Below are 103,407 nucleotides of genomic sequence, written 5' to 3'. Positions count from 1 at the left end.
ATCTTTGATTCTCCACCCTGCTTACATCTCATATCCAATTAGTTCCAAATCTGATCAAGACTCTGCTGACAAGCATAGCCCTTCCTTTCCTGCGCATTAGAAGACCGCTATTCGAGTCCTCAGAGCCCCTTGCCTGGTTAGGAAAGATCTCCTGCCTCTGGGCTGCCACCCTCTGATCTCTCCTACACACAGCAGTCAGGTAAATCTGAAACCACAGCTCCTTTATGACTTTCCGTGTCTTCCCGGATCAAATCCAACCTCCTTAGCCCAGCTTCACACTCTGCCCTGTCCTCCCTTAACACCGTGCCTCCAAGCATTCCTGTTTGGAGCCCCTCTCTCCAGCCAGGCTTTCTGACCTTGGCAGCTTTCGTAAAGCTTTTCATCCCCTGGAAGCTCTTCTCCTTCATACTCCTTCCGCATATTGGGTCGAAGACACCGATGGGGTTTTTTAGTGTTGTTCATTGAGTGTTTTTAGCTCTCTGCCTTCTGGGCACAGGCCAGGGTGTTACTCTCTCTTCTCCGAAGTTAGGTATGGCAGTATGGCTAGCGGTAACCAAGAAAATGTCCAATGAGAGGACACACCACTTGCACATAGCAGCATAAGGAGGCACTGCACAATGCCCTGCTCTCTTCTGAGAGGTTTAACTCTGTGACCTGTGACCCTAAGTGGCTACAATGACACGCACTGGATATGTAGCATGAATGAGGAGTCAGTCAGCTTTTGGGATGTTAAGCCACCGAGAGTTGAGGGTTGTTTGTTATTGCTGCAAACCTCACGCTTCCTGACTGATATGCTACCTCCTCCCCAGGAGTTTCCTTCCTCTCAACCAGAACTAGCTCTGTACCTCTCTCATGGAGCTCACCACCATTTCATTGCATTTTCTGTCTGTGTCTTAACTGCCTTTGCACCCTCAAAGCCTAGCACAATGACTAACACAATATATTGGGTCAATTTAATTGAAAGAAGAATGAATCTGCTGCCTTCCATCACATAAAGCATTCCAAAGCTAAACAGAAAATATTTCTAAAAGGCTGGCACGTTGGCTTCCAGCACTTTGGGAGGCTGAGGTGGGTGGATCACCTGAGGTCAGGAGTTTGAGATCAGCCTAGCCAACATATAGTGAAACCCCATCTCTACTAAAAATACAAAAATTAGCTGGACATGGTGGTGCATGCCTGTAGTCCCAGCTACTTGGGAAGCTGAGGCAGGAGAATTGCTTGAACCTGGGAGGTGGAGGTTGCAGTGAGCCGGGATCATGCCACTACACTCCAGCCTGGAGCGAGACTCCATCTCTCAAAAAAAAAAAAAAAAAAAGAAAAGAAAAAAAAGAAAAAGAAAATATGTAAAAATAAATTTTCCTTTGGATTACCAATGGCACAGCATTCTTCAACTAGTGTGAGTGATGGAAAGTAAGCCAAATTCAATGTGACGTAAATGAGACGGTACTCCTGATACACAGACCTGCTGTGCTGCTGCAAGCGCAGTGACTCACGTCGTCTCCCCACTTCCTAGGGCCTCATCTTTTATCTCATAGAGCTGGGCGCTCAGCGTGATTTGGATGCCGTATGAATGCAATGCATTGACTGCTAGTGCAGATGAAGAGAAAGCGATGCAGGACAAGACCCTTCCCCTAGGATGGCTGCATGGGGATACCTTGCTGCATGCACCCTATGTGCACTCCTGGGTTGGAGGAGGCAGTGTAACCATATGTTATTCCATGAATCCCATTTGGTTTAATCCTCAAAAAATTAGGAAATGTCAGTGCTTTTGTTCCTAAATGGTAAGTGAAGGAACCCAAGAGCAGACAGCCTCCAGAACAGGACCAGATTCTCACACTCACAAGGAACAAATCCAACTCAAGCCCAGATTTCGGCTTGAGGTCCGTGTCATTTCTCTGCTATAGAAAGAGTGACTCATGACCAAATGACCCAACCTTCACCACCCACTGTGCCTTCTCCACCACCCCCTCACTGGCCCTTCCCCGGCCCCAGCACTGCAAAGCTGTCATCACTCCTCTCCAGGGAGCCATCCTCTTCCTGGTTCCAGGACTGCCTGCTGGGAAAGTCACATCTGTGTCCCTGGGACCCCCTCAAGGGCATGTCCAACAAGCCCCTATGTCCTTGTGGCCGGGACCACTTAGAAGGTGTGCAAATGTGGACCTGCCCACAGGCTAAAGGACACTGGCTGAAGCCGGTGACAATGTGGGAGACAGTAGGGCCATGTGAGGTAGGCCCAGCCCAAGTGTAAAACAGCCAGTGCTCTGGTACCATCCAAGGCGGGGAGACCAGAGCAGCTTGTGCCAGGCCTGCAGGCAACTCATGCCCCTTCAATAAAGAAGAAAAGTGCAAACAGCAAAGAGGTGTGGTAGAGGTTGAGAATGAACAGAATAAAGTCAAATGAACTGGTTGTGGAGCTGGCGTCCATAAATGTACTTAAACCTTCTGAAACAACAAGGTTTATATGAATTCGACACCTAGAACCACTTCTGCTTTTGTCTTGGCACAGCCCTCATGCTTCCCTGTCAAACATGCTTCATGGGGAAAATGCACTTTCTAAATGCCAGGTGTTTAGTATCCTTGAGGTAATGCTGCTTTTTCCTGCACGGTCCTTCCCACCCCATCCCTGATGACTTGGCCCCTTCCCCTTAGTGAGATCCAAATTCAGCTAAAGTTTCAAAGTGAATATGATTAACTTTCCCCAGAATTTAATAACTAATCTCTTCCGTCAGTTAGGACTTATGGTATAGTGTATTTTGATCTTCCTGATACACATAAGAGCACTGAAAATGCTGTTTGGAGACAGTGAGCGAGGACAGTCTGTGGAGCTGATCAGTGTCCGTCAAGTAAGCTGTCTGCTACTGAGTCTCTTCACCGAGTTTAGAAACAAAAGCATACCATAATTTCTTTTTCTTCTTTTCTTTTCTTTTCTTTTTTTTTTTTTTTTTTGAGACAGAGTTTTGCTCTTGTCACCCAGGCTAGAGTGTAATGGCACAATCTCGGATCTCGGCTCACTGCAACCTCCACCTCCCAGGTTCAAGTGATTCTCCTGCCTCAGCCTTCCAAGTAGCTGGGATCACAGGTGCCTGCCACCACACCCAGCTAATTTTTGTATTTTTAGTAGAGATGGGGTTTCTCCATGTTGGCCAGGCTGGTCTTGAACTCCTGACCTCAGGTGATCCACCCGCCTTGGCCTCCCAAAGTGCTGGGATTACAGGTATGACCCACCACACCCGGCCAGCATATCATAATTTCATGAGGATTAAACCAAATGGGTCTGATGTGATAGTTGATGGCTACGCTTCCTCCTGGCTCCTGCACTTCCATGAGCTGGTGCGGCACAGCGGTCCTAGGGGGAAGGGCTTGGCCTCTGCGTGGCTTCCTCTTCATCTGAATTTGCAGCTGATGCATTGCATATGGATAGCATTCAAATGCCAGCACTGAGCACTTCTGTGGGCAAGATGCTCATTCAGCTCTATGAGATGAAAGACGACGCTCTAGCAGGCCAGGCTCTGTGGCAGGCACCTGTGGTTCCAGCTGCTCGGGAGGCTGAGGCAGGAAGATCTCTGAGCCCTGGAGTTTGAGGCCTCAGTGAGCTGTGATCACACCTGTGAATAGCCACTGTATTCCAGCCTGGGCAACATAAGTGAGACCCCATCTCTAAACAAAAGATGATGTTCTAGGAATGTGGGGGAGAAGATGACCCCTCCTTTTGCAGCAGCAGAGCGGGTTTGTGTGCCACGAACACCCATTTGTTTATGCTACTCTGGATCCAGCTATCTTAGCAAAGGGCTTCCTCATCCATTTAGTCAACTAGTTCTAGAAGACATCACTGACCTCTCCTTTCCTTATCCCACCCACCCACAAACAACAAACACACAAACAAATCACCAATCAGTTGGTTCTACCTTTAAAACATGTTTGGAACCTGTCTAATTCTCCTTTTCCTTCCTGCTGTGTCCCTATTCCACGCCACCATCATCTCTCCTGTGGGCTACACACAGCCCTGCAAGCTCTCCTTCCTCTCTGCTCCACTCTAGGCCTTGTGGTTACAGAGAATGTTTCCCTCTCCAGGTGCAAAACTCCTGAAGGCATGGACCAGTGTCTGTTAGCATCCCCAGCATGCACTCAACCAGTCTTTGTTAAATTATTCAAAGACCACATGAATAAGGAAAAATGCAAGTAAATGTTTTCACAATTTTTTTTTTTTTTTTGAGACGGAGTTTCGCTCTTGTTGCCCAAGCTGGAGTGCAATGGTGCAATCTCAGCTCACTGCAACTTCTGCCTCCCAGGTTCAAGCGATTCTCCTGCCTCAGCTTCCCAAGCAGCTGGGATTATAGGCACGTGCCACCACGCCTGGCTAATTTTGTGTTTTTAGTAGAGACAGGGTTTCTCCATGTTGGTCAGGCTGGTCTCGAACTCCTGACCTCAGGTGATCCACCCACCTCGGCCTCCCAAAGTGCTGGGATTACAGGCGTAAGCCACCGTGCCGGGACTGTTGTCACAAATTTTTTTATTGTTAAATGTGGTGGAAATATAGAAATCAGCATAAAACAAATATACAGCTTACTGGATTATTATAAGGCAACTCCATAGAAGACCAGATGTGAGTCTGGGCGCAGTGGCTCACACCAAAACTACTAAAAACACAAAAAATTAGCTGGGTGTGGTGGCGAGTGCCTGTAATCCCAGCTACTCGGAAGACTGAGGCAGATAATTGCTTGAACCCAGGAGGCGGAGGTTGCAGTGAGCTGAGATCGCACCACTGCAGTCCAGCCTGGGCGACAGAGCAAGACTCCTTCTCAAAAAAAAAAAAAAAAAAAGAAAAAAGAAAAGAAAACAGAAGACCAGATGTGAGAGGAGATAGAACCTTGCCAACCCTCATGCCAAGCCCTCCATGGGCCCATTCCCAAAACAATCCCTCCTCTCCCCAGTAAGAGTGACCACTCTACTGACATGGATGGTGGTTACTTCCTTGGTTTTTTGTTTTGCTTTGTTTGTTTGTTTTGAGACAGAGTCTTGCTCTGTCGCCCAGGCTGGAGTGCAGTGGCGCGATCTCGGCTCACTGCAAGCTCCGCCTCCCAGGTTCACACCATTCTCCTGCCTCAGCCTCCTGAGTAGCTGGGACTACAGGCGCCCGCCACCACGCCCGGCTAATTTTTTGTATTTTTAGTAGAGATGGGGTTTCACCGTGTTAGCCAGGATGGTCTCGATCTCCTGACCTCGTGATCGGCCCACCTCGGCCTCTCAAAGTGCTGGGTGGGATTACAGGCGTGAGCCACCGCGCCCGGCTGTTTGTTTGTTTTTTGAGATGGTCTCTCTCTGTTGCCCAGGCTGGAGTGCAATGGCACAGTCACGGGCTCAATGCAGCCTCGACCTCTCAGGCTCAAGCAGTGCTCCCACCTCAGCCTCCAGAGTTACTGGGACCACAGGTGTGCGCCACCACGCCCAGCTAACTTTTTGGGGGTTTTTTCGGCCATCTTGTATAGAAAGATTTTTTTCTCCGTGTGGTAAGGGGTCTGGCCATGTGGCCCAGGCTGGTCTTGAACTCCTGGGCTCAAGCAATCCTCTCGCCTCAGCCTCTCAAAGCGCTGGGATTATAGGTGTGAGCCACCATGCCCATCTCCTTGTTTTTCTTTATATGGTTTTACAATCCAGGCTTGACTCTCTTTGCACCATAGTTTACTTTCTGCCTGCTTTTTGTTTGCCTGCTTTTTGTTTTCAATGTCTTTTAGGTCATTTTAATTTTAACTTTTTTTTTTTTTTTTGCGATGGAGTTTCGCTCTGTCACCCAGGCTGGAGCGCAGTGGTACAACCTCAGCTCCCTGCAACCTCCACCTCCCGGGTTCAAGCAATTATCCTGCCTCAGCCTCCCAAGTAGCTGGGATTACATGCGCCCGCCACCATACCTGGCTAATTTTTTGTATTTTTAGTAGAGACGGGATTTCACCATGCTGGCCAGGCTGGTCTCGAACTTCTGACCTCGTGATTCGCCCGCCTAAGCCTCCCAAAGTGCTGGGATTACAGGTGTGAGCCACCGTGACTGGCCAATTTAAATTTAAATTTTATTTTATTTTATTTTATTTTATTTTGAGATGGAGTTTGGCTCTATCACCCAAGCTGGAGTGCAATGGCACAACCTCAGCTCACTGCAACCTCTGCCCCCTGGGTTCAAGCAATTCTCCTGCCTCAGCCTCCTGAGTAGCTGGTATTACAGGCACATGCCACCACACCTGGCTAATTTTTGTATTTTAGTAGAGATGGGTTTCACTATGTTGGCCAGGCTGGTCTCGAACTCCTGACCTCAAGTGATCCACCCGCTTCAGCCTCCCAAAGTGCTGGAATTACAGGCATGAGCCACCATGCCCAGCTGGTCACTTTTAATTTTTAGGTTCCCACTTCATCTTTTTCACCATCCTTTACAGTTTATTTACTGAAGAAACCAGATCATTTGTTCTGGAGACTTTCCTGCAGTCAGGATTTTGCTGATTGTGTTCTCATAGTGTCGTCTATCTCATGGGTTCCTTGTCCTTCCCCGCAAACTGTCACATCCAGAGGCGCGAGCAGATAAAGCTTTGCTTTTTCGGGAGAGAAGATGACTTCACAGGGGCTGGTGTGTTCTTCAACAGGTGACGTGTCTGGTTGTCTCATATTGTGAGTTCTGTGCTTGAATTCTAAATTTCTGAGGAAATGGTAACGGCAAGATTTCAATGTTTCATTCCTTGCTTATTTACTTTCTCGAATACTTCTAGAAAGTGAAATTTCTCATCATCTATTTGGTTACCCAGTGGTAAGGTTTGTATAGGAAAGGAAGGATAAATGCCCGAGTCTCTATTTATTTATTTATTTATTTATTTATTTATTTATTCATTTTCAGATGGAGTCTTGCTCTGTCGCCCAGGTTGGAGTGCAGTGGCACTAACTCTGCTCACTGCAACCTCCACTTCCTGGGTTTAAGGGATTCTCCTGCCTTAGCCTCCCGAGTAGCTGGGACAACAGGCACCCACCATCACGCCTGGCTAATTTTTGTATTTTTAGTCGAGACGGGGTTTCACAAACCACTTTCACAAACTGCTTTCACAAACCACTTGTTTTTTGCTTGTTTTTGTATTATGATGAACTCTTGGTATCAAACATATTTGATATGTCTGGGTTCATTGCTGTTTTTATTCTTATTGATGTTCAAAGTGCACCCTCTTTGGCCACTGGGACCTTCTTTAAGTCAGCTCTGAGTCCTTTTGACCCGATTCTTATCATCTTTGTTTGTTTATTTTCTGGTGTGATGTTGCAGTTTCAACTTGTACTTTTCCTGCCCACACATGTAATCCGCTGTTTCTTTAAGACATCCTAACAGCTTTTAGTGAAAAGCGATCCTCTAAGGGGATGTTCATTTCTAGCTGGTCTTTGTTTCTGGGGCTTTTGGTAGACAAAGCCAGAACTTTGTGAAAGAGATAAAACACCCATCATGTTCATATTGATACTCCCAATTCTAATTTAGGACCACAGAGTACTGACTTATTCGAGCTGAGATCTGTATTTTCTTTTTCACACTGATAATTCTTGTTCTCACATCACTTTTTTAAAAAAAAAACTCTGTCTCCTTTATCAAATGAAGGCAACAGGTACAACTTTCCCATTAGAGTTCAGTGAGTTGGCCCTTAGTGGAATTTTTGTCAACTTGCAGCTCACGAACAATAGAATAGCTAATTTGAGGGGAAAAAAGGAAATTATTTTAAAATTGTTAGGCGGTTCACAGAATGTCTAGGAGGGCCAGAGAGCCGAGAGAGGAGGAAACAGAGCCAGAAACAAGGCCCCAGACACACCACAAGGCTGCAGGGACACCCCCACTGCTCCCGCCCAAGCTGATACCATCAGAGCTCATCCCCTGAGCCCAGACTCACTCACCAGTGCCGCTGCCGCTGCCGTCCCAGGAGCAGGACGCTTCCTCCTGCATCCCACCAGAAAGTGGGCTCACTGCAGTGCCTGCGTCCTTTCTTTGTGGCCTCTTGAGTAAGTCTCTTGTGAGTGCATCTCATTAGATCCTAAGTTACATGTCTGTGCCCTACCTACAAGGGAGCTGAGAAGGAGAGTTCTGGTTTCTGCCTGAGGTAGGCAGGACTCAAAAGATGGAAAGTCTCCAAATCTAAGAGGGTTGTTCAAGAGACACTGGAGTGTCCCTAAACTGGGTAAATGCAGATGCATGGAAATGTGAGTCGAGTCTGGGAGTGTGTTCTGGAAATGCATTTCACTGTGGGCCACTTGTTTGATGCTCTGTGTTTCTCTGACTTCCTCTGCCCTGTCCACATCATCAGCACATCCAAGTTCATCCCTCCTTCCATCTAATATGTGTAGTTCTGGCCCAGCCTGCTCCCTGGCCCAGGGTGTCACGTGGGGTATACACAGGTTTCATTAAAATCAAAGTCTGCTGATTCACTTCTTTACATTCTGAGCTCAGTCATCAGCTGAAAACATTTACCATCTAAGAAGTCATTCCCCAAAAAGTTTCAATTATTAAGACCATGGATTTACATTTACTATTAATAGTGATATTCTTCACTGTAAATGTATGTTGGGTCTTGAGGTACTAACTAATATTATGAGGCCAATGTGATTAATGAGACTTAAACTTTAAATGCCCAGTACATGAAGACAAGCCACTACAATCTCTTCAGTGCTTAAAGTCATGCAATACTCGATTTAGTAATTTACAAAGTTTCATTAAGAAATGATAAATGCACAGCTTGAGATTTCTTCATTAAATGCTAAAAGCAAAAAGCCATAAACCATGGTGGAATCACTTTTTCTTGCCACAGGAAAAGTGGCTGAAATAATACACAGAAGGCCGGGCACAGTGGCTCACGCCTGTAATCCCAGCACTTTGGGAGGCCGAGGCAGACAGATCACGAGGTCAGGAGTTTGAGACCAGCCTGGCCAATATGGTGAAACCCCCGTCTCCACTAAAAATACAAAAATTAGCCAGGCGTGATGGTGGGTGCCTGTTGTCCCAGCTACTCGGGAGGCTGAGGCAGAAGAATTGCTTGAACCTGGGAGGCAGAGGTTGCGGTGAGCCGAGATCGCCCTACTGCACTCCAGCCTGGGCGACAGAGTGAGACTCCGTCTCAAAACAAACAAACAAAAACCACAGAAAAGGATATGGCAACACTATAGTCCATTCTTCTGTCAGTAAATACTGTTGGAAGACACACAGATTTGAAGAAACAAGTAAAAAACCACCTTTAGAGTATGGGAGGTTTGGATGAAAGCACAGATGTTTCTAATGTAGCTCCACTCATCGTGTAATATACGTAGATTTTTCTGCTCACGAAATACAAATATTATTTTTTTCTTGCCAGGAGCAATGGCTCACGCCTGTAGTCCCAGCACTTTGGGAGGCTGAGGCAAGTGGATCACTTGAGATCAGAAGTTTGAGACCAGCCTGGCCAACATGCGGAAACCCCGTCTCTACCAAAAGTACAAAAATTAGCCAGGTGTGGTGGTGGGCACCTGTAGTCTCAGCCACGTGGGAGGCTGAGGCAGGAGAATCTCTTGAACCCAGGAGGCGGAGGCTGCAGTGAGCCAACATCATGCCACTGCACTCCAGCCTGGGCGACAGAGCGAGACTCCGACACACACACACACACACCATAACTGACTGTACATATTGAAAGTGTCCATTCTGGTAAGTTTTGACACATATCTACACCTGTGAAATTATCACCACAATCAAGAACTCTTTCAGTTTTGATAGCCATTAAATATAGTATTGCAACAAACTGACCTTCGAATCAGATTTTCTAATTGCTTTATTTCAAAGTACTAAAACACGATTACAAAAATAAGATACAGGAGAGCGTAACTCCCATCCCTTAATTTCGGGCTGCACGTGGTGCAGTGTGACAGTGCGGGGAGGGGAAGATTAACTTTAGACAACCTGACAAGCACCACCTCAGCCAGGGGTCAAGGTCAACATCGACAGCAGTAAGTCATGTTGACAGTGTGTACCCTTGATGGAACAGGAGGACACCTTACCTCTGTGGTCTTCCTCCTAATAACACATAACCCATGCATTACCATGAGAAAAACATCAGACAAAACCCCATAGTGGGACATCCTACGAAATGCCTGACCAATAACTCCTCAAAACTGTCAAGATCATCAAAACAAGGAAAGTCTGAGAGAGCTTCACTGTCCAGAGAAGCCTAAATACAATGTCATTTATTGGGAGAAGACAGAAGACAGGGCTGGGCGCAGTGGCTCACACCTGTAATCCCAGCACTTTGGGAGGCTGAGGCAGGTGGAATGCCTGAGGTCGGGAGTTTGTAGACCAGCCTGACCAACATGGAGAAACCCCGTCTCTACTAAAAATACAAAATTAGCCAGGCCTGGTGGCGCATGTCTGTAATCCCAGCTACTCGGGAGGCTGAAGCAGGAGAATCGTTTGAACCCGGGAGGCGGAGGTTGTGGTGAGCCGAGATCGCACCATTGCACTCCAGCCTGGGCAACAAGAGCTAAACTCCGTCTCAGAAAAAAAAGAAAAAAAAAATAGAAGACAGTAGGTAAACACTAAGAAAATCTGAATCAACGATATGGACTTCCGTTAGGAGAGAGGAAGGAGAGAATGAAAGCAATCACTTTGCCTGCACTAAAACTAGCAATATTTGACTGGACCCAAAAGGCTTTGTACTGTTATTAAATAAAATTTGGAAAAAGTATTTCATCTTTTTTATGCCTTCCAAGTTTCTATTTATAATACATGCAGATAATTTTAAAATAACTATACATAGTTTAAAATAACTGTATATATAGTACACACTATAAATGTTTTATTGATGGAGGGCACTGCTCTAATCGGAAAGAGGCAGGGACTTCAAAATTTTAAGTTCAACCAAGCTGGGCACAGTGGTTTATGCCTTAATCCCAGCACTTTGGAAAGCTGAGGTGGGTGGATCACTTGAGGTCAGCAGTTCCAGACCAGCCTGGCCAACATGGTGAAACCTTGTCTCTACTAAAAAACACAAAAATTAGCCAGGCGTGGTGGTGCACGCCTGTAATCCCAGCTACTCTGGAGGCTGAGGCACGAGAATCACTTGAACCCGGGAGGCTGAGGTTGCAGTGAGCCGTCACTGTACTCCAGCCTGGGCAACAGAGCAAGGTTCCGTCTCAAAAAAAAAAAAAAAAAAAACAAAACAATCAGATCTGGGTTATCTTGTATCTTGGCCACAGATCTCTGACAGATTCCTCAAGAATGTCATGCCCCCAGCCAGGCGTGGTGGCTCACACCTGTAATCCCAGCATTTTGGGACGCCGAGGCGGGCAGATCACAAAGTCAGGAGATTGAGACCATCCTGGCTAATACGGTGAAACTCCATCTCTACTAAAAATACAAAAAATTAGTCAGGTGTCATGGCACGCGCTTGTAGTCCCAGCTACTCAGGAGGCTGAAGCAGGAGAAACTGCTTGAACCCGGGAGGTGGAGGTTGCAGTGAGCCAAGATTGCGCCACTGCACTCCAGCCTGGGCGACAGAGTGAGACTCTGTCTCAAAAAAAAAAAAAGTCATGTCCCATCCATTTCAAGGATTCTGGGGGCCGGGGGCGGGGGAACTCATGTCTCCTGTCACATTCTCTGGGTATCTGGGCTGCTCCACAGTGGAAATGCACTAACCAAGTCCATGGTTGCTACTGCCTGTCAAAAGTATGCACCCACTGAGGGCAGAACAGACACGACTTCCCCTTATTTCATAGGCGGTAACAGGCAAGATACTAGCTGACACCCATCTCCTTGTCTTATAAGGACCGCTTTACCCTTTGCCCCAGAAAAGAGTCCATTGTACATAACCACAGCATTTGGCTCTGCCCCTAACAGCGTGTGACCCTGTGGCCATGTTTCAGCTGTTAAATAATCAGGAGTCATAAGGTCCCTTCTAGTTCCCTGTATCCATTCTGTCTATGTCCATGACTTCAAAGTACCGCAAGACAGCACGTTCCTTTTTTAAATACTTTTTTGCCTGCTCCTATGATAGTGGACCCTTGGGCCTCTCCAAAACTTAGGGACTCGTTACATCCTCATCTGTACCTCCTCAAGAGCTTTGTCAGTTGTCACAGCAACAGAAACCAGAGATCAGGGCATCTGATGTCCTGGCTCAAACCTCAGCTGCTGGGCTCTGATTTGCAACTGAAAGCAGACAGGCAGGTAGGAGGACCTTCGCACCTGTCGGCTGTGAGCACCTGAGGCTGGCCGCAAGGTGGGCAGGGCCACATTCCCCAGAGGTCAAGGCTGAGTCACCAAGGCAGAAACCAGGAGCTTCTCTCAGTTCCCGGGAGGTGGGTGAGCCACCAGGGAGCAGAGTGGAGCCTGCCTAGGGTGAGGCCGCCTGGCAGCCCTGCCTCTCATTCATTTCCACGTCATCTCTCAGGCCTCCCCAGTTCTCAGCTAACCCCGACTGTCTCTGCAATGACCCCATTTGGGTAATGAACGTGTAAATAGAAACCACTGCACTCTCACCAGCCCCAAACTCCTCTCTAACCCGTCAGCAACAGGAATGTGAGTAACAGGTAAGAGACTCGAGAGCTGAGCAGCTGGATGGGTATTGGCTGCCATGCCCCCGCCCCTGCCTCCCCCAGGACTGAAGTACACTGAATAAAGGAAGAACTCCCACCGAGCTGGGTTTGCATCTCTGCTCCACCCCTTACTGCTCCGTGGAAGACCTCAGCGTCATTTCTGGAAGAGGGGAATGTCTCAAAAGGTTAAGACTAAATGGAGCTGGGCATGGTGGCTCACGCCTGTAATCCCAGCACATTGAGAGGCCGAGGCGAGTGGATCATGAGGTCAGGAGTTCGAGACCAGCCTGGCCAACATGGTGAAACCCTGTCTCTACCAAAAATACAAAAAAAAAAAAAAAATTAGCCAGGCATGGTGGTGCACGCCTGTAGTCCCAGCTACTCGGGAGGCTGAGACAGAATTGCTTGAACCTATGAGGCAGAGGTTGCAGTGAGCTGAGATCGCGCCCCTGCACTCCAGCCTGGGCAACAGACTCTGTCTCAAAAAAAAAGAAAAAAAGACAAAAATGCGCTTCTGACTTGGAGGCAGCTAGTACATGGCAGGCACTAAAATCAATGAAGCTGGTCTGTTAGCTTTGAAATCAGAATGACCCTGAGATCAGTTTCCAGCTGATACTGCAGAGGGTCAGGTGATAACACTCTTCAGAGCACTCCAGCAGAAACTGGTTTCAAAAAACAAAAAAGTTCCCTCTTCTTCACGGCTTTCCTGGCAGCAACTTCAGTGACCAATGCAGGCAGAAGGGAGAGGCTGATGGGGAAGTGGTAATCATTATAAAGAACCAACCTGTTCACCTGGCTCACAAAATGCTTTCCTGGCTCATAAAACACTCCCTAGCCCAGTATCCTAGGGAAGATTCGTCACGTATGTACACACATGTACATCTACACACAGGTATATATGACATTACCTTGATAACTACTCTGTATATTTAAACTGGCATTAAACTAGGGTAGGGACTGAGATTTACCCCTGAATTGACCCTCTTCCCTGTAGCTGGGCATTAAAAAGATCTTAGCTCAGTAGATAAAACTGGGCCCAGGCAGAAAGCCCTCTAAGCAGTTGCCAAGGCAACAAACCAAACACCCCCATCAGTGAGGTGACAGGGCCTCCCAGTGTCAGGTTATTTAAGCAAATGGAAGCTGCAAGCATTTCTCTGAAAATTCAGCCACAAGCCCTACTCATTGTTTCCAGTAGCATTAAGAAGTCTCATATTAATAAATATCAGTAGCCTAAATTTTGCCAGACAAATGCTCTGTGCAGACGTTCCCTCTTACTTTGCTTTCTAAATGCGGAACGGCGCTGGAAGCCTTGAGTCACAGCTTGAGCAGACGTATTTCCGCCTGTGAGGTGCAGCTGGGGTCCTTCGTGGAACGAAGTTATCACCCTCCTGGAGGAGGGGGGTAGGACCATCACGCAGATCAATGCCGCAGTCAGTGAAACGAGCAGTCTCGGTGGAAGTTAAAGTATTTATTGATGTGTTTAAACTGTGTACATTCTCCACAGATCATATTAAGGAGTTTGTAGGTGAAGTTTAATCTGTGCATAGTGGGTAGAGACATGAATAGGGTCAAAGGGGAGGGAAAAGGAAAAAAACAAAACAAAAACAGTCACAGGAAAATAAAAATACACCACAGGTTACCAGAACCTTCAGATTTAAAATAAAAAGAAAGAAAAAGCAGAAGCAGTGAGCATCAACATCAACTGTACAAGCATTACAAAGACTCCTGTGACGAAAACACAATTGTTCAAAGCTTTCCACAGTGTCCACAGACTCAGTTTCAGGGACAGCCTGGACTACTTTCCTTTCACACAAACAAACCTCCCCGTGTTCTCTCCTGGGCCAGCGGCCGCCTCCTTGGTGTGGTCTTCTCTGAGTGAACGTCACAAGGCCGGTGACAGGAGGGGGTGGAGGTGAGGGGACAAAGTAGAGGCCGAGGGTCAGTGCCTTTGGAGAAAGTCCAGAGAGGAGGAGCCTGCACATCTGGACATAGTTGGACGGGGAAGTGAACGGTAAAAAGCTACGGTAGGTAAACAACAGACAGTGAAGAATGTCAAATATAAGCTACAGGCTAATCTCTGTGGAAGCACTGGATTCCGAAGGAAAGCAGCAGCGGACACCCTCATCTGTACACACTAAGCTCTCTAGAAGACGCTGGAATAAAACGCCTTTAACGTCCTTGGTGACAGGACTTTTACGGAGACACACAGGTATCCAGCCGTGGAAACACTGGACTTCAAGAAACTGGTCCTTTCACATCATTTTGCGAGGGTCTCTCACGTGCTTCAGTGGCCATTACAGTTCCCTATTCCACCCCATTTCTCAGCAACTTCCTGAAAGCTCATTTAAAAAGGGAATACTGCCTTTTTTTTCTTTAAATAAAAGCCAGGACAGTGAATGAGCCTGAAGAGTTGACTTACACAACATAACCGGAACGACAGCCTGCATATAAGTCTATTATTGAAAATCGACATTTCCCATTTATTATATATTGAGAGCATGTGTCAGACAATACAATGGAAGTGGGGTTTCTGATTAATTTAAAAAAGAAAACTACATCAAATATCTGCAATAGATCATTTTTTTCATTTAAGGTTTATATATCATATATTGTTATATTACCATTTTTCACCCATTTAAAAGAATGGAAATTGCAGTTCTACAGTAGTACTTTATATAGTCCTACAGTCCAGGAGGTCAGGATGTCAGATGCAGCCCCTGGCAGCGGCTGCTGCTTGGCAGTCGATCGGAATCGTGGGATCTTCCGGCCCACCTGCATCCCTCCGCCAGGGCTGCCGCGCTCCCTGCCACCTAAATCTGCATCTGCTCCAGGTATTTGTAGGTGGGGTTCTCATAGCCATGGTTCTGCATCTTGTTCAGGTGACGCTCTTCTGGGGTGAGCATTGGATCAACCTGGAAGAACAAAACCTGAGGGTCAGTGCGGTGTCTGGGAAGAGACCTGCACAGGGTGCTGGGAGACCTGAGCCATTTGCTGCACAATCCCCTGAGGACCAAATGCAGCCAGCAGCCCGTTCCCACCGGACAGGCCAAATGAGAACCGGTGGTGAAACACAGGAGAAAGAAAATAAGGGGATCAAAGAGGCAATGCTTTCGAAACGAGAGCCCTGAAAGCTTAGCCCTCACGGAAGATGACAGTCAACTGGATTTCCTAGCACCACGGTGACAAGCAAGGCTCGGCGCCACTGCTTACTACCTGGGCCAGCCAAGGCAAGCCACTCAGCAGTAGGCTAGCAAGCAGACGGTGGGACCAGGGGATCTCTGGTCTTTTTCAGCTCTGAAATTCTACAGCTAGGCCAGTCTCCAGCAGGAGATAAAACCAAGTAACTGGCCAGGTGCAGTAGCTCATGCTTGTGATCCCAGCACTTTGGGAGGCTGAGGCGGGTGGATCACTTGAGGTCAGGATTTGAGACCACCCTGGTCAATATGGGGAAATCCTATCTCTAATAAAAATACAAAGACTAGCTGGGCGTGGTGGCACACACCTGTAGTCTCAGCTAGGTGGGAGGCTGAGGCACAAGAATCACCTGAACCCGGGAGACAGAGGTTGCAGTGCGCTGAGATCGCGCCACTGCACTCCAGCCTGGGCGACAGAGCGAGACTGTCTCCAAAAAACCAAAAAACCAAAACAAACAAAAAAACACAAATAACTAAGACCAGCATCTGCACTAATTTCCCAGGGCTCATTAAGGTCCTTACTGTATTTATATTTGGGGATCAAGGGACTCTGGACATTCCCACTGTTCACTAAGGAATGAGTGGCAAGACAAGTTCAGTAACCAGCAGAAGACAGAACAGAAACAGTCTGCTTCAGCACTTTCTAAATTTCCTGTTGCTCCTTCCCCCCATTAAAAAAAAAAATACCTGGAAAAAGGAACACTAAGGAAATAATCTGAGAAAAGAGTTTTCACCCTCTGTAGCATAAAATGTTCACATGACTTTCTGACATTCATAGCCAAGGCCCAAACTAATGTTGAAAGTTGGCAACAGCCCCTTGTGGCAGGGGCTGATTTCCAAAAACACGACCTAGGAATCCAGTGAGTAACTGAACTGATAACAGCAGCATGTCCAGTACTCGAGGAGTGAAGATGCCTATTAATTCCACAGGTTCCCACCCCCAACCCAGCCCACAGTGCAGAGCAGGCCCTCAGCAGCCCAGCTCCTCACCTCCACGATCCCGTGGCTGATGGTGCCATACTGCCTCTTCCTCAGCATCACCAGGCTGATGACGATGACCGTGGCAATGGCCACTGCGATGACCAGCAGGCCAATGAGAGCACTGCTACTCAGACTGAAGTCCTCCCGCAGTGGGCCCACGGATTCCTACGTAATAAAGCAGACGTGGAAAAAAGTCCCAGTGACCATCTGGCAGCCGTGAGGCAAGTTAACTCACTGAGGGCCATGCTCCTGGAAGGTCGAGCCCCTAAAACCCAAAGTAGCACCAAGATCCTGCTTTGCAGGGAACCACCCACATGTGGAGAACGCCCACTCTTCCCAATCTCCATGGAGATTTTAATTTTAGCTTTCTTATCCAAAAGTATGGGAAGCTGGGGATGAGGGACCCTTATTAGCTCAGGCATCTCTCCCGTTTTCTACTTGAACTGCGAAGGTCCAGAGGAGAAATACCTAAGATTGGCAGGAAACCTTAGGTTCTGGAGCTAAACACGTACCCGCTCTTCCTCGAGGCCTCCAACTCTCTCGGCATTGAAAATCATTTCCTTAACATCCAGAGTCTCGTCAATGACCTGAAACAGTCATGAGAATGTCGGCAGCGAGCAACTGGGTGAACGGGGAGTTTGGTATTTACTGCTTCCTTCCTCTGCTACCTGCTGCTTGGTGGAAGGAAGCAGGTACCTGTGGGACCCCCATTAACCAAGCAGTTCTGTCACAGCCTTCCAAATCCACCCCCCAAACCCCTAATGAAGGGGCAGGTATGGAGGGAAGACTATATTATAGCAGCTGGTCCCATATGCATTTTCCTTCAAGTAACCGTTGTGGAGACGTATCTCAGAACAGACTGCCAAAAAGCCCCGTTTACACCAGGCGCGGTGGCTCACGCCTGTAATCCCAGCACTTTGGGAGGCCGAGGCAGGTGGATCACAAGGTCAGGAGATCGAGACCATCCTGGCTAACACGGTGAAACCCCGTCTCTACTAAAAATACAAAAAATTAGCCAGGCGTGGTGGCGGACGCCTGTAGTCCCAGCTACTTGGGAGGCTGAGACAGGAGAATGGCGTGAACCCGGGAGGCGGAGCTTGCAGTGAGCAGAGATCATGCCACTGCACTCCAGCCTCGGTGACAAAGTGAGACTCCATTTCAAAAAAAAAAAAGCCACATTGAAATATCAAACTCAGTTGAAGATAATCCAGAACTATAAATGACAGAAAATACTAGGTGAATAAAAGGGGGTATAAACCTAAGGCAGTATAAGAACAAAACCCAACTCTAATCCAAGTTATTAACTCTCTACTCACTTGAAAATGGCCTCTAACAGGTTATTCATATCTTTAGTTGTAAATATATTTTCCTACTCTATAGCAAGAGATGAGCTACTGCTGAAAAGGGCTTTTTAATCCTTTTCATACCCAGATGCTAAACACCACAGCCAGTCTGTGGGAGCCGTTGGAGCCCTCCAACCTTCTACTGTGCGGAAAACGAACACAGAGACGTGCACCTGGAAGCATCTGACATCAGGTCACTCGCTCTAATGAGTCTCAAAAGTAAAGAGTGTTGGGCAGAAGAAAGAACAGGCTCACCATGTTTTCATCCACTTTATTCTTACTGTTAATCACTTTCTCTTCGGCACCGATCAGTCCCCCATCCTGCTCTCCCACTCCAGATCCTGTGTGGAGAGAGATCACGGCTGAGTTCCCAACGATGGCCCATCTCACACCCATTGCACAGAAGCAGCAAACTCCCTCCTGAGGGCCAGTGAGCCCCTCAACACGCACCTCCCCACGCGACTCATCTGCCACCATGTTCACAAGTCTGAGGGTGCCCTGTGCTCTCTAAAGATGAATGAGACAGGCATTTGCAGAGACCAATGGGTATAATGGAGGAGGAGGGAGTGCTTACTTGTCTCCAACTTGGGAAAATGAAATGAAAGCCTTCAGAGAAAATGTTTATTGTAAGACACATAGAAGCGGAGCCGAGGGGCATCCTAGCATGGGAAATACACACCATTATAGGAGAAATTACTGAGCACCTACTACCCACACCCAGCTGCCACAGCACCCATCCTCACAATAACCTGCACGTTTGCCTTGGACACAGTAGGTTAGCCCACAGGGAATTCATTCTGCCTCAAATACCCTCCCCAACCTAAACTCTTATTTTCCCTTCAAGTTTCAGTTGGTCCTGGGGAGGTTCCAACAGTAATGACAACAGTTTGTCATTACGGATTTCTTCCCGCATCTCCCACCACGCTGAATCCCTCTGTGCCGAGATCCTAGATGCTCATATCCTAAGTGGCTATTAGAAGATAAACAGGAAGCGTGCATTCCACCTATAGGAAGCATTCTAATATCAGCATGGAAGGCACCTTTCTCTAAACGGAGCAGCAAGAACAGCAACTCTCCTCTGGCCAAGGTCAGACACTGCCTGAGCAACATCACTCGAGTGTGGCGCTCCGAAGGATAGTATCCAAATACGCAGCACGACGACGCAGCGCAGGCCCAGGGAGGGAGCGTGAGAGGAAGTCGTCTATTTTTAGTTCCAAAGCATGTGATTTCTAGCTATCATAAGAGTTCCTTATTCATAATAACATACAGTTCAATATAAACGTCTGTGATATGAGCCTTTTATAACTGCATCAACCCGACAGCGTATTTGCCATTCTAAGGTAACTACCTGCAAGTGAGACTTCAACAAGAGGACATGCAAAGCACTGCTGTCCCCGGGCTTGTCAAAGGCAGGTAATGGCACAAGGCACAACCACAGCAGAGCTTCTGCCTCACAACTAGACTTGTTCTTAACACATAGCAACTTGTAACAGCTTCCACAGCTGCTGAACATGCAGGCTAGCTCATGCAATGCAGCCAAAAATGATGCAATTTTTCTAAAGCTTCAACTTTAAAGACTTGCACGACTAGACTCTAGTTAAATCAGAGCTAGCTTTTGTCTCAAAGTGCCCATGAAATAGCAATACTGCACTCCAACTATTTGAGAAAGAGGGATCTGGAAGGGTATTGCCTCAGCAAGGATGCTTATGACCAAGCCCAATCAACTGTAATTCTGAGCGCCTTCCATATATATGTTTCTCTCTCCCAGAATTTTAAAGGTCACACAGGCAGGAATTATTCAAAAAGCAATGTGGCACTGAGCAAACTAAAGGTCTACTGTCACTGGACACAGTGGCTCATGCCTATAATCCCAGCATTTTGGGAGGCCAAGGTGGGAGGATCGCTTGAGTCTAGGAGTTCGAGACCAGCCTCGGCAACATGGCAAAACCCTGTCTCTACGTTAAAAAAAAAAAAAAAATTTAGCCGAGGGTGGTGGCATGCACCTGTGGTCCCACCTACTTGGGAGGCTGAGGTAGGAGGACTGCTTGAGCCCCAGAGGAGGAGGCTGCAGTGAGCCAAGACCGCACCACTGCACTCCAGCCTGGGCGACAGCAAGACCCCATCTCAAAAAAAAAAAAAAAAAAACCTACCATCAGTCCAGACTGTTATAATAGATTTTTGGTGGTATAGCCCCCGTGTTTCTTAACATAAACAAGTGACTTCAAGACACCAAAGTTAATGTTTAAATTGTCCCAACTCATAACAGTTCAGTACAGAAGCAAAAGCCAGTTAAAACTTCTAGAAAACTCATCTTTCTCTATAAACATCTCAGTTGTGCTGTTGAAAGGAATGTCGGCACAGTCATCCCCAAGAACAGGCATATCCAAGTAGAATAAAATAAAGCATCTACACAAAGTCATTTTCAGAAGATTGAAATCACACTTTTGTGTTCTGAGAATAACCTGTGGCGTAAACCAGAACACCACCTTCTTAGCCAGGCAACACCATTTGGCCCATCGATAGGAAGTCTGCCAAAGCCAAGGGTGGGCTCATACAACACATTATGAACAAGAAATGTTGAAATGATTCACAATGACTGGGCCACCCACCCACCTGGGGGATCCCGTGACACCGACAACTCAGGTAATGAAATCACATGGGCTTGGGGAACAGAGAACTGGGTTCAAATCCTGGTTCCTCCACTTCTTAGAGCAAGTCATGTCATCTCAGAAACTTCTTCAATTGTCTAATCTAGAAAATAGAGCTAAAAACACTACTCATCCTACAGGGACGTTCAGTGGACTAAGATGGGGACAAGAATGCAAAGCATTCCACATAGTGCTTTACGGAACGTTAACTGTTTTTGAAAACTGGAGACTCAGTACAGTGAGCTGGGTTGTCTCCAGCTGTTTGATCCATTGGCTTCCGATGTTCTGAGGAATATACAACTCAGGGGACATGAGACAACTGGCACAGACAAAGGGCGAGGAGAGCCAAAAAGAAAAGATGTAAATGGGAATTGCAGAGAAAAAGAGGGAAAAGAGAACGACTCTCCACCTGACTGTAAATAAGGCATATTTATACGGAGACAGCAGTTCACAACCAACCTAAGTTGGATATACTTCTAAAAATCTACCCAGATTAAAAGGGTCATGAAATCTATTTTGGTTGCTGTGCATTCTCTGACATCCCAGAGGGAAAGCTTAGCATGACCACGCGGTAACCAACGCCATGGAAACTGGCCTCAGAGTGCTGGAGTCAGGTCAGCTTGTCAGCAACATGGAGGTGGGGCTGCTCTGACCCCACTCACAGCCGTGTCAGAAGGAATGAGGTGGGGAAAGCCAGGTGATGGCATGAAACAGAACATGAAGCTTCGGACACACTGGGGAGTGGAGAGGAATGAAGGTCTTAAAGGGAACATCTTGGACAAACCAACCTTTTTTCATTGGGTGGTACAACTCCGGCTGAGTGTCTAGCAGAAAGGAAAACAATAAAAAACAAAATAAAATAGCACAAAAGGAGATTAAAAAAGAAAATGGCTTCTTTTAAAATTTCTATCTTAGAATTTCTCTATAATGTGAACAAAAAGTATTCCTCCTTAAAAACACCCTGCCTGAAATATCCCATCAACAAACCAGCAGTATGAGCCACAGCAAATCACTGGAGGGTATCCTTGATAAGAGAGAAAAAAGTAGGTCTGTCTTGTGCCTTTTTAGGGAAACTGGGAGATGCCCGCACTGTTTAGCTTAGCCCACATAATTATTTTTCTTAGAAAAAAGTGAAAATTGAAGTTAGTGTTGGTTGTGGTTTGCTGACAGGGAGATAAGGTCCTAGTTCAGGTATATCCAAGCTGCCCCGACCCCCAACAAGCACATAAGAAGTTGTCCAAGCATGGCCACCCGACAAACCCACAGAGATTTGGGGATAGCATGGTGCCTCTTCATCTACCACCCCAAAAACCCACGGAGATTTGCGGATGGCATGGCGCCTTTTCATCTATCTGCCACTTCCTCAGATCCTGTTTTATTTCTGGAGAGTCAACTGCTCTGGGATCGCTAGTTTAGAAAGCATTTCCATTAAGGTCTGAAGGCTAAGCTGGATGTACCTCCATCCCCCCACCCCTAATTTGATGCCTTCCTGAGGCCTCTGTTCCAGTGCTATATCCAGTCAGGTCTGTAACTGCAGGACCAGATCGGCTTGGATTCGACCCCTGACTCTCCACTTATAAGCTACATGACCTTGGGCAAGTTACTTAATCTCTTTATACCTCAGAATCCCCACATGGGGACACTCGACTCCCCACCTGCGAGGGTTACTGTGAGGATGGAGAGCATCCGCTGAGATGCTTAGCTAAAGCTGGCATATAACAAGGACTATGGCATAGCTGTGGGCCATTCTTATCATTACCCTGTCAGCAGCAACAGCAACAAACAGAACTGATGAGGGGGACGGCTCTCAGGGCACTGGTCTCAGCAACTTGTTTATTTCTGGAGCAGACTCACAGCTTTTAGAGATCCTCTTAGACACTGAGAACCAGCAGGGGAATAGAGGAAAGAACGTCTGCCTAGGACCCAGAGGAACAGCTTCTTATCCCCACCTCATGTCAGAGATATGACCCACGCCAGCCCTGTCCCCTCCTCAGCCTCTCCAGCACCTACCTCCCAAGACGGCTGGGCAAAGGTAACACCATAACAGGAAGGCGCTGTTTCAACTGCCAAGTGCCTCCCCCATGTAAGGAAGTGCACAAGTTGGAAGAAGTGGGGGTTTGAAGCCACCCATCTTGAAATGGGAGAATTAGTCTTAACTTCATGGTGACATTGACACCAATGATTTGAAAGCATCTAGCAGGGTCCTTGCACACAGTAGGCGCTCAATGAATCCAGTCTCCCTTCCCCTGACTCTCGCAGGAACACCATCTCCCAGCTCAATTTGGTTTTCGAAAAACTGACTTCGATTCTCTCATTTTGTCCTCCCCCTGCTGCCCAGAAGTGGCACCGTCGCCCATACACACCTTCGTTCTCAGGTAGGGCTGGGAAGGGGTGGAAGGGGTGGAACGGTGGGATCTCCTCACTCTCCTCAGAGCTCACCCGGACGTCCACAGGGGTCTCTGAGATGGAGGCAGTGAACTGGTCCATATCTGCACGCTGCTCCTGAAGGAGCTCATCTGATGAAGACAGGGCAGGGGACAGAAAGCAGGCTTCAGAAGGGCCTGGTGTCCAGGCACAGGATGCTCTAGAGCTCCAAGACCCCACTGTGGCTCCCAGTTCCTGCCTGAAACACCTTCCTTGATTCTGTGGCACCACAGAGCCCCAACACCAGGGACCCCAGGGCGCCGTCCCAGGCACCCCTGCCTCCACCTCCACACTCCAGTTAAGTGGTATCCACAACTCCACAGATTTTGGGGGTTTAAAAAATTGTACATATTTAAGGTCTACAATATAATGCTTTGATATACATATACACCATGAAATGATTTCCATAGTCAAGCAAACACACACATCACCTTCCAGAATTACTTTTTTTTAAAAATAAGAATACCCCAAATCTACTCTCGGCAAATTTTTAGTATATAGTACAATATTACTAACTACAGTCCTCACGCTGTCCATCCCATCTCTAGATGTATCCACCCCACGTAACTACAACTACCACTTCATACCCTCTGACCTACTTCTCCCCGACGCCAGTTTTAAATACTGACCATATACCATGACTCCCAGCCCCGAATCCTGGACCTACTGCCTGACCTCTGCCTCACCTAAATCCTACATCCCCACATAACATCCAACAGAAATTTCTATCTTAACATGTATCAAGAGAGCTCCGGATTTCCTTCTCCACCTCAGTCGGCCATGGTACCACCATCCCCGAGCTGCTCCCAGTGGAACCCTAAGTGCAGTTCTTGATGCCGCTCCCCCAACCCCACATGCAGCCCTGGGCGCAGCCCCACACACTCCCACCAGAACACAACCCACAGACCATCCCCAGCTGTTCCTGGGGCGCTCCTTCTCCTACCCCGTCACCCCTTCAGTGCATACTCCCAACAGCTCTCTCCTGGATTTCTAAAATCGCTTCCTGGCTGGTTTCTAATTTTAATCGACTACACACAGCAGCCAAGTGAGCTTTTAAAAATTCATAATCCAGATCTAGTCTTTCCCTAGCTGAAAATCCTCTAACGGCTTCCCATTATCCTAGAATAAAATCCAAACTCCTTGATTTTGCTGAAATTTCTTCCTGATCTGGTCCCTGCATACTTTGGCCACATCCCCTTTGCTATGTTGTAGCCACACTGATCTACTCAAATGTGATGCCTGACTTCCACCTGGGGCCTCTGTAGCTGCCGCTCCCTCTGCTACCAACGTGCCCTCCCGCTGTGATCTTACCATTCGGATCTCAGGCCACCGTCCCCAGAGGCAGCCGCCCCGACTGGCCACTCTCTAGCACTCCGCCCGAGTTTTCACACTGCACAGCACCTATCACCAGCTGACACTTATTTTCTTGTTTTACTATCTGTTTTTCTCTTATCAACACATCAACTCCAGCAGGTACCATCTGCTCGTGGACCATTTTACTTTGTGACACGCACGCAGCAGCCATAATAAAACTTGTTGAATAAATGAAGAAGATAAAGACTGGGAGAGAAGGAGGTGAGAATTTATATAAAATCAGGTGCTTGAAATAATCAGAACGAAGGAGGAAAACGGGAACAGGAAATCTCGTAGTCTCTTGCAATTTCACACCCCAGATATTCTTCCGCTAACAGAGTGAAGGTCAGTGAAGCCCGAGGCTCCATGGCTCACAGCCAGTGCACCTGTCCTTGGTTCCTCCTTCACCTTGCCATGAAAGCTCCAGTGGACTCCAGGCTTCTGAAGCCAGGGTGTGCTAATGCCCCACTTCACCGGCCTTCCTTGCTCATCTCTCTCTACTCTTGCCCAGCTTTCACTCCTGAGCCTCTGCAAGAAGTCCCATATGACCTTGACACAAACAGCTGGTACCCACCAATTTCCTCTTGAATTTCTTGGGCTACATAAGGTACTTTGTAGAGCAGAGAGAGGCTTTGGTTCCTTCTTTCTTCAATCACGTGGAGATGTGTCATCACCTGGAAGCAGAGTTATGGTGGAGAGGTGTTGTGACTGAAAACAACTAGGCCAGGAGGGAACTTGCAGCTGGAACATCGACACAACTTCTGGAAGAACCACTTTACAAAGTATATTCTCTACAGAGTCTAGCAAAGCAACTGGTCAGGGGAAATGTATTAATCCTCACGCCATATTTACTGACTGCTAAAGTATAAGAACATGTTCAGCCTGGGCGTGGTGGCTCACACCTGTAATTCCAGCACTTTGGGAGGGTGAGACAGCAGGATCACTTGAGCGAAGGAGTTTGAGACCAGCCTGGCCAACATGATGAAACCCTGTCTCTACCAAAAATACAAAAATTAGCCAGGCATAGTACTGTGTGCCTGCAGTCATGGCTACCTGGGAGGCTAAGGCTGGAGGATCACTGGAGCCCAGGAGGTTTAGGCTACAGTGAGCTATGACTATGCTACTGCACTCCAACCTAGGCAACAGAGCAAGATCCTGTCTTAAAAAAAAAAAAAAAAGACTGTATAATTCCCCCAGCTGACGTGAGAATTTATCTGGAAAGTGCTCCAAGTTAAGAGACAATTTATTTAAAAATGGCCACTAGCTACTGGATTTTCATACAAGGCACTTACTACTAATTATATTGAGCCAAAAAAAAAAAAAAAAGAACTCTAATTTGTACAATGCTGAATGTTCAGTAAGGTTTTGCTGAGTGAAAGAAGAGTCAGTTGATTTCTACCACTGGTCAGATTAGATGGGATTAAAAAAGACTGAAATTACTGGCTGAAAAGCAGACTTGGCGACAGAGGGAACCATTATGGATTTTGCTTAGTGAAGCAATTGCTTAAATGATTATTGTGGTAAATAAAGAATTAGTTTATTCCTATTTAACTAAATTGCTATTTTTTGAAAAACTCATGCTGAGGTATAAATAAACCTGATTTTAAGGGGGTGATAAAGGAAGACTCATCTACTGTAGCTCACTGCCTTTTCTGAATGCAAAAGTTCTAAGGTTATTCATTATTAAAAAAAAAAAAAAAGGCCATTAGAAGTGGTCACTATTTTTACAGTTTTTCAGGATGGAAGTGAAAGGTGACAGGCTAGCATCCACCCCAATGACATGGCGAGGTGTGTTGCTGTAGCTCCCACAAGCTTTTCAAGCTAAGTCATCCCCGCCTGGTTAGACCTGCAATTACCAAGCTTTTCCTAAAGAGGGTGCTGGAAACCAGTGGATTAATTATGTGGGCCTGAAGCCATTAACATGAAGGATCAAAATGAAAAAAAAAGCTAAATGGAAAGATGCTTTTATTGTAGACTGACATCTCTCTGACCTTTCAAAGCAAGGATGAAAGCAATTTAATTTTGTATTTGCCATTCCGTCAATCAAGGAAAGCACAAGAGTGCCTTGAAGAAAAAATGCAAATGAAGCCAAAATGCAACACCCACGGGTTCAGCAAGTGTTGTCCTGCTACACCTCCCAGAGGAACCGGGAGCCGTGTGAGACAGGAAGGTTCATACACTCACAGAGGACAAGAACCACAGAGCGGGAGACTGCAAATTAGTGTCTCTACAGCAAAACACTGGCTATAGTATGGGGGTAAAAGCACCATCTCACTCATATCCAGACAAGCAGATATGGCACAAGTTACAACAGGCTGAATATCTGCCAATTTTTCTGGTGTTTAGATAACAGAATAGGGAACAAGGCAGAAGGTAAGCTTTGCCAGAATTAAAGCTAAGAGCAGGTAGTAAGTAGCAGACAGGAGAGCTGGGTTTTCTCTCCCCAAAGGTGTTTAAATGGGAGCATTCTACTTCCCACATTACTTGGTGTGGAAGCTTGATCTCACTTGCAGGAATTCTCTATTAATTTAATATACTGATCAAAATCTCTCCTTCCCTTCTACTCTCACACAAAACTGGCTAGAATACAACACGATAATTTAATTTTAAACCAGAAAGTTTGGAAAGTGATTAAGTCTTTTCAAAAAATCAAGTAGACCCCAAGAGCCTAGGCCCTGTCAAGATGCATGCGTTTTCCATCCAGGCCTCTTGGACTTTCTCCTCTTCTGCTACATCCAGCGTGAAGCAAAGCCCTGAGCTCCAGGCCCACACCAGATGCCTCTTAGGGTCTCCAACCCAGCCCCTTTCCACGTTCTTCCCACTCTTTAGAAGCCTGAGTTCTTTTATTCCCCAAAACAACCAGCTTCTGAAGTGAACTCTGTATATCTAAGAACACCTGCTCTAGGCTGGGAGTGGTGGCTCACACCTGTAATCCTAGAACTTTGGGAGGCAGAGGTGGGCGGATTACCTGAGGCCAGGAGCCCAAGACCAGCCTGGCCAATATGGTGAAACCCCGTCTCTACTGAAACTACAAAACTTAACCAGGTATTGTGGTGGGCGCCTGTAATCCCAGCTACTTGGGAGGCTGAAGCAAGAGAATCATTTGAACCCGGGAGGCAGAGGTTGCAGTGAGCTGAGATGGTGCCATTGCAACCCAGCCTGAGTGACAGAGTGGGACTCCATCTCAAACAAACAGACAAAAAAACACCTGCTCTTCACCTTTACAGTTATTATCTCTACACTAGCGTGTGAGCTGCTCAAGGGCACTCAAGGGAGTCAACCCGGCAGCAATGAATGCCAGTGTGGAGTGTGGCACTGAGACAGACCCCGGCTCCACAAATGGAGCAGCTCAGCTCCAATACGCCAAAGGCCTTTAGGCCTTTAGGCACATTACCTTTTCATCTTCGCACTCATAGCAGCTGTGGGGAAGGAGGGTTTCTGGGCTGACAGGCCAGCACCCGTGCAGTAAGTGAGCCCATGTACCCTGACACTCACAATCAGCACAGCACTGTATTTACAATATGAGAGGAAATCAAGTAAGATCAGCGTTGTTACTATAAGGCCCTCTAGGAAAACTAAGGCTGAGCTAGGAGACTTCCTGGTTTAAACGGAAGCTAGCAGTCTTGTAGGCAAGCTCATTTTTATGAATACAAAAAAATAAAACTCAAGTTAATATATGAACACCACCAATATTAGAAGTAGGAACCAGAAACAAACCTCTGTAGATGAAAGTAAAGCTGGACAAAACCTAGGAATGTAAAAGTGTCTGTCTAAACAAAAACTATACTGCACAAAACAAGAGACCAATTTTTAAGATCTGCTTGATAAATATACCTAGAAAAGGATCTTGAATATTGGTTCTGGCAATACCCTAAATCAGAAATAAATGATATAAAAAATTCAGAAATTGTTTAAGTATAAAGCAGTTAATATAAAAAAGTATTTAAAAAGATGTTTTAAAAACAGTGACCTTGCAAAAACCAGTTCACGTACCGAATGTCTTCGGAAATCAAAACTCATTTTCTAAGGACTAGTAGCAAATGCAACTAGCAGTGCTGGTCAACCATTAGTCAAGGCATTATGTTCCCCACTGGAAATGCCCTCACGGCAGCAATTTCTACTACATCTACTGTACCTGGGATTTCATCTGGGCCGCCTTTTCTGGGTCAACAGCCAACACATGCTGGTAATGACGGATGGTATGTAAGCGATCTTTGTTCTCAGCACGGACATAACGCCGTAACGCCTGGAGAATGCGATGAGGCTGCAAGAGAGAACAGTTGTTTTAATATCCAGAGACTAGAGAATTGAAAATAGGCAGGAAAACAAAAGCTTAAAAAGTTCACTTAAGAATGTAAAGCTCAGCTAGGCACAAGAATGAAAGCTGTAACTGGAAGGCTTTTTTAGCTTACCAAGTAACAAAAAAACTGTCTAGGTAAAATAGCAAAACTAAGTTCCAAAGTTATACTGGCTCCTTAACATACAGTATTTTCCAGAATCTCCTGCCCACTCCCGTTCTCTTCTGATCTGTCCTTTTTCCTGGCTCAGCCTCTGACACCTATAAGCTAGATAGTCTCCTGTGTCACCCAAAGAGAGAAGACTTTAACCGGCTTACTTAAGGACACAAATATCCTCCCAATACTTTCCATCCCCCAAAGCAAGGCAGGTTAGTGTTAAGGGACAAAATCATTTGAGACCACTCACACAAGAGTTTCAGAAGAAATTACTTTACCCCTTTCTTCATAATCTTATTTATAATGTAACTTGTTCAAAAGTCTTCATGAATAGCATGTTTTCATTCTTTGAAAGGAAGTTCAATAACTGGATAATTGCCCATCAATTTCGCGAGGTTATACTTTTCTAGCGTAAAACACTTTCACATCACAGGTGGTATACGCAGGCATAAAGCGATGTCATGCTTAGCTTATATACACAGACATTAGAATGTAATACCTTTTCCTCCCTCATTGTCTTTCCTTAGCTTCAGCTTTGCCAGAACTTGTCATACAAATGTCACTTTTACTGACCTGAGTGTCATACATTGGTCCCCTACATATACCACGTCAGGGCAGGCAGTGCTAGGGGCAGGACTCACCCGTGGCGGGTCAGACTGCAAGGCAGCCAGGTAGTTCTCCAGAGCCATCCGACGGCGGTCATTCAGCATAGCTTCCACTCGGGCCAGGTGGGTCTCCACCAGCTGCTGCTTCTCACTGGCTGCTTCCTTCTCTAAAGCTTTAACCATGGCTTGGAAGTGCTAAACCAAGACAGCAGGAACCACACATGATTTGTGGCACCCGGAGGAAGCCTAAGCAAGCACCCTGAGACCCCAGTGCTTCTCCTGTCAGCGCCCATGCGAGACAGTAACAGGTTCGGAGAGTGGAGCAAGGGTAAGATCCAAAGTCTACTTCATCCTACCTTCATTCTACTTCTATCAGGAGAATTCCTTCCTTCTTTAAAGAGAGCAAGTTAAACCTCAGTGTCAGAGGGCCTCCTTAGTATCTGTGTAACTACAAGTGCTAGTGCCTGCAAGCCCAAGGCCTGGTTTCTCAATATGCACTATAAAAAAAGAACACTGTCCTTCCCACATTGCAGCAAGGCACCAACTTCCAAACTCTGAGACCACTGACCAATGGGAGTTATGTGGTAAGTTCTGTTGAAGTATTCCTGTCATTAGGTTAGTGCAAAAGTAATTGTGATTTTTGCCATTACTATCAATAAAGTCATGAAGGGCAAGTTATCCGTGAGGTATCCAGCCAGGTTTACAGGTACAGTTTAAGCCTGCTGAACTAAATTTCCCTGAACAAGATGCACTGACTTCTGTAGGAATTAAAACTGTTAGATTTTCTAAGTGATCAATAAAAAAGCATTTTAAGATTATTTTTAACACTTTATTAAAGTGTTACATTAGGAGGAAAGGCATTTCAGCTAAACATAAAATGATTTAAAATTTACAAAATCAGTTTTGTAAAAACCAAATCAGTCCTGGAAATTGCTATCCCTATTCCTAGCAACACTCTTCTACTGAAGGGGAATGCAGTTTGCTGCTATGATTTTAGTTATAGTCTACAAAGTTAGAGATGAATTGTATCAGAGATCTTTATTTTCTATCCTTTGACTTTCAATTAGTCTTAAAAAAAATTCAGTACTGCTAAAAAACAAGTCACAGTCTAAGACTGAAAATGGCAGAGGACTTTTGCCAGGAAAGCAGAATTAACGAAAGGCAGCTGAGCTAAGGTTACCTTCTGGCATGAATTAGGTGTGCTCTGGTGGGGGTTTGGTTTCCTTCTACCATAGGTTAGCAATACTTGAGGTGAAAAAGAAAAACAGGCCAGTTACAACTTCCTTGTAAGCCCTCACCTAAAAGGAGGTGGTGTCCAATTCTAATTTCGTCGGGAATGGGGCTCTGACCGTATTTTCCAATGGTCAGGCTGAACGCTATGTCCCCGGAGAAGGCATCTTACCTGAATCAGAGTCTGCCTCTCTGCTTTGGGGAGGTTCTTAGCTTGAAGCTCTGCCTCTTCCCATTCCTTCTTTACCTAGAACAAAGGTCAAAAACGCCGTCAGCAGTGATTAATACCCCGAAACAACTCCTCCATTTGCTAAAAACACTGTCAGATGCTAAATCTCACAGGAAACTGCAAAAGGAAACCAATCACACAATCCCTTAGGAGCTTAGCATTGTTACTGCCTCAGAAGGTTCCAGGCCTCAACTATCCCCAGATGGAGCCTCAATTCCATGACCTCTTTGTTACATAACCTTGAGTAAGTTATTTAAAAGTCTCTGTGCCTTAGTCTCCTCACCAAAAAAATTGAGGTTAATACCTACTTTTCAGAGCTGATGTGGATAAAACAATAAGCATTTTGCAAACTGTAAGCCCAACATGGGACTGTGTGGGATTTGGGGTGGAGCTTAGGCCTAGCAAGGCATTCCCTTTTCAATTCTCTTCAATCCTGAGTAAATCCAGAAGAAAAGTTGCACTTTGGTGTTCCTGCTGCTCTCTTATAACCCTTTTAAAGGAAAAGAAACATCTCTGAGACTCAGAACCTTCCAGAGACAGCAGTATCTAGCTAGCATGTATTAGTACATGTTTGCTTTCATCTAGTATATTTGTATGGTTGGTCACTTTCTTCTCACGGCAAATGGTACTAGCTTTTTATTGGTAACAGTGATATAAAGTTTCCTTCTTTAAAATAAAGAAATTTTAAAGCAAGTTAATGGCAAAAAAAAAAAAGGGCAGATAATGGTATAGGAAGTGCTCAGAGGGTAATTATATTATATATTATCTGGATGCAGGTGGTGAAGAAGTCCACCAAGAAGGCAGCTCCACTGATAACTCTCTCCTGACTCACCAGTCCTTATACATCAGCATGACAATCTAGGGAGAAGCTATTACTTTTCTTCAGCTATGAGAACCATGCTACCCAAAGCCAAGTACCATGAAGATGAAGGAATTGTCAAGGTTTACCCTGTCCATTCGGTTGCGGTGCCGAATCTCCAGCTGCTCCTTAGCCTTCTGGAAGCGAGCATGCTCATTATCATCTGCAGAGGTCTCGAAATACACATCAACATCATTGGTTGGCAGAGGAGTTGGAGGAACTGAAACAAAATTACAGAGGGAGTTCTCTTTGGGATCAGATGCACTGTGCTCTAGGAAGAAAACCCAGCTCAGGACCTGCAGGATGGACTCAATTTGTTTTGTGGCATTCTCTAAGTGCAGAGTGCTGCTATCTGCCAAGACTTCACTTGGTTAGATTACAGTGGGCAATCTTCCTTACACAATATTCATCAACCATGTCAGCCCACGCTAATACAGCAATTTATTGGCAGCTTCAGCACCAGTGAGGCATCTACTTAAGACCTCAGGGCTGAAAAAGAGGTGGTTTCTTCTATACCTTCCCTTCAGTGCTCGAACCCTGGAAACCTAAACAATAGCTACCTTATTGCTCGTAACTGAGCATCTGAACAGAGACAAGGGCAGGAATCAGACCCCGTAGAGGCACTTTTATGCAATTCCTTATTTTTAAAGAAATTTATTACTCAGGTACCTCTGCTCTTCTGGCTATCTTTGAGTCTTAATTTACAACAGAAAACAGGCTCAAGTGAATGTTCTTTGCATATACGCTGGGTAGAGAAAGTCCCCATCAATCCAGCTATAATTTTGAGTTTTCAGTATCAGTGAAGGACTCTTAGCCCCACCATCAGTGACAGAACCAACAAGGATAAAACTGAGTTGCTCTATTTGACAAGGACACCTTTCACCGATATGAAGATAGGGCTTTTTGATCCATGACACTGACCAATAGGGCTTCCCAAGCGTTCCCCAGAGCACAGGCCCATTGGAGCACCCCCGACTGCTGGGTGGGCATAATCTCTTATGGGGCCCAAGCAAGTCTCTGCACGATGGAATTTAGCCTGTTAAGGGAAAGGACTGAGATGACAAGTTTACTCAGTCAGCCTCTCAAGACATACCTAAGGTAACACTTATTAGCCTAATTCATGCAAGATTTCCCAAGCTGGTGTGGACTTGCTTGATAGATTATGACACAATTTCAGAGCTAAGTGGAGAGTGAATGCCAAGGTTCAACTGATTTTTAATTCAGAAGCAAATTCACCTAATTTCTAGAATTGTATCATTTTAATACATTAAAACAACCGTATAATTGATGAATACAGCTACAAATTAGCCAGCCAGTTCAACTTTTTTCTGTCGGAAGCATCTTTTATTTGCCCCTTTATTTAACAGACCTAAAAACGACAACTAAAGTCATGAAGAATATGAGCCCTACATAAGTTTTAAAAGGGTGTCAATATCCCACTTTCAGATTAACTAAATTAGAATCGATAACTTGGTAAACGCCATTCCCCAAGACACTCGCAAGTTCAGTGGAGGAGAATTTCAAGCACTGCAGTCCATCATGCGGATCAGTGACACATGCCTGTGCTATAAAGGCCTGAGCGCTGGAGACGGAGCCTTTGGTTCACATTGCTGGACTGGAAAAAGGGAACAGCAAACACAGGCTGCTTCCAGCCTCCCTGGGACCAGAGTGGAGAGGACAGCGGGCCGAAATGCTTTTTTCTTAAGACACCCTCAGTCCCTGTGGAATCACCCACTCATGAAGCCGGCACATCTGCCAGCCTCAGCCCCTTCAAAGAAGAACAAAAACGCTCCCACTGGAAGTAAACTTGATGCTTCTCAACCTGCAAAGCCCTCCAGGCAGAGGCCCCACAAGAACATGAACACAAAGCTTCTCCGAGGCAAATCTCATCCAAGCCACAGCAAACGGGAGTTTTACAGACCTGCCACTCCATCATGTCTCACAGCACCACCCAGCTGACCCTTCGGGTGGAGATCACCACCTCCACACTCAGTGGGATTCCTCAGGCTTCAATCCAAGTTTTACAAAGCAGTAAGTATCACAATAATTTCTATTTCTAAATCTTTCCTGAAAACGCAAAGTTTATTCACCAAGGTTCCCTAAGGCCTCCTTTTCTTTCACCTTTCAACTGTTACCGAATAAAAACAGCTTTCCTGGAGCTGGAAGGGAAGCACTCAAGGCACTGCCATATTACATTAAGATTTGAAAGATCTTTTGGTAGAAGGAAGGAAGAGGGAACATGAAGGCATGTGAATGAAAAACCGTCAGAAGCTATAGCCAAATTCTTCATAGCAAATTATTACTCCAACAAATTCCAGAGTAGGAACCAAGAAAAACTGTCTGGCCTGAGGATTTTCCTAATGTGTAGGTTAGTGCTGCAAGCTGAGAGACTGAAGGTCTTAACGAGAAAAAGGAGTAGCCATGGAGAAAAGGGAAAACTCTTGGTAGAAACTCTTTCTACCAACGTCCAGCATAAACCCAACTCAACTGAACCACTGACCTTCCTGTCACACCAAAGCACACACCAACTGAAATCCTCTCACTTCCTAAAGATGTGTGACCCGGTTGCAAAATATTGAAGAAACAGAGTGAGTCACTACCACTTGGCTGCTAGCTCTCTCTAGAGTGCATTATGCAAGATATTTCAATATTCTAGACTGCCCAAAGTACTTCACTGTCACTCCTTTCGAGAGGAGGCGCCCCATGAGCTGGCATGCATCACAGGGGTCAGTGACAGGGCAGTTCAAAGACAGGAATGTTCAGTGCCTCTAAGCTAGAGCCAGCCCAGGGGACAGCTGCCTTCCCCACCAATACTACAGTGGCCTGGGGACCTGCAGACTCCAAAGCCAGACGAGAAAGAACAAGCCCCTGGCTGTGCTGCCCGCTATACCAAGGCGGGTACGCACCATCACCACCAAGCACCACCAGACACACGGTGAGCACAGGACACGAGAACTGAGCTTGCCACTGCCGGCAGGAGAGCAAAGCCTAGATCTAGAAAGCACAAAGATGAGGGGAAGACGACCGACAGCAAACACCCGAGTGGGCAGGGACACCACACAGATGCAGCCACGAAGACGGCAGGGAGACGGACGCCGGACAGGACCAGCGCGAGGCAGGACTTACTCATCGCTTTACACACAGCCATACAATAATCCTCAGACTCAAAATTGTTCCTGTTGCCGCCGCAGCCACCATATATAAAGCGCACGCACTTTCCCTTGGAGAGGTCGAAGTACCAACGAGGCATCACGGCCCGGCAGGGCCCCGTCATCGCCTCCTGGGAGCAGACAGCTGTGTGAAAATGGTCAGAGTGTCAGCAGGACAGAGGCAGTGACGTCAAATGCTTCAAAACGCTACAGGCCGGCAAGCTGGGGGATGGGCTGGGGGAGGCCTGAGACTGGACGGAGCCTGGAGGCCCTGGTTGGCCGAAAGCTCCAGCTCAGGCCAGCCTTGCTGAGGACAAGTTGCTTCCCCACAGAGTAGAGACATTTAGGAACTGGGATAAATATTTTTTTGGCACCCTCTGGAGTCTAGATCTGAGTTTAGATTGACGTAGAGCAATTCCTTTGTCTCACAGCTGTGAGAGCCTCACATTTCTGATCTGTTCAGTGGAGGTATCTGCCTAGTTTGTCTATTCAGGAGACAGTGTGAGTGGAAAGGCTGCTTTAAGTGGTGATACCCGTAGTAAAGACAAGCACCTAGAACGGACAATTGTTTCCCACTTTTATGTTCTCTAAGGCAAATCATAAACTTCTCAACTGGTTAAGTAATTTCCCCCAACTTGGGTCCTAAATAATTCTTCACATCTTAATTGGTTTCAAATATACGATCAGCAGGAGGCTGCATGTTAATGGCTCTGGAACTACTGCAACCTTTTCGTGTTTTAATTGGCAAGACGAGAAAAAAAAAAACTGCAGGCCCCAATCTGTTACCAGCAGGTCAATAAATTTCACCCTCCCAACTAAAACATCTGGACAAATAGGGCAGCCTACAGATTAGAAGACAAGCAGGAAAAGAAAAACCAAGAAAACCATTTCTATTCTAGGAGGCCAGAACTTGAGTGGTATCGAAGAGGGGAGCTCCCCTTGGGGAGGGAACATTTTAGGATGAATGTGGAAGAATCCTGCTGAAGGGCGGACTATGTTGTCTCTCTTACTCTCTAGTCCCCATTCTCTAATTCAATCCTACACCTCTCCCTGGATGTGCCTGCCTGCCCACTTTGTTAAGACGGCACCATCCCATCACTGCACTGGAGAGCTGAACTCACCTTCAGTGCAGAGGTACCACACCTTTCCTTCTGTGACTGACTTACCTGTGACAGACGCAATGCAAAAGTCTAAGTGAATAATTACCACATGGATTTCAAAGCCATGGCTCTAGGTGGGGTTACCTTTGACATCATGAGTAATTTCCTTGTCTGACATGGTGCCGTCGCTGCCGGGTTCAGTAGGATTCTCCTCATTGTAGTCATCTCCTTTGAAGGTGTCATAGTAGTAATCTCGGTCCTCCACCACTTCCTCCCCTTCTTCCTCATCCTCATCATCCTCATCCACAGCTGCTTCTGTGAAGTCTTCCAGATCTGCTTCAGTAGGAAATTCACTGAAGGCCAAAATAGAAAAAAGGAAGGTTAATAGCTCCTATGTGCAAAGCACAACAATGGGTCCCTTCTCTATTCTGAAACACAAAAACAGAGGCAGGAAATAAGCTCAACGCACATTTCACCGTGCCACTAAGCCCTGGGGCCCAGCTACATCAGCAAACGGGAAGTATTTGTGAACATTTGAATCTAATCATGATACAACAATAAGACAAATCCAAATTCAGGGATATTATGTTAAACAAATGACACGGACTCTTAAAAAATATCATAGTAACCTGCAGAAAATAACAGCTCAGAATGATGTAAACACAAAAATCACAGGTACTCCCGTGACTGGCAATGGCTAGAATGAAATGCAAGCTTAATCAACTCTAGCAGAACAAAGGAATGCCCAGTTTATCCAGAAGTGAGGGACTAGCAGCCAGCAGCCGTCTTTACAGAAGGGCTAAAAAAAAGGCAAAACGACTTCACAGTTCAAAGTAGAAGAGTTACCTTTTATAAACATCATAGTCTTCCTCTTCCTCTTCCTCTTCCTCCTCCTCTTCCTCCTCCTCTTCTTTTGACACAGATCCAATAATCTTTGTCTGAGGGCAGCACACATATTCAGTGCCATGGAACTGGTCTACCCCACATGGGAGCAGCATGCCGTAGCTATATAAGGTCATTCCCTGAGTCAGACATGCCTAAAAGAAACCCACAGGCCACATCAGAACATACTCCAGAGTAAACGTGGTCAAATACACTCCGATCTCTACCCTCCAAAATAAACCCTTATCAAATCACTTAGCAATGCTTTCTCTTATGAACACATACATTTTCTGTCAAAAAAAATTGTAATAATATTATTGTAAGATTTATAAATTTTAATTTACAATGGGGAAACATGATCTGGTCCAAAAATACTGAAATCCCAAATGTGGAAAAAAGTCAGGAAAAGAGCATTTTTTTCTAATAATGACCAAAGCCAGATAAGGTGGTCAATGTTAATAGATATTCACCACTGGTGCAAGCACTACTTCAGTATTTGACCAAAGGAAGATTACTGACCAAAGAGCAGAGCCAGCCTAATTACAGAAGACAAGAAAGGGTACTTCTTGCCACCAGAAAAGTGAGATGGCATGCAGTCCTGCCTGTGCATATGTCCAGACCCATATTTTCTATCACTGGCGATTTCCATGCCGGCCTTAGGGTTAGGATGGTTTCCTGGGAGCCTCACCAGCAGCATACAGTATTCTCGCTCAGCCACCTCCTTAACATCCTCAACTTCAGGAGCTGACTGTCAACACTGAGCTCTCCTACACAAATACCTACTTCTCTCCCAAATATTTCTAACTTATAAGACAGAAGTAATTGTAAACCTTAAGGAGATACGGGGGAAACAAAACTAACTTAAAAGCATGGTGAGATTTGGAGAAAAGTGCTACTTCCCTCCTAATAGATACAACAGCAGCTGGCTTTCCCCCCGAGTTCTCTTACCTCTTTGACTACCATGTGCCAGTGCTGGTGATTCTCGCACACCTCCATCCGCTCTTTGTGGAAAAACTGGCACTTTTCTGGAACTAGCAGGACATCACTTACAAATTCACCCACTGGAAAAGAGAACCTTTGTCAGAGCGGATCTGACCATGATTTCAAGGTGAAAATGCCCCTCACTGAAGTTTATGATGATAGTTTACACAGCCAGGAGCAGTCTCATGTATACGAGCAGATGCACATCTTGTACCTTCAAAGGCTGACTGGACGGTACAGTTCTAGCCAAGCAGCCACAAGAACTCACCAATCTGTCAGAGCCATGATGCCAGGGACCTTTTAAAAGCCCCCTGACTGCAGTCCCACTGCAGGGCTACAGCAACACGTGACAGGGAATATAATAGGATCACCTCCATGCCCACCTCAGACACACACAGCTACTCTCCTCACATGGCTCTGCCTTCCTTATTCCTGCCCACACCTCTGTAATCAAATGCCCAAGAAACTAAAACCAGGTGTTCTACTCAAGTACAGATGAATCTTTAGACAAAACATGATGTAATAATTGAATCCAGTAAGAATAATCAATGATTAATTACAAAGGGGCAAAGGTGTCTTTACGGTGGGAAGCCTTGGCAAAACTACCTCAGCCAGATAACCAATTTAACACCACTGATAACGAGCAAACTGGTGTGTGTGATGTCCTAAAAATAATATATCACCTACACAGTATTTCTGCCAAAATATATTATCATTTGAATCTAATCATGCTAAAACACTAAGACAAATCCAAACTCAGGGACATTACGTTAAACAAATGGCATGGACTCTTAAAAAATATCATTGTCATGAAAGTTTTTGTTTTCAAAGAAAGACTAGGGAACTATTCCAGATGAAATGTAGTATGTGATCCTTTTAAAAAGGAAGCTATAAAAAACACTAGTTGGACACTTAGGAAAATTTCCAAACATGACAACTGTATTGTCATTATATATAGAAGAATGTCCCTGGCTCTTAGGAGAAACCAGCTGAAATACTTAGAAATGAACTGTCGTGATATCCCAACTTACTTTCAAATGGTTTAGCAACACAAAAATATATATATAAGATGCAGACAGAGAAAAACATCAGGCAAAACTGGGGAATCTAGGTAAAGGGTACAGAGATATTCACTATTACATTTTCTAAAACTTGTCCCAAAAAGTCGGGAGAAAGATACACATAGCTGTTTATTTACAGAGAAAAAATGGTATGTGATTTGTTTCCAAATAATCAGCGTTGTGAGGGAGTGGGCCTATAGGAGGAGGAAGAGTGGCTCACGAACTGATGGTGGTTACAAAGCTGGGCAACCAGTACGTGCGGGTGAATGGTATCATCGTCTCTTGTTTGGGCATGTTTGTAATTTGCCACAATAAAAAGTTAGAAATATACAACACATCACTGGATGATCACCCCAAGACTCTGATCAGTAGTGTAAGGTAAGGCTCAGTAATCTACATTGGGCATACGTCTGCCATGTGCTCCACACAGTGTAGAGGGAGAGGAAGAGAGGGCGAGAAGGGTGCTTAGCCCAGGAAGAGATGCAGGAAGCAGTGGCAGGAAGATGCGGCTGGCAGACTAACCTCTGAGGTTAAGGGGGGAAAACCCGGAAAATATCATGAGAAAGTAATGTGGTCTAAGAAAGGGCTTAGGGCCCAGCTAGTGGGAAGTCTACACAGACCCACCCAGCCTCGCCATCATGGATGAGTCTCTCAGGATCCTCTGCCTTGGGCCTCGGGAGCAAGCACTGAAGTCAGTCTTTCTACCGCCCCAGTGGTAAGAGAAAGGGAGCTGCTGATGTGTAAGTAGGGGAAGATGGGCTCCTGACATGACAAGCTGTAGCAGTGTAACAGTCCCCCCACATGAAAACAGCATTACAAATGGCAGTCAGGTTTCTCAGCACTGCTAGCACAGGGACTTTGGGATCACACAGCTCAATGTGACACTGAAGCAGGATTGTGAAAGTGAGCCTGACATGCTGCTTACCCTTGAGGACCCCAAAGGCTCTAGGGGAGGCAGTACCTGCAAACAGGCTTTAGCAATCAACTAGACTTATAAGCATTGCTTAAAAATAGCAAAAATACCAACAGTAAGCTAGAATCTGCCTCTACGAGAATGAACAACCCTGATAATCTAAGTAGAAATTACTTCAATTCTGACATCCAACCACCAACTCACATGGTTTAATGTGATTATTCTGAATTAGTTAGGCTGTTTTTGTTCATTTATGACAAAAAGCAACAAAAGTGGATGCTAAAGGAAAAGTATATGTAGGGTTGAATGCTAGGGTTCAATCTCAGCACTGTCATTTACTAGCAGAGTAATCTTAGCCAAGTTACTTAACCTTTCTGTCCCTCGGTTTCTTTATCTTGTGGGGACTAAATGACATAATCTATACAACAAGAAAAGCTTAGAACAGAAGCTATTGTTCCACATGTGGGTTTGTTGTTTAAAATAAAAGCAGAAACTGACACCTGGTAGGCATTATTGATGTTAATGTCAGTGAAGTCTTGAGGAACTAGTTTTATACGAACTATTCAACCATACTCATAAAGCAATGTATATTTAAGCAACAGTTAACACTTTAATTTGTAAAACCTCACTTTTAAATGTACAATTGCAACATCAAAAAAAATTTAAAGCAGCAATTTCACTACTAATCTATATTCTATAGAAACACTACAACTTTTTTTTTTTTTTTTTTTTTTTGAGATGGAGTCTCGCTCTGCTGCCCAGGCTGGAGTGCAGTGGCGCAATCTCAGCTCACTACAACCTCTGCCTCCCGGGTTCAAGAGATTTTCCTGCCTCAGCCTCCCAAGTAGCTGGGACTACAGGCACGTGCCACCACGCCCGTCTAATTTTTTTGTATTTTTAGTAGAGAGACAGGTTTTCACCATGTTAGCCAGGATGGTCTCGATCTGCTGACCTTGTGATCCGCCTCGGCCTCCCAAAGTGCTGGGATTACAGGCGTGAGCCACTGCGCCTGGTCAGAAATACAACCTTTAACTAAATCTATACAACACCTTGGATAAACTAAAACATGATGTAAAGTAAAAGCAAGTTGTAAAAGGTCAGGTACAGTATGATGCCATTAATGTAAATTTTAAAACACAAAAACATTGTTTATAGATGCATGTAAATGTTGCAAAAGAACTGAGACCAGCCTGGCCAGCATGGTGACACCCCATCTCTACTAAAAACACAAAAATTAGCCAGGCATGGTGGCATGCACCTGTAATTCCAGCTACTCAGGAGGCTGAGGTTGCAGTGAGCCGAGATCATGCCACTGCACTCCAGCCTGGGCAAGAGACTCCGTCTCAGAAAAAAAAAAGATGGAGATGAAGCAAACATGACAGAACACTGAAGAACTGAAATCAGGAGGGTGAGCATGTGAGCAACCATCACATTATGTCTCATCTCTTCAGGATGCTTGGTATAATATTTCAGAATTAAAGTTTAAAATCAAAACCTTTTCGGAAATGCCAAAAATTTAATAAAATAATTAATTCCACGCTAAACCATAAAATTAAATGCCACTAATCTTCATCTATTCCATGACTGAGTCAATCTGTTTGATCTCTAAAAATCAAAAAAGAACACCACTGAATTTGAAAACAAACTAAATTCTAAAATTTAACTTTTTTTTTTTTAAGATGGAGTCTCACACCATCACCCAGGCTGGAGTACAGTGGCACAATCTTGGCTCACTGCATCCTCTGCCTCCCAGGTTCAAGCAATTCTTCCGCTTCAGCCTCCTGAGTAGCTGACATTACAGGCGTTCGCCACCACACTCAGCTAATTTTCACTATTTTTAGTAGAGACGGGGTTTCACCGTGTTGGTCAGGCTGGTCTTGAACTCCTGATCTCAAATGATCCTCCCATCCCAGCCTCCCAAAGTGCTGTGATTACAGGCATAAGCCACCACGCCTGGCCTAAAAGTATATATATAGCTTTTAACAGTACTCTTTGATTCAACAATTCCAGTTCTAAAAATATACCCTAAGGATGTCTGGACGCAGGGGCTCATGCCTGTAATCCCAGCACTTTATGAGGCTGAGGCAGGTGGATCACTTGAGGTTAGGAGTTCAAGACCAGCCTGGCCAACATGGGGAAACCCCGTCTCTACTAAAAATAGTAAAAATGAGCCAGGCGTGGTGACGAATGCCTGTAATCTCAGCTGCAGGGTGGAAAGGGGGACAGGCAGGACAAAGGCTGCAGTCAGCCAAGATCGCGCCACTGCACTCCAGCCTGGGTGACAGCAACCCTGTCTTAAAAATAAAAAGAAAAGAAGAAAAAAATACACACCCTAAGGAAATAACTAGGCAAGTGAATTAAAATATTCATTAGTGTTATTAATATCAAAAAACTAGAACAAACCTAAATGTCCATCGAGAGGGAATTAATTAAATGATGATACATATATACAACAGAATAGTATGGGGTTACAAGAAATATGGCTTATGTGTATATTTAACATGGACATTTTTCCATGGTGGTTTAATAATTTTTAAAATCATTGAACAAACAAAAGGAAACCCACTGCGTATCTCTAACCCCTTCTTCAGGCTAGTTACTTAAGGCCAACTTTATCTTTTTTTTTTTTCCCAACGTTATCTTTTATTCAAAGATGTATGTATTCCTAAAAGTAGCACATGATAATAAAAGCTCAATAAATGCCAAATAAAAATAAACAGAACTTAAAAAATAAACAGAGGAGCATACGTTGTATCATCACAGTTAGGGAAAAAACATTTTAAAGTATATACATTTCCATGTGTATCCAAAGAAAAAAATGTTCATCTATACCCTAAAATGTTAATCACAGTTAACTTAGTACAGAAACTGAAAATAATTGTTTTTGTCCCCTTCCCCCAATGCAAACTTCTTTTATTGAAAAATAAACCCCTTTTAAAAAAGTAGACTGAAAGAAGAAACACATTTCAATCCCAGCATCCGCTCTACCATTTCATTGCTACTCTCTGCCTTTGCTACAATTTTTTATCAGAAGCTCCTAGGGAAAAAAATTTACCTAGGCAGATCAGTATCACTCTGTTTTACAGAACATTGAAAATGGTTTGCTCTCACTTTAATAATTTATATTCAAGCTGGTAACATCCTCAATTTTATCAGCGGAGCATAATATAATTGCCACAATTTCCTAAGTCACTGGACAAACATAAAGCTCTATTGTTTTTGCTGATCAATGAATATAGCAATATAGCAAAACCTAACCTATACAATATTCATTTAAGCTGCAGTTAGGATTTATCTCCAATTTCTAATCATCCCTGTGATTCAGCTTTTCTTTCCTACTACTTCTCTCCAGCAGTGCTATGGCAGCCATCCAGGTTTTAGAGCTTTTTCAGAGTTGCTGAAATTCCTTTCAGAATAAACAACAAAGGCTGTTTACCTACTTGAGGAAGCCTCCAACACCAACACCCATGCGTATAAGTAAATCTACTACATACCCTGACATGACTATTACACACTATATGCCTGTATCAAAATATCTCATGTACTCCATAAATACAGACACCTACTATGTACCCACAAAAATTAAAAATTAAAAAAAAATAATAAATGTACTACAAAAGTACACTCCAGGTGCAAACAGGAAAACCATGTAATTTAGGGAGCTGGTAAAAGCTGTACCCAGGTGGGAGAAAACAGCCTTATGTAATGAGGTCTGGTGGTCACCCGAGGTATGTTTCAGGGAAAACAGGGTTCAGAGAAGTGAAGGATCCACGCTACCTGTCGAGAGTGGAACATTCACCTTGCACAGGGGTCCACACCAGGAACAGGGTGAACTGTCAATGGCTGTCATGAACTCAAAGGCTAGAAGACTTGCAAAAGGACACCTGCAATGGAAAAGTGAGCTATGCCAACAGACCAAGGTACAAATGCAGAAGACAGCACCTCAAAGCTGCCGAGACCAGTTTTGTTTTCAAAGTAGATATTAAATCAGAACTTTAGTAGTTTTCATATCGCAATAACACTACCTGTCCAAATCTCTGTCCAAAAATAACCAAAAACAAAAAACAAATCACCTAAGGCCCAGATCTGGATTTTAAAATAGCATTCCCCACTAAAAGCAACCATGGTGTCTCAGAGAAAACAGACTCCAGGAGTGGAGTAGGGAAAATACAGAATGGACTTGGAGAATCTTTTGTATCAGAAAGTAAAGTTCTCAAAGAATGATAGGGACATGTTACAAGGACACAGGAACCAGCATAGTGGGGCCCCCACTGGCCAAACGCAGACAATGTGTACATAGTAAGACAAATGAATGTAGACACCATCTTAGCCAGGTGATGAAACAAACTGGTATCGCACTACTCCTGCTATGATGCAGTGAGAACACTTCTGTGATGCTCCCCTCAAAAATGAATAAATCAAAAGGATCACAGAAAAACACAAATAGCAAGGCATTCTATAAAGGAACTGAGCTTTGTGCAGGGGCAGTATCGTAGCCTGTGAGGTTTATCGGAGGTGTGATCACTGCTAATTGAAAACTTTTCTATAAAGGAACTGGTCTGTAGTTAAAAAAAAAAAAATCAATGTCACAAAGGACAAGGAAATATGCAACATGTAATCTTAGATTAGATCCTGGATGTTATTAGAACAACAGGTGAAACCTGAGTAGGGTCTGTAGATTAGATATTGGATCAACTAGATATTGTCTACAAAATCTTGATTTTTGATGATTATACCATGGTTACATAGGAGAATTTCCTTGCTTTTTAAAAATACACACTGTAGTATTAAGGTATAAGGATACCATGTTTGCCTTATTGCCAAATGATTCAAAAAACAACAAACCTCGAGTATGTGTGTGAGGGGTACTGGGAAGAGAGAATAAGATTTTTTACCACATTGATCAAACGTTAACAGTTGGAAAATCTGAAATCTGGGTGAAGGGCACACAGAGGAACTCTGTGCCATTTTTGTAACCATTCTGTAAATTTGAAATTATTTTTAAACTATTATTTTTTAATTTAAAAAAGCAATAGCAACTCTAAAAGACTATCATCAAAAGGCTTTCTAAGGAGTCTATGGGGGAAAAAGGTGGTGGCTATTATTAACTGAATGATGTCAGTTCTGCCTGGGTGCTCGAAGTGGAGGTGACAGCGGAAGGGGCAGGGAGACATCAAAATCTAACTGATAAGGGAGAACTGCAATATGTCTTTCCTACTCCCTCCCTTAAACTCCAGTCATGTCACCCCTTATTAGTTTAGGCTCAGGCAACTGTGCTTATGTAAAAATATCAATGGATAGCTCTACCGACTGGTTAAGAAGTTGTCCAAATGGATGCTGCGGTAAATATGAATAACCGTCTGAAGTAACACCAAAGATCGTATAATGCTTTATTCAGTGACCACAATGCAAAGAAGGTACCAAATGGATTATGGTTAAACTGTCTTTTATGCATTTCATTAACGACAATACTATTGTTTGGTTCTGTAACATGCTAACAAATTTAAACTCTATCATTTGGGAAATAAAGCAATAAAATAAAATTTCTGTTGTGTACCAACTATAGTAGTATTTTTGTGTTGTAATTATCGTAAACAGTATATCCGATATTCTAGGCACTACCATGGTGCTGAGGTTGACAAAAAAGACTAAAACAGGGTCGCTGCTGGCAAGGTGTTCACAGCATAGTTGGAGAAAGGTCTATGAACAATCATGGTACAGTGTGATAAGTGCGATGGCAACAGCAAGGAGTATTACAGAAACCTGGATGAATGGATAGAAAATAAGACCAGGAAAGGCTCCCTTTAAAGGAGGCAACTCCTGAGGTAAGCCTTGCAGGAAGAACTTCCCAAGCAAAGTCAGCAGAGGAAAGCCATTCCAAATGCTGAGAGCTGGATGGTGCGCGACCACCCTGGGGTGGTCGATGCTGATAAAACCTAAAGCATGACATCACAGAGAACAGGGGGGAGTTGAGCAAGGGCCAGATCATGGAGTTTTGAAGCCACGCTAAGGAGTTTCAACATTCTTTTTTAAGATTTTGTGCATGAGAGACATGATTTGGTCTTCATTTTCAATCTGCAGGCAACAGATTGGACAGCCAGCACTGAGAAACAGCATGGAGGCTGCTCTCGGCCCAGACGAGAACTGACCACAGGCTGAGCTAGGGCAGTGGGAATCTGATGCAGGAAGAGGACACAAGCCAGCGATGACCACATTTTCGACTCACAGCACCCTGAGTGTCTTAGGAACTTTTTCACAGGATTCCTAGGCTAAAAAAAGTACCGAAAAGTTAAGCAGTTAGACCCAACAACTTAATAAGTACTATGTCCTGTCACCTTAGTGCCCACTGGGCCCTGCACATCTCCCCCAACTGCAATCAGACTGAACACCATCACCCTCATTTCTTTTTCAGCGATTTTCAAAAGATACTTGCTTTTTATCACAGGAATAACTAAAAACAGCTTCACAGAGATATGAAGTCATCAAAATAAATGAAATGATGTCATGATAAACTGTAAATTACTTCCAGCTAGTAGTTTGCAGAATGCCTGACAGATGTCACTACATTTCCCTTGAAAAATCAGAAACATCCCGGAATGCCCTGTGAGTTTTGCTTCAATGGCCCGAGCTGCCTCGGCGCACAGTTCGAAAATCATGACTATAAGCCTATTTAAGAAGTAAGTATGAGGCTGGCTCAGAAACCGACCGCATACAGGGAGATAAAGGATAACAGAAGAATCGAAGAGTCTCCCAGGTCCCACTCAGATGTCTGGGTGGGGAGTGAAGCTGGAAGGTGACAAGGACAAACAAGAGGAGATAATCAGGCTGCAAAGTCTCTAGGGGGAGCGATGCAGAAGGAACGATTTCAAGCACTTTCTATCCACTGTCTACAAATATTCCAGGATAATCTCATTTCACTTTTAGTTTGAGAATTTTTTTAATGAGCGAATGAAACCTCATACCTAGAAATTTCTCAGAGCCAAACAGAATAGAAAGCATCCTTAAACCACATCACACAACATTTTTAACAAGTCTCCCAACCTTGAGATGCCCAGTTTTAAAGTAAACGGTGGTAAGCACACATGATGTCCCTCTTTCTCCTCACGAATATTTTAAAAGAAAGTTAACTGCCACACATTTTAAACACTGTTGTTCAGGGGCACCGCTTCTTCCTGTGGCTTGGCTACACGTGAGAATGAGAAGAAGTATCACATTCCATTTTGCTGCCATCAGCAGCAGAAGGAAAGGTTTTACAGAAGGGAGAGAGGAGAATAAGTTAATAGTTCCAATTACACATAGCTCCAGAACCACTCAGGATGTCTACATTAATGCTGTATCTACTTTAATCCCATCAGGGCTAATCTAAAATTGATTTTTTTGCCCTTTGAAGTTTCTGTGACCAAATCTGTTCCTGAATCACCAGACCACAGATATGTGAGTGTAATTCCAATGTATCAGGCACAAATAGTTACAATGAATATATTCCCTGAGCATTTGAAGCAACAACTCTGTTTCTGCATAACAAACAGTTACCGTTTTACTCAAATTGGCTCTGAATGTTGACACCAGCAACACAGAGTCACGAACACCCCTACCAGCCCCAAACCCTTCAGAATGGCAGGTCCTATAAGCCCTGGCCCCGGTACCCTTGACTGTCCACAGGCTGCCATAAGTCACTTTTCTTTCTGCTGAAAACTACCAGAAATTTGGTCAAATGGTGCAAACGTGTGTGGGATGAAAGTAAGGGAAACAGAAGACTCTTCTCTTCTCCTGGGGCTGCTTTCTTTAATACTACTCAGCACTATCACCATAAACCACTGATATCAAACAATGTGAGGGCATAAGTGCAGTTGCTCTGTGGGTAGCACCCTTATTCAGTCCTGAGGAAGGATGTCTACAATGGGAAGGCAGAGTTAGCCATCACTGAGAGGAGGTCAGCCACTGACACTCGAAGCCAGCAAACACCCCTAAGAGAAATTCTCCCCAATAAATTCATGTCACACTCAGCTTCTTAACAGGTGTAAATATTTCACTGTGAGCCAAGAGAAAATTAAATTTAAAATGGGAGGGGGCTGGCACTTCCTGAAAAGTAACCAAGAACACTCACCGAGACACTTGAAAGGTGTAACAAAGCGACTCTTGCATTGCTTTTTGTCCCTCCGGCACCAGTTGTCAATACTAACCCGCTGGTTTGCCTCCATCACATTTGTGATCTGTAGCTCTGGATACATCTGTTAAGAAAACAAACACACACACAATAAATCAATCTGCAGACAGACACACACTTGCAAGTAAGGATGGAGTGTCTAAGTTTACTCAGCCTCCACCCTTATCCTACATACATCTAAAGTTCCACTCCATTACCCCTGGCTCTAACTGAAGTCATCAAATAAAAAGATACTGTATTAGTTTTGACAGGTTAGATTTCTGAACACTTCCACGCATTCTCTTTTCAAGAGGCGTATGTATTTAAGGACAAACAAAAGCAGCACGCTTTTAGCCCAAAACAAATTCATGAGATGTCAAGTTTGCTTGTAGGGTAGCTGTTGAACTGATGGCTCCGTGAGGCAAGTCTATGGAAACATCTGTCAATGAAATTACAGAACTTGACCCTGGCCCTGTCTGCTCATCTTGGTAAGAAGTGGTGGCTGATGCCTATAATCCCAGCACTTTGGGAGGCTGGGGAGGATGGCTTGAGGCCAGGAGTTTGAGAGTACCCTGGCCAATGTAGCAAGACCCTGTCTCTATCAGAAAAAATAAATACAAGTTATAACATCTCCTATCATTTTCCCTTTAACACAGAGTTGAATCAGACCTGAGATGATCCTTTACAATACTGGTGGCTTTCTGTCAGTAAGGAGACATGTTTTGTTTTCCATCTTCCAAGACAAGTGGGAGGATGAGAACCAGGCTGCACTTCCATGGCACTTGCCAGGCTTCTGCAGTATCCCTTCCTTAAAGAACTGAGAGCTCACAGAACACGCAGGCAAAGCCTTTGAGAGGTCTCAGTCATGCCACGCATTTAGAAACAAAAGGCTTGGGGCTCCAGTCATTAGCATCTTGGTCTTAGGTCAAAAGAGAATGACAGAATATCTATTTCTAAGGTAAACAGATTCAACCCTGCCCCAGAAAAATAACACTTTTAACTTACTGGCAACACTCTTACCTCCTGACAGTACTGAAGAACTTCTTCTTTTGTTTCAAAGCAGCTCTTGGTGCCTGTTGGATCAGGTTCCCATTTCCCAGTCTGAATGTTCACATGCATATTTAACTTCCCACAAAACATTGCGATTTGAGGCTCAGCAACAGCAAATCCTGTTCCGGCATTGGCTGCAAGAGCCTACCAAAGGGAAAAAAATTGCAGGTTTACTCCAAGAGGGCTAGCACAGAGGCAACAGTCATTCAGGTCTATGTGACAGAATTCATCTTTTAAAAACCTTAATTATTTACTATTTGTATCTTCACAAACAAATCCTTTTCCCAGGAGCTAGAACAGAATAAAAAGTGACTTTTGGATGTGTATGATCAAAGTGAAAGGCAAAGGAAAAACCTTTTTTATTTATTTTTTTATTATATTTTAAGTTCTAGGGAACATGTGCACAACGTGCAGGTTTGTTACACAGGTAGACATGTGCCATGTTGGTGTGCTGCACCCATTAACTTGTCATTTACATTAGGTATATCTCCTAATGCTATCCCTCCCCCCTCCCCCCACCCCACGACAGGCCCCAGTGTGTGATGTTCCCCACCCTGTGTCCAAGTGTTCTCATTGTTCAATTCCCACCTATGAGTGAGAACATGCAGTGTTTGGTCTTCTGTCCTTGCGATAGTTTGCTCAGAATGATGCTTTCCAGCTTCATCCGGGTCCCTACAAAGGACATGAACTCATCCTTTTTATGGCTGCATAGTATTCCATGGTATGTGCCATTTCCCTAATCCAGTCTATCATTGATGGACATTTGGGTTGGTTCCAAGTCTTTGCTATTGTGAATAGTGCTGCAATGAACATACGTGTGCATGTGTCTTTATAGCAGCATGATTTATAATCCATTGGGTACATACCCAGTAATGGGATGGCTGGGTCAAATGGTATTTCTAGTTCTAGATCCTTGAGGAATCACCACACTGTCTTCTACAATGGTTGAACTAGTTTACAGTCCCACCAACAGTGTAAAAGTGTCCCTATTTCTCCACATCCTCTCCAGCACCTGTTGTTTCCTGACTTTTTAATGACTGCCATTCTAACTGGTGTGAGATGATATCTCACTGTGGTTTTGATTTGCATTTCTCTGATGGCCAGTGATGATGAGCATTTCTTCATGTGTCTGTTGGCTGCATAAATGTCTTCTTTTGAGAAATGTCTGTTCATATCCTTAGCCCACTTGTTGATGGGGTTGATTTTTTCTTGTAAATTTGTTTAAGTTATTTGTAGATTCTGGATATTAGCCCTTTGTCAGATGGGTAGACTGTAACAATTTTCTCCCAAGGTTGCCTGTTCACTCTGATGGTAGTTTCTTTTGCTGTGCAGAAGCTCTTTAGTTTAATTAGATCCCATTTGTCAATTTTGGCTTTTGTTGCCATTGCTTTTGGTGTTTTAGACATGAAGTCCTTGCCCATGCCTATGTCCTGAATGGTATTGCCTAGGTTTTCTTCTGGGGTTTTTATGGTTTTAAGTCTAACATTTAAGTCTTTAATCCATCTTGAATTAATTTTTGTATAAGGCGTAAGGAAGGGATCCAGTTTCAGCTTTCTACATATGGCTAGCCAGTTTTCCCAGCACCATTTATTAAATAGGGAATCCTTTCCCCATTTCTTGTTTTTGTCAGGTTTGTCAAAGATCAGATGGTTTTAGATGTGTGGTGTTATTTCTGAGGGCTCTGTTCTGTTCCATCGGTCTGTATTTCTGTTTTGGTACCAGTACCATGCTGTTTTGCTTACTGTAGCATTGAAGTATAGTTTGAAGTCAGGTAGCGTGATGCTTCCAGCTTTGTTCTTTTGGCTTAGGATTGACTTGGCAACGCGGGCTCTTTTTTGGTTCCATATGAACTTTAAAGTAGTTTTTTCCAATTCTGTGAAGAAAGTCATTGGTAGCTTGGTGGGGATGGCATTGAATCTACAAATTACCTTGGGCAGTATGGCCATTTTCACAATATTGATTCTTCCTATCCATGAGCATGGAATGTTCTTCCATTTGTTTGTGTCCTCTTTTATTTCATTGAGCAGTGGTTTCTAGTTCTCCTTGAAGAGGTCCTTCACATCCCTTGTAAGTTGGATTCCTAGGTATTTTGTTCTCTTTGAAGCAATTGTGAATGGGAGTTCACTCACGATTTGGCTCTCTGTCTGTTATTGGTGTATAGGAATGCTTGTGATTTTTGCACATTGATTTTGTATCCTGAGACTTAGGCAAAGGAAAAATCTAACCCTCAATCCCCATCTGGGATACTTCTAACTTTAGAACATATAATCCAACTGCAGTCTGTCCTCGTAAAAGCAAATCTACTTTCTAATCCTTTGCACACACCAAATCATGAAAGTGGAGAATTACTAAAATTCCAATAATTTTACTTAATTTACCCACAAAAGAAAATTTTCTGAGCAACTACTATTTTGCAAAGCAACATGCTAAGTGTTTAGGATATAAGAGTGGGCAAAAAAGTCATGACCTGCTTTCTTGGGGCTCTAATGCAAGAGTTAAAACTCACAAAAAGTGTGACCACATTCCCAAATGTCTTAAGAAGGAAAAGAACACAGTGTTGAGAAAGCACATAAAAAAGGAATCTGGGCCGGGCGCGGTGGCTCACACCTGTAATCCTACCACTTTGGGAGGCCAAGGCAGGCAGATCACGAGGTCGAGAGTTCGAGACCAGCCTGTCCAACATGGCGAAACCCCGTCTCTACTAAAAATACACAAATTAGCCAGGCGTGGTGGCGGATGCCGGTAATCACAGCTACTCAGGGGGCTGAGGCAGGAAAACTGCTTGAACCCGGGAGGCAGAGGTTGCAGTGAGCCGAGATTGCACAATTGCACTCCAGCCTAGGCAAGACAGCAAGACTCAAATCTCAAAAAAAAAAAGGAATCTGACCTAAGCTTGGGTAGGAAGCTTATCAAGGAAGCTTCCTAAAGAGAGTGACAGCTGAGTAGCGCTTTAAGCATCCCATATGGAGGCAATGTTGATTTTGAGGCAGAGAGATGGTGGGAGAGGCATGCCGGGACAAGAGTCTGCAGACCAAGAAAGGACTTCAGTCCTTACCACTGAAGTGTTGAGAGGCTTTAAGCAGAAAGTTACTATTTTCATAACAAAGCTCTGATGCTTTCTCTAGTTGCACGGTGAAGAACCGACTGAAAGGAAATGAGTGTATGCAGGGAAATCATTCAGGACACTGGAGGTGCACATTCCAAGAGAGGAATAAATGGTAGCTTGGGCTAAGGTGGAGTGGTGGATAGAGAGATTCAAGAAACCACAGAGCCTAAAATAGGCCTAGGTGTGATAACTGATATGAGGGATGAGGAAGAGGAAGGTTCAAGTTTGGCTCCCATGATTCAAAATGTGATGGCATCATTCATAAACACAGAACACTAAAGGGGATTTCATGAACAATTTTCTCTCATGTTGGGTAAAAATAATCAACTATTCCATAAGATCTGTCTTTGGCCCGTGTCCTTTTATGTGCAGTCTAACCATTAACAGCTCAGAAGCTATAGGTGAGAAGTAACATTACAACAGCAAGGCTCCCGCAGACATGCACGAGAAAAGCACAGGCATCGGCCGGGCGTGGGGGCTCACATCTGTAATCTCAGCACTTTGGGAGGCCAAGGCAGGCAGATCACCTGAGGTCGGGAGTTCGAGACCAGACTGACCAACATGGACAAACCCCATCTCTACTAAAAATACAAAATTAGCCGGGTGTGGTGGCACATGCCTGTAGTCCCAGCTACTCAGGAGGCTGAGGCAGGAGAACTGCCTGGACCCGGGAGGCAGACGTTGCGGTGAGCAGAGATCACACCATTGCACTCCAGCCTGGGCAACAAGAGCGAAACTCCATCTCAAAAAAAAAAAAAAAAAAAAGCAGACAGAAAGACAGGGAGAGAGAGAGAAAGAGAGAGACAAGCACAGGCATCTCTCTAAAAACATGCCATTACTCGTGGTTATAGCCATAAGAGTCCCCAACTGCAAAACTTTCTTCAAAATTAAAATAAATAAATAAATAACAGTTCTTAAGTTAAAACTTGTAGAGGAGGGTTAGATTATATGGTCTACCATGTTGTTCTTTTCAAAAACAGCATATACATGACATGGTTTTCCTACTAACAAGAAAGGGTAGCTTTGATGCCCCCACCCTTTTTTTTTTGAGACAGGGTCTTGCTCTGTCACCCAGGTGGAGTGCAATGGGGCAATCTCAGCTCATTACAGTCTCGATCCCCTGGGCTCAAGCCATCCTCCAGCCTTAATCTCCTGAGTAGCAGGGACCACAGGCATGCGCCATCACACCCAGTATACACGTATTTATATTTTGGTAGAGATGGGGTCTCATTGTGTTGCCCACGCTGGTCTCAAACTCTTGGGCTCAAGTGATCCTTCTGCCTTGACCTCCCAAAGGACTGGGATCATAAGCATGAGATACCACGCCTAGCTGACTTTTAAAATTTATGGAAAATGTATGATTTTCTAGGAAACTTTTATTTATTTATGCTGATGAACTACACAGACATGAACAATCCTTCTAATCAGGAACTTAAATTTGATTGTGAAATATATTATGGTCTTTTTCCAGGACCAATTTACCATCTGACATATGTTTTGGTTCGAAGCTTATTAAAATGAACCTGCTTTCTATTAGTATAAGAGAAGGAAGCACCAACCCTTGTTGGACAGCTGGGAGAAAGCTAATTTGGAATTAAAATGTTGCCAATATCTATCAGGGCTGAAAAACACCTCAGTTAAACCCAACAAACAATTAGCACCTTTATTAACTAGAATTGACTTTACCCTGCTGGAACGAATACTCATTTATTAAAGTAGAAGGCCCTATGCCTTCAGTATGAACGCACGTGAAGCTACAGACTAATATGAGTTCCTGCTTCCCCCAAAGAAGGAAAAAACACCTAAAGATATGTGTAGGAAGGAACACACACCTATTCATAGGTAATACTCTAGTGGTGCTTAATTCAAACAAATCATTAAAAGGTATAAAGGATGCACAAGACAGATGTGCTTAATCTTCACACTTAGTTCAAGATGCATACCAAGCCCGGCACGGTGGCTCACACCTGTAATCCCAGCACTTTGGGAGGCTGAGGCAGGTGGATATCTGAGGTCAGGAGCTCGAGACCAGCCTGGCCAACATGGTGAAACCCTGTCTCTACTAAAAATACAAAAATTAGCCAGGCATGGGGGCGCGTGCCTATGGTCCTAGCTACTTGGGAGGCTGAGACACTAGAATCGCTTGAACCCAGGAGGCAGAGGTTGCAGTGAAGCCGAGATTGCGCCACTGCACTCCAGACTGGGCAACAGAGACAGAGAATCTGTCTCAAAAAAAAAAAAAAAAAGATGTGTACCAAAAGTCCTGTTCTTTTGTAATCTAAGGATTATGGCTAGAAACTTGGATTGTGTGTGGAGAAAAATGGGGATATCCAAAGATAAAGGTAAGGAAACCCCAGGGATATTTTCGTGTACTGAAACCAGTGCTCTCCCCCGAATCCTTTGCTTCCCACTTCGAAAGCTCAGATAGAATTAAATGAAGAAAATCCAAGAAGACATGATAAATACGTATATGAAAAGCCCAATCTACAGGTCGGAAGGAATGTGCTTCCTAAACCTGCTACGAATGAACTCCTATAGTTAAGTCTGAAAGCTTCTGAGCAGTGTTTCCTAGATTCCCTCTGGCCTTCTATATTTTTACATTAAAGACAGCTACTAAACAAATCAGATTTCAGGTGGTATTTAATCTGTCAGCAGTTCAGCCTGCAGAAGGAGAAACCATTTACCCCTTAAATTCCAAAAGTGAATATAGCTAAGAAACAGTAATTAGTTACATGAGGTCACCCAAGCCACAGCGTGGAATGGTCAATTTCATCGTAAAAAGCCATTTATCAGCACCAAAGATTATGTTCCACATGTTACTCATTATGGTTGTTGGCTAAAAGACCGCAAGAGTTCCAACTGTATAAATGTTCAGTTTATGGGTCAACCACTAAGGTCAACACATCAGCGGTAAGTGCATTTCTGCTCTGTGCTGAGATGGTCAGTACTATCTTCCCTAAAGAGAATCTTAAAATACCAGAGGTTAAAGCAACAGGAAGAGGCAGCTAAGCACCAACAGATCCTCACATCAGTTACCACCAAGAAAAAGCAGAGAAACTGGAATCAATCCAGACGGCTAATATGCTGTAGTGATTCACTTTTGAGTTCAGAAAGATTAATCCTTGTGGTCTTAAGAGACTCTCAAGAAGGTATCATCGGAAATATAAAAAGCCTCTGTGGACCATGTTTTAGGAGTCAACTAATCAAACATACCCCAACCCTACCTAGGGTATAAAAGGCTAATTTTTTCTGTAATGTTTGTACTTCTACCTTGAAAATGCCCTTATTTAATGTGCTGTCCATTTCCTTAAGCACAGACTGTGCCTTGATCCATTACATCAACATATAAATCAATCTGTTTCCTAGTCTAACATGTTACAAATGGGATTTTGCTGCCAAGTCAGCACTTCTGATATCCTGTAAACCTGGAATCCTCTACCAAAAAAATTAATGCCCCATGTGTTGGCACTGAAGCCAGTCCTTGTGATCTATGCATACTGCAGCACTTTTAAGGCTTGGAAAACAAATTGCATCAACTGCTTCCCTAGCCCAGCACTTCCATTTTGCTTAATAATTCATTCTTAATAAGAAATTCCATTTTATTAATTTGGCTTGGGGAACAGTTTAGCAATCCAAGGACAGAAATTCAACTTGGTAAAAAGTGCTTCTAGTAACTTGGTTGAAAACCTGAAATGGCTTAAGGAAATAAATATGTAAATCTAAATAAATCTAAGTCTCAACCTACTTGAAATCAGGGCCTTTAATCACCTCAAGTGATGCAACTCCTGGGCTCATCTAAGCCTACCTCCCTTCACAAAGCCCTCAGGACCAGGCAGTCCTCTCACTCCAAAGCAAACGTGCACACCCAGTTATCTCTGCCCTCATTGAAGCTACTATTCCAGGATCAAATCTGGCTGCAGGGCTTCTGAAGGTGCCTGCCACAGAGGGAGCATCTTCCCATGAACATGGTTTGATCCCACTACTGGAAGAATCAGGTCTCTTTGAAAGGAATCCGGCTTTATGAGACACACGAGTATTCAAGTTTCACCCTGCGAAGGCAATGTAACACAGTTCTAGTTCTAATAAACGCGGAATGAAGCAGGCCTTTGAGGCATCTAGTTACCACTAGCAAACTACTGATAGCGAAAGGTACGACGCTCTTGTTCAAAAACCTTTTTTAAGGAAAAGTCAGTAAAAAAGGACCATCTGTTAAAAGATACAAAGATCCTATATATTATTTTCATTCATATTTGTTCAAGCGCTGAGGTACTTCAAGGTTCACAAATTAGAACAAATTTATGTTCATGAACCTTCACCAAAGATTTACTAAACTGAACGAAGTGAAAAAAAAAAAATTCTGTTCTCAGTATCCTTTCAAGGTATCTCCCCAAAGGTATTAGCTACAAAAGGGAAAACAATTACTTGAGAGCAGAGACACACATCAGACACCTACATTAATCTCATCCACAATGAGACATTTGAAGGTGCTGATCAGGAAAGACCAGGGACTGCAACAGATCTGAGAAGACTAAGCAGAAATGACAAGTAAATGCAATGCAGGCGCCTGGACAGGATCCCGGAACAGGAAAAGGACATTAGAGGAAAAACTGCAGCAATTATTTGAATAAGGTCTGTAAGTCAGTTAACAGTGCTGTGCCAGTGCAAACCTCCTGGTTTTGATCATCGCATTACGAGTTATGCAAGATGTCAACATTAAGGGAAACAGGGTTACAGTACAGGGGAACTCTTGTAGTATTTTTGCAACTTTTTTTAAAGTCTAAAATTTGTTCAAAATACAGTGTTTTTGAATTCTGCTTATTATATGCCTAGATTTCAATCTGGAATGCATTGTTTCAATATTAAGAGTCTCATCTGTCAAAAAGAGAAGACACAATTTGAGGTAGCACAACTCAAGTAAGTAAAATCGGAACAGGCTCAATACCTGAAAAGTGTTATTATTCTAAACACACAGGGGCTGGGCGCGGTGGCTCACGCCTATAATCTCAGCACTTTGGGAGGCCGAGGTGGGCGGATCACGAGGTCAGGAGACCGAGACCATCCTGGCTAACACGGTGAAACTGTGTCTCTACTAAAAAAAAAAAAAATACAAAAAATTAGCTGGGCGCGGTGGCGGGCACCTGTAGTCCCAGCTACTCGGGAGGCTGAGGCAGGAGAATGGCATGAACCTACCAGGAGGCGGAGCTTGCAGTGAGCCGAGATCACGCCACTGCATTCCGCCTGGGCGACAGAGCGAGACTCCATCTCAAAAAACAACAACAACAACAACAACAAAACACACGGGTACACATCCTAATACAGTAAAGCCCCAGGTGTACACATATTAAATTCTATTTTTCTGCAATTGGAAGACTATCACGATTCTGACCCAGAGCCTAATGTGTAAGAAATGCCACATTTTTTTTTACTGTCCAAACAGTGACCACAGTTTGAAACTTTAAGAGTATCTTTTTCAGCAGCAGAGAAGTGAAGCTTCAAACCACTATCTAATAAAATAGCAGGATTCTTGTTAAGCATTTTCCGGTTGTATAGCAGTAAAATGAAAAAACCTATTCTTTAGAGTTTGCATTACATGAATGGAAAATTCTTGGTCTTTTGATTTTTTAACATTTAAACTTAATTCTAATTAGAAACTGGTGAACTGGGTGTAGGGGGAAAACTCCAAGTGTAAAAAGACATTATTCTTACAGTGACATATGCCGGCTGTTAGGTATTATTTTCACAGACAGTAATTTATACAAATAACTCCAGCTTTTATTAGAGCTTTAAATATTAAAGTATAAATGAGGTATCATTTCCAAGATTGAAAATGGTTTAGGCTGTCTCCAACGCTTTTTACGGAAACATGGTAATTTGTCCATCTGGATTACAGTGGTAAGGAGCCAAACATCATGATTTAATAGAGGTCTGTCTTTCAGTATGTGTCTCTGACATGAGAGCTAAGGGAAGTTTTTTTCAAAATATACAAATACATAAAATACTTTCATGTAAAAAAAAAAAAAAACCATGCAGAACAGTGTTTACACACCTGAAATTCTCAAATGAACAGGTTCTTCATCAGTCCCTGTGTTTTTTTTCTGATTGCCCATTATAAAATAGGAAGTCCATGAAACTTATTTCCAGGGGGTATGGAGACACTAGGGACTGGCCTCGGCCAACCATTACTCTTCTACTCACTGTACTACTGACCTGGGAGAAAGACCAAGAGTGTGGCTTTAAGGCGCAGACACACCGTGACAGAGTTCCACCTCCATCACTGACTGGCTGTGCCAACTCTGGCAGGTCACCTAGCCTCTCTGGGCTTCACTTTCGTCATCTATAAGGTAATGACAATAATAACTACACATCAGTGCTGCTCTGACGTTTAAATGAGTTAATACATGTGAAGTGTTTGAAAAGTGCTTGTCACATAGAAGCGCTCTTCAAGCATTGGGAGCTTTCATTATTACCAGGTTTTAATTTTTTAATCTACAAAACAGGGTTATTAACATACCGACGGCTCAGGCCTGTTGTGAGGATTCGATTAAAATAACACGCAGAAGCACTGAGCACAATGCCTGCCGCAGAGCAAGCACGTTAGCATCACCATCATCATCAGGCTGGCTCTTTCCACTCTCTGGCTGCAATTGCGCAGAACTGGGGCTTGAACCCGAGGTGCACAAGGGAAGAGGCCACAAAGTCCCCACATGACTGGCCATCCTTCCCAAATCCAGGATGGCATGAAATGGGTTTAAAAGAGTGCACATTCCTTCTTCACACATTAACTATGGACATGAGGAAAGCAGGTTGCATTAATGCTTCATATTTTGTGGGAATTCAGTCACCAAACGTTTAGATGAATGATTTAATACATTTAAAAGAAAATGGCCAAGAGTTGCTGACTTCCTGGCTCTAGCCCAGCTTCCGGGACTTGGAAGTGAAGTCAAGATGAATCTGCAACTATCAAAACACTTCTGTGATCAGAAGAGCACTATGTAAATTATTTTTCTAAACTGGTTTTCCTGATGGACATTCTGCTTCCTTGCTATGTAATCTCATGGAAGTTATTTAATCTCTCTTGACCTTAGTTTTCACTTTTGTGCAACATAAATAGGGTGCTACTCAAAGTTTAGTTATTAAATGAGACACCTACAATATTAACTTTTTTTCACACTATAACAGATGGAACTCTATTTTCCTGAAACTCCCCATGCAGGAGAAACATGGCTTAGAAATGAAGACGGCCTCCCTCACTAAGTCAGAATTCACTGTGACTCCAAAGCAAACCAGACATTTCTCATACTTTGTCAGGCATGCTAACTGCAGAGGTCAGGAAGGCAGGAGGCCTCAGAATTAATATAAGATGATCTAAATGGTGTGAAGTTGGGCTTAACATTTGAACTCATTGGCCAGCATTACTTAGGCAGTTGTTAAGAGTGTGCTGACTAGTACATGCAGAGCAGGGGTGGGGGGATGTAGAAGGATATGTTTTCTAAACCTTAAAAGAGTGAAATGATTTCAAGTAACACTCAGAAGTACTACTCATTAAATATTAATAATAAAATATGTTTATTCTAAATCATTCTTATTGATTCAGATGACAGAAATAATACAAATGATGAAGGGTTTTCTGTAGAATATCCGAGCACAAACCTGGCAATACTCTCAGAAATTATAAGCTTCCTCTGGCTGACCTGGTACTCTATGATATATACTTTGTTTTTATATGCATTAAGCCAGTCACTAAAAATCAGATTAAGCATAGTTTATTTCATGTACTTGTAAAAAATTACACTTCTTTTTAAAATATTCCATTTTTCTGACCAACTATTTCACTAAATAAACACTTGAATTAGTGATTTTACCAAGGCTAAGTTGAGAAACTATCCAACATGCCAGCTTTGGCTGAAATGCTGTAACTGACTTCAAGAGGTTAAAACCACAAACATGAATAACCAATGTCAGAGATCTGAAATTGACTTCACTAGATCTCTTTTCCTTTAATGTATCTGGGAAAAAATAAGAAAACAAATTCATGCAACTGAAAACATCTTTTTTTTTTTTTTGAGACAGAGTCTCCCTCTGTCACCAGGCTGGAATGCAGCGGTGTGATCTCAGCTCACTGCAACCTCCGACTCCCGGGTTCTAGCAATTCTCCTGCCTCAGCCTCCCAAGTAGCTGGGATTACAGGCACGTGCCACCACACCCGGCTAATTTTTGTATTTTTAGTAGAGATGGGGTTTCACCATGTTGGCCAGGATGGTCTCCATCTCCTGACCTCATGATCCGCCCACCTCAGCCTCCCAAAGTGCTGGGATTACAGGCGTGAGCCACCGCGCCCGGCCAAATATCCATGTTTTAATATATATGATGATTTTTGCCAGTGTTTTAAAGCAGGGAGGGGGTCCCCAACATCCACTAGGGGGACTAACAGGGTCTACAAAAGGTTTCCAGTGGCCCCCCTGAAAAATGAGAAACCTAAGAAAGGTCTAGTGTGCATGTGTTGTGCACACATCCACGCGTAAGGGTACAGAACTGCTAATGGTCCTTGCTGAAGAATAACTGTCCTGAATTCTAACATTATCTTCTACCTTTTGTTATTAAAATGGTTTCATAAAATGATGGCAACAATCAACAGGTAGCTGCTTTTTAAAAATTATTCTTCTGTAATATTAACCAAGAACAACCTTATCTATTTAAAACATTTTTCTTAGTTCCATTATTCCATAAAAACCAAACACTGGAAATCACAGGTTTAGGTTTTTCTTGTGGGTATTTTGTTGTTGTTGTTTTTGAGCCAGAGTCTCACTCTGTCGCCCAGGCTGGAGCTCACTGCAGCCTCAACCTCCCAGGATCAAGCAATCCTCCCACCTCAGCCCCACAAGTAGCAGGGACTACAGTCACACACCACTACACCCGGCTAATTAAACAAACATTTTTTGCAGAGACGGGGTACCACTATATTGCCCAGGCTGGTCTTGTACTCCCAGCCTCAAACAATCCTCCCTCCTCGGCCTCCCAAAGTGTTAGAATTACAGGCATGAGTCGCCATAACTGGTCCTTAAATTTCTAAGGTTCTGCTATGCTGAAAGGCATGAAATTCTTGGGTGAATAACCCATATCTTTGCTTATAACAAGAAAATATGACAATTTGCCAAAATGATTTTCACAGGGCAGGGAGAGAGAAACTTTACATTTTAAATACAAATTTCTACAGTCATTCCGCTAAACATTTTATTAGGTGCACACAACACTCAGATATCAATCTGGATATAACAAATCAATTTAACTTCTACTGCCCATTAAAACCATGAAAATAACAAAAATACGAAAGTGCTCTACCCTTTCCAAATTCAAAGCGAGTTAAAAGACATCTTTCCTATGATTTATGTGGCATTTAAATTTAAAAGTAAATCAGACTGTATTACCGGCTTACAGCAGATCTGCCTGCAGACAATAATTCTTCCTGTCTGGACCCATGCCCATGTGCATTATTGTAATTATCAACAATTTAAAAAACTGAAGTAATAAAGCAAGTATGAGCCACTAGTCAGTATGTTTACTGCTTGCTGCACTGGCTATTAGTTAACCTTCTGGGGTTCAAACCACCCAACTACTAATAAATGCATAAACGACAGCAGGAAAAGCTACCCTCGAGTAAAAAGAATGAATAAAAGGAATGTAAACGTGTGTGTAAGCACACATGAACCTGCATGGTGTAAAATACAACAGCACCTTTTTTGGTATTTTTTAGAGACAGGGTCTTGCTCTGTCACCCAGGCTGGAGTACAGTGGTGCAATCACGGCTGATTATAACCTTGAACTTCCAGGCTCAAGTGATCCTCCTGCCTTGGCCTTCTGAGGAGCTGAGACCACAGACGTGCACCACCACACCTGGCTAATTTTTAAATGTTTTGCAGAGATGAGGTCTCGCTATATTGCCCAGGCTGGTCTCAAACTCCAAGTCTCATGCAATTCCCCAGCCTCAGCCTCCCAAGGTGTTGGGATTACAGGCATGAGCCACAGGGCCCAGCCTCAACAGCACTTTTGTACTACTTGTCAGGTGGGCACTGGGAGCCCTCCAGGATCCAGTCTCTACCCAGCACTCTGAATCACCTCAAGGCAGAACACACTGCTCTTATATTCCAGAGAATTCAGAGTGGCTAATGTGGCTTGCAAGGCCCACCATGATGCAGCCCCTGCCACACTCCAGCATCCCTCCAGTCCAGCACCACCCTTGATGTCACAAGCCAGGGTCTGTCTCACCTCAAGGCCAACTGTCCTCTCTTGTTGAGGATGACTGTCCTGAATTCTAATGAACTCCCAGAACTCGAAGCCTTTCTCTGCTGTTCCCAAGCAAGTGTGGTGGTCTCACCCTCAGGACTCTGCTCAAAGGGGCATTCCGTGGAAGGCCTTCTCCTCCAACCCATTCCAGGTTTTATCTCTCTCAAGCAATCTGAAACGACCTTGCTCATTGATCTGCAGTGTCCATCTCCCATCACTAGAATGTGACTTCGTCAAGGGGAGAGGCCTCATGTATTTTCCTAACCACTGTTATCTGGGAACAGCCCCTAGCATGCAGTAGCTCATCATTTATACCCAAGTAAACAACTGACTCTAAAGTCTATGCTCTTGGTTTCTTCAAGATATTGCGCTAAACTAGTATCAACCTGCAGGTATTTCTAAATCGACAGTGCACTAGTCTCCATACAAGGAGACCTACTAAAAGTTGACAAATTAAATGACAAAAAAACTTATGCAAGACGGCAAGTTTCCATTCTCTTAATTTTAATTTTTGTCAAGTGACTCCAAGCACACAGTTTGAGAAGCCACACAGTACAAGGCTACAGGTCACACGAGAAGGACAGCTTCCACCCAAGTGGAGCCTGCTCTGCAGAGACTGTGCTTCCACAGCTATCAGGCCTTCCACCTGCTCTTTATCTCCACATTTCTACACAACATGTTTTATTTCTGTTATCTTTTCAGTCCAGACATTATCGTCCAATGTTTTTAATTCTTAAACTGCCAAACCCTACACCCATCCACCCACTTGTCCCATGGTCAAATCAATACTTCTTTATTTCCATTGTAATTATTACTTTTAAAGAAAGGTCTCTCTCTGTCACCCAAACTGGAGTGCAGTGGTGCAATGATAGGTCGCTGCAGTCTCGAACTCCTGCACTCAAGCAATCCTCCGGCCTCAGCCTCCCGAGTAGTTGTAACTACAGACATGCCACACCACATCCAGCTAATTTTCATTACTTTTTTGTAGAGACAGAATCTTACTGGTGTTAGGCAATCCTTCCGCCTCAGCCTCCCAAAGAGCTGGGACTACGGGTGTGAACCACGCATCTGGTCTATCTCCATTATTATAACACAAAAGCGTACTGTGATTACAATTCCTTTCTAGGCATCTATTTCCCCATTAGAGTAAGCAACTGCATCTTCTTTTACTTGCTTGGTTTCACACGCATTGCATTGACTACCAGTTCTCCCTGAAATTGTCAGAAAAGATCAGTAAAACTCCCTTCAGTGTAGTCAGACACACTAGCTGACCCACCGGTTTCAGTCCCTCCTTTCTAGAACGCATCCCTCCTCTGGCCCTCCATTTCCCTGCTTCATCTGGACCAGTTACTCTCTCTGCCTCGGCACAGCTCTCATGAGTCCTGAAAATTCCTTCCCCTTTCTTTGGTTTTGACTCAGTACTTCCCTCTTTCTCAACTTCCTGTTTTAGTGGCTCACAGTGCTCCATAGCTTCCTAAGAAAGGGTGTGTGAATGGAAAATTCAAACATGACAGATCCCAAAAAGGTTATTTTATGTACACGTCTTGTCAATAATTTCGATGAACGCTAAATTAAAGGCTGGAAATAATTTCCCTCAGAATTTGAGGTCTTCTAGCTTTCAGCACTGCTACTGATAAATCTAAAGCCAATCTTCCTAACCCTTTGTGCAGGTCTGGGTTTTTTTACATATAGAAGTAAATCCTGGCCAGGTGCGGTGGCTCATGTCTGTAATCCCAGCACTTTGGGAGGCCGAGGTGAGTGGATCATTTGAGGTCAAGAATTCAAGACCAGCCTGGCCAACATCGTAAAACCCCATCTCTACTAAAAATACAAAAATTAGGCCGGGCACTGTGGCTCACACCTGTAATCCCTGCATTTTGGGAGGCCAAGGCAGGCAGATCACCTGAGGTTGGGAATTCGAGAACAGCCTGACCAACATGGAGAAACCCCGTCTCTACTAAAACTACAAAATTAGCTGGGCATGGTGGCACATGCCTGTAATCCCAGTTACTTGGGAGGCTGAGGCAGGAGAATCGCTTAAATCCGGGAGGCAGAAGTTGTGGTGAGCCAAGATCGCCCCATTGCACTCCAGCCTGGGCAACAAGAGCAAAACTCCGTCTCAAAAAAAAAAAAAAAAAAAAATATGGCCGGGAGTGGTGGCTCACGCCTGTAATCCCAGCACTTTGAGAGGCCGAGGCAGGCGGATCACGAGGTCAGGAGATCAAGATCATCCTGGCTAACATGGTGAAACCCTGTCTCTACTAAAAATACAAAAAAAATTAGCCAGACGTGGTGGCAGGTGCCTGTAGTCCCAGCTACTTGGGAGGCTAAGGCAGGAGAATGGCGTGAACCCAGGAGGCAGAGGTTGCAGCGAGTGGAGATCGTGCCACTGCACTCCAGTCTGGGCGACAGAGCAAGACTCTATCTCAAAAAAAAAAAAATTAGCCAGGCGTGGTGGTACATGCCTGTAATTCCAGCTACGTGGGAGGCTGAGGCAGGAGAATAGCTTGAACCAGGGAGGCGGAGGTTGCGGTGATGTGAGATCGCGCCACTCCACTCCAGCCTGAGCAACAAAGTGAGACCCTGTCTCAAAATAAATAAATAAATAAATAATAAAAGTTACAAGATTTTCCCAATCTCTGGTATTCTGAACTTTCAACCTAACATGTCTTGGTGTGCTCTTTTCATCACTCACTGGCCTGAGCTCTCGGTGGCCCTGTTGGCCTGGACACACACAGTCCTGTGTTTCTGCTATTCTCTTTCTGAAATTCTCATTAGTTATCTCTTAGACCTCCTAGATTGACCTTCTACTTATCTTTTCTACTTTCTTTTTGTTTTCTCCTTCTGGAAGATTTCTATTGGGGTCTTAGTTCTGCTTCCACATTTCTGATTTCCAAGAACCCTTTGTTATCTGAACGTCTTTAAATTTCAAACAATTACTTCATAGATGTTATGCCCCCTCTTCTCTCCTTTGAGGTAAGAACTTGTCTTTGTCTATTCCCTACATTGCCTTCAAGTTGCTTTTTCTTCCTGTTTTGTTCTCGTTCATGTTCAAGGTGTTCCTGAAGTCTTTGGTGATCCTAAGCCATCTAATTCACATTTAAGAAGGGAACACTAAGAAGATGGTTGGAAGTTTCTGGAAATTTCCTGCACATGCACAAGGTCAAGAGCGGCCTTTGCCTCTCCAGGGAGGAATCCTTCAGTCAGTTCTCTGCCCCGGGCCTGGTTAGAGAGACTTTCACTGCTCAGTCCCTCACCTCCTGCTGGGCCCACTGTCCCCAAGTAAACCTCAAGTCTTTTTCTAGACTGCCAGGTAGGGAGGGGTATTCAGGGGGCTAAATGCTCACATTTAGTTTCATCTATGTCCCCTGGGGCCTCAGCATGTCTTCAGAGGCCCTGGTGCTTTCTATCTCTCAGATCTGAGTTTGCTCTGCAAATGAGGTTGCTTTTACTTGGCTCCTCCCGGCTAAGATGAGGTCTCAGCCTTTTCTGATTTGCTGGCTCAGTCTGTTTGCCATCTTCAAGATTTCATAGGCATCTCTCCCTTCCTGTTCTTTGTTAGTTTATTCATACGTTAACTGTATTGCAAACTAAGTGGCATTCTATCATCAAGACAGAGCTAGAACAACTAGAATACTCCACCAGCATCTTTTGACGCGCAACAATTCAACATCTACTGTGAATATACTGGAAAACTAGAGATGGGAAAGTATTCCCAAGATCATAAGCTTTTATTTGTCATAAACATAACTTTGAAGAAAATAAAATTCTGACCCTTTATTCAAAGATCATTTCACTTGATTACTTTACAGTTATGTCAGTCAACACACTAGCCACTGGGTCTCATAGGTTGAATAGGGCCTCAGATTTCATTTACTGAAATCCTAGCCCCAAATACCTCTGAATGTGACCTTATTTGGAAACATGGTCACTGCTGATGTAAGTGGGAGGAGGTCACACTGGAGCAGGGTGGGCCCTTAATCCAATATGACTGGTGTCCTTCTGAGAAGGCGAAATGTGAACAGACAGACATGCATGCACACAGAGGGAGCGCCACGTGAAGATGGAGTTACGCTGTCAAAAGCCAAGAGCGAGGCCTGGAACAGACCCTTTGTTAGTGCCTTCAGAAGGAGTCCAGTCCTGCTAACACCTTGAACTGGGACTTCTAGCCTCCAGAAAACCAGAAAAGTGAAACAATAAATTTCTGTTGCTTAAGTCACTCCATTTGTGGCATCTTTGTTACAGCAGCTCTAGCAAACAAACACATTGGGTAAACAAGACTCAACATGTGTATTTAGGGAGCATATATACTCTGAGACAGGACCCAGATGTAGAGAAACAGGATTACAATGTAAGGTGCACGCTGTGAATGTGAGGTGAGGACATGGAGACAGTGAGCATGCTGCAACTGAGAAGAGTTGTAACAGAGGCATGCACGGACTTGGCACAGGAGAGCGACAGCTACGGAGGATGAGGGGCTGAGCCTTCAGAACTCTTCTCCAAGGAAAGTGTGCTTGGGCTCCCTTCCAGCATGTGCATGACCCTGCTATGCATACTTTGGAAGGTAGGATGGTGTGATCAGGAAAGATGAAGTATAGACAGGAGACCAGTTAGGAAGCCACTGCATTCATCCAGGCGAAAGATGATGAACAAAGGCAGGAGCAGTGTGACCAGGAAAGCGACAGATGAGAAATACTTGGACAGGGGACATGAAGGAAGGATTGGAATGAGTCCAGCTTTCTAATTCTGACAACTGGGAGAATGGCAAGGCTAACAGCCAAAGAAATTGAAGACGGGTGGTAGGGAGGGGACTGAGGATTGGAGACTGATAAACTTCAGTTTTGAGTGGCATCATACTGGAAGGACTCACAGCTTACCAAGTGCTGCATTTTTTGTCCACCAGACAAAAATAGAGGATGGGCATTCCAGAGGGTAACGTGAGCTGGAAGTAAGGATTTTCTATTCATTACCAGGCTGGAAGAATTTTAAGCCCAGAGATTAGGCAGAACCACCTGGGGAGACTGTGCAATGTGAAAAAAAGAAGGCCGTCCCTATTTTCTACAGGTATATTATTAATATTATAAGTTGGGAGTCTATTTCTGAACAAATATCAAAAGAAAAAAAGGACACAAATTATGACTGAGATACTTAAGTTTTTAACAACATTTTATTTTATTTTTCATATTATTTTAAATGTTGTTAAAAACTTAAGTATCTCGGTCATTCTGGAGTGTTTTCTTCATGGACTAGACTGCCTGAGGTCTCAAAATTTAAAGTTAGTGAAGCAGAGACAGAAGATGACATTTGCTTTTCCTGGAAAACTTCTCTGGAGCAAGCATGAGTATCTGGTGTTGCTTGCTCTACAAACCTTCTTATTTCCTTCCAGTTTATATGCCTAGATGATTCTCATTGCTAATTCATTGTACATGAAGTCCTCAATCATGTCAAGAATGAAGTCAGAGATTTTCCCAAAGATAGACTCTTCAGAGGTCTGTTACTCCCAATTTCAGTTAACTTATTGGAAAACTGTTTCCTTACCAGTGCTTGCAGCCTTCCCTGAACAATGATTTTCTTAAAATTTTATGGTTTTTTTCCCCCTGGAACAATCAAACCATCCTTTCCTTGTCCTAAAAATTCCTTCCTTTGATGACTTACAGATATCACCCAGACCAAGTTTAACCAATTATGCTGAGTGAATGGGGTAATTTTGGGGCCATCTGAATTCAAGTTACAATAATATGCCTCATGCATCCACATTTTGTGACAAGTTCAGCATCTTCACTGACTACACATACACAGGGAAAACTACATGTAAAAACTGTTTGGCTGGGAGCTTATCAGGCTTGAGTCTGTGCTCTGTATTTAATCTTTTAAAAGCAATACTTAAAATATTTTAATCTGATTTTAATCTGTCCTGAATACTATTCCTATTGTTTAAAAACAACACTAACCAACATTGAGTTTCGATGACTTTTATCAATTCACAAGATTAATCTTGCAAAACCATAGCCCAGCAGGATTTTTTAAAATGTAGATCCTGAGGAAGCTAATCAAGCCGCAAATAATCATTCTTCTAACAGGAAGTGGCTAGAAGGAAAAACATTCTACAGTATTACACAGAAAGCCTCTTCAGAAGAGGATAAGGGGCAGGGTGGAGTCCAACCAATCGCAGGGCCATTCTGCTATGAAATGTGGTTTTTGGTTCACTTGAAACCTGCCATGGTGTTAAATATTTACTACAAAAGATCATTTCAAACCAATGTTCTCTTTTCCTCGTTTTCAACAAAGGTTGAAAACTCAACTGCCTCTACATCACAGACAGGGAATGGGGAGCTAGAGGGTAAGACAAAAATGGAGACCCATACTCAGCCCCCTCGGGGAGACCACAGGCTCTCTTCACCAACTGAAGCGGAGCTGCCACTACTTAGCCCCTGCTGCCAGATGTTCTAATTTCTTTAAAACCAGAGCGAAATTTTTATATTAAAACCCATGATCTTTGGAAATGAATATATTTACTTTGAATTTAAGACACAAGGAAGGTCAAATGGTAACAGCCAAATAAAACACAAGGACAGGTCACATTCTGCCTGCAGACTGCAGGTCTTCAACCTCAACTTTAGGTTACGTACTAGGTATCACAGTGAGGACGCTGATGACAGTTACTCTAAAAGAATAAAATTCACCAAACACCTTACACTCAAAAGCCATAGTGTAAACTAAAATTAATTGTATTCTGTTAATTACTAATTTACAATAATTAACTTTAAAGCTCTATGGCATTTGAGGGTTAGAAGACAATACTGTTATGACAAGACTACCTAAAACAATCTACAGATTCAATGCAATACTTAATAGCCCAACAGGGTTTTGTTTTGTTTTTTCACAGAAACAGAAAAATCCATCTTAAAATTCATACGAAATCACACAATCTTGAGACGGAAGACTCATACTTCCTGATTTCAAAACTTACTACGAAGCTACAGTAATCAAACAGTGTGATATTGGCATAAAGACAGACATTTGGAATAGAGAGCCCAGAAATAAATCCTTACATGTTTGGTCAATTGATCTGCCAGGACAATTGAACGGGGATGCAACAAATGTTGCAGAGACTGGATAGCAACTTGCAGAAGAGTGAAGCTGGACCCTTACCTTAAACCATATACAAAACTGAACTCAAAATGGATCAAAGACCTAAGCTTAAGAGCTAAAACTATAAAACTCTTAGCTTAGAAGAAGACTTAGGAGAAAAGCTTCATAACATTATATTTCACAACGATTTCTTAAAAATGACACCAAAACTACAGGCAACAAAAGAAAAAAATAGATAAACTGGAATTCATCAAAGTTAAACTTTTGTGCATCAAAGGACACTATTGAGAGTGAAAACACAAACTGCAGAATGACAGAAAATATCTAAAAATCACATATCTAATTAACATCCGGAATATATAAAGAACTCCAACAACTCAACAATAGCAACAAAACAATCTAATTCGAAAATGGGCCAAAGACTTCAATAGACATTTTTCCAAAGAAGATATAAAAATGGTCAACATGAAAAGATACTCAACATCACTAGCTATTAGAGAAATGCAAATCAAAACAATAAGACACCGCTCCACGCCCATTAGGATAGCTATTATTTGAAAAAGGAAAATAACTGTTGGCAAGGATGTGGAGAAATTGGAACCTTTGTCCACTGTCAGTGGGACTGGAGAACAGTAAAGTCACTGTGGAAAACAGTTTGGCAATTTCTCAAAAATTTAAACACAGAATTACTATATGATCCAGCAGTTTCACTTCTTAGTAAATATCCGAAAGAACTGAAAGCAGGGATTCCCATATCTACATGTACACCAATTTTCATAGCAGCATTGTTTACAGTAGCCAAAGGTAGAAACATCCCAAGTGTCCATTAACAGATGAATGAACAAAATGTGGTATATATGCACAATGGAATATTACTCAGTCTCGAAAAGGAATGGAATTCTGATGCACAAGCCTTGAAAATATACTAAATACACCAAACTCAAAAGGACATATGATTTCACTTACTTGAGCCCCAGAATAGGCAAATTCATAGATCACCAGGGGCTGGGGGATCCAGGGGAATAGAAAGTTAGTGTCTAATGGGTACAGGGTTTCTGTTTGGATGAAAAAGTACTGGAAATGGACAGCGGGGATGGTTGCACAACGTTGTGGATGTCCTTAATGCCACCGAATTGTACACTTAAAAATAGTTAAAATGAAAATGTTCCCTCTTCAATATTTTGGAAGACTATGAGAAGGACTAGTGTTAATTCTTCCTTAATGTTTAGTAGAATTCTCCAGTGAAGTCATCTGGTCCTGAGCTTTCCTTAGTTCGAAGTTTTTTGTTTTTTGGTTTTTTTTTGAGATGGAGTCTCGCTCTGTTGCCCAGACTGGAGTTCACTGGCACAATCTCAGCTCACTGCAACCTCTGCCTCCCAGGTTCAAGCGATTCTCCTGCCTCAGCCTCCGGAGTAGCTGGGATTACACACACATACCACCATGCTTGGCTAATTTTTTTGTATTTTTAGTAGAGACGGCGTTTCGCCATGTTGGCCAAGCTGGTCTCAAACTCCTGACCTCAGGTGATCAACCCACCTCGGCCTCCCAAAGTGCTGGGATTACAGGCATAAGCCACCGCACTCAGCCTGTTGGGAGGTTTTTGATTACTGACTCAATCTTCTTATTTGTTACTGATCTGCTCAAGTTTTCTATTTCTTCATGATTCAGTCTTGGTAGTTTGCACGTTTTTAGAAATTTACCCATTTCTTCTAGGTTATCCAATTTTTTGGCATACAACTGCTCATAATAGTCTCATGATACTTTTTATTTTCATGGTATCAATTGTAATGTCTCCTCTTTCATATCTGATTTTGTGTCTTCTGTTTTTCTTAGTCTAGCCAAGGGTTTGTCAGTTTTGCTTATCTTTTCAAAAACCCAACTCTTACTTTGATTTTTTTCTATTGTTTTTTTCTATTCTGTTTTCATTTATTCTGTTGCAAATTATTTTCCTCCTTCTGCTCACTTTGGGATTAGCTTATTCTTTTTCTAGTTTGAGGTGTACAATTAGGCTGTTTGAGTTCTTATTTTTTAATGTAGGCATTTACTGCTATAAACTTCCCTCTCAGTGGTGCTTTTGCTGCATCCCAAGGGTTTTGGTATGTTGTGTTTTCATTCGTTCAAAACATCATCTAATTTCCCATTTGATTTCTTCTTTGGCTCAGTGGTTAAGACTGCTGTTTACCAAGGGTGTGTTTAATTTCCACCCATGAAGCCAGCATTACCCTAATAACAAAATAGGATTAAGACACTACAAAAAAAAGAACACTATAAGCCAATATCCCTGATAATCACAGACGCAAAGGTTGTCAACAAAATACTAGCAAACTGAATCAGACAACACATTAATAAGATCATACACCTGGATCAAGTGGGATTTATCCCTGGGATGCAAGAATGGTTTAACACATACAAACCAAAAAATGTGGCATATCACATTAACAGAATGAAGGACAAAAATCATATGATACCCTCAAAAGATGCAAAAAAAGCATTTTTTTTTTTTTTGAGACGGAGTCTCGCTCTGTCGCCCAGGCTGGAGTGCAGTGGTGCAATCTCGGCTCACTGCAAGCTCCACCTCCCAGGTTCACGCCATTCTCCTGCCTCAGCCTCCCGAGTAGCTGGGACTACAGGCACCCACCACCATGCCTGGCTAATTTTTTGTATTTTTAGTAGAGACAGGGTTTCACCGTGTTAACCAGGATGGTCTCGATCTCCTGACCTCGTGATCCTCCTGCCTCGGCCTCCCAAAGTGCTGGGATTACAGGCGTGAGGCACTGCGCCCGGCCGAGAAATCGGAACTCCTGTATGCTGCTGGTGAAAAAATGGTGCAGCCACTATAGAAAATAGTATGAAGGTTCTTAAAAAATTAAAAGTAGAATTACCATATGATCTATCAATCTCACATCTGGGTATATAGCAAAAGAATTAAACTCATTATCCCAGACAGATATATGCATTCCCATGTTCACTGCAGAATTACTGACAATAGCCAAGACATGGAAACAACCTAAATGTCCATTGAGAGATGAATGGATAAGGAAAATATGATATATACATAAAATGGAATATTGTTCAGCCTTAAAAAAAATGTAAATTCTGCCACATTCAACAACATGGATGAACCTGGAGGACATTATGCTAAGTAAAATAAACAAGTCACAAAAAGACAAGTACTGCATGATGCCCCTTATATGGGATATCTAAAATAATCAAATTCACAGAACTGTCACTGACACGGGCTGAAGGGAGGAAAAAACAGTCGCTATTCAACAGGTATAAAGTTTCCGTTTTGCAAGATGCATAAGTTCTAGAGATTTGCCGTATAACATTTTCTCTACAGTTAACAATACTGCATTGTGCACTTAAAAATTTAGATCTCATGTTAAGTGTTCTTACCACAAAAAAAAAATGTTTTAAGGCAGGGCTTGGTGGCCCACACCTGCAATCACAGCACTTGGGGAGGCCAAGGCAGGACTGCTTGAGGCCACGAGTTCAGGACGAGCTTGGGCAAGAGAGCAAGTCCCCATCTCCACAAAAAAAATGTTTAATTACCCAGGCATGATGGCTCAACGCCTGTGATCCCAGCTACTTGGGAGGCTGAGGTGGGAGAGTCATTTGAGCCCAGGAGGTTGAAGCTCTAGTGAGCTATGATTGTGCCACTGCACTCTGGCCTGGACAACAGTGTGAGACCATGTCTCAAAAAAAAAAGAAAAAAGAAAGAAAAGTTTCAGTGGTTAATATATTTTGTTATGTACATTTTACCATATACACAAAAAGATCTGTGGACTTCAGGCTATTCAATTTAGAAAATGCTTATGTCTTGTGGCTGACATGTGTAAAACATCTGGAAGGAAACACTATAAATCAGTAAGAAAACAGATAACCTAGATTTTAAAAATCTGTATATGAAAAGCTTCCCCCCTCTCTCTTTCTGGGGATGCTGTCTATAGGCAATGAGTCTGACATATTGTCACAGGCTTTCCTACAATACAGCCTCTAACAAAACTAGGCTGTCCCAAATGCACCAACACCTGCAGTGGCGTGTGCCCAGGCTGACTTAGAGGGCTTCATGCTGGGAGACCAGGAGTTCTTATGAGGTTATTCAAAACAAAACACATGGCATCGGGGCCTACAGTGGTTCCATTTGTTTTGTGTTTGTGACCAGATCAAACGTGCTTTCCTTATTGAGAAGCAGAAAATCAGTGTGAAAGTATTAAAAGCACAAGCACAGAGTCAGAAAATTAAATTAAAAACTGAGACCGGATGAGGTGGCTCACGCCTGTAATCCCAGCACTTTGGGAGGCCGAGGCGGGTGGATCACCTGAGGTCAAGAGTTCAAGACCAGCCTGGCCAACATGGTGAAACCCCGTCTCTACTAAAAATACAAAAATCAGCTGGGCGTGATGGCGGGCACCTGTAATCCCAGCTGCTCAGGAGGCTGAGGCAGGAGAATCGCCTGAACCTGGGAGGCAGAGGTTGTAGTGAGCCAAAATCGTGCCACTGTACTCCAGCCTGGGCGACAAGAGCAGAACTCCACCTCAGAAACAAACAAACAAAAATGAAGTTTTGAGTAATAAAAATTAAAAGGCTAAATTAATAAAATCTGTATGAGAAGACTGGAAAAGTGTTGACTACCATCTCTCCAACAGAAGAAGTTTCTAGTTATTATATCATCTTAGGATAACTTAGTTCCTAGTTATTATATCATCTTAGGAACCATACAGTGCCTTCAGCTATGGTGTTACTTGTTCTGTCACAGTGCCCTACATATGGCAATTCCATAAATGTTCGCTAATAATGATGACTATGAAAAGCCTCAAATGAACCAATTACCACAACGTCTTCCATTTTTGATCAAGTCCTTTCCAGAGGTTCTTTTAAATGCCAATTTGGGATATAGCTACGATGATTTTTTTTTAAAAGATATCCACAGTATGCTGTTTACATTAGAGAAGAATGAGAAACATACATGTTCAGTTATAAAAGAATCAAATAAATTACAAAATAGGCAGTCCTCTACTTTCACATAAGGTATATTTCTGTAAACGTGAACAAGTTACAAACATATGCATGTTATTTGGGGATTCTGCTACTAGCAAGCTAATAATTTATCAGATCCCAATTACTTCCAGTGTTTTAGGGGGGAAAACACCCTTGAAAATTTATTTCCAGCATTTTATAGGCATTCCTTAATTTTTTTCCACATAATTGAGCCCACTGAGCATTTATGTAAGTTCAAAGAAACTACCTAGAAAAACACCAAAAAAGCACCAGTTATCACCATGTGCTCATCAATAAAATAAACATTTTCCCTCCTTTTTATCACCCTTATAAAATGAGGGTAAAATAGTCAAGTAACAGTTCAATACTACTGCAAATATCCAATCACTGGTTAGTAGGCAACATCCCTATGCAATAACTCAAAATGTTCATACAATAGTTTAGTTACTCAAATCCAAATTCACAGCATGAATACCTATTTAGAGGGATGAATGTTGTACATTTAAAATTGCAGAGTGTTCAAAAGCCCCAAACCATGAAGTGTGATCCCAAAAAAAGCTATACACATTACAAAATATGTAATGACCTGGAAATTATTCAATATGTTAGATGAAGAAAAAAACGGGTTATACACACATAAGGCGGAATCTACTCTTTTGTTTTGGGGGGAGTTTGTTTTTTGTTTTGGTCAAAACTGTATTTTCTAAATTTTTTGTAATAACTTGGAGAACTTAAAGGTTTGGAGTTTGTAGCTCAAAGCATATGAATCTAGAAAGATAAATCCAACGGCCGGGCGCGGTGGCTCACGCCTGTAATCCCAGCACTTTGGGAGGCCGAGGCAGATGGATCAGGAGATTGAGACCATCCTGGCTAACACAGTGAAACCCCATCTCTACTAAAAATTTTAAAAAATTAGCCAGGCATGGTGGCGGGCACCTGTAGTCCCAGCTACTTGGGAGGCTGAGTCAGGAGAATGGCGTGAACCTGGGAGGTGGAGCTTGCAGTGAGCCGAGATCATGCCACTGCACTCCAGCCTGGGCAACAAAGCAGGACTCCATCTCAAAAAAAAAAAAAAAAGAAAGATAAATCAGAAACTGACAGGACTCCACAGAGTTCAGCTTACAGTCATCACAGTCCAGGAACTTACAGTAAGATCCTGGATTGCTGGTGTCCTCAGGCTCCAGGTAGAATGAAAATTTTTGTCTGGAACACACATTAGCCTAGACCTCAAATTAATCAATCTGTAAGCACCTGTATAAATAAAATGTCTGGCCGGGCACGGTGGCTCATGCCTGTAATCCTAGCACTTTGGGAGGCCAAGGTGGGTGGATCACTTGAGGTCAGGAGTTTGAGACCAGCCTGGCCAACATGGTGAAACCCCATCTCAACTAAAAATACAAAAATTAGCCAGGCATGGTGGCTGGCGCCCGTAATCCCAGCTACTCAGGAGGCTGAGGCAGGAGGAACCTGAACCCAGGAGGCAAAGGTTGAGCCAAGACCACACCACTGCACTCCAGCCTGGTCAACAGGGTAAGATTCCGTCTCAAAAAATAATAATAGTAATAAAGGCAATGCTCTCTTCCCCCAAAACTTAGGAGGCTATTAACTTTGAAATCAGAACTTGACAAGTCTATTACAAAAAGAGAAAAATTACAGGTCAAACTCACTTATTAGCAAAGAGGCAAAACTCCTGAACAAAATTTTTGCAAACCAAATCCAGAAAATAAACAAACCAAGTTTGGTTCATTTCAGGAATGCAAAGTTTCCTACATACTGCACTATCAAAATTAAATTCATAGGATCATCTTATACTTGGCAAAAAAAGATGTTTGAAAAAAACTCAACATTCATTCATGACAAGAATCTTTGGCAAACTTAGAATATAAACTCTTCCTTATCTGATAAAGGGTCTGGTATCTACCAAAAAACTACGAGTATCATATAAATTGCAAAAACAGTTTCCCTCTGAGAGAAGTCAGACTAAGACACTAGCTATTATCTTTTCTATCTGAACATTTTAGCTGGGGCAGCAAAGCAAGAAAAAGAAATAAAAGTTACAAGGATTAAATGGAAAGAAATAGAACTGTCACAATTCACAGAATATACTCAGAAAAATTTAAAGTTACAGATAAATTATTATAATTAGTATACATGTTTAGCAAGATTACTGGATACAAGGTCAATCTGAAAAATATCAATTGTATTTTTCACAAACACACAAACCAACAACAAAAAATCTTAAAGATGCCATTTATAATAGCATAAAAAAGATCAAATGACTATGAATAAATCTAACAAAAGATACACAAGATCTCTATGCAGAAATCTACCAAACATTGAAGGCAGAATTATAGAGGGCCCAAATAAAACACATGTCATGGGCCGGGCCACTACGCCTATCTTGGCTTAGATAGGCCAAGGCGGGAGGATCATCTGAGGTCAGGAGTTTGAGACCAGCCTGACCAACATGGCGAAACCCCATCTCTACTATAAATACAAAAATTAGCCTGGCATGGTGGTGGGTGCCTGTAATCCCAGCTACTCAGAAGGCTGAGGCAGAAGAATCGCTTGAACCCAGGAGACAAAGGCTGCAGTGAGCAAAGACTGTACCACTGCACTCCAGCCTGGGTGACAGAGCAACAACCTGTCTCAAAAATAAATAAATAAATAAATAAATAAAATACATGTCATGTTCCCGGATTGGAAAACTCGGTATTTGAAAAATGTCAATTTTCCCCCAATTAAACTACAGACCCAAAGCAAAATCAAAATTCTAACAAGAAGCTGTTTTGGTAAAATGTGGCAAATTTATGTGAAAAGAAAAAGGTTAAGGGGAAAAGCTAAGATGCTATTCAAGACAAGGTAGAAGGGCTTGATCTAGTAAATATAAAATCTTATTATATAATAATTAAGACAATGTGGAGTTGGTGCAAGGATAAACAAAGAGAACAATGGAATAGAAGAGAGAACCCAGGAACAGATTCACGCACAGGGAGATACTTGATTACAAGGGTGACAGAGCCGAGCAGAAGGGAAAGGATGACCTTGACAATAAATGGTGCAGGCCAGATATCCATAAGGAAAAAAACAGAAACGAAATGGCCCTTAACTTCACCTCTACACAAAAATCCAGATAAATTATAGCTCCAAAAGCGAAAGGCAAAACAATAAAGTTCCCCATTGACAATATAGGAGACTATCGTTATATCCTCAGGGTAGGAAAAGACTTCTCAAACAGGATACAAAAAGCACCTACCATAACAAAAAAAAAAAAAAAAGAAAAGACTAAAAAATTAGACATTAAAATTCAGAACTTCTTCAAAAGACATCACTAAGAGAGTGAAAAGGCAAACCACAGAGAGAACAGCATTATCTTAATAACCTCAAAGTGGAAACAACTCAAACGGCCATCAACAGCAGAACAAACTGCGTGGTTTATTCATATAATGGAGTACTATGCAGCAACGGAAATGAGTGAGCCACAGCTACACTCAATACACGTGGCTGTCAAAAATGTGTCTAGTGAATGAGACCAAATGCATAAAAATATATACAGAATGATTCCACTTACATGAAGCTAAAAAAAAAAAAAAGAAAGAAAAACTGAACTACAGTGTTTAGGGACGAATGCATGGGAGGTAATACTATAAGGAAATACAAAAAGTGATACCATAAAGTCAGAGGAGCAGTTACTCCTGAGCAAGGAAGGAAAGGAGATACTGGCCATGTTTTATTTCTTGACCTCAGTGGTAGTTACACAAGTGTTTCATTTACAAAAACACACTGAGCTTTTTTTTTCTTTTGTGTACTTTTAAATTTTGAAAAGCTCAAAAATACTCAAGGGCTTTCAATAGTGGGTAGAAGCAGCAAGGGTGGCTGGCACTTTCCTGATAAGGGGCTATCTTTACTTTCAGTTCAAACAGCTTGACATTCTTACCTTCTAAAATCATCACAGTATGCACAAATAATTAACACTATGTGTTGATAAATATGTGTTACAACTCTAATAACAGCCTAAGCAAATGTAATGAAAATATGAATGGAAATGTAAATTCCTAACTCAAGAGTTACTTCTGGAAAGTTCAAATGAGGCTTTTATTGGTAATGTTATATTTCTGTATCCAGTGGTTTTTTGTTTTTTTTTTTTAAGGCTAAAACATACATGAGAAATGTTAAGATTCAACAAAACTAGGGGCTGGACATAAGGGTCTGTTTTACATGTTTAACTATCCTATGTGGGGAATGCTCATAATTAAAGAGAGTAAAATAAAAGCTCTAATAGTTCACCTCTCCGGGTAAAAAGCCTGCTTCAGCCTAAGCAAGTTACATGCTTAGCCTTCCAGAGACAAAGCATAAAATATGTGAAAATACTAACGATCCTTACTACCACCACTAATGTCACATTTTCTTATCTAGGCGAAATACCTCCCTCACAGTCCACTCACCTGCCATGTCAAATTTTTCACATTCTTCACCATTCCAGCCATTCTCTTCTGGATAGCATTATCCCTTTAAAATGATAGCATTATCCCAGATCTAACAAACACATTGTGATGTCTCAGATGTCTCCATTTTGCCAGCTAACTTTTAACCCACAGATAATTTCTTCAGAAGAAATTACTTCTTTCTCTTTCAGCCATCCCAGCTACGTAACTTCCCAGACAGGGAATGCCCCTGTAGCAGACACTGGGTTCTCACCAACATCCACAGCTTTCTTTTCCAACCAAGCCCAACTTTTTCTTTTTAGTAAGAGGTATCACCATCTGATAAGCCCAACCTGATTCGAGGCTGCACCCTCCTCCTCCTGGCCACATGCTTCCAAAAGCAGGCCCTGAGAAGTCAAAGCCTGTGGAGGCAGTACCATTCCCCTTGCCAAGGCTTGCTTTGGCTAGAAGCATCTGATACACTTCTATCCAGTGACACCTGAGGGGTCTTAGGCTGGTGGGCTTTGAGAAAGGTTTCTTCACTCTTAAAAGGAGATATACAGGAAGAGACTATCTCTTCCTCCTCTGGACATTATCGTATCAGAGCATGTCCCCTGGAGTTAATTCCACAACCACTGGGGAGTGTGCCCAAGGAAGGCAGGGTAGGAAGGCGGTAGGGACAGCTCAATTAAGCAACCTTTTAGGTGCCCCACTCCACACATGAAGTAGTTTTTTTCTGGACCACAATCTTACTCCCATCACACTGGTCACTGGCCACTGATTGAGTATCTGGTGCTGGCAGCCTTCTCTCTTCCAAATAATCCCGCACCTTGATTTTGATAAAAATCTCTACAGGGAACCGTAACTTCTTTTCTTAAAACTTTAGGTCAGAATACAAAAATGACACAACTTACTACTAAAAAAAGAGAACTTGCACATAATATAAAAAGACACAAAAGAGCTGGGCCCGCGGTGGCTCATGCCTGTAATCCCAGCACTTTGGGAGGCTGAGGCGGCTGGATTGCTTGAGGTCAGGAGTTTGAGACCAGCCTGGCCAACATGGTGAAACCTTGTCTCTACTAAAAATATAAAAATTAGCCGGGCATGGTGGCGCACACCTGTAATCCCAGCTACTCAGGAGGATGAGGCACGAGAATCGCTTGAACCCAGGAGGCATAAGTTGCAGTGAGCCAAGATGGCACCACTGCACTCCAGCCTGGATGACAGAGTGAGACTCGGTCTCAAAACAAACAAACAGAAAGGCCCAAAAAGTTTTTAAAAATCAGTGAATATCATTCAAATGATGCGAAAGAAAAAAATAAATCAATGGAAAATGTAAAACATCAAAGTCCCCTGTAATTACATACTTCAAAGGGTCACTGTTAACCATATGGTTTACAATGGTTCATAATATATCACAACTTGTATGAAATTAGTTCCTTTTAAGGGAAACACTCATACCAGGTTTTGGTAATGGGAAAGACAGGTAGACATGAGTAAAAAGAAATCTGCATCCAAAAGGGAAATATGAACCACGCTGACAGGACAGAGCAGTAGGCTTAGATAGGATGGGCAGACTCCTTCCCCTGGTCGAGCTGTGTGATGTTCAACCCTCGGCCTCTACCGACTCCCTTTTTAGGTAGGGATAAGAATACCAAATTCACGAGACTGTTAGAGACTTATGGAGATAAATTACCCAAAGAGTTTGTTTTGTTTTTCTCTCCTTGTACATTAGAATCATCCGGGGAGCTTTTGAAACCGAGCATCCCAGAGGTACTCAACGACAATCCCTGGGGTTAGGGCCTAGAAATCATACACGAGTGTGTTTCGCAAAGTAAAAAGCACTATCCACATTTGGTTTTACTACTGTACTGTTCAGCACCTAGCACAGACCCATGTAACAGGTTTAATAAATACTGGTAGGATGAATTACAAATGAAAGTCAGCTAATTTTCTAATCTTCATCTTTAAAAAAAATAGATTAGTTATGTTTTAAAAGATCTCATTTTGAAAAACAGATCTTGGCCGAATGTGGTGGTATGCACTGTACTCCTAGATAGTCGGGAGGCTGAGGCAGGAGGATCACTTGAGCGCAGGAGTTTGAGGCCGCAGTGAGCCATGGCTGTGCCACTGCACTCCAGCCTCGGTAAGAGTGAGACCCTGTCTCAAAAAATAAAAAATAAAAATAAAGACTTCACGATGCTTAGGTAAGAAAAATTCCCTCACCAAAAGCAATTATTAGTTGTACTTGACACAAAGGACTGGAACTCATTTCTGCTTGAATGTGCCTACATAGTCCACTTTCCATCTTAGGCCATAAATCAAGGTACAATACACTAAATTTAATTAAACTTCAAGGTAATCTAGTTTATCTCATTAAAAATCAACCCATGAAAATTGAATTATAGGCAATTTAGAATTCTCTCTCAACTGGCCCCTCCATGGAAACTACAATTACTGTACAAAGATTTACCCCTACTTTTTGTCACACGGAAAACATTATTTTCTTTGAGTAGTTCATGTTAGCATAATTCGAAATAATCATTGTTAGGTGCTGGCTTCAATATGCAGTATGTGCCATTTTTATAAAATTTATGTACATGACCTATCTATTAACAGAAGGGTATATACAACATTACAGTAAGGTTTCCCTGGGGAATAAGATTTTAGGTCATTTTTCATTTCTTATTGGTTATCTGTACTTTTAAATTTCTTACAATGAATATGTACTACCTATAGAATTCTTCTTCTGTTATTTTAGAAAGAAAATCCAAAAGTCTGAAAATTTAGTAAGGGTAAACAGAATTAAACAATCTTGAAAGGGGCCAGGTGTGGAGGCTCACACCTGTAATCCCAGCACTTTGGAAGGCCAAGGCAGGCAGATCACAAGGTCAGAAGTTTGGAACCAGCCTGGCCAATATGGTGAAACCCTGTCTCTACTAAAAATATAAAAATGAGCCAGGCATGGTGGTGGGCTCCTGTAGTCCCAGCTACTCTGGAGGCTGAGGCAGGAGAGTCGCTTGAACCTGAAAAACGGAGGTTGCAGTAAGCCGAGATCATGCCAGTGCACCCCAGCCTGGGCGACAGAGTGAGACTCCAACTCAAAAAAGAAAAACAAAACAACAACAACAAAACATGTTTTCAAATGCTATAAAGAACATGATTGGGTCAACAAACTAACTAGAAAACCGACAGCAGATAAGATCCAAGTATTGTACCAATGTTAAATTTCATTAGGTTGATGGCTGTACTAAGCCTATGTAAGACAATGTCTTTGGCTCTTAGAAAATATATACTGAAGTTCTCAGGGGTAAAGGGGATGGACGACGTATGCAACTTACTCTCAAATAATTTGGCAAAAACTGCAGTAATAAGGCAAATGTGACTAGAAGAAATGTTAACAATTGGTGAATCTGAGTAAAGGGTAAGAAAATTGTACAATTTTTGCATTTTTTATAAGATTAAAGTTATTTCTTTTTTTTATTTTTGTTTTCTTGAGACGGAGTCTCGCTCTGTTGCCCAGGCTGGAGTGCAGTGGTGTGATCTCGGCTCACTGTAACCTCCACCTCCCAGATTCTCCTGCCTCAGCCTCCTGAGTAGCTGGGATTACAGGCGCACGCCATCTCGCCCAGCTAATTTTTGTATTTTTAGTAGAGACGGAGTTTCACCATGTTGCTCAGGCTGGTCTCGAACTCCTGACCTCGTGATCCACCCACCTCGGCCTTCCAAAGTGCTAGGATTACAGGCGTGAGCCACCGCGCCTGGTGATTAAAGATATTTCTAAGTAAAACATTTTTAATTGAAAAAGTTTAAAAATCAACACATTCAAAATTGTTCTAACAAAAATACTTAAGAGCATGTTGGGCCAACTTCTAGCAAGACTTTATTTGGAAAAATATAGTAACATATTAAAAAATTCTGCTAATAAAAACATATGCAGGACCAACTTTAAGCAAAATTTTAAATCAGCACCATCTAACAGAAATACAATGTGAACCACATACATAGTATTAAATTTTCTAGGAACCATATTAGAGTGAAAAGAAACAAGTGAAATTAATTTTAATGTTTTATTTAGCCCATGTCTAAAGTATTGTTTCAATTTAGTCAATACAAAAATTGAGATTTTAATTTTTCTGTATTAAATCTTCAAAATCTGATGTGTATGTTATACTTCCAGTACATCTCAATTCAGAAGCTAAATTTTCATAGGAAATACTTGATCTACATTTAGATTTCATAAAATGTACAGTTTAAAAGTAAATGCGCATAACCAAATTATTTCTGTTAAAAGTTTTCCAACCACTGAATCAGATTTTAAATGTAAACTTTAATTAAAATTAAATAAAATGAAAAATTCACTCCTCAGTCACACTAGTCACCCTACAGACTCAATAACCACATGTGACTTGTGGCTACACCCTGGGAAAGCCTGGCTTTAGATGGTAAAACAAATTCCCTCTACAAAAGGAGGAACTAATTGATAAAACTGAAGTTTATCGTATTTATCAAAAGATTTTTAAAACATAGTTATGATAAAAATAACGGGCCGGGCGCTGTGGCTCACGCCTGTAATCCCAGCACTTTGGGAGGCCGAGGCAGGCGGATCACCTGAGATCAGGTGTTCCAGACCAGCCTGGCCAACATGGTGAAACCCTGTCTCTACTAAAAATACAAAAATTAGCTGGGCGTGGTGGCAGGCGCCTGCAATCCCAGCTACTTGGGAGTCTGAGGCAGGAGAATCGCTTGAATTCGGAAGGCGGAAGTTGCAGTGAGCCCAGAGATCCCACCATTGCACTCCAGCCTGGGACAGAGCGAGACTCCGTATCAAAAAAAAAAAAAAAAAAAAAAGACGATATTCCTATCAGAAGCACACCAAGGTTTCTCTCCAAGGTACAATTAGACATCTCCCATACCACCTGTCAGAAACACCAACACAAAGCCTTCTCTACTCCGCCTCAGTTGACATCCTTTAATTTGGGTTTGAGTTTCCAGAAAACTGGCAATCAAATGGCCTTCTTTCTTTCAAATGTGACAGAACAAACTCAAGTTCCGGTTCTCAGGAGCCTAGTCATCCACTGCACAGTATGCGGGGTTTCAGCACAATACTGTCTCAGTCCCAAATGGGAGCATGCACACAGGAGAACTTGTCTCGGATTTAAGAGAGGAAGTGACCCTGAGTCCAGAGGTGAGCTTTTTTTTTTTTAAACAGGTGTAAGAGATTAATTCAGTCAACACCAAGCAACACTAAAGATTTGCCAATCAATAATTCTGTGCCAAGCAACTTGATCAGGGATTTGGCCAGAATCCCTTTGGCTAATCTCAATCAGGGCCTTCCCAAAGACATCCTGATTTAGGCCTCTCTCATCTAAATTAAGCTTCGACAGTCCCTTGCCTGACAGCAAATAAACAAAATCAAATTATATTCATATGAATAAAATTCTGATAGCTTGACAAAAGGCCCCCTGAAAGATCATTTAGTAAGTGTGAGCAAAAATACAGCTCCAAAGAACAGGAGTTACCATAAAACCATTTTTCAGAAATGTTTAATTCCTACTTTCTTCAACCATACTTTTCAACTGAACAACGCTGTGGCTAACAATCAAATTTAATACACAACAACGAATTCTCATATTATTTTTTCCCGCTACACAAGTATTAACGAATTCTTTAAAACTGCTGAGTCTTCTACTGTGAATTCACTAATGCCTCAAATTAGTCATAGCAGTGGGAAGTGGAGTGCGAGTGTGAACGATGGTTTCTGACACCCGACCCACTAGTGAAGTCCCATCTTCCATACGAAAGCCTTTATTTCTTCTTCCCATCTCACTCACCTAGCTGTTTTCATGCGACATATCAGGGATCACAGATACAACTCTGACCATTGTGTGGACACACTGAAACAATCGCAATCCAAAATCCTCTGTAGATAAACGTTAACTATTTCTCTTTAAAGCTGAACTCCTTTCTTACCCTCACAGTCACAAAGCTTTAAACTGGATGAATACAAAGGTTTTAAGCCGTTCCATCAGAGAGGCTTTTTATTAGATTTATTTTTACCCGTGGAAATACTTGAACATTCTGTAGAAGTAAATATATTCTAAACCTGAGGTCTTTAAAAGAAAGCTCTCAATTAATGCCCAATCAAATGCAGTCTTCAGGTCTCTCTGAAATTAGCTAAGTATGCAGAAACCAATTGTAATTTTTAAAAGAGCGAAGAGGGAGAAGAAATAAACGACACCAGAACTACACATTTCAGACCAGCAGTTCAAGCACCACTTCAAGAAGGGAAGCAAAGATCAAGCCCGCCGTCTCCCTCGGCCACAGCAGGGCTCCTCCAAGGCTGCCCGCTCCGGCCCGCACCGCGGACCCCGCCGCCCCCGCCCCCTCCCGCGGCCTCCCCAACCCCCGGCCCAGCCGCTTCGCCTTTCTCGCAGCGGGGATGCTCAGGGTGCGACCTCGAAGCACAACCACTGATGGAATTCCGACACCGAAAGAGGACGATTTTTCCAACAGTTTACACGCCTTCGCGGGCACCTTCCCTACTCACTGAAACCCTCACGAAAGCGGTCAACGCACCCAGAGCGGGTTTCCTCGGTCTACGGACGCAGGCAAACAGCGCCACTTAAAAAATGCGCGTCCGCGACCCGGCCCCAGGCGGCAGAGGGAGCAGCGGGCGGCCTGGCGCGGGAGCTCCCCCGGGGCTCGCAGCATCCCTGCCGCGCGCGAAGGCCGGGGCCGCGTCCACCTGGCAACAAAGGCGAAGCCCGCCGCTCGCAGGTGGGAGGCCCGGAGCCGAGGCCCCGGTGCCGCGCGAGGGAGCGTACGGGGTCCGCGCGGGGCCGCCCCTGGAGAAAGCCCAGCCGCGGACTCCGGCGGGAGAGGAGCGCCCTGGCATTGTCCTGGGGGAGGGCGGGGCGGGCGCCCGGGGGCACTGGGTCCCCGGAGGAGGTGGCGGCGCCGCGGGCGGGTTGGGGGCTGGGGCGGCCGAGGCGGACGGCCGCCCCCAACAGCCCCGACGCCTTTCATTTGGCCTCTGCGGCGGCTGAGGCAGCCCGACCTCCAGCGCTAAGCACTGCGCCAAGCAGGGACGGGCGGGGGAGGGCGCGCCAGACCCGCCGCAGAGCCGGACCCCCGGCGCCGCACCCCCGGCCCGCCCTGCCGCGGACCCCGCTGCCCGCCCGCAGGCCGCGCTCCTCCGGCGGGCGAAGGAGACGACTCTCCGGCGTTCGCCCGGTCCCCACCTCGATGTAGCCGGCCAGCGCCAAGGCAGGCGCCGTGAGCCCCACCAGCAGCAGAAGCAGGAGCCTGCCCGTGGCTGCGGCGGCCGCGGTCCCGGTGGCCGCCATCCCTCGCCGGGTCGCTCTAGCGCGCGGCTCTCAAGCTCACACACTCGGACTCCTCGCTTAGCACACCGCGACCCAGAAGCATCTAAAGCCAGTTCGCCGCCGCCCCGGGGGTTTTACACCAACCGGAACTGACTTCATATTACCACGCCCTCCTTCTGCGGCTCCCAATGCCGGCCCGCAGAACCCCTCAAGACCCCGCCCCCTTGCGGTCCAGACCCAATCAGGAGATGGAAGAGCCTGCTCCTCCCGCCCGGTCCAACCGCGCGCCCCCCGCCCGGCCCCGCCCCCGGCCGCGGATGACCCCGCCCCCGGTCCGGACCCTGTGGCCGCCAGGCGCGGGGGCGTGCGCGCGGCGGGTCTGGGGCCGCAACCATGCGGGCGCGGGGCTGGCTCTGGCCTCCGCCCCCCGGCGCGGTTATCTGTCCCTGCTGCGCTGGTCCGTCAGCCTTCAGCCTCCCGATACGGGCACGCCCCGCTCCCCTGCCCCTGCTGGGCATTCCTCAGACTCCTTTGGGTACCGCCCTCTTTTTGATTCTGGAAATGGTTTTATTAAAAACAGGATGAATTAGGAGTCCGGGACGGTCTGCCAAGGGCCGTCCCCCGAGGCAGGGGGAGGACCGCAGGAGGCAGCCATCGTCCTCCCCCGAGCCCTACTCAGGGCGCGCCTCTCCCGCGCTGCTCCGCCGAGGCCTCTCCGCCGGGTTCTCGCCTCTGAGCCCGGCCGCGCTCCGCACCCTTGGCCTCCGGTCTTTAGGCCTCTTGCCGACCCTTCCTTCCCAGCAGTTGCCCAGGCAGGGATAGAGACCAGGGGTGCAAGAACCACGCCGGCCTCACAGCCCAGGCCCCCTTCCTCGTGTGTTTTAGGAAGAGATCACGCCGCTTCTTCGGTTGAGACGCACTAGCGGGAGAGCTGCTACTCTGCCTTCCTGCTCCGCGGCATTTCCACTTCACTAGAGAAAAACGTCCTGCTGCCCCATTTAGCAATTGGCACAGCCTCGCCACCGCCAGGGCTCCGCTGGCCTTGTTTCCTTTCAGTCGCCTGTGAGTTAGGTACTGCCTTCTGAGAGACCTGGACTAGTCCCTTCAGGTTCAACTAAATGCATAACACAACCCTACCCCCAGGACGCTGACAATAGAAAGGAAGAGACTGTCCGCGGAGTAGACGAGTGCGCCTGTAAGAACTCGGGATTTTCCAGCCTTACTCTGCACCACTCTCCCCTACATGCCCAGTTCCCTTTGGGTAAACTGGCTCTGCCCGATTCCTCCAAGACGACACCTTTCCATTTCACAGCCCTTCCTAACACTCTGCCTGCGCCTGCAATGTCCTCTCCCCAACATCTACCTGTTGGAAGCATTTTCACTGTTCCTCGGCTCAGTCGGCTGAAATATCGCTTCTGATTGCTCAGAGGGATGTTTCCCACTGTGGCACTCGCTCCCTAGTTATTCCATACCTCTCTCAGGCCACTGACAAGACTTGGGTGTGTCATGCCGCAGTGCCCCTCACAGTGCAGTCCTCGATAAATGTTTGCCCGGTGTTATTGAACCCAGTTATCTTGGGTGCTGATACTAGTTCTGGAACTGGCATGAATTTGGCTCTTGCTATGGACCGAATTTTGTCCCCACCCCTAATGTGTGTGCCGAAGCGCTGAACCCCAGTGTGATGGTTATTTGTAAATGGGGCCTTTGGGAGGTAATCGGATTTGGATGAGGTCATGGAGGTAGCAGGTCATGATGGGATGAGTGCCTTTATTAGGAGAGACACCAAAGAGCTTGCTTTTCTCTCACACTCTCTGTCCCCTACCCCCAACCTCAGCCCTCACCTCCCTCCTCCATGTGCGAACACAGCAAGAAGGCCGCCATCTGCAAACCAGGAAGAGGTCCATCACTGAGGGGCCAAAGTGGCACCTTGAGCTTGGACTTCCCAGGCTTCAAGAACTCTGAAAAATAAATCCCTGTTGTTGAAGCCCCCCAGCCTATGTTATTTTGTTGCAGCAGCCGGAGCTGACTGACACAGCCGCATGATCACCGGCAAGTTCCTCCATCGCTTGGGGACTCTCTTTTCTTCTCTGTCAAATGTGAATATTAAAACCTGTCTCACTGCACCGCTTTGTGTGATTGAACTTAAAATGAATGTACAATAGTGAAAAGCATGAAGTGACAAATGTAAGGGGTAGGAGGGTAAAGCGATGTATTACTAAGTGCAGGTTCATCTGCAAGTATGTGGGAAAAGTATCAAGTGACTACCTAAATCCTCATTGAGTTGTTGAGCCTAGGGTAGGACATGTAGCCCCTCTGGGACCTGTTACCTCACCTACAAAATCAGGGCCTTGAACTCAGGGAAAAGCAAGTGAGATATCTGAGTTCAGTGGCGTGGATATTCATGCTTTGGAGACTGTATCTTCAAGACTGAGCTTTAATATCATGGGGTAGTACAAGGAAATACAGGAACATAATTTAGAGGGCCTTCAATCTAAACTTAGGTCTTGAAAGAAGTTTATTTGCATTTTCAAGTTATGGAAGGATCGTTACTATGAGTTGATAGCCCCATTCATCAACATTCTGTACTTTAAAATGTTACGGTCTTTTTATTAAATGACACTGACAGGAACATACCTGGTCTTGCAATTCTCAATAATTTTTCATTCCAAATGTGCTCATGTCAGTGACCAAGGCTTATGAGTAGTATGTTTTCATTTTATTATCTTTTATGCATAAAAGCAAAAGGACCTAAAATAACCTCCTGGCTGGGCACAGTGGCTCACACCTGTAATCCTAGCACTTTGGGAGACCGAAGCGGGTGGATCACCTGAAGTCAGGAGTTCCAGACCAGCCTGGCCAACGTGATGAAACCCTGTCTCTACTAAAAATACAAAAAAAAAAAAAAAAAAAAAAAAAAAAAAAAAAAGCTGGGCGTGGTGGCAGGCGCCTGTAGTCCCAGCTACTTCGGAGGCTGAGGCAGGAGAATTGCTTGAGCCCAGGAGGCGTAGGTTGCAGTGAACCGAGATTGTGCCACTGCACTCCAGCCTGGGTAGCAGAGCGAGACTCTTGTCTCACAAAAATAAAAATAGCATAAAGTAAAATAAAATAACCTCATGTTTCTTCTACCTTCTTAAGAATCAGACTTTCTCCTAAATCAGCTCTCTTCTATGCACACTTAAGATGTGTGCATTTCCTTGTTGAAAAAAAACAAAGTTGATTTTCCTAAATGTATACTTAACATGAGCAGAACCCTCACATTAATTTGATACTTATTTATCCAATACCTATTCAGGCTAGGTACACTTGGCTAGGATAATTGCTCCCAAATCAGGATGCTTTTCAAAATCAACTACGAAGTGTATTTTTATTTTATTTTTGAGACAGTCTCACTCTATCGCCCAAGCTGGAGTGCAGCGGCATAATCACAGCTCACTGAAGCTTTGACCTCCTGGGATCAGGCAATTCTCCAGCCACATACACCACCACGCCCAGCTAATTTTTTTTTTTTAACACTATGTTGCCCAAGCTGATGTCAAACTTCGGAGCTCAAATGATCCTATTGCCTTGGCCTCCCAAAAGGGATTAGAGGAATGAGCCACCGTGCCCAACCAGGAGTTTATTTTTAAAAGGCACATTTTAAAACCCAATGTCAGAAATTCTAAATCTCTAGTGCTAGGGTGACCTCAAGAAATTGGTATACATTTTTCCACCAGGCCCAGCGGCTTATGCCTATAATCCCAGCACTTTGGGAGGCCGAGGCGGGTGGATTACCTGAGGTCAGGTGTTCGACACCAGCTTGGCCAACATGATGAAACCCTGTCTCTACTAAAAATAGAAAAATTAGCCGGGCATGGTGGTGGGCGCCTTGAGGCAGGAGAATTGCTTGAACCCGGGAGGCAGAGGTTGCAGTGAGCTGAGATCACGCCATTGCACTCCACCCTGGGCGACACAGCGAAACTCTGTCTCAAAAAAAAAAAAAAAGAAAGAAATTGGTATACACTTTTAAAGCTCTCTAGATAGTTCTAACCCACTAATATTCATCAGAACTGCTGCTCTGGCATAGTGGTTACTTAATTCTTGAATATCATGGACTGTGAAAAACACTTCTTAAGTGGAATAACAAAGTTCCCAGTTGTTTTTCGTTTTGTTTTGTTTTCCAAATAATGCATTAAATTAAAACGTAACTGTATTATCACCACCATCTCACTAAAGAAACAACATTTAACAACAACAAAGTCAGGATAGTCATCTTTTGAAATTTAAAAATCGAGGCCGTGGGCGGTGGCTCTCGCCTATAATCCCAGCACTTTGGGAGGCCGAGACCGGCAGATCATGAGGTCAGGAGATCCAGATCATCCTGGCTAACACAGTGAAACCCCGTCTCTACTAAAAGAAAATACAAAAAAATTTACCGGGCGTGGTGGGAGGTGCCTGTAGTCCCAGCTACTCGGGAGGCTGAGGCAGGAGAATGGCATGAACCCGGGAGGTGGAGCTTGCAGTGAGCCAAGATCGCGCCACTGCACTCCAGCCGGGGCGACAGAGCAAGACTCTGTCTCAAAAAAAAAAAAAAAAAGAAAAAGAAAGAAAAAAATTGGATAACATAACTTTTTGGCAACTTAATACATTGCCTCTGTTGTTGTTGTTTTAATTGCAAATCAGAGTGGTGAATACTTTATAATGGAATGGCCCTGATTTAATATATGCATTAGAACCCTTGTGGTATGGGAAATAAATATGAATCAATTCTATGCCTTGGCCTATAGCTGATAGCCTTTAAATATCTCCTTCCTTCTACCCAGATTGCCTTTCCCCCTCATCCACAGCTGACTCAGTATTTAAGACTTGGTTCAAGTGTCACCTGCTCAAGGACGTTTTCTGCTCCTCCTTTTCTTCTTCAAAGCTGAGTTTGGTGCACCTCCTTTTTGCTCCCCGTAACATTCTGTATGTACCTACCTCTGTCATACTATGTGTAAACTAAGCATTACTTATTTCTTTTCTTTTCAGTTTCCTTAATTATACCACGAGTCCCTTGAGGGGAAGAACCGTGTCTGTACCTCCACAATCTAGCATAGTGGTTGTGCTTAATAGGTGTTCAAAAAATACTTGCTGAATGAACACAGAACTAAGTGAGTTTTACAGTCTGTCAGAGAAGCTGAAACCTGGGTGCGCATAACCATAGCAATAGGTGGAAAGTCACAAATGGCTTAAGAGAAGGGAAGTTTTTTAAGAAGAGCAGAGGAAGTTGGTTACAGCTGTGTGAGGACACCAGGAGAGGATCACAGAGAAGAGGCTATCTGAGGTTTCCTGGGAATCTATACAGGATGTGTTCATGCAGTGTCAGGAGAGGACAAGAAGCATGGAAGGAACAATGCAAGCAAAGGCATAGCACTGGAAAAACATGATGGAAGAGAATATGCCAGTCATATTTCACTTAATTGGAGCCCAGGGTTTGTAATCCGTAATTAAGGCAGGATGGTTGGTGGATTTACAGCAAAGATACTGAGGAGCCATAGAAACCTTTGGACAAGAACATAATTAGAGTTGGCTTTTAGGCAAAAAACGAGTGTGAGAGCTACCTGAGGGATGCGGCAGAGCCTGGAGTCCAGGAGGCAGCTAGGAGTCCACTGTGATCTTGGGGAAAGAGAAAATGTGGGCAGACCTAAGGGAGATGGAGCGGAATTAGAAAGGAGATGGTCGTAAAAGGTAAAGTCTATGGTCTTGGCCAGTCACTGGGTAGGGGAGTCAGTGGCATAGAGTCAAGGAGAAGGAAGGAGGGATAAAGAGAACTTTAACCTCTGAACATGGGCCTGGGAGAATATGGTGATGATGATGCCATTGGCAGAAATAGGGAAAACAAGAAGATTATGGGAATGAGAGGAAGGTGGAGATGTGAAATGCCAGAATTAGAATTTTGGAAGTTACCTACCAAAAGGCTATTAGTTAAATGTATGAGCTAGCCAACAGGCAATGCAACAAGCGAGGTAGAAAGAAACCAGAAGGATATATTACTGTTGTGTTCAAACAGTATTTGTCACCACAGCATAGAGTCGAAAACTAGAAAAGGCCAAGTAGGATGAGGACTAAGAAAGAACCACTGAACTTGGAGATCATTGAACTTTGTCACTGCTCATTTATTTGAGAGAGTAAAAGCTATTTGCAGGATGTAAAGGTTTAAGTGGCTTGGAGGAAGGAGAGCTAACAAGTACAGTCTTGTCTCTTCCCAGAAGTTCCCCGTTGAAAGAGCAAAAACTAGGAGAGTAGCTCTTGTAGGGTATGGGTGGAGAACTTGGTTGTTGTTCCTGTTTGTCACTGATAAGGAGGCACTGGTGGAAGGGAAAAAATTGAAAATGAAAGAGACCCAGTTGAGATTTGTAAAATGTGTATTAAACCCATTTTACAGATGAGAAAACTGAGGCTCAAAGAGGTTAAATAACTTGTCAATAGCCAAAACCAGTACTAGCAGAGAAGGAAACTGAATCCTGGTTTTACTGACTTAGAAATATATGGTCTCCTGATCACATCATGCTAACCAACTCCCTACCAAATATTGGAAAATATTAGTCTGATACAGCCCTCAATGGATGCATAAAAATGTTTCAATGGCTTGTCATTCCTTTTCCTTACATTTTCAGGCTGTGTGATAGTCTGTAAAGTCACATGCTTAATAATAAACAGAAGAGTCCTTATAAAAATGTGACTCAAGAGGAGTCAAAAATGTATTTAGCTGTTGCATCTTTCTCTACTACTTAGAACACTTAAAAAAAAAATCAGCCTCAGGTTGAATTTTTTTTTCTTCCCTTTTGTTTTGTTTTGTTTTTGAGACAGGGTCTCACTCTGTTACCCAGGCTGGAGTGCAGTGGCACAATCATGGCTCACTGCAGCCTCTATTTTAGCAGGCTAAGGTGATCTTCCCACTTCAGTCTCCCAGGTAGCTGGGACTACAGGCATGTGCCACCATAGCCTGCTAATTTTTATATTTTTTGTAGAGAAGGGATTTTGCCATGTTGCCCAGGCTGGTCTCAAACTCCTGGGCTCAAGTGATCCACTGGCCTCGGCCTCCCAAAGTGCTAGGATTACAGGTGTAAGGCACCACACCAGCGCTTTTTTTTTTTTTTTTAACTTATTAGAGATGAGGTCTCACTATGTTGCCCAGGCTGGAGTGCTGTGGCTATCACTGGCTTGATCATGACACAGTACAGCCTCGAACTCCTTGGACTTCAGGGATCCTCCCGCTTCAGTCTCCTGAGTAGCTGGGATTACAGGCGCGTACCATCACACCCAGCTCTTCAGGGTGCTTCTGTGTTCTGTTTGCCGCTGATGCTGAGCAGGTGGAATCACTTCTCAGAGGGAAGCAATGCAGTTGCTTGAGGCAGAACAGGTTTAACCTTATATAATACACACGTTTACCACATTAATAGGTAATTAAGATTTAAATCGTTTATAAAGCCTTTCTTCTACCTCCTACTGATCTAGACTAAAATAAGGGTCTGCTTTTATCAAATAAGTCAAGTAGACAAAAATATCAAGTATTTAAAATCAATACAGGGTCCCCAGATTCGATGCCAAAGCAGGGCCTTGATATGGAAAAGAATCTGGTCCTAGAGTATGTTTTGTTTTCAAAGACAATATTAATTTAACTGATTACAATCCGGGTATGTGGGCATGTCTAAAATTAAATGCTACAAAAAAATCTTTAAACACCTTATGCGTATACTAAGTTTTGTTTTGCTGGTAAACTGGTTTACAGGCTTGAAAACAGGTTTTGCAAGTCCTAAAACTTACATAAGTCAGGTGCTCTCTTGAAGAGAAACAGTACGAGATTGCTTGGGGTCCTACCACAGCCTCGGAAGAAACTGGGGCAAAAGAGTGGCCTGGAAGCTTGCTCTGCATTAGCTCTGCAGAAAAACCACCTCTGGCTGCAAATCCCTCCTGCAGGAACTGTCCTCGTATATAGCCCTGCCTAGTTAGCTTCCTTCATTTATTATTGTTCCTAAGTCTTATTTGTTTTTTGTTTTTTGAGACAGAGTTTTTCTTTGTTGCCCAGGCTGGAGTGCAGTGGCGCGATCTCGGCTCGCTGCAAGCCTCCCGGGTTCTTCTCCTTCCCCAGCCTCCCGAGTAGCTGAGATTACAGGCGCCTGCCATCACGCCTGGCTGATTTTTTATATTTTTGTAGAGATGGGGTTTCACCATGTTACCCCAGCTGGTCTCAAACTCCTGAGCTCAGGCAATCTGCCCATCTCAGCCTCCCAAAGTGCTGGAATTACAGGTGTGAGCCACCGCGCCGCCCAGCCCTTAACCCTTATTTGAAAGAAACCATCTCATTCCCTGTACTTCAGTCGGTTTGTTCTGCCTCTGTGTTGTGGCTATTTTCTCATCTACCTGTAGTAATGCTACGTTGTTTGGTATTCTTGTTTGGTCCTTCTTTGAATAATTTCTTCTGCCTTCAGTGCAGAAAATACAAAATAATGGTGAAAAAAACCTCAGCGCTGGGAGCTGCTTATACTAAAAGTTCTTATCGTTGGTGATTTTTACATGGTACTTGCTTTTCAGAAAAGCTGATGTAAAACTGCTTTCTTGACATGCCCCACATCAGAGTTTGAAGGTATTTGTGTCATCTTTCTGCCTGGTGTGGAAGTCATTTACTACAATAGAAGGACAGAGAAGTTCACAGCTCCATTGGCTGGACATTTTGTCTTTTTATTGAACTAATCTTCATCACATAATTAAAGGTGGCTGTCATACCCCATTCTGCACACCCCCACTATCACCCGCAAAGTCTTTTCTTTCTTTCCTTTCTTTCCTTCCCCTTCCCCTTCCCTTTCCTTCCCCTTCCCCTTCCTTCCTTCCTTCCTTCCTTCCTTCCTTCCTTCCTTCCTTCCTTCCTTCCTTCCTTCCTTCCTTCCTCTCTTTCTTTCTTTGTGACAGAGTCTTGCTCTGTTGCCCAGGCTAGAGTGCAGTGGTGTGATCTCGGCTCACTACAACCTCTGCCTCCCGGGTTCAAGTGATTCTTGTGCCGCAGCCTCCTGAGTAGCTGAGATTATAGCCACGCGCCACCACACCTGGCTAATTTTTGTATTTTTAGTAGAGATGGGGTTTCGCCATGTTGGACGAGTTGGTCTTGAACTCCTGACCTCAAGTGATCCGCCCACCTCGGCCTCCCAAAGTGCTGAGATTTACAGGCGTGAGCCACCAAACCTGGCCATACAAAGTCTTTTCTTTAATAAACAGATTCACTTCTTTAACCATTTTACTTGTAATACTGTTTCCATTCTTACCATCCTTAGATCTCTGTATACATTCCAATTTAGCAATCAGCCTCTAAAAGTACAGACTCCAAAACTGAACACAATATTTCACATACTAAACACAAACTACCCAGAAAATTCATTCTTTTTCTGGACAATGTGTATTTTATTAATAACGTAACCAACATTTCCTGATGAGATATCTACACCAAGTTCATGTAATAATAATTCATTAAAGAGTCAGATGTGGTAGCACTCCTGTAGCCTCAGCTACACAGGAGGCTGGAGTGAGAGGATCGCATGAGCTTAGGAATTTGAGGATTTGAGGCCATCCTGGGCAACACAGCAGACCCTGTCTCTTAAAAAAAAATTAATTCAATATTTATTTGGCACCTACTATGTTCAATATACTTTGCTTGTGCTTCCTAATCTCAATTTAGTAAAGGCTCTTAGTTCAGCGTTTAAAAGTGTTATGATAACAGGGAAAACTTCTCAAAGGAAAATATGCTTTAACTGAGTTTGGAAAGGTGGGAGCCACCTGGACAAAGAAGGTGGCTGTGGCGAACAGGTGCTCAGCCAGGCAAAGGCATCTGTGTGGGTATTAACATGGAAGTAGCATGATGCCATATAAGAATGACGACAGAGAAGAGGATTCCTAAGGGACAATGATTTTGTCCTTTATCTTGACAGCTGTGGGATATCATCAGCTTTTTAGCAGGCATCTTAGAAAGACTAAGTGGAATAATGGATAAAATGCTTACATGTTTAGCTCAGCATACAGCATATAATAAGGGCTTGGTACAGGACAGTAGGTAGTTCTGGTTGGTTATTTATGGTTGTAGTGCAAGTTTAGGGAAAGAGAAGCTCATATTTGTATAATGCTTTTGAATTTTCAAATTCATTTTGTGTCCATCATTTCCTTTCATATTTAAAAGAACCATGTAAAACTCACTTATTTCATTTCTAGGAATCCATCCTAGGAAAATAATCCAAATGAGAATAAATTATGGAAAAATGCTTATAAGATGTGTTAAAATTTCAGAAGTCATAGTAGGAATTGCATATGTGGAAAAATTTCTCTTATGCATTTAAAGTCGACTGAAAGAAAATGAACCAACATATTTTTTTCTGGATAATAGGATTATAAGTGATTGTTTTATTCTTTAAAAAATATTCCTATAATGGATATATGTTATGTTTATAACGGAGGGAGTAATGTTTCACTTTTCTTTTGTCTTTCTTGATCTTATCAACAATAACTTAGCCTGGGCAGCAAAGCAAGACCCGTCTCTACTAAAAATAAAAATAACAGCCAGGCACGGTGGTGCACACTCGTAGTCTCAGCTATTTGGGAAGCTGAGGTGGGAGGATCCCTTGAGTCTAGGAGTTCAAGCCTGCAGTGGCACGATGATGCCTGGGTGACAGACAAGAATCTGTCACAACAATAAATAAATAAATAAACAAATAAAACCTTGTTGCCGGGTGCGGTGGCTCACACCTGTAATCCCAGCATTTTGGGAGGCCGAGGCAGGTGGATTGCCTGAGGTCAGGAGTTCAAGACCGGTCTGGCCAACATGGTGAAACCCTGTCCCTACTAAAAATACAAAAAAATTTAGCCAGGCGTGGTGGTGTACACCTGTAATCCTAGCTACTTGGGCAGCTGAGGCAGGGGAATTGCTTGAACCAGGGAGGTGGAGGTTGCAGTGAGCTGAGATCACGCCACTGCACTCCAGCCTGGACGACAGAGTGAGACTCCATCTCAGGAAAAAAAAAAAAAAAAAAAGACAGGGCAGTCATTATTGTCTTCATTTTGTAACACTAACACTTTTATCGATGACAGTAACTATAACTCTCATTAGCACTCACTACATGCCACGCATTGTCCTAAGCGCCTTAGCAGATATTAACTCATTTAGAATGAATTAATGAGAATTATAGGGAGCACTTATCTCATCAGGATGTTTTTGGCTATAAATAATAGAAATGTCTACTCAACCTGATCGAAAGAAAAATAGTGTTTATTGACCCACACAACTGGAAAAGCCTAAAGGGGCAGGGATCAGGCATGGTTTCCATCAGGACCTCAGCTCACGGCTCTGTGATGCTCTTGCTCCTCCTGGGAAAGCTTCACCTGCAGGCTGATGGCAGATCATTCACAATAGTTGCAGGTCTCATCCTACATCTGCACAGGAAATTATCCAGAAGAAAAAACAGCTTCTCGCCCAGCCTTCCCAACAGGAGTCCTGACATTCTCTGATTGAACAGGGTCACATACTCACCCCTGATTCAGTAACTAGGGAACGGAGGTAAGAAGACGGGGTGCAAACAAAATGCGCTGGATGCCTTCAGCCAACTGGGACCTCCCAAGGAATTGAGGGTGGGAGGAGTGTGGGAGGGGTGGATAACAAAATCAAATAGGAAGGGGGAGTTGGGGAAAGGGTGTCAAGTGGGCAGTAGACAGTGTTAATGACTATAGTTCCCAACACTCAGTTTAGTTTAGATCTTACTGCCAGGCTAGCCACAAGTTACTCTTTCCCCCTGCTTCCTAAATGTCCTTCCCAGCATCCTTATTTTTTGCTTCTCTGTGTTATTCTGTGCATTATTGAATATATGTTTATTAAGTAGCATTTATGAAACCCGTCAGATTTAAATTACCTTGAAATTTGAAATTAAATTTGAAAATCTTTGTGTTGAAGGTAAGATGCAGATCAAACTAATATATCATATTGTTTTTTCATTTTTATTGATGGTGTTCGTTTAATTAAGAAATATAAGAAGGGCCAGATGTGGTGGCTTACACCTGTAATCCCAGCACTTTGGGAGGCTGAGGCTGGAGGATCACTTGAGCCCAGGAGGGCTGTAACATAGTGAGACCCTGATTCTACAAAAAAAAAAAAAAAAAAAAAAAAATCAACCAGGCATAGTGGTGTGCACCTGCGGTTCTAACTACCTGGGAGACTGAAACATTGATCCCAGGAGGTGGAGGCTGCAGTGAGCCCAGATCACACCACTGCACTCTAGTCTTGGTGACAGAGTGAGGCCCCATCTTTAAAAAAAGAAAAAAAGAAAAAGAAATGCCAGAGAGTGAGCCCAGCTTACTTCTCAGGCAAAGCTTCATAAGGTAAAAGGGGTTTGGGGAGACCCCAAGGTCTATTCCTGGTTTGTTGTTTGTTTTGTTTTGTTTTTCATATAACAGCTTTATTAACATATACTATACTTTATTGATACATACATACCATATGATTCACCCATTTAAGGTGTACAATTCAATGGTTTTTAGTATATTCACAGACTTATGCAACCATCACCACAAGAAATTTGAGAACTTTTTCTTCACACCAAAAGAAGTATTGTGCCCATTGGGAACCATTCCCCGTTTCCCTCCAACGTTCCCTCCCCGAGCCTTAGGCAACCACAGATCTCACTCTCTGTATCTACAGATTTGCCTTTTCCAGACATTTCATATAAACAGAATCAAGAAGTATGCGGTCTTTGTGACTAGCTTATTTCACTAAGCATAATGTTTTCAAGATTTAACCACGTTGTACAATGTATCACTATTTTATTCCTTTTTATCAACAAATATTAATAGTATTCCTTTTGTTAACATATGGCTAGACCACATTTCGCTCTTTTTCTCTAAGATGGGGTCTTGCTCTGTCACCTAGGCTGGAGTGCAGTGGCGCCATCATAGCTCATTGCAATCTCTAACTCCTGAACTCCTGAGCTCAAACGACCCTCCTGCCTCCGGCTACCAAGTAGCTGGGACTACAGGCATGCGCCACTAAACCCAGCTATGCCCACGCTGGTCTCAAACTCTTGGCCTCAAACAATCTTCCCACCTCAGCCTCCCAAAGTGCTAGGATTACTGGCACGAGTCACTGTGCCCAGCCTAGACCACATTTAATTTGTCTGTTCAGCAGCTGATGGACATTTGAGTTGTTTCCACTTTTTGGCTATTAAGAATAATGCTTCTGGCTGGGCATTAGGGAACAATGCTCCAGCCTGGGAGACAACGTGAGACTTTGTCTCAAAAAAAAAAAAAAGAGATGGGTTTTCGCCATGTTGGCCAGGCTGGTCTCAAACTCCTGGCCTAGACTAAATAATTTGTTTCACATTACGTAGCAACTAGGTGGAAATAGCAGCATTTGAACCCAGGTCTTCCTCCTTTCAGAACTGGCTGTCTAACGTACTAGACTAGACACATGCTGCTGCTTAAACATTACCACATATTTTACGTCTATTTGTTGGAAATGACTGTTTCCTCCATTTTCACCACTACTTCTGCAGATGATTACTTGAAAAAAGTATACGGTAGGCCAGTCATGGTGGCTCATGTCTGTAATCCCAGCACTTTGGGAAGCCGAGGCTGGAGGACTGCTTGAGCCCAGGAGTTTAAGACCAGCCTGGGCCACATCTCTACAAAAAATTAAAAAAAGAATTAGCTGGGTGTAATGGTGCATGCCTGTGGTCCCAGCTACATGGGAGGCTGAGGTGGGAGGATCACTTGAGTCCCGGAGGTCAAGGCTGTAGTGAGCTATGATTGCACCACTGCACTCCAGCCTGGGCAACAGAGCAAGACCCTGTCTCAAAATAATTAAAATAAAGTAAAAATAAAAAATTTTAAAAGTATATGCAAATTCTCAGTAGCTTTACTTTCAAAGAGTGACTTGGTATCCACATTCTGGAGACCCTTTCGTGTGGCTCTCTCTATCCCGACTTCTTATGAGAAGTTGTTCATGATCACATTTCTGGCACAACTCCTTAAAAGCACAGTCAGCAGCATTCAAAGCGGCTCCTGGATGCCTGCCCTACAGGGACTTTTGATGATGTCTGTACTATTTTGAGATAAAAAGAGTTCTGCATCCAGCAGTCCAGAAACATTCATCCCAACATCAGCTTTTAAGTCCCTTGTTACATTTACATGATGGAGGCTGCCGATGACTTGAGTTGTTTCCAGATCCAGTGTAGCAAGTGGTATTTCACTCCTTTTTGAGATGAGCTGCAGACGAGGCAAGGCGCTGATCACTACGTGGTGACTAACACCACCATCACGCCTTCAGATACTGCTAATTTTGGAATGGCCAGATTTGCTTCAGATCTTTTCAGAAAACCAGAGTCATTGTCACCTGTACTTGCTGGTAGTCTCACACTAAATTACATGGTCATGGTAAAATATTACGGAATTTACACTCATCTTGAGAATCATCTAACAATGATGTTAGATGTAATTATATGATAAAATATTCTTTTTTTCCCTTTGAGATGCATACTAAAAAGTATTTAGGGATGAAACTAAAGAGTAAGATATTGCTCCTAAACAGACTATGAGAGGCAGACACAATTGAATATTTAATACAAGCAATTCAAAAATGCATGCCTATTCCTCAAATCACTGAGATTTCACTCTATGTGCAACCTTTCAGAGCTAACAGAAATTATTTACACTGAAGTGCACAGAGAACAGCAAAGATAAACTATACAGCACATGTGTCAAGAAGTGACATATTACGTGAGGATAAGTGATACTTGAATATCACAAGATCAAGCTAACATCACCAAATAAAAAGATTGTAACAGTTTCAAGTCATAAAGACTGATGTATGGAGCAATAACCCATCCTTGCAAGGAGAAGTTATTCTTGCAGTAGTTGTTTTTAATCTTGCTCTTGGCTGCTGCCCTAGATAAATTAAGATTGAAGCTTTCAGGATGTATGAGGTTGAATTTACAGTGACAAAATGTGCAGGGCTTTCAGACCCAAGGATTGCTGCCCTCAGGAACAGGTAAAGGATGGGTCGCCATCTGATTCTTTATCTATATGACAATTTGCTTAGTTCTTTATAAATTTTGTTGGGCGGGTTCAATTGTGATTTCTGTTGTTTTCTATACTCAGCTATGTTATGTGTCAATTCTAATTTAAATTCAGTGTCTGATGAAAACAAAACAAAACAAAAAATCAGCTCTCCACCATTCATCTACTTTATGTGTTATCCAAGATCTCTGCCTTGGTTTCTCAAATGGCTCACCCTCCTTTTTTACCATTCCCTTGAGGAAATACAAGGACATCTTTTATTTATTTATTTATTTACTTATTTATTGAGATGGAGTCTCATTCTGTTGCCCAGGCTGGAGTGCAGTGGCGCCATCTCGGTTCGCTGCAACCTCTGCCTCCCGGGTTCAAGTGATTCTCCTGCCTCAGCCTCCTGAGTAGCTGGGAATACAGGCGCACACCATCATGCCCAGCTAATTTTTGTATTTCTAGTAGAGATGGGGTTTCACCATGTTGGTCAGGCTGGTCTCGGACTCCTGACCTCATGATCCACCCACCTCGGCCTCCCAAAGTGCTGGGATTACAGGCGTGAGCCACCATGCCCGGCCCCAAGGACATATTTTTTTAAAGTCCCTTTGACCCCTGCTTGAGCAATTCCAGCGAAAGGGGTTTGGAAGTGAAGAAAGAAAAGAAAGGACAGCTAAGACCTAGAGAAAATTGTGGTCATACAATTTCAGTAGTTAAAATGAACTTTGGAAGCTGTTTGCGGCTTTTTATTATTTATGCTTCACCTCTTATCAAAAACAAACCCAGTGTAATTGGCTTGTATATGCTCAGTAAATACCTCAAAATCCTACAGTTAGTAGTAATTTCTTTCTGCTACTAAGTCACTTTGAATCATTGAGCATTAATCAACAGTAAATTATACTGGGAATTCTCAAGCAATTGAGAATTGCTGACCCTTCAATGCTGACAGGCTAGTTACCAAACTCCAGGGCCAAAAATACTCTGTATTTGTATGGTGACTATATTTTCTAAAGCTAAAATTGAGACATATGATCTGATAATGAGATGAAATATTTGAACTCAGAACGTTTTGCCACCATACACACTTGACAGTTAAAAGAATATTTTGGCCAGACATGGTGGCTCACACCTGTAATCCCAGCACTTTGGGAGGCTGAGGCAGGCAGATCATTTGAGGCCAGGAGTTACAGACCAGCCTAGCCAACATGGCGAAACCCCATTTCCAACAAAAATATGAAAAAATTAGCTGGGTGTGGCGGTGCACACCTGTAATCCCAGCTACTCAGGAGGCTGAGGCAGGAGAATCACCTGAACCCAGGAGACAGAAGCTGCGATCACACTACTGCACTCTAGCCTGGTCTACACTCTGTCTTGGGGAAAAAATATATATATTTTGCCATTCTACTCCCTATTCATAATTGCTTTCATTGTTGCATATTGGGCAGCCCTGGTCTTAATCAAACCCTTCTGATGTGGTTTGAATGTCCCCTCCAAAACTCATTACCAGTATACCAGTATTGGAAGGTGAGGTCTTTAAGAGTTGATTTGGCCAAGCCCTTATGAATGGATTAATGCTGTTTTTGGGAAGTGGGTTAGTATCTCAGTAGTTGCTTCCTGACAAAGGACGAGTTCAGTCCCCTTTTTCTCTGTGTCTCACACGCCTGCTTGCTCTCTTGCCTTCTGTCATGGAAAGCCCTTTGCCCAGTGCTGGCACCATGCTCTAGGACTTCCCAGCCTCCAGAATCAGAAGCCAAATAAGCTTATTTTTAAAAAAAATAAAGTACCCAGTCTGTAGTATTCTACTATAGCTACAGAAAATGGACTAAGATGCATTGCATTCATTAAGATGGGAACCAAAACAAAGAACACACATATTAAAGAGAAAAAAAGTCTAAAATGAAATAGCAGTAAAGTAACTGGAAATCATAGTGCTCAGACGTTTAATATTCAGCAATGTTAGATCATTATTTTTAATA

At 43.6% G+C, this 103,407-nt stretch overlaps 1 protein-coding gene and 1 pseudogene across 8 annotated transcripts; one reads left to right on the top strand and one right to left on the bottom strand.

Moving 5' to 3' along the window:
• Positions 1-14,008: 14,008 nt before the first annotated feature.
• On the bottom strand, positions 14,009-86,607 carry APLP2 (amyloid beta precursor like protein 2). Of its 8 annotated transcripts, none has more exons than XM_009424472.5 (18): positions 86,306-86,607; positions 49,128-49,301; positions 48,069-48,192; positions 37,955-38,067; positions 36,971-37,161; positions 36,269-36,477; positions 35,002-35,169; positions 31,965-32,095; positions 30,960-31,034; positions 29,594-29,752; positions 28,634-28,762; positions 25,073-25,172; positions 23,085-23,237; positions 21,510-21,545; positions 18,329-18,414; positions 17,243-17,317; positions 16,740-16,895; positions 14,009-15,467 (listed from the first exon to the last, which is right to left on the bottom strand). In XM_009424472.5, the coding sequence occupies exons 1-18, from the start codon at positions 86,408-86,410 to the stop codon at positions 15,366-15,368; spliced, it is 2,286 nt and encodes a 761-aa protein (XP_009422747.3). In that variant the 5' UTR covers positions 86,411-86,607; the 3' UTR covers positions 14,009-15,365.
• Positions 44,432-44,600, top strand: LOC112204953 (U4 spliceosomal RNA; annotated as a pseudogene).
• Positions 86,608-103,407: the final 16,800 nt, after the last annotated feature.

Source organism: Pan troglodytes, chromosome 9 (assembly GCF_028858775.2).
Source record: "Pan troglodytes isolate AG18354 chromosome 9, NHGRI_mPanTro3-v2.0_pri, whole genome shotgun sequence".
Lineage (NCBI taxonomy): Eukaryota > Metazoa > Chordata > Mammalia > Primates > Hominidae > Pan > Pan troglodytes.
Note: the sequence above shows the minus strand (reverse complement) of the source record. Positions and strands in the feature narration are given on the sequence as shown.

What these genes read in the sequence shown, in the direction of transcription:
- APLP2 (XM_016919916.2), bottom strand. Translation starts at nt 85,775, where the DNA reads ATGCTGCGAGCCCCGGGGGAGCTCCCGCGCCAGGCCGCCCGCTGCTCC. An exon ending in AGAAATTCAAGAGGAAATTG is followed by an intron (nt 23,238 to 25,072) that starts GTGGGTACCAGC and finishes TGTCTTCATCAG; the next exon opens with ATGAGCTCCTTCAGGAGCAG. An exon ending in TCAGCCACGGGATCGTGGAG is followed by an intron (nt 15,468 to 16,739) that starts GTGAGGAGCTGG and finishes TTGTTCTTCCAG; the next exon opens with GTTGATCCAATGCTCACCCC.